The 125,190-nt window shown below is 31.0% G+C and overlaps 3 protein-coding genes across 12 annotated transcripts; 1 reads left to right on the top strand and 2 right to left on the bottom strand.

Moving 5' to 3' along the window:
- Positions 1–18,291: 18,291 nt before the first annotated feature.
- On the bottom strand, positions 18,292–25,204 carry LOC143085675 (uncharacterized). Its single transcript, XM_076262169.1, has 4 exons — positions 25,087–25,204; positions 22,850–22,943; positions 21,690–21,864; positions 18,292–19,130 (listed from the first exon to the last, which is right to left on the bottom strand). Exons 1-4 carry the CDS (start codon positions 25,163–25,165, stop codon positions 18,900–18,902), a joined length of 579 nt encoding a protein of 192 aa, XP_076118284.1. The 5' UTR covers positions 25,166–25,204; the 3' UTR covers positions 18,292–18,899.
- Positions 25,205–34,216: 9,012 nt separating this feature from the next.
- On the bottom strand, positions 34,217–83,889 carry LOC143085673 (uncharacterized). Of its 7 annotated transcripts, XR_012981400.1 has the most exons (8): positions 83,617–83,888; positions 61,708–61,734; positions 50,502–50,799; positions 45,231–46,361; positions 43,709–43,802; positions 42,548–42,722; positions 35,676–40,025; positions 34,217–35,622 (listed from the first exon to the last, which is right to left on the bottom strand). XR_012981400.1 is itself a non-coding variant. In XM_076262165.1 (7 exons), the coding sequence occupies exons 1-7, from the start codon at positions 83,719–83,721 to the stop codon at positions 39,795–39,797; spliced, it is 2,025 nt and encodes a 674-aa protein (XP_076118280.1). In that variant the 5' UTR covers positions 83,722–83,889; the 3' UTR covers positions 34,217–39,794. The 7 variants fall into 7 exon arrangements, 6 of the variants coding, with proteins under 6 accessions (XP_076118280.1, XP_076118278.1, XP_076118279.1 ...); XM_076262165.1 differs by having other exon boundaries at positions 34,217–40,025; positions 42,584–42,722; positions 83,617–83,889; XM_076262163.1 differs by having other exon boundaries at positions 34,217–40,025.
- Positions 83,890–83,990: 101 nt separating this feature from the next.
- On the top strand, positions 83,991–122,297 carry LOC143085672 (calpain-15-like). 4 transcript variants are annotated; one of them, XM_076262158.1, is made up of 13 exons: positions 83,991–84,048; positions 99,752–101,727; positions 105,384–105,589; positions 106,513–106,696; positions 109,101–109,245; positions 109,896–109,965; positions 110,335–110,460; positions 111,528–111,689; positions 112,411–112,572; positions 114,370–114,566; positions 116,960–117,117; positions 117,571–117,749; positions 118,281–122,297. In XM_076262158.1, the coding sequence occupies exons 2-13, from the start codon at positions 99,838–99,840 to the stop codon at positions 118,459–118,461; spliced, it is 3,660 nt and encodes a 1,219-aa protein (XP_076118273.1). In that variant the 5' UTR covers positions 83,991–84,048; positions 99,752–99,837; the 3' UTR covers positions 118,462–122,297. The 4 variants fall into 4 exon arrangements, with proteins under 4 accessions (XP_076118273.1, XP_076118275.1, XP_076118277.1 ...); XM_076262160.1 differs by lacking the exon at positions 83,991–84,048 and adding an exon at positions 96,694–96,847; XM_076262162.1 differs by lacking the exon at positions 83,991–84,048 and adding an exon at positions 97,470–97,521.
- The last annotated feature ends 2,893 nt before the right edge of the window (positions 122,298–125,190 follow it).

The raw sequence follows: 125,190 nt of genomic DNA, 5'->3' as shown, positions 1-125,190 counted from the left end.
AAATCACTTGTACAAGGTCACAAATTTCCTCTTGTGTCAAATAAAATTCAATGAAAACATTTCTACTGTATTTCATGTAAAGGTAATTAAAATTTCAATGAAAACATTTCTACTGTATTTCATGTAAAGGTAATTTAAATTAAGTAAAAACATTTCTGCTGTATTTCATGTAAAGGTAATTTAAATTCAATGAAATCATTTGTATTGTATTTCATGATATGGTGGACATGTTAAAGTTGGGTATTAATTTGGGTGTATTGATATTATTTATGCATTTAATTGTTTATCAGAAAATGTTTGTAAATTTTGTAAAACACTCTCTCAGTGGTAATATCTTTAACCTGCCTTGGTGTATATATATTTTAATTTAACTCTCCTGCAACTCTCTTCACAAAAAATCTTCTGAGTATAAAATAATGTTAGTCTTGAACTTTTCAGTATAACTTTCAATTAATTTTTAATCGAGATTTTTTGTGAAAATAAGTCTGTGAAATATATATTTTTGATTTAGTATTTTTTGTTATATATAAATCTTATACTTTAGTTTTCTATATATTTTGTTTATAATGATGGGTTAGTGCAATGTAATTTAATTTGATCAATTTGTTTATTTAATCTTTTTGGCAAAAAACTCCAGAGTATATTATAGCACAATATCAAAATACGCCTTTAATGAAATAGTTTTGATATGAGAGTTTATCTGATGAAAAATGGATACCATTTCAATGATTAGCCAAGCTGGGGTCATTGTAAAATCAATAAAATAAAAGAATGAAGGTTTTTTTTAGTGTAAAGGCATGGTAATGAAATAAGAGAGCACATACAGATTGTTTGTGTCTTATGCTTTAATCAATGAAATCAAGGAACAGTATAATATGCTTTGCCCCTTTTTGTAAAAAAAGTACTGGTTATTCAACAAGAAAGTGCATAGAATCAAGATTTTTTTCTTCAAAATTGTTTATAGTTGTTGATTGGTGGATTTGCTGTATTGATTTCAGATGAAAAATTATAAATATAAAGAAATGATTACTGGCATATGCAAAAATTCTGCAACATTGTATTTTGATCAAGTATTTGGAATTTAAGATTGATACACAACTTACACAATTTTTTGTTTGTAGTTTCAGTATTTTCAATTAAAAACATTGACAATGAGGTCTTCAAAATCTGATTTTGCATTAATTTATTTGTACATTTTATCATTTAAGGGACATCGGAAAAATACCACATCATTGATATTGTTTGCACCGCATAAACTTTTTCATACACAATTTTAGAGCTTGAATCAAAATGGAAATTTCATTATTTCTATTTGTGTACTTAGCAATAAAAGGATAACACACACATTGTGTAGCATATACATAAAACATTCCACACACATATACATATACATATACATATATATTATTGTATTTGTTAATACGGTTTTATTTGATAAAACAATTTGTTCATTTTTTAATTGAGTTAAATAATAGATAGACCTTTAGATTATTTTGCAACCATGTTTGAAAGATGGGACAGACAGTTGAAGAAATTTGAAATATAAACTTCATGAAAATAAAAACTAGAGATTTAAGTGAAAGTAAACACCGAAAATGTGCATTGCTGTTACTGTTTTTAAATAAATTTATTTGGCAGTACTACTTTTTTGTTAGTGGAATTCATTTAACTAAAGCTTTGCACTGTTGAGAAATAAAGAAACCAACCTGTAACAATTCACTGTTTCAGAATCTAATGCATTCTGGGTAATATTTTCAAAAGCGTGCACCAAAACGCTGTGATGGGTTCAAAACTTTCTAAACAATGAAAATTCAATCAATGACGTGACATTTTTCATTTTGGTGTACAAACAATGAGATAGTCCTCTAGATTCCAAAATGACGAGTTGTCTCGTCATCAGTATTTTATATAAACACTTTTTAATGTATTCCTGTACAGTATGTTTTTTCCTGGTTGATATGTCTACATTACGGGTCAGATGTAGTCAGTTCAATCTTATTATGATTTATGTGATTTTTTGGAATTATTTTGACATAATTGGGTGAAGTTGTCACATTTCCTGTGAAACCAGTTTTCTTTATGCAACATTAGGAAGTTTTGTGAATCGCACATTAAATTAAAGCTCCATCCAAAATGTAATACTAAATAATACAAATATTATGAATTCAATTAATTACTCCTCATCAACAATGTAATGAATATTATTTTAGCTATTTGAAAAAATGAATATTATAAAACCAGGAAAATTTGTTTAGATTCAACCTTTGCTTTTAGAAATTTTGTCCATAAGCAAAACATGTTTTACATTGATCATAAGTCAGTAAAAAAAAAAATGGATCATAGAATTGTATAAGAGATGTTTAAAAAAAAAATGATGAAAGTTTAACAAGTTTCTTCACATGCAGATACAACATTATTGTATTTTGCCACATTTGGTTTTACTACAAGGTAAAACAAAGATTAAAAACTGTTCCATTTTAATAAATTTTGTTTCAAAATGAAAAATTTTATATACTTGCCATCTTATAGTTGACTGATGTAGATTTGACATCTATTTATAGTCCCTAGTTTTATACTAATGTTAAGTAAGGATCATATTTTTGTTCCATTTGGTTAAAGGTGCTTTATACAAAATGTCATTGTAAGTTTGTGTTGCATAGATACTTAGTTTTATATGCAAATTAGTGTATACCAGCTCAAAGCTATCTATAACACAGTAGTTTGCTTTGAATGTTTATAACAAAATGAAACACCAAATAAATTTCCATACATCAGTATCTCTTATTGTTTATTTTTGTAATGGTTTGTATATCACTATATGAATAAAAGATGACGATGGGCATACTTCAATGATTCAGCAAACAAGCTATATTTAAACCTGAACATTTCAAGGTCAACACCTATGAGCCACCTACAAAAGTACTGGAGTATTATGTTTTCCAATCTGTGCGTCTGTTCGTTTATCTGTCCAACTGACCGACTGACTGACCGAGCGACAAATGTCCATCTCTCCTGCTTCAGGTTAAAGTTTTTAGTCAAGGTAGTTTCAACTTGAAACTTAGTGAACATGTTCCCTATGATAAGATATTTTTAATTTTAATGCCAAATTAGACCTTTGACTGCAATTTCATGGTCCACTTAACATACAATAGGATTGTGCAAGTGTGGCATTCGTATACTGTGTACACATTCTTGTTTTGAATGAGGAGAAAGCTTGAGAACTGCATGATACAATCTGAACATACTTGTATAAAAGTACAAATGTAACTGAAACAGCAATCCATAGAAAAAAAACATACAGTGAGCACAAGCCAAACAAAATTGGTAAACTTAAAAGGTTAAAGAAACGGGTTAAACATATATCAAGAATTAATAGACACATGGCTTCTTAGATTGGAAAAATAAAATTCATAAAGAGAAAGTACTGCCTGTCCTACTTCAACAGGTAATATACAAATTTAGAATTTAAGAATCTGATAATGAGAACAATAGTTTACCTGTATACCTAATATGTATGGTTCACCTCTGTCAGGCACACCACTACACGGTGTTTCAGGGATTAGCTATACACGGGAATTGACACTACTAAATTCAATCATTGTCACATGTAGTTAGTTTCTGGTTGTACATAAATTTAGAAAACCAGGACAGGTACAAACAGAAAGAGTTTGATCGCAGAGAAAGGTGCAACTTATAATCAGCATGACTTTATCAGAGGACAACATGCATACTAAATGTAATAAAAAAAAAACTTTATTTCAGTCGCAGACCTGTGATGTCGCGGGTGTGTTCTAGTATCTTTAATTTAAACCACTGATTTGTATTCTGTTAAAAGTCTTAAGTTCAATTCTTAGATACAAAGTGATACATTGTCGTTTTACTTACAAATGAGAGGTTTAGCTAGCTATAACACCAGGTTCAATCCATTATTTTTTGAATAAGAAAATGCTTGTACCAAGTCAGGAATATGACAGTTGTTTCAACAATTTGAAAAATTAAAAAAATGAATTTAAAAAAAAAAAATGGAAAAAAAATCCCCCCTCCAACTCTTTGAATCCCCCTTTGTGCAGTTACCCCCAAACTAAATCCCAGCCATTCCTTTGTAATATGGAACCTTGTAGTACAATTTTTGAGATATCCTTACACTTAAACACATGTTTTTGTCTGGAAACTAGAAACAATGTCTGTGTTTGGCCACTTTTTTGCCCCCAGCTCCTGCATGTTTGGGGCAATTACCCCCAAACTCAATCTCAGCTTTCCCTTTGTGATATGGAATCTTGTGGTACAATGTCAGAGAGATCCATACACTTACACACAAGTTATTGTTTGGAAACTAAAAAAAATATTGCTTTTGGCTCCTTGTTCCATAACTGATGGCTCCATAACCCCTCACATGAATCCCAACTTTCTACTTGTGGTATTAAACATTGTGGTACAATTTCAGAGCAATCGAAACACTTATACACAAGTATTTATCCTGAAACTAGAAAAACGCTTGTTTTAGGCCCAAATTGGGTCCCTTATTTTCTAAATGGTTGGGGTCATCATCCCCAAAATCAATCCAAACCTTCCTTTTGTGGTATTGGACCTTCTTAAAAAATTTCATAGATTCATTTCCTTAAACTCAAGTTCTTGTCCTGAAACCAAATGTGTCTTCGAATGACGACGAAGACATCATAGCATTATACAAACACAAAAAATGTTTTCAGTCGTATAAAAAGAATCAAAATTGCAAATTGGCAGTACAGTATGGTCAACTACACAACGGCAAACAATAGAACTAAGTATGAGAGTTTTATGTAAATTGCTCTCAGATACGTTACTTTCATAAGGTGTTATTGTCATAATACTAAAACAAATGTTCGAAGTCATGTAAAAATGGTGGTAAAACAGCCAAAGGAGTTATGTTCACAAGGTGTCATTTTTATAATGGCACTGGCTACGGTTACATGGAAATGTAACAATAATAAAAATATTATTGTTACATGGGAGACTAAATGCCGGAATGCAAAGTCGGATAATGAACCGATTAATTACGAATGTAACAATAATTACTGAGGCTACGGTTACATTGCGTTATTGTTACATGAAAAACAGCAATATACGATGGGTCTATTAAAATGTACTAGATAATAAAAACTGAAGACATTTATTTTATATTTACAATACATGTATACAATTATTAAATATAAATTCTTTAATTATTTATTTGCAATGACATTTTCTACTGTACATATCCAGTAAGTGGTTTTTGGAGCATTTCTAAGTCCGACACATTTTTGGTGAAACCACTCCAAGCAGCCATAACACACCAGTGATGCCGCACTGTGAACGTCCGTATCACATACTGTACAGAAATTTGTGTCTTGATATTGTTTCAGTTTTGTTTCAAACGAATCCAAAGTTTTAAATTTTTCACCCAAAACAAAATTGGTCACAGGAATCTCTTCATCCATTGTGCAAAGTATAATGACAGTAATACGAGTAGTTGTGCAGTTAAATACTTAAAGTGAACACTTTTCTCAGCCCCAGTTCTCAACAACAAACCATATATTGGACTATATTTTCGCCTTTGGCACTACTTATCTAAAGTAGTATCTTTAAAACACCAAACGTGACCATTTATACGTTAAAAAACCCAATTTAAACACCATTTGTTAATCGATAATATTTATTATTTATCATTATTACAAGTATTATTTCGTACATATGCAAGATTAAGGCAACAAAACTATAGAAGATTTAAGTTTAATAAAGCGAGCGTACATTGCTGTTTTTCATGTAACAATAACGCAATGTAACCGCAGCCTCAATAATTATTGTTACATTCGTAATTAATCGGTTCCTTATCCGACTTTGCATTCCGGCATTTAGTCTCCCATGTAACAATAATATTTTTATTATTGTTACATTTCCATGTAACCGTAGCCAGTGCCTTTTATAATACTGATTTTTTTTATTCAAACCTCCTTTGCTCCCATAAAATTTACAACCCAATGTTAACTATTTAGTTTAGTAGTTTAGTCTATATAGTCTTCAGTTCTATTTGTATGTATCTTTGTATTTACAGTGACTTGGTGGGTTTAGATTAAAGTTGTACGAAGAACACGTCAGTCATTTATAGCCAATTAACAGTAGTAGCAGAGCTCACAACATCCGGCGAGATGGCGAAGGCTCTGAGTTATAAGAACCCTACAAGCTTGACAAATGAGAAGTCATAAAAGCAATGGAAGAATGAAGTGAAGATGTGGCAACTGGTTACAGAATTGGACAAAAAGAAGAGAGGACTAGCACTTGCGTTGTCGTTAAAAGAAAAACCAAGAGAAGTAGCGTTAGAAATAACACCAGAGGATTTGAATGTTGATGAAGGAGTTGACAAATTGATAATAGAATAAGATAATTTATTTGAAAAGGACAAGACAGATCAAGCTTATGCAGCATATACAGCTTTTGATAAATATCACAGGGAGTCATCGATTAAAATGTGTGACTATATAATTTAGTTTGAACAGAAATACAACAAATGCAAGAAATTTGACATGCCGTTTCCTCATGCAATATTAGCATTTAAACTCTTAGATAATGCAGGACTTGGTGAAAGTGATCGACATTTAGCTCTAACTGCATGTTCTGATTTAAAGTTTGAAACCATGAAGGCAGTCCTTAATAGGATATGTGCATCAAAAACAGAGTGATAATGATATAGTTACTGTTAAAGAAGAATCTGCATTTGTAGGAGAACATCTTTTTGATAGAGGGCGTAGTTCAAGGAGATCTGGTGCTCGCAGTCACATGAATAGATCATTTGATCAAAGAAATACTCAATCACGACTTAATCCAACTATAAATGGACGCATATCTCGTTGTAAATGTTGTGATTCAGAATATCACTGGTTCAGGGATTGTCCACATAAAACTTATGATGTTAAACTGACAGAGGAACAAACAGACACATCTGAAACTGTAAACATAACTCTAATTACAGCTTCTCAACAAAACATTACACCTTAAGAAATATTTGTAGCCGAGGCATTTAATGCTGCAGCTGTGGATACAGCATGTATCAAAACAGTTTGCTGGACAAAATGGTTACATCAGTTTTTAGACACTTTCGACTCTGCTAATGAAGAAATAAAATGCAAGGAAAGTAATACACCTTTAAAATTTGGTGATGGTAAAACAGTACATTCTTATCAGTCCATGAAGTTACCTGCCACAATTGGATCTTTAAAATGCTACATAGAAACAGATGTAGTTGACTGTGAAATACCTTTATTATTGAGTAAAGATTCTTTGAAAAGAGCTCGAACAGTTCTTGATCTCCATAATGATAAAGTGACAATGTTCGGAAAACCAGTTGATGTTCATTTCACCTCAAATGGTCATTATTGCATAAACATCAAAGACAGAAGAACTGGGCAGACAGATTCTGCCGTGAATGAAGAGAAAATCCTGAAGGTAGATTCTGGATTCTCTAAGAAAAGAAAGCAGGATATTATATTAAAACTGCATAAACAATTTGGTCATGCCTTATCTGAAAAGTTGTTATCTCTATTGAACAGTGCAGGCTCCGTTGACTCAGATACAAAAGCAATAGTGAATGATGTTTACTCAAAGTGCATTGTCTGTCATAAGTACCAACGTTCGAAGCCAAAGCCAACAGTGGGATTTTCCCATGCAAATGATTTTAACCAAATTGTTGCTATGGATTCACATGAGATTGATCCCAATTTCTACTATTTACACATAATTGACTTGTTTAGCCGTTTGAGTGCAACAGCCATTATGAGGAGAAAAGACTCACAGTTAGTTATTGACAAATTCATGCAGATATGGGTTAGTGTATATGGTGCTCCTGAAGTTGGAAAATACACTGACAATGGTGAGGAATTCAATTTCTCAAATTTTTCATGATATGGCTGAAAATCTTAACATGTCAGTTAAGACGACAGCAGGATACAGTCCCTGTCAAATGGAATTGTAGAATGACATAATGCAACTCTAACTGAAACAGTAAACAAAGTCAGAGAAAGCTCAAATTTATCTTGGGAAACTGCAATTAGCTGGGCTGTGAATGCCAAAAATAGTCTTGTAAATGTGTATGGGTACAGTCCTTATCAAATTGTTTTTGGAAGACATCCTAATCTGCCATCAACACTAGTCAATAAACCTCCAGTTCTTGAAGGAGAAACAATGAGTAAAACAATGGGAAACCACTTAGTTGGTTTTCACGAGGCAAGGAAAGCATTTGTAGCATCGGAATCCTCAGAGAAAAATAGGCGTGCTCTTAGAAAGCAGGTTCGTCCCTCGGTTGAGAAATTCAGAAATAGAGATAAAGTTTACTTTCTTAGCGACAATCAATGGAAAGGATCTGGTACAGTTATTGGACAGGACAATGTTGTTGTGTTTACAAGATATGGAGGAACTTATGTAAGAGTGCATGCATGTAGGATTTTAAGAGATAGTGATGAACAAAAAGATAAGAAAAACAAACAACAGGAAAAGAGGATAAAATTGAAAGAAGGTCTAAAAACTCCAAACTGGAACAAAAATAAGGCTGAGCATGAAATCATTTATTATGATAGTGATGAAGAGGAAGACTCGCATGCCAACAATCAGTCAGACAATGAACAAGGTGAAAGTGACGATGAAGTAGAAGGACATGAAACTGAATTAGAAAGTCAGGTAGGTGACTCTGAACTAGACAGCGATAATCCTGTAAATCAAGGGCATGCATCTTGTGAGGAAAGTCGACCAGGAGGTGACTCTGAGCTTGATAATGATAATCATGAAGATACTCCAGTGAGATAACAGGTCAATGAGCAATCAACTTCTGTAGTACACAGTATAAGTGTTGGTTCTAAATGTAATAAAGCATTACTTTTAAAAAAAGACCAAAAAGTGAACGTTAAAAATCAAGCTGATACTCCACGAGAAGGAGTTGTTTTGAGTAGAGCTGGTAAATAGTTATCAAAGGTACCAGGATTATAATTTTGTACGCCAGACGCGCGTTTCGTCTACATAAGACTCATCAGTGACGCTCATATCAAAATATTTATAAAGCCAAACAAGTACAAAGTTGAAGAGCATTGAGGATCCAAAATTCCAAAAAGTTGTGCCAAATACGGCTAAGGTAATCTATGCCTGGGATAAGAAAATCCTTAGTTTTTTCAAAAATTCAAAGTTTGGGAAACAGGAAATTTATATAAATGACCACATTATTGATATTCATGTCAACACCGAAGTGTTGACTACTGGGCTGGTGATACCCTCGGGGACGAAACGTCCACCAGCAGTGGCATCGACCCAGTCGTGTAAATAGTAAAGCATCATCAAGTAAAAAGAATTGGTACTCCACGAGAAGGAGTTGTTTTGAGTAGAGCTGGTAAAGCATCATCAAGTAAAAATAATTGGTAGAATGTAAAATATAGGAAACCTGAAGACCTGAAAGGTAACAAGTTATCAATAAACTTAAGTACATTTGATGAATAGCAAGTTGTAAAGTCTGACACAGATCAGGATGCAGAGGATGACGAAGAATCAGAGGAGGTATTATTCAATGAGATTGACTTTTGTGATGCTCGTAAAGCTGAACTTGAAAATTGGAAGAAACATCATGTTTATCAAGAAATTGAAGACTATGGCCAGTCATATGTATCCACTAGATGGGTATATACTATAAAAGAAGCTGATAATGAAATACACAGGAAAGCAAGACTCGTTGCAAAAGGTGTTGAAGAAGATTGCTTGGATGAAATACAGAAGAACTCTCCTACATGTGACAAACAATCTCTTAGACTCATTCTTTCAATCATAATGCAAAAGAAATGGTCCATCAATTCTATAGACATTAAAACTGCCTTTCTGCAAGGGGAGAAAATGCAAAGAAAAGTTCATATTCGTCCATCTAAAGAAGCTAGTGCTAATGGAAAACTTTAGCTTTTAGAGAAATGTGTGTATGGTCTTGCAGATGCTTCTTTGAAATGGTATGAAAAGATTAAGAAAACCCTAAATGAATGTGGAGGTATTGAATCTAAAGTTGATCCAGTAGTATTTTACTGGTATATCTCAAATGGTCTGGCTGGTGTTCTTGCAGTTCATGTTGATGATTTTTTGTGGGCAGGAACCAATTTGTTTGAAACTGAGATTATATCGAAAATAAGAGAGAAATTCAGTGTCAGAAAAGATGCTTCAGAATCGTTCAAATATTTAGGACTGGGTCTAAGTCATGCAGATGATAAAATAATATTGAGTCAGACATATTATGTCGAAGTGTTAAAGACAGTCTCAATTGATAGAAAAGGGCCAAATGATTCTCAGCTTTCATCAGTCGAACAAACTGTTGTACGATCAAAAGTTGGACAACTGTTGTGGCTTGCAAAACAAATTCGTCCTGATATTGCTTTTGACATCGCTATGATAGCATCAAAGTTAAAACAAGTATCATTGAAGACTTCAAAAGAGTAAACAAGCTTTGAAGGAAAGTTAGAAATGATCCAGTGTCTTTTCATTTCAAGGAACTTGGGGAACGTGTAGAACTTTTATTATATACTGATGCTTTTTTTGGTAATCTTCCCGATGGGGGAAGTCAAGGTACACTATCTAGCGAAGCTTTAGCTTTAGCCGATGGTATTGATTGTGCTACATCACTAGCTACTTTGTATAATGAACTGATTTTCAATAAATGTACTACAGAAGGAGGTATTACAGTAAAATGTGTGATTGACAATAAGGACCTTTTTGAAGTTGTTCATTCAAAGAAAAGTGTATCTGAAAAGAGACAGCGACTCGAAACAAGTTGCACCAAGGAGATGATCCAAAAAGGAGAGCTAACTGTTCATTGGATTGAAACAAAAGAGCAGATAGCCAATGTGTTGACCAAACATGGTGCCAGCGCACAGAACCTTTTATATTGTTTTGAAACTGGACTTGTTAATACCGTTTTTTTGAAGTAGCTTTAAATTGATCATGTGACACTTACAATAATGATCTACATATATTAACAGTAGTTAAAAAACAGGAAGAGAGAATTAGTCATAATGTGATAAGCAATATCCATAAAACGTTTATTTTCATTTTATAAACTTTACATCTGTTAAAGAAAGAGAAAGGATCAGATTGTTAACTATTTAGTTTAGTAGTTTAGTTATTATAGTTAGTCTATATAGTCTTTAGTTCTATTTGTATGTATCTTTGTATTTACAGTGACTTGGTGTGTTTAGATTAAAGTTGTACAAAGAACACTTCAGTCATGTATAGCCAATTAACAGCCAACAGTCTCATGAGTATTGAACAGTTGTGTATTCAGAAATTTTCATAATTGGGGGCCCACTGACTGCATAAGAGGAGGACCCATACAGACGTGCTTCAGTGATTCCCTATATAATCAACCATTTTTTTCCCAGGAAAGGGGGCGCCCCATGAAAAGCCCTCTAAATCCACCTCTCTTGAACTGTTTTAAACAGATTAATGGAGACCATTGACTAAACCCTTTAAGACACAACAAACAGGAGATAATAACCAAAATATATCTATAACACACCTGTTTTGGTATATTAGTACTGTAAATTCAGAAATTATTGCTTGCACTTATTTGCCATTTTTGTAGAATGAACAAAAAATCAAGATTAATTATTGGCAACAGTTTACCAAACTTTCCATTTTTTAAATATTTAAGCTTTTCTATCTCAGAAATAGATTATTTTAGTTGTTTTTGCCAAAACTATTATGAATTTTTGGTCCTCAATGCTCTTCAACTTCGTAATTTATTTGGCCTTTTTAACATTTTTTTTATTTGAGGGTCACTGATGAGTCTTTTGTAGACGAAAAGCTCATCTGGCACAAATATAAAATTTCTGTTGTGGTATCTATTATGAGTTTATTTGCATACAGATGTATGTTTCTGATATCAAAATGCAATTTTTTATAATTGTTATTCTCACCAAGTTGCATTATTTGCTTTAATAAAAACCTAGCAATAATTTCTGAATTAACAGTAATTTTCACTTGAAAAACAGGTCAAAATACTATTTTCAGGCAAGTCCACTCGAGGATAATCAACTTATCATATACTCAAACTTTCAAAAAGCAACAAACTGTATGTTACAATTCACCGTTTCAGAATCTAATGCATCCTGGGTATTATTTTCAAAAGTGTTCACCAAAACGTTGTGATTGGTTTACAACGTGATATACAATGGAAATTAAACCAATGACGTAACATATTTTCATTTTGGTGTAAGAACAATGAGATCACCCATAGTCCTTTAGATTCTGAAAAAGGCCAATTGGAGCAAAGCATTCTTTCTCTTCCAGGGGAAAACGTTTTTTTTCAAAAATTTGATGATGTCCAAGTTGCTCAATCTTATGTTTTTAGTGAAATACTACACAAAATGTGCACAATATTTCCTCACATTATTCTCTTGCTTTTTTATCGCCCTTTGATGTATGTGCCTGTCCCAAGTCTGGAGCCAGTATTTCAGTGATTATCATTTGTTGATGTGTCACGTATTTGTTAGTTGTTCATATTTTTGTACATTTATTAGGCCGTTATGTTTCTCTTCTGGGTTGATTTACATTTGTCATTTCGGGACCTTTTATAGCTAACTATGATGTATGGGCTTTGCTCATTGTCGGAGGCTGCACTGTGAACTATAGTTGTTACTTTCTGTGTCATTTGGTCTCTTTTGAAGAGTTGTCTCATTGGCAATCATACCACATATACTTTTTTTATATAAATTCAAACAGAAACATACAATTAATATATTTATTTCAACAATAAAACAGTATATTAATGTATAGATAGATTTACAGTGTAAATACTTAATGAGTGATGGAAGAAAGAATAATATAAATGTATTCCATAAATATACATGTAAGTTCTGATTAAATGGTTTTATATTATTCATATGTTTTGAAGCAGGACAAAAAAACACTTAATTTGTCCCTGTCAGAAATTACATAGATGTAAACCCATATAACATGGAGTCATTCAATATATAATTATGTAAGGGTATTTTTTACAAGATTGTGATCTATGATGGGGTATTTCAAGTTATATTTTATTGGCAATGAAAAGTTGTGCTTCAACATACCGGTATTCAAAATACTTTGTATTAACTTGTTAGATATCAGTGTAACAAGAAGACGTATGAATTCCTACTCACTAAATATTCAATGGCCATATAAAATGGAGTCATTTAATATATAATGTAGGGGTGTCTAATACAAGATTGTGATCTATAATGGAGTATATTAAGTTTTAATTTTTTGACAAGTTGAAAGTTGTGCAGCAGCTCACCTGTATTGTGGATTCATTTATTTAAAATCCACATTGGTATACAATGATAAATAATGAATCCACAGTATTCAAAGTACTGATACAATGATAACTCTTTTTGAGTTATCTTGGTAGATATCAGTGTAACAAAAAGATGTATTAACTCATACTTACACAATATAAAATGGTAAATCTGATGATTTTTTTAGGTGAAAAAAGGCATTGTTTATTTATTTATCTATAAATTTACATAAAAAAAGGTGAAAGGTGTTAGTTATTTTAGTTTAAAAAATAAATGGATAACTACTGGAAAAAATAATTATGAAAAAAATAAAACAATATGAAGTATTTTTCTAAAAAAAAAAAATTCAAATGGACTGAATTTGAAGAAATATTTTGCTTTGAAATATTCAGTAATAAATGAAGACTATATCTGTAAACAAAATATGTAAAATGTAAAATAGCAATTTTAATTAATGCATTGCACCGTAAATATACAAAGGGATATGCATTACATCAGATCTTGTACTATTTGCAGTAAAATATATTTCCAGGTTTACTTTCAAATGATTAACAGGACCTTTTTTTTCTCTTTTGCTTTTAATATTTCCATCATGAATTATGAATTAAAAAGATCTGCCAAATATGCAGGACTTATGATAGGGTATAACACATTTTTATAACAAAAATTTACTAATTTAATTTGGTTTATTGAATCAGTTAAATTAATTGAATCAGACCTTAATCTATGGCCTATGTCAATACAGGGTTAAATTTCCAATGTGACTACTGTAAAATCTCAAAGTGGTTTCAACTTTTCAATTTTTACTTGTCTACACTTATCAACATATATAACCTAAATAATTAGATCAGAATCTATAATAGATATAAAGATTGGTTGGTCAAGAGTTCAAGTCATTATCATATACATATATAAATCTTTTTCTAAAACCACAGCAAAGGGTTTCATAATGGTAAGCAAATATCACTAACAATGTATGGTATAAAAATCAACAAATAGCACTGGAAATTAACAAAAATAACTTCATCAATCAGATAAAATTTCAACGATAAATATCTTCAAAATATAATTGCTCATACATATTATCTTAAAATTTTATCACCATGGTTACCGTTGTCAAGAAATTTACACACAAAATATACATATAGACATTCTCAAAATAATCTTGAAGCATTTAAAGCTTTAATCTCATTTTTTAAAATAAAGTTCAAAATTAAGGTTTTTGCTTGTAACATAGACTACAAAGAAAAAAGTTTGACGCAGGTCCAGACTATTTCCAAATAAACTTGTCCTACTTCTTAACCTAGTCAAAATCTTTGATCCCCATAATTGATGGGAGTAAACTTTACAGACTTTTTCTGGCTGTCATGTATGTAATATTGACCTCTTCAAAATGTAAATTTATGTACAGTATCATCCAAATAAAACAGACTATATATATTGTTTGTTTAATATATTACTATTTTCATCATTTTTAAAGAAGAACCCTGTGGGATAATTGTAGTCCAGCAACAATCACTAAACAAGAAATTTAAAACATTTTCATTGGTCTATATACAAATCAATATAAAAATATTTTGGCAATTTTTTCACTAAGCAAGATTTCAACTGCACATGTTTACAACTACAATGTACTAGTATGTTTTTTCCATGTAACTTTATTGAAGTCAGACATGTTTTTTTCTTTGGAAATCATTCTTTAGTTTATTATCATTTACAAAAAAAGCAAAATCACTCATATTTAAAAATCATTAGTAATCTATGTTCTGATTTCACAATTTCTATTTTGTTTTAGTATGCCTTCTAATTCAATGGTCTGTTTTACTTCATTCCATCCATATTGTTCTCATTTCATTCAGAGGTCTGACATTTCAACTTTTCTTTTAAATTAAATTATAGTCCTCCATTTGACATCATGTCTTTCATTACTACAATTTTTGTTTCTAGATCATTTTTTCTTTTTCTTTACGGTATGCACTTCAGGATATAAATCAAAACCACTTGTTACTTACATCCGTCCCTACTCATCATACAAGGGTGCTTTGTGGGTAAAATACAGTTATTTTAATGTTTTGTAATTTTTGCTTATTCCGACTTGTAGGAGCATTAAAAAATAGCTGTTTTATGTGTGTACAATATTGACAGATGGAAAGACCTTTTATTTCTTTGGCAAGTTACATATACATGTCAGTAAATTTGTGACAAACTTTACAAGGGGAAACAAAAAATATTCACATCACTGAATTGATAAAGCACAATAGTAAACGTTTATTTACAAAATTCATTGAATATATTTCATAAAAATAAATAGCTGTTTTAAAATATGTTTCTTAGTAATAACTATCAAGTTTTGTGGATAATACAAAAAATTTGGCAAATGGAAATCTTGGAACATGCATTTAGTAAAACTATCTCATAAAGGTTAGCAAAAACATAATAAAATTAATTCTACAATACAGGGATTAACACGGGAGTGGTTTATCTGGTGTAGTTTATGTACATGTAAAGGTTACTGATAAAACACACAATGTAATTTGTTATACAAAATAAATCTTCAATTCACCATCTCAAAATCTAAGGAATTTTATAAGTGATTTTTGGTTGCTACTATCCAGTAGTTAATATTTAATGCAAAATCAGGACAATGAATCTTTTATTGACAATTAAAAAATGTATACCAAAATCTATATATCACAGAACTTCTATGACTGTTGATTGTTTTGTATAAAAAAAAAAGAGATGTGGAGTATACAGCAATGAGCCAGTAACCCAACAACAAAATATAAGCCAAAACAGACATCTAGAGGTTAACACAGTGTTTACAATGACAGACAATTGTCCTTGAAAACTAAAAAGATTTTTTTAACTCTAAGCTACACAAATATTGAATAAATTTAGAATTGAGTATCAAATGTCTATCATCAACGCCCAATTTCTTTATAGGAAACAAAACACTTTTAAAAGATAGAACTAGAGTAAACCCTAGATGCACGTTTACATATTTTTGTCTATCATTGCACAAAATTACTTATTATTTATAAGGTTTTGAAATGGTGATTATGAAAATTACTGAACTACTGTAGTTTTACCTTTTTGTAGCCTAGCATTACATAAAACATGTACAAGGATAATGAATACTAAAAGCAAATACAAAAATATTGAATTGTGAAAAAAAGACAATGGAAAAAATAAAATAAAATATATATATAATGATACAAAAATAACTGCCATTTCCTAAATATATATTAAAATAATACAGAAATAAAATTTAGAAAAATTAATGACTAGAAAAAAAAGACAGTGTTTCAGTTGTTTTTCTGACCTCTTATGATATATTATTATTGATAATAAATAATTTACATAATTTTTATTGTAATTTTCTTTAACAAATTTGTTTGCTTTGGTTTTATATTCTTTCCAAAAGGATTGTTAAATAAATCTGGAGCATGATTGTGAAGACATACATTGATCCTTGAAGTTTGTAAACAATGAATTTATTCGTCATTTCTTGTTTCAAAAATGTAAATACCCAAAACTTCATGAAACTCAGTGAATCTTTATTTGTGAACATGAATTGTGCATTAAATGCTTAAAATTTCACGGACACCCATTCTTAGCAGATGCATCTATGTAAATGCAAAATATAATGATGTCTGATTGTCCAAAATAATTGTTTAACACAATAAATGATTCAGATCTGGTTTAAAACCAAAAAGTGTGTATGTTTACTATTATTATCAAGTACCATTTCTCAACTTGCTAAAATGAAAATTTTCAAATACAAGATACTAAATAAAAAACCGATCGGATTTACCGAAACAGAAGAACTTTACAACTTCAAATATCTTGAATTTGCTGTTTTCTAATTTATAAAGGGAAGCATAACATAAGTTTTTACAGAGTGTTACTGATGTCGGCAGTGACAGGAGTCACAACACTAGGAATACTATGTACAATAAAATCATTTAATCACAAAGTGGCGTAAAATGGAAAAATAGTGTTAAAGAACAAATTAATGTGTCGCCAATGGAACTTGTTTTATAAAAAATACTGAGACAAAAAAGAAATATTTGTAAATACAATATAAATAACTGTATGTTATTCTATTGTAAAACTAAATTTAATACAATTTGGTTCTACGACCTTGATATCAAGTCATAACCCTTATCAGAAAAGATCTTTTTTTTATGGACTTTTCACTTATGTTGCTGCCAATTTTTTTTATATGATACTACCAACAGTTTTAAAAGGTAATTCAAAATTTCAATTTATGTATTTGGAAATTTGGCAGTAGTGAACAAAAAAATATAACAATCTGAAAGTCAATTTTGTTATGAAATGTTAGTAATTTTTTCATAACTAAATGTGCGACAAAATTTAATTGATGTATGAAAATATATTTCACATTAAACCAGTTTCAATGTCAATTAGAAGTTAATGCAATGGAATGAATACTAAGGATAGTTGATTTACAATACAACATTGAAATAATCAGAAGCTATAAGACAGCTTTATAACAAAACTTAACATTTAAAAATCAGATGTAACAAGATTTTTGATTGGATAACTCAGAACATATTCAAAACATACCATATAGTTATGAAGTACTCTCAGCAATTGCAGTTCCATATAGAAAAGTTTAAAAATAAGTTTTTTTATTTTAATTTTTTGTCCTTCAACTTTTAAATATTGTATAAAATATCCAATTTAGATCAAATTTGGAAGTGGCTATTTATTTTTTTCGTGTGCTAAAGGAGTATGTTCGATAAGGTCCTAAAATGGCCCCCGTTTTTAGCGTAAATTTCAAATTCGGATTTATCGACCAATATCACGATAAATTATAGCTAATACATTGACTAGCTAGGATATAAACCATTTTGTTGAAAATTTTACGTTTCTGCGTTTCATTAGGACGTCACAAGTTGTACTCATATTGATTTTTCACGAAAAAATCAATGAAAATGGGTAAATTTCCATAGATGATTGGACAGGAAACATAGACCGCATACGTCGACAACAAAGATCTTTTAAAATAATGTTTGTGAAGACATTTCACATGTCTTATTTGAATCTTAAGCTTGTCGACGCCTGCGCTCTATGTTTCCTGGTCCTTTATTTGGTTGAAATCTAGCTGATTTTGTCAAATTTCACCAAAATCCCTTATCTTGACCTTTTATGGATGTAAAAATCAACGTGTTAGAATTAAACTTTGACAAAAACAGTTCTGTTCAACATTCTAACATGTCTTTAAGGCAACTTAAAACATTTATTGTCTTGTAACTATGAACTTTATAATTGGGGCCAAATATGGCCCTTACCGAACTTACTCCTTTGATTTTCGTTTTAAGTATTCTGAATTGTTTAGGAAATTTTTTCTATACATTTTGATTTGACATAATCAAAATAATATTACTTTTAAAAAATGTGTTAAAAACTTACATTGAAAGACCAAAATATGATGTTTTTGCTATGCAAAACAATACAATATGTTATGAACTATATGCAGTTCATATTATCCAATCAAAAAAGTCATTACATCTGATCTTATGCAATTTGAATATCACACAAACAATTCGATTGGATAATCTTCAGCAATCATCAATTTTCATCATGTTTTCTTTGTCCCTCCACAGTCTTTTTCACTTCCCTGAGAGCTGTAGTCTTTACAAAGTCTATCTCTCTGTATTCAGTGGGTGTATTATTGCCCGTCTCTGCATGTGTAAGATGTATCGGTTGACTTGTAGGTTGGTCCACCAGGTCCAGTTCTAAATATTTCAGTTCATCTTTATCACTTTTCATAGGAGGGGGCACTTTATTCCAATTTTGACTCTAAAATGTGAAAATGAAACATTCTTTTAGCCTTTCTCAAACATCAATAAAATGAATTTTATTTAAGTGTGTCAAAGTGTTTAGTTCATATGGTGAAACTTGTGTAAATCATACATAATGTATTCTTTTCTGTAACACACACACTTATTAAATTTCGTTGAGGAATTCAAGTATAGATTCATTTCAGATGAAGATTATTCCAGGATCTTGTAATATTCTTAATTCTAATCTCTATTACAATCTAGTATTATATTTGTCAGATTAAGTTAAGGATTTCTATTTCTGCTTTGTTTTTATATATTTTTTTCCACATTTAATAAGAAAAACACTGAATCAAATTGTTTTTACTTTATATGTTCACAAATTTCTGTTACATAAAAGCCATCATAATATTGTAAGATCATAAATACATTGTCTTTGTTTATAGTAAAATGTAAATACATCTTCACATAGTAAAGTGCACCATTTCTCCTAAAAAATAATAAAGATAGTCAAATAAAATGCATAAAATAACTATAAATATAAACTAAAATAAAATGACTACATAAAGACTATATAGCAAAGAAATAAGGTATAAAGCATCATTCTGAACAGGTTATTGGAGATAGGGTGTGTATTCTGACATGCAAGAATTTTATATCTACAACCAGGAATTACATATAATACAAAGTTGTTTATATTTTTTGCCTCCAAGTTTTTGGTTACTGTTAAATCTCCTTAAACAAATAGAGATAAATAAAAAAATTACACAGTAAAAGCATAAAAATATAGTATATAAGCCAATACACGTAATTAACAGTGCCTTGTGATGTTTCATAGCCTGATCGGTCAGGTTATTAAACATCACCAGGCGCTGTTAATTATGTGTATTGGCATACAGTCAGGCTATGAAACATCACAGGCGCTGTTAATTATGTGTATTGACTTATATATTATATTTTTATGCTTTTACATTTTTCTCGGTGATACACATAGTAAATATGGCTTCTACTAAGGAAAGCTCTATTTTGAGTTGAGACCACTTATGTCAGTACACCTATATTGCTTAACAATTACAAAGTAAATCTAACGCCTTAAAGCAAGAATTTAAAGTCACAGCGGCCTATTTTTTATCAGATGTTTATTTCCTCCAACAATGCATCAGTATATGAGTTTTAACGATCCAATCATTGTAAAGTACCAAGATAATACAAGGAATCAGTGCACATTTATCTCATTACTTATAGTAAACTAGATATCAACTTAATGTAAAACTTAATTATAAATTGTAGATCAAAGTGACCTAATTATGCAAAGATTCTGTCTGAAAGGACAAGATGCACTAATGACTGTTTAAACTAGTTTTATGTATACCTGCATATATATAGAGCTCATAAATATCAACTTAATAATTTACTACCATTTTGTCTAAATAATCATCTCCCTGTATGTTTTTAATACTTTTGTTTGATTATGGATATGTATTCTATTTCCAACTCACAGCTTCATATATGTCAAAATATTGTCATTTGGTCCATTGTGAAGAGTTGTCTCATTGGCAATCATACCACATCTTATTTCTTTTTTATATAAAAGGAAAAATCAAATTTCTGCTTTTAAATTTTGCAAAATCTCTTGTGAATTTTCATTTATTTATTTCAAGTTCATCACAAGTTGAAATTTGCACAACAATCAATTATCTTTAGACAAAGGCCATCTCAATTTGTTTAGTTTCAATTTTTCAGTCAAATGGGCCCATTACAACACTTCTTCTTGAATAATTACTAAATAAGCCTTTGCAAATAAACTGGCATAAGAGTTGGATTATCATGTATATTTTCACTGTGCAAGCTAGCTCCAGGAAACAGTCATGCTGACTATGCTGTATGGGCTTTGATCATTGTTGAAGGCGGTACGGTGACATATAGTTGTTAATTTCTGTGTCATTTTGGTCTCTTGTGGACAGTGGTCTCATTGGCAATCATACCACATCTTCTTTTATTTATATACAGTGGCTGGAGAATCACAATCTTTCATTGACAGAGTTCAAATTATTTGTAGATCAATTCCCTAGAGATACATCTATATATCTATGCTAGAACTGTACTAGGTTTAAAGATTTCTAATTGTATATGTAATTATTCTGGTTGTAAATAATATTATCATGCAGACAGATAATGAAGGAAACTTGTTTAGAAAGGTAAATGTGAGGAAAGAATTACAACATCAATATATTGAAGAAAAAGGGGAGGATAACTCATAAAGGGAATTAACTCTGCTGTTATATTTTGCCTATAAGTTAGTGATCTCCTTTTTGACAACAATACAAAACTTTATTCCATGTTCAAATTTTACTATAAGCTAAATATTGAACAAAAATATATGCATTAGTTGAATCTTAGCACATTTTTATATATTTGACTGAATTTTAAAGATTGACACATCTAAAAAGAATGATTTTCAGCTGATATTTTTTACCATTTAGTCTTGAAAAAGGAATAAAAAAGGAATCAACTGTAGAGATTTGGATCTATATCAGAGTTAAGTCCCTTGGATAAAAATGATCAGAATGATGCGTACCTTTTGATGTTCTTCATATGGATATGGCACCATTACCTGGTCAATGTCAGCTATGCGATCATCCTCCTCATCTTCTGAACTTGTAGTTAAATCTGGATGTGGATAATTATTTTTTGGTAAAGGTATGCTATGTTGGAGTGATCGAGATATTTTACCAGCATATGGATCTCGGCCACTGTGAATATAAAAAATTTGCCAAATTCAGGATTAATGAATACATGTTTCTCTAATTCTCATGCTTTTTTCATATTTCTAGATTGTTGTAAGAAAAATATATCTCATCTCTAAGTAAAAACTTTGTTCTTGGCAAATGATTAGTACAATTTCAATTATGACGTCAATTTTCTGGATTTCTTTTGAATTTCCTATTGTGAAGTCGTGAAAAATAGCAACCAAATGCCTAATGAAGTGACATATGAAAACTACAATTTTTAAAAGAAATGATAAATTGGGTTTTGATATTGTCTTAAAATCATTAGAGAGAAACATATTACACTGCTATATCTAAGTATCCTTAATAAATATCCTTTAAACCCCTAATGCTCCCTCCACTATGGTGGGGTATCTAAAAATCTCAAAAGTAGTGATGATGTCTAGAAATGTATACCTCATAAGGGTTTTACTTGCATTAATTCAATCTTTACCTTCATAGCAAAGATAAAGTGTTAATGTTATATGGCAATTTTCTTTGGAAACTTGTTCAGTAGTTTGGAGTAAAAGTGCAAGTTTTAGTAAAACACGAGAGCACTCACTGAAATCTCAAGGTGCCTGCCATCTTCCTTAGCCAAGAAGGCTCTGTGTTGAAGACCATAACTTTACCAAGAATGATTGACTTTTATAAATTGTGACTTAGATGAAGAGTTGTCTCATTGGCATTCATACCACATCTTATATCTATATATTGTTTGGTATTTGCACATTGTCTCATTAGAAATATATATATGACTGTAAGACATGTAAGAAGGTGTAATAGAATCATATTTTATGGTAAATCTGAAATTTCAGGGTAATCCTGAAGTGTAAATAAATGGTTTACAATTAATAAATAAGTTGAAAACTCTGGCGAGCTCATATACATGTAAACATAATAAATACAATTTTGTCAATACAAAATTTTACTTTAAAATAAAGAGCACACAAACCGTGAGTGAAATACAAACCTTGGAAAGTCAAATGGTGGATTATTAATGGTGTTATTTTTTTTAAAGCTTCGTGTTCGCTCATTTTTGTAGATGTTTGTGTAGGCATCACCATCTGAAAAGTAAAATAAATAGAGTTGTCAATTCATCATAAGGAAATCTAAAGCATTGTGGGAAATATTTTCAAAAGAGTGCATGAAGTATTAAAATTGGATAACAGTATGACTATGTCATAAACATACATTCAAGCAAAGATGGTCTACAAACAATCAAATTATAGCCTATTCCGCAAGGTAAACTGTCACTCCTCAATCTCATTCATGTCAGGTGCAAAATAGTTATATGGTGAAGATTCTGAAAAAGTTTCATATAATTCTCAATCCTGTCATTAGGGGTTCAAAATCATTTTGGAGCAGAAGTAAATACAAAATAAGTTGCATTGACACCTTAAAATTATCCCATACACCAAATTTAGAAAGGCCATTTCTTCATTGTCTTTGTAGTATCTCAGAAACTTTTTAAAGAATAATAAACACATATATATATCTTACTTTTGCTGGTAAGTGTGAATAAATACACTCATACAAATAAATTACAGGCTTAAAATTTTGTACACCAAAGGAGTAGGTCCGGTAAGGGCCGATTTTGGCCTCAATTTTCAAGTTCATCTAACGAAAGATTTTAGACACTTTCTAAACACTTAAGTGTCTATTTCAATTGATTCAATTAGTGAATGGGGAAGATTTTAACTTAATAAGTCATTTAAAACGCCCCGATTCAAGCTTAAATATGAAAAATCTATCAAATATGCCAAAAATCGTCACTTTTCAGATATTTTTTGTCAAAAATGAAAGTGGCCGCATCCGTGTTCATCCTAAACCTTTATATATATTATGTATTATCATTAAATACAACTTACATTTCAATATTATGAATGAACACGAATGCGGCCACTTTCATTGCAGACGGAAACCGTCTAAAATTTAGCTAAAATGCTACAATTGTGAAGATTTCAGTAATTTAGCATGACTTAATGATGCTAGTACCCGATATATGTGCATTGTTTTGTCAAAAACAGCCCATATTTATGTAGCAGAAACATTCTACTTTGCAATAAATATCTAAACGATTACATTTTCACAATTTTCTAAAACTGCTATATTTTGAGGCCAAAAAGGGGTCTTACTGAACCTACTCCTTTAAGTTTAGTGGCGGATCCAGAATTTTCCGTAAGGGGGGGCCCGCTGACTGATCTAAGGGGGGCACGCTCCAATCATGCTTCAGTGATTCCCTATATAATCAACTAATTTTTACCACGAAAGGGCTCCCCTCCCCTGGATCCACCTATCTAAATCACTCTTTAGTCCTGTAAGTATCTGTAGAAAATGCAGCAATAAAAATGAATTTTTTTTCTGGTATTACATTATGAACATGGGACTGATCATGTACATAATTCTCGTACCACTTCATAAGTTCATGTCAAGTTTAAGTCAGATTGACCCAAAGAACTGTTTAACAACCAAACATGCCAAATATGAAACTATAAAAAATATTTCACATGTTAATTGTAATAACAAGATAATTATATACCAAATTACAGTGAAACCTGTTTAAATCAACCTCTTCGGGACTTTGGTTTTGGCCGGTTAAGTTTTATCAAATCCACAATGCACATAATTTAATATGACGGTGCTTACGAATATGTTTGGTTTATACAGATTTTCAGTTTATGCAAGATTTGGTTTCACTGTATTAAGTGTCAATCATCATTTTAGCTCTTAATTCCTTCCTTATGTGTCATTCTCTTTTTAATATTACATTTATCATGTGTATATGAAGTATTAAATATTCTGTAGTCCCTATTTTATCATTACATCAATCAAAATGATAATGTAACAGCTTAAGGTATATATTTGAGTGTAAAAAGTGCAGATAAGTTTAGTTTGCCTGTTTTTTTAATGACCTAGAAATCAATACAACCCATATAAAGCGAATTGAGACAACTATCCTCCAATGTAGAAATGATGTGAATTTAAGCAATAATAGTTCAGTGTCTGCATGACTTTCAACAATTTATTTTTTCAATTTTCGTGTCTTCTAGACAAATTCTTATAAGGAAAGATAACAGTTTATCATTTGCCACTATTTATAATTGAGTTATATTCTATATAAGATGTGCAAATAATCGTTTGAGCAAAACAAATATTGTCTACGCCATGTCACCTTTTTTTAAATGTAATAGAATAAATTTGACTTACTGCAAGGTTTAGGGATAACTTTACTAATCCTAGGTGGCCTTTGAGGAGGAGGATGATCGTATACATTCACCTCAGACATTAGAGTGTAACTGTCATGTGACTTCCCACTATCTGATATAGAAGAAGGTCATGGTCTCTACTTAATTTTATATTATACAGGAATTGACACTACTGAATTCAATCATTGTCAAATGTAGTTTCTGGTTGTACATATAGTTAGAAAACCAGGACAGAGACAAACAGAAAGAGTTTGATAGCAGAGAAAGGTGCAACTTATAATCAGCATGACTTTATCAGAGGACAACATGGATACTAAATATAATAAAAAAAAACTTTATTTCAGTCACAGACCTGTGATGCGGGTGTGTTCTAGTTTCTTTAATTTATACCACTGATTTGTATTCTGTTAAAAGTCAAGTTCAATTCTTAGATACAAAGTGATACATTGTCCTTTTACTTACAAGTGAGAGGTTTAGCTAGCTATAACAGCAGGTTCAATCCCAACCATTCCTTTTACAATTTTAAAGAGATCCATACACTTAAACACATGTTATTGTCTGGAAACTAGAAAAATGTCTGTGTTTGGCCACTTTTTTTGCCCCTAACTCCTGCATATTTGGGGCAATTACCCCCAAACTAGATCTCAGTTTTCCCTTTGTGATATGGCACCTTGTAGTACAATGTCAGAGAGATCAATACACTTACACACACGTTATTGTTTGGAAACTACAAAAATGCTTGTTTTTGGCCCCTTGTTCCGTAACTGTTGTCTCCATAACCCCTCAAATGAATCCCAACTTTCCACTTGTGGTATTAAACATTGTGGTACAATTTCAGAGCAATCGAAATACTTATACACAAGTAATTATCCTGAAACTAGAAAAATGCTTGTTTTAGGCCCAATTTGGGCCCCTTATTTCTAAATGGTTGGGACCATCATCCCCATAATCAATCCTTACCTTCCTTTTGTTGTATTGGACCTTCTTAAAAAAATTTCATAGAGATTCATTTCCTTAAACTCAAGTTCTTGTCCGGAAACCAAATGTGTCTTCGAATGACGACGAAGACATCATAGCATTATACAAACACAAAAAATGTTTGCAGTCGTATAAAAATAATCAAAATTGCAAATTGGCAGTACAGTATGGTCAACTACACAATGGCAAACAATAGAACTAAGTATAAGAGTTTTATGTAAAGTGATCTCAGATAAGTTACTTTCATAAGGTGTTATTGTCATAATACTAAAACAAATGTTCGAAGTCCTGTAAAAATGGAAGATTGAAAATGGTGATAAAACAGTCAAAGGAGCTATGTTCACAAGGTGTCATTTTTATAATACTGATTTTTTTTATTCAAACCTCCTTTGTTCTCATAAAATTTAAAAGCCAATGTTAACTATTCAGTTTAGTAGTTTAGTCTATATAGTCTTTAGTTCTATTTGTATATATCTTTGTATTTACAGTGACTTGGTGGGTTGAGATTAAAGTTGTACAAAGAACACTTCAGTCATTTATAGCCAATTAACAGTGGTAGAAGAGCTCACAACATCCGGCGAAGGCTCTGAGTTATAAGAACCCACCAAGCTTGACAAAAGAGAAGTCTGAAGTGGCAACTCATTACAGAATTGGATAAAAAGAAGAGAGGAGAGGCCTAGCACTTGTGTTGTCGTTACAATGAAACACAAGAGAAGTAGCGTTAGAAATAACACCAGAGGATTTGAATGTTGATGAAGGAGTTGACAAATTGATAATAAAATAAGATAATTTATTTGAAAAGGACAAGACAGATCAAGCTTATGCAGCATATACAGCTTTTGATAAGTATCACAGGGAGTCATCGATTAAAATGTGTGACTATATAATTTAGTTTGAACAGAAATACAACAAATGCAAGAAATATGACATGCTGCTTCCTCATGCAATATATTATTTAAACTCTTAGATAATGCAGGACTTGGTGAAAGTGATCGACATTTAGCTTTAACTGCATGTTCTGATTTAAAGTTTGAAACCAGGAAGGCAGTCCTTAATAGGATATGTGTATCAAAAACAGAGTGATAATGATATAGATACTGTTTAAGAAGAATCTGCATTTGTAGGAGAACATCGTTTTGATAGAGGGCGTAGTTCAAGGAGATCTGGTGCTCGCAGTCACATGAATAGATCATTTGATCACAGAAATACTCAATCCCGACTTAATCCAACTATAAATGGACGCATATCTCGTTGTAGATGTTGTGATTCAAAATATCACTGGTTCAGGGATTGTCCACATAAAACTTATGATGTTAAACTGACAGAGGAACAAACAGACACATCTGAAACTGTAAACATAACTCTAATTGCAACTTCTCAACAAAACATTACACCTTAAGAAATATTTGTAGCCAAGGCATTTAATGCTGCAGCTGTGGATACAGCATGTACCAAAATAGTTTGCTGGACAAAATGGTTACATCAGTTTTTAGACACTTTCGACTCGGCTAATGAAGAAATAAAATGCAAGGAAAGTAATACACCTTTAAAATTTGGTGATGGTAAAACAGTACATCCTTATCAGTCCATGAAGTTACCTGCCACAATTGGATCTTTAAAATGATACATAGAAACAGATGTAGTTGACTGTGAAATTCCTTAATTATTGAGTAAAGATTCTTTGGAAAGAGCTCAAACAGTTCTTGATCTCCATAATGATAAAGTGACAATGTTCGGAAAACCAGTTGATGTTCATTTCACCTCAAATGGTCATTATTGCATAAACATCAAAGACAGAAGAACTGGGCAGACAGATTCTGTCGTGAATGAAGAGGAAATCCTGAAGGTAGATTCTGGATTCTCTAAGAAAAGAAAGCAGAATATTATATTAAAACTGCATAAACAATTTGGTCATGCCTCATCTGAAAAGTTGTTATCTCTTTTGAACAGTGCAGGCTTCGTTGACTCAGATACAAAAGCAATAGTGAATGATGTTTGTTCAAAGTGCATTGTCTGTCATAAGAACCAACGTTCGAAGCCAAAGCCAACAGTGGGATTTTCCCATGCAAATGATTTTAACCAAATTGTTGCTATGGATTCACATGAGATTGATCCCAATTTCTACTATTTACACATAATTGACTTGTTTAGCCGTTTGAGTGCAACAGCCATTATGAGGAGAAAAGACTCACAGTTAGTTGTTGACAAATTCATGCAGATATGGGTTAGTGTATATGGTGCTCCTGAAGTTGGAAAATACACTGACAATGGTGAGGAATTCAATTTCTCAAATTTTTCATGATATGGCTGAAAATCTTTACATGTCAGTTAAGACGACAGCAGGATGCAGTCCCTGTCAAATGGAATTGTAGAATGACATAATGCAACTCTAACTGAAACAGTAAACAAAGTCAGAGAAAGCTCAAATTTGTCTTGGGAAACTGCAATTAGCTGGGCTGTGAATGCCAAAAATAGTCTTGTAAATGTGTATGGGTACAGTCCTTATCAAATTGTTTTTGGAAGACATCCTAATCTGCCATCAACACTAGTCAATAAACATCCAGTTCTTGAAGGAGAAACAATGAGTAAAACAATGGGAAAACAATTAGTTGGTTTTCACGAGGCAAGGAAAGCATTTGTAGCATCGGAATCCTCAGAGAAAATTAGGCGTGCTCTTAGAAAGCAGGTTCGTCCCTCAGGTGAGAAATTCAGAAATGGAGATAAAGTTAACTTTCTTAGCGACAATCAATGGAAAGGACCTGGTACAGTTATTGGACAGGACAATGTTGTTGTGTTTATAAGATATGGAGGAACTTATGTAAGAGGGCATGCATGTAGGATTTTAAGAGGTAGTGATGAACAAAAAGATAAGAAAAACAAACAACAGGAAAAGAGGGTAAAATTGAAAGAAGGTCTAAAAACTCCAAACTTGAACAAAAATAAGGCTGAGCATGAAATCATTTATTATGATAGTGATGAAGAGGAAGACTCTCATGCCAACAATCAGTCAGACAATGAACAAGGTGAAAGTGACGATGAAGTAGAAGGACATGAATCTGAATTAGAAAGTCAGGTAGGTGACTCTGAACTTGACAGCGATAATCCTGTGAATCAAGGGCATGCATCTTATGAGGAAAGTCGATCAGGAGGTGACTCTGAGCTTGATAATGGTAATCATGAAGATACTCCAGTGAGAGAACAGAGCAATGAGCAAGCAACTTCTGTAGTACACAGTATAAGTGTTGGTTCTAAATGAAATAAAGCATTACTTTTAAAAAAGGACCAAAAAGTGAACTTTAAAATGCAAGGTGTTGATACTCTACGAGAAGAAGTTGTTCTGAGTAGAGCTGGTAAAGCATCATCAAGTAAAAAGAATTGGTACAATGTAGAATATAGGAAACCTGAAGACCTTAAAGGTAACAAGTTATCAATAAACGTATGTACAGTTAATGAATTGAAAGTTGTAAAGTTTGACACAGATCAGGATACAGAGGATGACGAAGAATCAGAAGAAGCATTATTCAATGAGATTGACTTTTGTGATGCTCATAAAGCTGAACTTGAAAATTGGAAGAAACATCATGTTTATCAAGAAGTTGAAGACTATGGTCAGTCATATGTATCGACTAGATGGGTATATACTATAAAATAAGCTGATAATGAAATACACAGGAAAGCAAGACTCGTTGCAAAAGGTTTTGAAGAAGATTGTTTGGATGAAATACAGAAGAACTCTCCTACATGTGACAAACAATCTCTTAGATTCATTCTTTCAATCATTATTCAAAAGAAATGGTCCATCAATTCCATAGACATTAAAACTGCCTTTCTGCAAGGGGAGAAAATGCAAAGAAAAGTTCATCTTCGTCCATCTAAAGAAGCTAGTGCTAATGGAAAACTTTGGCTTTTAGAGAAATGTGTATGGTCTTGCAGATGCTTCTTTGAAATGGTATGAAAAGATTAAGAAAACCCTAAATGAATGTGGAGGTATTGAATCTAAAGTTGATCCAGCAGTATTTTACTGGTATAATTCAAATGGTCTGGCTGGTGTTCTTGCAGTTCATCTTGATGATTTTTTGTGGGCAGGAACCAATTTGTTTGAAACTGAGATTATATCTAAAATAAGAGAGAAATTCAGTGTCAGAAAAGAAGCTTCAGAATCGTTCAAATATTTAGGACTGGGTCTAAGTCATGCAGATGATAAAATAGTATTGAGTCAGACATATTATGTCGAAGTGTTAAAGACTCTCATTTGATAGAAAAAGGCGAAATGATTCTCAGCTTTCATCAGTCGAACAAACTGTTGTAAGATCAAAAGTTGGACAACTGTTGTGGCTTGCAAAACAAATTCGTCCTGATATTGCTTTTGACATCGCTATGATAGCATCAAAGTTAAAACAAGTATTATTGAAGACTTCAAAATGATAGCATCAAAGTTAAAACAAGTATTATTGAAGACTTCAAAAGAGTAAACAAGCTTTGAAGGAAAGTTAGAAATGATCCAGTGTCTTTTCATTTCAAGGAACTTGGAGAACATGTAGAACTTTTATTATATACTGATGCTTCTTTTGGTAATCTTCCCGATGGGGGAAGTCAAGGACGAAGTCGAAGTACACTATCTAGCGAAGCTTTAGCTTTAGCCGATGGTATTGATTGTGCTACATCACTAGCTACTTTGTATAATGAACTGATTTTCAATAAATGTACTACAGAAGGAGGTATTACAGTAAGATGTGTGATTGACAATAAGGACCTTTTTGAAGTTGTTAATTCAAAGAAAAATGTATCTGAAAAGAGACAGCGACTCGAAATAAGTTGCATCAAGGAGATGATCCAAAAAGGAGAGTTAACTGTTCATTGGATTGAAACAAAAGAGCAGATAGCCAATGTGTTGACCAAGCATGGTGCCAGCGCACAGAACCTTTTATATGTTTTGAAACTGGACTTGTTAATACCGTTTTTATGAAGTAGCTTTAAATTGATCATGTGACACTTACAATAGTAATCTACATATATTAACAGTAGTTAAAAAACAGGAAGAGAGAATTAGTCATAATGTGATAAGCAATATCCATAAAACGTTTATTTTCATTTTATAAACTTCACATCTGCTTAAGAGAGAAAAAGGACCAGAAGATTGTTAGCTATTTAGTTTAGTAGTTTAGTTATTATAGTTAGTCTATATAGTCTTTAGTTCTATTTGTATGTATATTTGTATTTACAGTGACTTGATGTGTTTAGATTAAAGTTGTACAAAGAACACTTCAGTCATGTATAGCCAATTAACAGCCAACACACAGTCTCTTGAGTATTGAACAGTGGTGTATTCAGAATTTTTCATAAGTGGGGGCCCACTGACTACATAAGAGGAGGACCCTACAGACGTGCTTCAGTGATTCCCTATATAATCAACCATTTTTTCCCAGGAAAGGGGGGGGGCCATGAAAAGCCCTCTAAATCCACCTCTCTTGAACTGTTTTAAACAGATTAATGGAGACCATTGACTAAACCCTTTAAGACACAACACACAGGAGATAATAACCAAAATATATCTATAACACACCTGTTTTGGTATATTAGTACTGTAAATTCAGAAATTATTGCTTGCATTTATTTTATTTGCCATTTTTGTAGAATGAACAAAAATTCAAGATTAATAATTGGCAACAGTTTACCAAACTTTCCATTTTTTAAATATTTAAGCTTTTCTTCCTCAGGAATAGATTATTTTAGTTGTATTTGCCAAAACTATTATGAATTTTTGGTCCTCAATGCTCTTCAACTTCATAATTTATTTGGCCTTTTTAAATTCTCCCTCGCCCTGCTCATCCGAATTTAAAGCATTTAATCTCTAAATTCAATAGGCTATAAACGATATAGGATTAGTTGCTCGCAGTAACATATTATTTTCTCTTGCGATACAATATTTTATTTTACTTTATTGTACATATTTCTTCGATTGAAACAATATGTAAACACATGACATATAACATTGTTCCTCTTTCGCATCGTTTCTTTCCCCCCGGCTAATACCTCCAACGCCTGTACGTACAATAAACATAGCAGCAACTGCACATATACCTATGTGACCAACTTCAATTCGACGTAACTGCGAGCACCTTCGATACTAATACATTTAAATCCAAAACTTTATATAGTACCTTTAAACCCCACCCATAAAAACCGCCAAAACTTTCCTCGTGCCTCCTGCACCTAACATCAAACTTGTAAATAGTACATACTGTTACAGAACCAGTATCCGAACTAGTTATACTAGTTCCCATCTATAAATAATACTACAAATAGCAAAAGGGAAAAAACCCTATTTCAAACGAAATAAAATGCATTTAACATTTTTTATAATTTTGACAGGACGTATTATGGTATACAAATGTCCGGTGTCCGTCCGTCTGTCTGTCCGTCTGTCTGTCCGTCTGTCTGTAAACATGTCGCACCGTAACTTGAGAACGACTTATCAAAATTTCATGAAACTTAACATAGTTATGATGGTCAAATGATCTGTATACTTTTTGGTGAAAATAAGATTAAAACTTTTTGAGTTACGGCACTTTGTAACTAAAACAGGGGTGTGTTTTTTTCACATGTCGCACCGTATCTTAAAAACAATTCTTAATTATGGCTTAAAACTTTAAACACTTCTTAGTTATATTAATCTTAATATCTGTATACTTTTTGGTGATGATTCAAAATTTAATTTTTGAGTGATGGAGTATTTTGTAAAAAAGGGGGAGGTTTTTTTTACATGTCGCACCATATCTCAAAAACGATTTAAGATTATTGCTTAAAACTTTACACATGTCTTTGTTATATTAATCTAAAGATCTGTATACTTTTTGGTGATGATTCAAAACTTTATTTTGGAGTTATTGAGTATTTTGTTAAACAGGGTAGGTTTTTTTTTACATGTCGCGTCGTATCTCAAAAATTATTTTTGATTATTGCTTAAAACTTTACACACTTCTTTGTTATATTAATCTAAAGATCTGTATACTTTTTGGTTTTGATTCAAAATTTTATTTTAGTGAAATTTTTTTTTTTTTTTTTCAGGGTTGGGGATTTCACATGTCCCCGCTGTGTCTCAAAAACAATATATGGTTATTGCTTTAAACTTTCTCAGAAACTATTTATGATTATTGCATAAAACTTCCACACAAGACGTCAGGCGTATCATGCGCTCATGGCGCAGCTGTTTATTTTATTTGAGGGTCACTGATGAGTCTTTTGTAGACGAAAAGCTCATCTGGCACAAATATAAAATTTCTGTTGTGGTATCTATTATGTGTTTATTTGCATACAGATGTATGTTTCCGATATCAAAATAATTTTTTTTATAATTGTTATTCTCACCAAGTTGCATTATTTGCTTTAATAAAAACCTAGCAATAATTTCTGAATTAACAGTAATTTTCATCGAAAAACAGGTCAAAATACTATTTTCAGGCAAGTCCACTTGAGGATAATCAACTTATCATATACTCAAACTTTCAAAAAGCAACAAACTGTATGTTACAGTTCACCGTTTCAGAATCTAATGCATCCTGGGTAATATTTTCAAAAGTGTTCACCAAAACGTTGTGATTGGTTTACAACGTGATATATAATGAAAATTCAACCAATGACGTAACATATTTTCTTTTTGGTGTACAAACAGTGAGATCACCCATAGTCCTTTAGATTCTGAAATGGCGAATTGGAGCAAAGCATTCTTTCTCTTTCAGGGTTACACATGTTTTTTTCAGACATTTGATGATGTCCAAGTTGCTCAATCTTATGTTTTTAGTGAAATACTACACAAAATGTGCACAATATTTCCTCACATTATTCTCTTGCTTTTTTATCGCCAAGTCTGGAGCCAGTATTTCAGTGATTATCATTTGTTTATGTGTCACATATTTGTTAGTTGTTCATATTTTTGTACATTTATTAGGCCGTTATGTTTCTCTTTTGGATTGATTTACATTTGTCATTTCGGGGCCTTTTATAGCTAACTATGATGTATGGGCTTTGCTCATTGTCGGAGGCTGCACTGTGAACTATAGTTGTTACTTTCTGTGTCATTTGGTCTCTTTTGAAGAGTTGTCTCATTGGCAATCATACCACATTTATTTTTTATATAAATTCAAACAGAAACATACAATTAATATATTTATTTCAACAATAAAACAGTATATTAATGTATAGATAGATTTACAGTGTAAATACTTAATGAGTGATGGAAGAAAGAATAATATAAATGTATTCCATAAATATACATGTAAGTTCTGATTAAATGGTTTTATATTACTCATATGTTTTGAAGCAGGACAAAAATACACTTAATTTGTCCCTGTCAGAAATTACATAGATGTAAACCATATAACATGGAGTCATTCATAATAAAATGGAGTCATTCAATATATAATTATGTAAGGGTATTTTTTACAAGATTGTGATCTATGATGGGGTATTTCAAGTTATATTTTATTGGCAACTGAAAAGCATACCGGTATTCAAAATACTTTGTATTAACTTGTTAGATATCAGTGTAACAAGAAGACATATGAAATACTCACTGAATATGTAATGGCCATATAAAATGGAGTCATTTAATATTTAATGTAGGGGTGTCTGTTACAAGATTGTGATCTATAATGGAGTATATTAAGTTTTAATTTTTTGACAAGTTGAAAGATGTGCAGCAGCTCACCTGTATTGTGGATTCATTTATTTAAAATCCACATTGGTATGCAACGATTAATAATGAATCCACAGTATTCAAAGTACTGATACAATGATAAATCTGTTTGAGTTATCTTGGTAGATATCAGTGTAACAAAAAAGATGTATTAACTCATACTTACACAATATAAAATGGTGAATCTGATGATTTTTTTTTAGGTGAAAATAGGCATTGTTAATTTATTTATCTATAAATTTACATAAAAAAAGGTGAAAGGTGTTAGTTATTTTAGTTTAAAAAATAAATGGATAACTACTGGAAAAAATAATTATGAAAAAAATAAAACAATATGAAGTATTTTTCTAAAAAAAAAAATCCAAATGGACTGAATTTGAAGAAATATTTTGCTTTGAAAATATTCAGTAATAAATGAAGACTATATCTGTGAACAAAATATGTAAAATGTAAAATAGAAATTTTAATTAATGCACCGTAAATATACAAAGGGATATGCATTACATCAGATCTTGTACTATTTGCAGTAAGATATATTGCCAGGTTTACTTTCAAATGATTAACAGGACTTTTTTTTCTCTTTTGCTTTTAATATTTCCATCATGAATTATGAATTAAAAAGATCTGCCAAATATGCAGCACTTATGATAGGGTATAACACATTTTTATAACAAAAATTTACTAATTTAATTTGGTTTATTGAATCAGTTAAATTAATTGAATCAGACCTTAATCTATGGCTTATGTCAATACAGGGTTAAATTTCCAATGTGACTACTGTAAAATCTCAAAGTGGTTTCAACTTTTCAATTTTTACTTGTCTACACTTATCAACATATATAACCTAAATAATTAGATCAGAATCTATAATAGATATAAAGATTGGTTGGTCAAGAGTTCAGGTCATTATCATATACATATATAAATCATTTTCTAAAACCACAGCAAAGGGTTTCATAATGGTAAGCAAATATCACTAACAATGTATGGTATAAAAATCAACAAATAGCACTGGAAATTAACAAAAATAACTTCATCAATCAGATAAAATTTCAACGATAAATATCTTCAAAATATAATTGCTCATACATATTATCTTAAAATTTTATCACCATGGTTACCGTTGTCAAGAAATTTACACACAAAATATACATATAGACATTCTCAAAATAATCTTGAAGCATTTAAAGCTTTAATCTCATTTTTTAAAATAAAGTTCAAAATTAAGGTTTTTGCTTGTAACATAGACTACAAAGAAAAAAATTTGACGCAGGTCCAGACTATTTCCAAATAAACTTGTCCTACTTCTTATCCTAGTCAAAATCTTTGATCCCCATAATTGATGGGAGTAAACTTTACAGATTTTTTCTTGCTGTCATGTATGTAATATTGACCTCTTCAAAATGTCAATTTATGTCCAGTATCATCCAAATAAAACAGACTATATATATTGTTTGTTTAATATATTACTATTTTCATCATTTTTAAAGAAGAACCCTGTGGGATAATTGTAGTCCAGCAACAATCACTAAACAAGAAATTTAAAACATTTTCATTGGTCTATATACAAATCAATATAAAAATATTTTGGCAATTTTTTCACTAAGCAAGATTTTAACTGCACATGTCTACAACTACAATGTACTAGTATGTTTTTTCCATGTAACTTTATTGAAGTCAGACATGTTTTTTTCTTTGGAAATCATTCTTTAGTTTATTATCATTTACATAAAAAGCAAAATCACTCATATTTAAAAATCATTAGTAATCTATGTTCTGATTTTATGATTTCTATTTTTTTTTAGTATGCCTTCTAATTCAATGGTCTGTTTTACTTCATTCCATCCATATTGCTCTCATTTTATTCAGAGGTCTGACATTTCAACTTCTCTTTTAAATTAAATTATAGTCCTCCATTTGACATCATGTCTTTCGTTACTACAATTTTTGTTTCTAGATCATTTTTTCTTTTTCTTTACGGTATGCACTTCAGGATATAAATCAAAACCACTTGTAACTTACATCCCTCCCTACTCATCATACAAGGGAGCTTTGTGGGTAAAATACAGTTATTTTAATGTTTTGTAATTTTTGCTTATTCCGACTTGTAGGAGCATAAAAAAATAGCTGTTTTATGTGTGTACAATATTGACAGATGGAAAGACCTTTTATTTCTTTGGCAAGTTACATATACATGTCAGTAAATTTGTGACAAACTTAACATGGAGAAACAAAAAATATTCACATCACTGAATTGATAAAGCACAATAGTAAAGGTTTATTTACAAAATTCATTGAATATATTTCATAAAAATAAATAGCTGTTTTAAAATATGTTTCTTAGTAATAACTGTCAAGTTTTGTGGATTATACAAAAATTTTGGCAAATGGAAATCTTGGAACATGCATTTAGTAAAACTATCTCATAAAGGTTAGCAAAAACATAATAAAATTAAGTCTACAATACAGGGATTAACACAGGAGTGGTTTATCTGGTGTAGTTTATGTACATGTAAAGGTTACTGATAAAATACACAGCAAGAGTTGTAATTTGTTATACAAAATAAATCTTAAATTCACCATCTCAAAATCTAAGGAATTGTTTAAGTGATTTTTGGTTGCTACTATCCAGTATTTAATATTTAATGCAAAATCAGGACAATGAATCTTTTATTGACAATTAAAAAATGTATACCAAAATCTATATATCACAGAACTTCTATGACTGTTGATTGTTTTGTATAAAAAAGGAGATGTGGAGTATACAGCAATGAGCCAGTAACCCAACAACAAAATATAAGCCAAAACAGACATCTAGAGGTTAACACAGTGTTTACAATGACAGACAATTGTCCTTGAAAACTAAACAGATTTATTTTACTCTAAGCTACACAAATATTGAATAAATTTAGAATTGAGTATCAAATGTCTATCATCAATGCAGAATTTCTTTATAGGAAACAAAACACTTTTAAAAGATAGAACTAAAGTAAACCCTAGATGCATGTTTACATATTTTGGTCGATCATTGCACAAAATTACTTATTATTCATAAGGTTTTGAAATGGTGATTATGAAAATTACTGAACTACTGTAGTTTTATCTTTTTGTAGCCTAGCATTACATAAAACATGTGCAAGGATATAAATGAATACTAAAAGCAAATACAAAAATATTGAATTGTGAAAAAAGACAATGGAGAAAATAAAATAAAATATATATATAATGATACAAAAATAACTGCCATTTCCTAAATATATATTAAAATAATACAGAAATAAAATTTTGAAAAATTAATGACTAGAAAAAAAGACATTGTTTCAGTTGTTTTTCTGACCTCTTATGATATATTATTATTGATAATAAATAATTTACATAATTTTTATTGTAATTTTCTTTTCCAAATTTGTTTGCTTGGGTTTTATATTCTTTCCAAAAGAATTGTTAAATAAATCTGGAGAATAATTGTGAAGACATATATTGATCCTTGAAGTTTGTAAACAATGAATTTATTCGTCATTTCTTGTTCCAAAAATGTAAATACCCAAAACTTCATGAAACTCAGTGAATCTTTATTTGTGAACATGAATTGTGCATTAAATGCTTAAAATTTCACGGACACCCATTCTTAGCAGATGCATCTATGTAAATGCAAAATATAATGATGTCTGATTGTCCAAAATAATTGTTTAACACAATAAATGATTCAGATCTGGTTTAAAACCAAAAAGTGTGTATGTTTACTATTACTATCAAGTACCATTTTTCAACTTGCTAAAATGAAAATTTTCAAATACAAGATACTAAATAAAAATCCTATCGGACTTACCGAAACAGAAGAACTTTACAACTTCAAAATATCTTGAATTTGTTGTTTTCTAATTTATAAAGGGAACCATTACATAAGTTTTTACAGAGTGTTACTGATGTTGGCAGTGACAGGAGTCACAACACTAGGAATACTATGTAAAATAAAATCATTTAATCACAAAGTGGCGTAAAATGGAAAAATAGTGTTAAAATTAATGTGTCGCCAATGGAACTTGTTTCATAAAAAATACTGAGACAAAAAAAAGAAATATTTGTAAAAACAATATAAATAAGTGTATGTTATTCCATTGTAAAACTAAATTTCATACAATTTGGTTCTACGACTTTGATATCAAGTCATAACCTTTATCAGAAAAGATAGGGTCATTTTTTTTTATGAACTTTTCACTTATGTTGCTGCCAATTTTTTAATATGATACTACCAACAGTTTTAAAAGGTAATTCAAAATTGCAATTTATGTATTTGGAAATTTTGCAGTAGTGAACAAAAAAATATAACAATCTGAAAGTCAATTTTGTTATGAAATGTTAGTAATTTCATAACTAAATGTGCGACAAAATTTAATTGATGCATGAAATTATATTTCATATTAAACAAGTTTCAATGTCAATAAGAAGTTAATGCAATGGAATGAATACTAAGGATAGTTGATTTACAATACAACATTGAAATAATCAGAAGCTAATAGACAGATTTATAACAAAACTTAACATTTAAAAATCAGATGAAACAAGATTTTTGATTGGATAACTCAGAACATATTCAAAAAATACCATATAGTTATGAAGTACTCTCAGCAATTGTAGTTCCATATAGAAAAGTTTAAAAATAAGTTTTTTTATTTTAATTTTTTGTCCTTCAACTTTATAATATTGTATAAAATATCCAATTTAGATCAAATTTGGCAGTGGCTATTTATTTTTTTCGTGTGCTAAATTTGATTTTCCTTTTAAGTATTCTGAATTGTTTAGGAAATTTTTTCGATACATTTTGATTTGACATAATCAAAATAATATTACTTTTAAAAAATGTGTTAAAAACTTACATTGGAAGACCAAAATATGATGTTGATGCTATGCAAAACAATACAATATGTTATGAACTATATGCAGTTCATATTATCCATTCAAAAAAGTCATTACATCTGATCTTATACAATTTGAATATAACACAAACAATTTGATAGGATAATCTTCAGCAATCATCAATTTTCATCATGTTTTCTTTGTCCCTCCACAGTCTTTTTCACTTCCCTGAGAGCTGTAGTCTTTACAAAGTCTATCTCTCTGTATTCAGTGGGTGTATTATTCCCCGTCTCTGCATGTGTAAGATGTATCGGTTGACTTGTAGGTTGGTCCACCAGGTCCAGTTCTAAATATTTCAGTTCATCTTTATCACTTTTCATAGGAGGGGGCACTTTATTCCAATTTTGACTCTAAAATGTGAAAATGAAACATTCTTTTAGCCTTTCTCAAACATCTATAAAATGAATTTTATGTAAGTGTGTCAAAGTGTTTAGTTCATATGATGAAACTTGTGTAAATCATACATAATGTATTCTTTTCTGTAACACACACACTTATTAAATTTCGTTGGGGATTTCAATGCAAGTATAGATTCATTTCAGATGAAGATTATTCCAGGATCTTGTAATATTCTTAATTCTAATCTCTATTATAATCTAGTATTATATTTGTCAGATTAAGTTAAGGATTTCTATTTCTGCTTTGTTTTTATATATTTTTTTTCCACATTTAATAAGAAAAACACTGAATCAAATTGTTTTTACTTTATATGTTCACAAATTTCTGTTACATAAAAGCCATCATAATATTGTAAGATCATAAATACACTGCAATTTATGATGGCATTGTCTTTGTTTATAGTAAAATGTAAATACATCTTCACATAGTAAAGTGCACCATTTCTCCTAAAAAATAATAAAGATAGTCAAATAAAATGCATAAAATAACTATAAATATAAACTAAAATAAAATGACTATATAAAGACTATATAGCAAAGAAATAAGGTATAAAGCATCATTCTGAACAGGTTATTGGAGATAGGGTGTGTATTCTGACATGCAAGAATTTTATATCTACAACCAGGAATAACATATAATACAAAGTTGTTTATATTTTTTGCCTCCAAGTTTTTGGTTACTGTTAAATCTCCTTAAACAAATAGAGATAAATAAAAATTACACAGTAAAAGCATAAAAATATAAGCCAATACACATAATTAACAGTGCCTGGTGATGTTTCATAGCCTGATCGGTCAGGTTATTAAACATCACAGGCGCTGTTAATTATGTGTATTGACTTATATACTATATTTTTATGCTTTTACATTTTTCTCGCTGATACACATAGTAAATATGGCTTCTACTAAGGAAAGCTCCATTTTGAGTTAAGAGACCACTTATGTCAGTACACCTTTCCTATATTGCTTAACAATTACAAAATAAATCTAACACCTTAAAGCATGAATTTAAAGTCACAGCGGCCTATTTTTTATCAGATGTTTATTTCCTCCCACAATGCATCAGTATATGAGTTTTAACGATCCAATCATTGGAAAGTACCAAGATAATACAAGGAATCAATGCACATTTATCTCATAACTTATAGTAAACTAGATATCAACTTAATGTAAAACTTAATTATAAATTGTAGGTCAAAGTGACCTAATTATGCAAAGATTCTGTCTGAAAGGACAAGATGCACTACCGACTGTTTAAACTAGTTTCATGTATACCTGCATATATAGAGCACATGCAAATACCAACTTAATAATTTACTACCATTTTGTCTAAATAATCATCTCCCTATATGTTTTTAATACTTTTGTTTGATTATGGATATGTATTCTATTTCCAACTCACAGCTTCATATATGTCAAAATATTGTCATTTGGTCCCTTGTGAAGAGTTGTCTCATAGGCAATCATACCACATCTTATTTCTTTTTTTTATATAAAAGGAAAAATCAAATTTCTGCTTTTAACTTTCGCAAAATCTCTGTGAATTTTCATTTATTTATTTAAAGTTCATCACAAGTTAAAATTTTCACAACAATCAATTATCTTTAGACAAAGGCCATCTTAATTTGTTTAGTTTCAATTTTTCAGTCAAATGGGCCCATTACAACACTTCCTTCTTGAATTATTACTAAATAAGCCTTTGCAAATAAACTGGCATAAGAGTTGGATTATCATGTATATTTTCACTGTGCAAGCTAGCTCCAGGAAACAGTCATGCTGACTATGCTGTATGGGCTTTGATCATTGTTGAAGGCTGTACGATGACATATAGTTGTTAATTTCTGTGTCATTTTGGTCTCTTGTGGACAGTGGTCTCATTGGCAATCATACCACATCTTCTATTATTTATATACAGTGGCTGGAGAATCACAATCTTTCATTGACAGAGTTCAAATTATTTGTAGATCAATTCCCTAAAGATACATCTATATATCTATGCTAGAACTGTACTAGGTTCAAAGATTTCTAATTGTATATGTAATTATTCTGGTTGTAAATAATATTATCATGCAGAAAGATAATGAAGGAAACTATTTTAGAAAGGTAAATGTGAGGAAAGAATTACAACATCAATATATTGAAGAAAGGGGAGGATAACTCATAAAGGGAATTAACTCTGCTGTTATATTTGCCTATAAGTTAGCGATCTCCTTTTTGACAACAATACAAAACTTTATTCCATGTTCAAATTTTACTAAATATTGAACAAAAATATATGCATTAGTTGAATCTTAGCACATTTTTATATATTTGACTGAATTTTAAAGAATTGACACATCTAAGAAGAATGATTTTCAACTGATATTTTTTACCATTTAGTCTTGAAAAAGGAATCAAAAAGGAATCAACTATAAAGATTTGGTTCTATATCAGAGTTAAGTCCCTTGGATAAAAATGATCAGAATGATGCGTACCTTTTGATGTTCTTCATATGGATATGGCACCATTACCTGGTCAATGTCAGCTATGCGATCATCCTCCTCATCTTCTGAACTTGTAGTTAAATCTGGATGTGGATTATTATTTTTTGGTAAAGGTATGCTATGTTGGAGTGATCGAGACATTTTACCAGCATATGGATCTCGGCCACTGTGAATATAAAAAAATTGCCAAATTCAGGATTAATGAATACATGTTTCTCTAATTCTCATGCTTTTTTCATATATCTAGATCGTTGTGAGAAAAATATATCTCATCTCTAAGTAAAAACTTTGTTCTTGGCAAATGATTAGTACAATTTCAATTATGACGTCAATTTTCTGGATTTCTTTTGAATTTCCTATTGTGAAGTCGTGAAAAATAGCAACGAAATGCCTAATGAAGTGACATATGAAAACTACAATTTTTAAAAGAAATGATAAATTGGGTTTTGATATCGTCTTAAAATCATTAGAGAGAAACATATTACACTGCTATATCAAAGTATCCTTAATAGATATCCTTTTAACCCCTAATGCTCTCTCCACTATGGTGGGGTATCTAAAAATCTCAAAAGTAGTGATGATGTCTAGAAATGTAGACCTCATATGGGTTTTACTTGCATTAATTCAAACTTTTCCTTCATAGCAAAGATAAAGTGTTAATGTTATATGGCAATTTTATTTGGAAACTTGTTCAGTAGTTTGGAGTAAAAGTGCAAGTTTTAGTAAAACACGAGAGCACTCACTGAAATCTCAAGGTGCCTGCCATCTTCCTTAGCCAAGAAGGCTATGTGTTGAAGACCATACCTTGACCAACAATGATTGACTTTGATAAATTGTGACTTGGATGAAGAGTTGTCTCATTGGCACTCATACCACATCTTATATCTATATATTGTTTGGTGTTTTGCACATTCTCTCATTAGAAATATATATATGACTGTAAGACATGTAAGAAGGTGTAATAGAATCATATTTTATGGTAAATCTGAAATTTCAGGGTAATCCTGAAGTGTAAATAAATGGTTTACAATTAATAAATAAGTTGAAAACTCTGGCGAGCTCATATATATGTAAACATAATAAATACAATTTTGTCAATACAAAATTTTACTTTAAAATAAAGAGCACACAAACCGTGAGTGAAATACAAACCTTGGAAAGTCAAATGGTGGATTATTAATGGTGTTATTTTTTTTAAAGCTTCGTGTTCGCTCATTTTTGTAGATGTTTGTGTAGGCATCACCATCTGAAAAGTAAAATAAATAGAGTTGTCAATTCATCATAAGGAAATCTAAAGCATTGTGGAAAATGTTTTCAAAAGAGTGCATGAAGTATTAAAATTGGATAACAGTATGACTATGTCATAAACATACATTCAAGCAAAGATGGTCTACAAACAATCAAATTATAGCCTATTCCGCAAGGTAAACTGTCACTCCTCAATCTCATTCATGTCAGGTGCAAAATAGTTATATGGTGAAGATTCTGAAAAAGTTTCATATAATTCTCAATCCTGTCATTAGGGGTTCAAAATCATTTTGGAGCAGAAGTAAATACAAAATAAGTTGCATTGACACCTTAAAATTATCCCATACACCAAATTTAGAAAGGCCGTTTCTTCATTGTCTTTGTAGTATCTCAGAAACTTTTTAAAGAATAATAAACACATATATATATCTTACTTTTGCTGGTAAGTGTGAATAAATACACTCATACAAATAAATTACAAGCTTAAAATTCACCTATGGAGCTATCTAAATCACTCTTAAGTCATGTAAGTATCTGTAGAAAATGCAGCAATAAAAATGAATTTTTTTTCTGGTATTACATTATGAACATGGGACTGATCATGTACATTATTCTCGTACCACTTCATAAGTTCATGTCAAGTTTAAGTCAGATTGACCCAAAGAACTGTTTAACAACCAAACATGCCAAATATGAAACTATAAAAAATATTTCACATGTTAATTGTAATAACAAGATAATTACATACCAAATTACAGTGAAACCTGTTTAAATCAACCTCTTCAGGACTTTGATTTTGTTTGGTTTTGGCCGGTTAGGTTTTATCAAATCCACAATGCACATAATTTGATATGACGGTGCTTAGGAATATGTTTGGTTTATACAGATTTTCGGTTTATGCAAGATTTGGTTTCACTGTATTAAGTGTCAATCATCATTTTAGCGCTTAATTCCTTCCTTATGTGTCATTCTCTTTTTAATATTACATTTATCATGTGTATATGAAGTATTAAATATTCTGTAGTCCCTATTTTATCATTACATCAATCAGAATGATGATGTAACAGCTTAAGGTATATATTTGAGTGTAAAAAGTGCAGATAATTTTAGTTTGCTTGTTTTTTCAATGACCTAGAAATCAATACAACCCATATAAAGCGAATTGAGACAACTATCCTCCAATGTAGAAATGATGTGAATTTAAGCAATAATAGTTCAGTGTCTGCATGACTTTCAACAATTTATTTTTGCAATTTTCGTGTCTTCTAGATATATTCTTATAAGGAAAGATAACAGTTTAACATTTGCCACTATTTATAATTGTGTTATATTCTACATAAGATGTGCAAATAATCGTTTGTGCAAAACAAATAAAGTCTAAGCCATGTCACCATTTTTTAAAAGTAATAGAATACATTTGACTTACTGCAAGGTTTAGGGATAACTTTACTAATCCTAGGTGGCCTTTGAGGAGGAGGATGATCGTATACATTCAACTCAGACATTAGAGTGTAACTGTCATGTGACTTGCCACTATCTGATATAGAAGATGTCCTATCTGCTACAGCAGGTGGCACAAGACCATCCATTGCTAAATACATATCCTCATGTGCATGTGACACAGGTCGTGTTGCAGCGTTAATGTAACTATGGGAATCAATACCACATCCAGGTGGAGGAATCACTAATAAACTAGAACCACTCTGTCCTGACGTCGGAAAATCATATGCACTTTGTGTAGAAGCATTGTTTGACGGAAAATCGTAAGATAACGGAACATTTGCACTAAGGTTTGTTGACATAGGAACAACTTTATTTATGTCTAAACTATCAATTCCTTCATTCAACATTTTACTATTTGGAGGAATATTTTGGTATGGTTCTTGTTGTTGCAGATACGACTTTGGCGGGGGTGGTCTTACCGGAGGTACATCGTCCATTTTTGGCAAGTTATGAGGATTTGTTGGAGGATAGTCATAAGTTTCATCACTCACAACATTCTTTTCTGAACTTGGAGGATAATCATATGTAAGGACTGACTGTGAAGAATAAGCTGAATCTGCCTTATGACTTTCACTACTTGATGAACGAGGGGTACTTGGACTGTGACGAGGGGGGTGACCTGGGGGTGGGACATCATACACATCTAATGTAGAATCATCTTTGGATGATGACTCTGAAGATGTACATATTTTAGGAGCTGGCATAGTCACATTCATATCATGAGCCTTTGGTGGCATATCATACACTTGTGTGTGAAACACATCGTCCTCAATCACTTGGCCCCTTTTAACAGGTGGTGGTGGGGCTATTTCATCTGGTACACTATCAACACTATCTGGCCTTAATAAAGGTGGTTTTCTTGATACGGTTCCAGTTCTACAATTAGTCAAGGGAACATAATCCCTGTCAGAATTTTTTCGATCTCGACTCTGTGGAACATGTGTGATTCCTTGAGTTGGTTGTGTAATTGGTTGTTTAGTAATAGAAGATGGCACATTTTGAATTGTGGTGAATGTATCATTGTCCTCTTCTCTCTGGGGTGGTAAATCAGAAGCTAAAATAAAATAATTTAAAATTATTACTGGTCTATTAGTATAAGTATCTCGCATATAATATAATATAGGGACATACCTGTCTTCAAGAACACTAAAAGTGATGCTAACTAAATTTGAACTTGGTCTAAGTTTTGTGGTGATTTATATGTATAAGTTTCATTGGTTGAGGCAAACTCAAGTTATCATGTTAGAGAACGGAAACAAAAAATCAGCGATTTTTTTAATCTGTAAAGGGCATAACTCTAAAAAGGTAAAAGTTCCGCCTACCAATTTCCTGCTTTATCTGTGTTTTGTGGTAATAAGCATTGTGGTAAAGTTTTATTACATTTGGATGAGGCAAACTAAAGTAATAGAATGGGAATTTATTGTAGGACTACAGAAGGACAAACAGAGTAACAAGAGTAATATTTAATCCTCCCAATCGGCAACGGTTACAGATTTATACAACCGCAGAGGTCGAACCCTAACAGTTGGGGCAAGTATGGACACAGCATTCATGCCTGATACAGCTCTGAATTTGGATTGTGATCAAATTTTTGAAATAATATATGGGTTTCTGACACAAAACAAATGTCAAGATCTTACAAATCTATTGCGCAATATTGTGCAATTAAAGATTTCTTCTTCAAACTTTAAAAAAATTTAGAATTTGAGAAATTTGAGAAAAAATAATTGAAAACTATACTATCACCTCCCTTTTTTTTGCAATTAGTCCAAAACCTGACATTTCTTTATATTTAATTAACAAGTAGTGTAAGGGAGGTAAATCTGAACATACCCAACATTGTATGTTAAATGGTTTTGAATTACCTCCCTTTCACTGCTTTTAAATTGTCCCTTGACCAGAGAAACCTAGTTTTTCCCCTTTTTTGCCCCTATTTCCAAAACATTTTGAGCCATAACCCCCAAAGTAAATACTAACCATCCCTTCATGGTATGGAAACTTGTGGTATAATTTCAGAGATTCATACACAAGTTATTGTTTGAAAACTACAAAAATGCTTATTTGGGACCCCTTTTTGGCCCCTAATTCCTAAACTATTAGGACCATAATCCCCAAAATCAATCCCATCCTTCATTCCGTGGTATTGAACCTTCTGGTAAAAATTTATAGAAATCCATTCATTAAAACTAAAGTTATTGTCCGGAAACTAAATGCGTCTTGGGACGACGATGCAGACAACATGATAGCATTAAATTTTTGCGGTTGTACAATAACTCCATTTTTTTTTAAAATTGACTATAACAATGACATCATTTATGTTTTTAGAACAAATATTAGATTCCTGCACCTTGCAAAAGTTATGTAATTTACTTGACAAATGTAACATCCTTTTGTGCCTTAAATATCTGAGCATATATTACATCGTTAAATTTCTGGAAATGTTCATGGATAGAATGTTATGATCAATGCACTATATTTTGTGTATTAATAAGTTAGTGATATTAGTCTTGGAAGATTTAGATATCAAGTCAGTCCCATAAGGTTTTGATTGCATTTCATGCAATCTTTACCTAAAAAATTCAAAAATCTCACGATGAGGGTTTCAGGCTGAACTAAAATATTTTTCACTGAAAGTTTTCCTAACATCAATCAATATAAGGGTCAAAATGTATACCACTAAAATATAAACTCTTTCGATCATTTTCATATAAGGATTCAGTTATTGTATCCATGCTGCTTATACTAATTTGACTTCCATTACAATTCATTAGTATCAAACTTAGACAATACCACAAACAATGACAAGTCTATAAACATAAATTTACTATCTTTGCATGTTACAATGATTTACAACAGTGAATAATGTGGTTACTTTAAACTTTATTCAAATTTATTTTTTTAATTGAAACACGCAGAACGTTAAAATGAATATTGTTTTTTTGCACTTAGTTCATGACTTCACATTGGATTATATTAAATACCTTATCAAATTGCCAGACCAACTCAAACAATTTCTATGTATGCTTTATGCAACCCTAACTAAAACTGTATAGAAAACCTATAAATCAACAATTTCTGTTGCAGACAAAACTCTGTAAATCAACACTTTAAGAACCACAGATGTTTCATGTGTTTTTTCTTTTTTTTCATATTTCCTTAAAACTATTTTTTGCAGGATAAATCATCAATAAGCTATCTTAAATGCATTCATAAAATGAGGCAGATTCTCTCCTGAGTCAGTCTATCACATTTCTTAATTTATAATGAATTATATAATTCCTGAAAAGTTTTAACTTTTTAAACCTGTGAAATTATTCTTTCTAATTTTAAAAAGCAGTTAATTTTGAAAAATCAAACTAATATGAAAGTATAGTTATAAAATGTTTTAAGTCTATTTTTAGACTATTTGATTTTAATTGCTTTTAATGTGAGCAATACCAATCTGTTTGCTGATTCTGCTGTCAATCAGAAAATGTGTCTGAATAAAATTACATTCAGATGTACATGTATGTTAGTGAATTAATATTCAAGAAAAAAAGACATTTCTTTTGTATTTCTTTTCTTTACTTTTTTAAAAACTTTACTTCTTGTTTTTAAAATTCAAATAGGGAACATACTTTACATTATTGAAGTAATAAACCACTTTTTAAGATGTTTTGGCCATTGGCCTTCTTCATTCACAGTTCTTTATTTTTCTTCACAACTACATGGCTGACAATTTTTCTTTTTCAAGCATTAACTTGTGTATGGCCGAAACGTCTTTAAAACTGGTTTATTACTACAATAAACCTTTACTTTCAACTGCAGATCCCAGATTAAGAGAAATTGGGACCCCAACTAGAAGTGGGACATGTGAAAAGCCTATGTATTAACCATACAGTATCTATAGTTTTGTAAGAGGAGCAAAGTCCTTTTCAATCTTAATCTGCCTCTCACTTTCTTTCCTGTCATGTAATGATGATAATTCTAATATGACGTGCTTCTTTCGCTTTGTAAACAACACTGTGATAAAATTCTCGATATATCTATACTTAGCGCAGACTCTGAGATGTACATAATAATGGCTGTTACAATATACTTCCCACGTAAATTCACATGTATTGAAACCTATTTGCAAACCCTTTGCCGATTTTATTGTTTTAAAAATTGCAATTAAAAAAGACAAAATCACTTTTATTCTTATTCGGATGCATTATAAAAAGAAGTAATGCAAAACAGCTTGGAGAAACCAACAAAATAAAAATAAAATAAAATTCCGCGAAAGTTTATTCATGTATTTGGCGCTATCAAAGTCATTTCAAAATATGACGTCATACAAATGAAAACGCTAGAGTTGAAAGTTTTCTGTTACGTGAACCATTTAAATTTCGTTTACTATTGTATTAAAATTGATTCTCAAGGTAGGTTTTGTTTGATTTTCTATTCTATTGCATTATTCGCATTTTTACTGATTTCAGCAAGTCATCATGGCGGCTCCTAAGTTATGAAATGTCAACTTTGGATTTTACGGTAGCTTACGAGAAAAACATGTAAATCAAAATGGCAATTGTTGGTTTTGAGAATGAAACAGATTTTTTTTTCGGCGGTTGTTCACAAAATAATCCATGCAAGCTACGGATTTATTAGAATGTTCGAGCTTTATCTTACAGGGAGTAAAAAAGAACAGCCGCACACACAGCATACCCACCCTCGCTTCAGTTTTTTTAATGATCGTATTTGTCCTATTAGAATTGAAATAATTCATGGAAGCCATAGATTATTAGAAATTTACACATGGCCTGGGCCGTGATATTCGTTAATTTTATCCCTCGCTAACGCTCAGGATAAAATTCGAATATCAAGGCCCAGGCCATGTGTAAATTTCCAATAATCTATGGCTTCCATGAATTATTTCTTAATTAACATTACCATTAAAGCGGGAGGTTTGGCATGCCACAAAACCAGGTTCACCCACCATTTTTATCTTAAAATGCCCTGTACCAAGTCAGGGAAATGGCCATTGTTATATTATAGTTTGTTTCTGCGTGTGTTACATTATAACATTGTGTTTCTGTTGTGTTGTAGTTCTCTTATATTTGATGTGTTTCCCTCAGTTTTAGTTTGTAACTCAGATTTGTTTTTTCTCTATCGATTTATGAATTGCAAACAGTAGTAAACCTAAATCTGCCTCTGACTTTCAGTATTCAATACTCACAGTTGTCCTCTGGCTTAAGACCACAAACACTACAGAGGTTTCGTACCCACGATGTCATTTGTTCCTCAGTGTCGGCAGCCAGGAAATATGTCCTTTCACGGTTCTTATGATAAGTTTTAATGGCCAAGAGAAAAGGAAACAAATCCAAATCCAAGGATTCAATAATCTGTTCACAATGTTCAAGATCAATGTAACCTTTCAGCTTTTTTCCTTCTTCATTGTTGTAGTAGTTTAAAACATACTGGTGAGGTAAGCTTCCTTGCGGTTTGAATAAGATAAAAAATCGTCTTTTCCATTTCTGAAAAAATCAAAATCGATAAAAATCAAAAATAGGAATTTTGGGGAAAAAAAGAAAGGAATGTGTAGTCTGCCTCTAGCAATGAAATCAATAAAATTGATATTGCACAATAATGACAAGTGTTATTCTGCTACTGAATTCTAATTATGCAAAACTAAAAACCTAAAGACACATATATTGTATACATGTACATTGCATAGCTGTGCATGTCTTCAATGCTGAAATTAATACTGTAAAAAATTGGATTTAAAGATAAGTTTTTTTATCTTGAAAAACAACCTTTTGCTTAAACTTAAGTCGGTGACAGTCCTCACACATGAAAATGACTTATATCAATTGTGAATTAACTACAATTCATTTTTTCAAATCTACAAATCTAAAAAATTTCTCTAAGTCTTTAAACATATTACACTAGAAGGAAAAAGTCAATCTCGCTGGCTTTCATGCAGGAAAACTTTCAGGAAAAAAGTATTAAATATTTTCTCAGTTTCTTTTAGACATTTCCGTCTAATTCTACAGAAGGAGTTAAAATTCCCTTGACCTCTGTTGATCTGACGTTTTCAGTATCATAAAGGAATAAAGGAATAATTTTTCTTTCATATAAATATGTTTTGAAACTGAAAATTCATATGTACTAAACTGTCCCAGTGACGTGACCTATTAAAATGCATAAAGTTAACTTGTTATCATTACACTTCAAAGACATCTTTGCAGACGGTCACTAACCTACATAATAAATCCATCAAAAACATCATGTATCCAGCAGTATAAGGTGATGTCTCCGATTAATAACTTCATGTCAGAACTTCTAAACTGATTAATTTTTGCATGAATTTTATTTAACATGTTAAATTGTCTCATATATCTGTTACTTTTAAAGTCTTTCAAAATCATTTCCATTTTGAATAATTTATAAAAATTGCAGTTAAAAAATAGAGGACTTCATAAATGGGGAATGTGTTCTTGGCAGGGGTTAAAATTTTTTGTTACAGCTAACTAGCCCATGACTTATTGGCAGCAGGATTTTACTAGCCCTGTTGGAAGAACTACTAGTCCACCAAAACTGACCTGCTAGCCCTTAGTTGTTTCCACATACAAAGCAGAGTTTTTATTGGCTTGCTTGGGGCAACTAACGGCAATATTCACAGAGCATCACCTGTTTTTTTTTTATCAGCAACAGTCAATCTTGCCAAGGAAATCATTGTGTCCCAGTTCTGCCAACTTTTCAGGAAGTAAATTGTCCCGGGCGTCGGGCTAGTGGATTTTTTAACCCCTGTCTTGGGACACATATGGTATGATCTTTCAAGATATTGATTGGTTTGAATATATTGATTGCATTATTTCAACGGGCAAATATTTTGTGCATATTCAAGACAAGAACAAATTAACAATAGAATAAACAGAATATCTGTTTTCAAACTGCATGTTCGATTGATAACTATTATGAATGGGGATTCAAACCTTTTAAAAATCTCATAGCAGATATTTTTAATGTTTTTTGGTCCTCAGTTGTCTTTTGGTCTAGAAATTGTTCCAAGTTTTATTTAGGTCCAGTCTGTGAATGAGTGTTTGAGCAGTCTTTAACATTATGAGTATTGCAAAATTCTCACATCTAAACTGTTATTTAGTCCAAAAATTAATGATTGCATAATTTCAACTGGCAAATATTTTGACTTTTTACAGGACCAAACTAAGTTTAACTGTACATTGGGAACCTTGGAATGACTGTAATAGGGATAACCCAGCAACTCAATTCACAAAAAATCTTACTTAATTTCAGCATAACTTTTTGTCAAGATAAGAGTAATGTATTTTTGCAGACACCTTTCATTTACATTGAAGAAAATCCCTCAAACGATTTACAAAATGATGGATAGAATGATTAAGTATACTATAATACTATAATTTACATAGATGAGTATGCAAATTTCAAATAACAATGTATGCATTCTTTATAGTATCCTGATTCAGACAGACAGTATGTTAATATCCTGCAAAAGCTGCAATTTATCAAAAAACTTACTTTTTCTGGTGTCCAAATCAAAAGTACAGGTAACTCCCAACAACAAATTTTTATTTTTGTAAACTTATTACTACACAAAAATGTCAGGTACTTTTTAAAAATCCAGTCACAGTTTATCACTTGCCAATCTTAACACTTTCTCCTTATTTTTAACAAAAATATTAAATTATATAGGATCAGCTTATGGTGTTATATTGACATCCTCATTGGGAAGAAATATCCTGTATGAAATGATCATTAAATATACGATAAATGACAACCTAGCAGTAATAAAAATCTTGTCCTTTTGTGCATTGTACTGGAGGACGAAATAACAATTAAATGTTTTTGTATATCACGAACTACGGAGAGTGGTCAAGACTAATTTGTCACAATCCTCATTCATAAAAGTTTTTCATCCATTATAAAATAACTATGATTAAAATTATAATTCACAAAGCAAAAAGGGTCCAATTCAACACACTGTGCTGGTCTGGGATAAATCAACAGGTGTTTTGCTGTAGATAAATTTATCCTAAACTATGGGAAAAAAACAACCCCGGACAGTTAGATTTTTTATTAATAAAACCTGTGGTAAATGTTTACTCATACTTGACTGGGGGAGAAATGAGTAACCGTGGATAATTTCACACCCCACAGTCTCCAAAATTACTGTATCTTCATTTCAGTGAGTGGGTCATGATGAAAAACACTTTTTTTCAAATTTTTACGAAATTTGTCAATTCACGTTAAGCATTAAAGAAACATAATAATGGTAGATCATATTTCTATGTGTCCACAGTTATTTTCTTATGGATTAAAAAGGTAATCTTAGGACATAAAAGGGATAGTATTTTATTTTTTACATGGTTTTATTGTTAACAAGGTCAAATACCTTTCATCAAATTTCCGCATACTAAACAAACATGTTTTCTATTGAAAAACATTTAAATATTGTTATGCTTACGTGTTTTTGCCACAATAATGAACAAATAAGCAAATCCTTAAGTAAAACAATGAAATTAACATGTTGTGACGATGAAGACACAAATAAACAAACGTAATAAAGATTAACCAATAATTTGCATACAACGAATCGTGCTTGTAGTGCATCAGTATAGCCAGTGATTTCTAATTTACATGCCTTCATGAATATGAGAAAAAACATGTTGTGCGTAGAAATCATAAAAACTTAATAACCCTTTCTTATAAATCTAAATTAATTTTAACAAATATTTTGATACCTTACTGTAGATACAAAATTACGTTCTGAAATACTAAACAGTTAATTAATTAAACAAGGAATGTGTTGTGAAAAAAAGAATCATGTTTCATAATGCATACCATTCTTGAGTCTTTAGTTATTTTAAGCTTCAAATTACAGATATCATATATAAAACAAGAATGTGTCCATAGTACACCAATGCCCCACTTGCACTATAATTTTTTATGTTCAGTGGACCGTGAAATTGGGGAAAGAAATCTAATTTTGCATTAAATTTAGGAAGGTCATATCAGAAGGAACATGTGTACTAAGTTTCAAGTTGATTGGACTCCAACTTCATCAAAAACTACCTTGACCAAAAACTTTAACTTGAAGCGGGACAGATTGAAGAACGAATGAATGAACAGACAATGGATGCAGACCAAAAAACATAACACCCTTAAATGGGGCATAAAAACGAATACTGCGTAGTATCAAGGATTCACTCACAAGATTAAAATTTATTTTGATTGACTCTTTTAATATATATATATAAAAAATAAAAGACTGAACACTAGTAAAATTGGACAAACCAATAAAATTTCTAAACAAATAAGAAATATGTATATATCTGTATAACCACTTTGTTTTCCTATCATTTTGTCATTTTTTAAACATAACACAAGATGTTTTAAACAAAGAAATTTTTTTGGGGGAAACAGCAGTTCTTATCTCAAGCACTTCATGATAGAGCATACAAATTCAATGTTTTTACTGAAATGGACAAGATTATATAGCATACCAATTGGGTATTCATTTAACATAGAGATATGTGCCAGAGGAGAAAAAAAGCATATTATTCAAAATAAAGAGAATTTTGTGTTAAAGTAATTAGATAGCTACATGTATCATATGAACAAAATATGGTTTAGCTCTTCCGAATAGTGAAAACATTCATTATAAGATATAAAAAAAAAAGAGAAAGAAGAAAAATTGTTTTTTTACATATACATGTACATGTACTATTTTTCAGAACATTTCTGATGCAAGGTTCAAGTGAGGTTAAGAAGAGAGAAGTTCTTAGTATATATACACCCACTGGTAATTAAATTATCCTTTGGGTTTCCAATATTCTATATCTACTTGGGATTCTTATTGATTGATTGATTGTTGCAGTGGCCTTTTTTTTCATTTAAAAAAATCATTTGAAAATAAACCCAAATCTAAATGCATGTTTTTACAAAAAAAGCTTACAAATGACATTTCAATGACTTTGCACTAGCCAGTGATTCAATAATCATGCACTACCAGTATTGTTTTAGTTATGAACTACCATTTTGTCATTTTAATACATAAATAAAATTTACTTAGATTCATTTACACGTAATTGAAAAATTAGGCCCTGATTTGCACCTTGTCTTGTGTTTTTTCAATGAGCGATGGTACAGAAGACATAAAAGTAATTTATATACATTATCTGAGCATAACAATAAGTTAATAAGTTTCTATTAAAAGATGTGAATGAAAACAGTTAAGAGTTTCTTAAATATTCATATTTTATTAAAACATCACAATGCAAAAGATAATATCTTATTACATATTCACTGATCCTTGTAAACCCCAAAAAATAGTCAAAAATATCCAGTAAATATTTCAAGCTTTTAATGTGATTATAAATGATAATATCTATTTTGTATTCATGAATTAATGGATGAATTTCTTTTTCTTTTATGTAATGTATACAAAATTTACATATCTTATATAAGACATTTACTTACTTATAATTCAACAATATACACCAACAGGTATAAATATACATACCAAAATGTGGGAAAATTAACTCCAAAGTGATAATTCTATAGTTTAAAGTTCAAATTCCATCAAGAAAGATAATTGAAAGTACATCAGCATCAGATTACTTAAGGAAGTTACAAAGCACATGTACACCTGGGATTCCCAACCAATTAAAGGTATCAGATTTATATACCAAGATCAAACAAAATACCTGATAATTCAAATAACAGGTATGGGCTATTTATAGAATGTTAGATTCTGCATTGATATATAAATGTCATGTTAATAGATCTTATTGTTTTAAATTCCTGGCATTCTTCTGAATTCAAGTTTGACTGAATTTTCCAAGGCTCAAAGATTCAATAACAAAACAGAATTTTACAAGGCAACATAACACTGGAAGATGCAACAATCTATTTTAAAGAGAATGACCTTTGTACAAAATGTAAAATGTCTGTGAACTTGTGTCAAAAATTTATTATATTATCTATAAGGTCAATATTTTTTTAAGAGATTTAAATTGTTTTGCGTATTATTTAGATTTCACACCATTATTAAATGTATATTATTTGATAAACAAATATTAAAAGTCTATAATGGACTGTTCTGAATATTTCTAATAGTAAAATCTTATCATATTTCTTTTTTTTTTTTTTTTAAATAATTTTATGTTAGATAGTGAAAAAAATAATACAGGTTATTTATTTTGATTGAGAGCATTGAAGAACAGCAAAAAATGACTTCTACTTAACCATAGATTTACAAGTATCTAGGGTATGCTGTCTTGTAACTTCCAACCCATATCCAGTGTTATCTTATCAATGCGTTTATTCATTTTCTTACTTTTAGCCAAAGTTGTATTTACTCCTAAGTGTAAACATTTTCATCAATCACATATCAAATTTTTCTATTTTAGATAAATGAACAATTTTCAGGATTTAATTAAATATATAAGTGGTTAAGTAATCAAATACATTATCATATACTTGTCGTCACTATACAATCAGCAGAATCTGGTATCATTTGACCAAAAAAAGCCTCTCTCTTTAAATTTCATTGATCAATTCAAACATCAACTACCATTTAAGAGTTAAATATACTTACTTTATATATTTTAAATTATCAGACATAAGTATTTCCTTGATCAATTAATTACAAGAAAATGATTGTTTCGTAATAAAAGTTCTTCTAAACAAAGCCTATGGCAATTGTCACAGACAAGATGTGTTGTATATCACTTGTGTAATTTCCTTAAATCAAACGAAACATTATTTCAGAATCAGTGTTATTCTGTACAGAAATGACACAAGCTCAAATATCATATATATGCTCCAGTGATTTTTCGTAAAAGTACACTCACCGAAATCAAAAGTCACTGTTTTCGATTATCAAGATCCTTAAAGTTTAAAGACTACATGTTTTTAAATTTCATAATCAATACTAAAATGATGTCATATGAATAAAGATCTTTTTAAACATGCAATTTGTCAAAACATTTTAATTAGTTAGTTAAGAAGTTTACCATGCGGTCTGTATACATGTAACAATAGACTTTTGTATTAGACTATTTTATAATCCATTCATAAGACAGGTAATTCAGATGTTTTGATCATCTCATTCTTTAAATTATCTATTTTCAAAAATATACTGTAATAATGTAAACAATCAATATATATATATTCAGTGTTCTATCTACGATCTTGTACAATGAAATAAAGTGTCCATTTAAGACGAGGTGCTCAAAAAAATACTTTGCCTCATCACCATCTCTTGTTTGATTTCAAACTGATTCTGAGGCAAACATTATGCGCACCATTACAAGGCATGATAATTAGAATTTCTTCACTGTTGCATGTACTTTCTAATTTGAAGCCTTATGTTAAGAACTATTATGTTTTAACAAAATATGTTCTACTATCTATGTTCTTTTTGAATTGGCCCAATTGGTTGTGTTACATCTTACATTTTTAAGGCTATTTGATTTCCCCCAAGAAAATATCTGGTCAAGCCTGTGCTAGGGCCATCACTTGCAGTGAGGTGAAAGTTCTTGCTAAGGCTCCACACTGAAGGTCTATCTGTGACTTTAAGGTGAAGAACAGCAATAAAAGCTATTTTTCCTTTGCTTTGTGTATGTTTTTTTATATTTTGCTGTGAATGTACCACTTCTGTTTCATGGATGGTTACCTCATATCCTAAATTTTCTATCATGGAGATATATCCTCATGACCAGAAGATTAAATGGACAAACAAAGTTTAGCCAAGACCGCCAGCACCGAAGCCTGACATGCCAAAAGAAGACCACAGCGGTGGTTGTGAATTGATGAAATGATGGACAGACAGAAATGAACAATCCACTCCCAACATTAAAGAATCCAGGGTTTTATACAGATTTATAAGTTCTTTATATATATATATTCTCATTGGTACTTCATAAAAATGCAAACAAATTCATAACTTCAATAATAAGCCAGCTCTGCCAAATATTATATACTGAGGGAACCAAGCTGGGATGTAACCAATTCAACATTCTTAAAGCCAGTCAAAGCTAAAGCAATTTCCCAAACATAGAAAAAAACAGCTTCTGAAAAGGAACCAAAATTATTTTCAGTATGAACATTTTAAAATGAAATTAAAATATAACTCTTAAAATAACTTTGCAATTGTGTTAGCTATAGTCACATTTCACATTACATAATATGCAAGTGAAACTGAGAATAAAAGCTTCCCAAAAATGTTCTTCCCTTCTACTTGATGACATATTTTTCTTTGAAAATTAATTTAAGTAACAACATGGTGTGATTTACTTGATTCTTAGCAAAAATAGCAAAATTTCAGGAAATGTTTTCCTATTAGTTAACAATAAAACTCATCTCTAAAACTGATCTTTTTCCAGTCACAATAGACAGATGATAGATGCACTTCAATCTAATTGGGTTCTGATAATCACTATCTGAATTTGAAATTGCACCTTTTTACTGAATATTCAAATTCATGGCTGCACAACTACGAAAGGACTTATTATAGATAAAAATTGCATGATTTTCATGAAAATAAATTCAACATTTACGTCAAAATATTGAAGACATTTTTATTTTGTACATTTTTAAGAAGGGCACACTTATCCCCATTCAAATATTATCCTTTCATCAAACAAGAGTGCACACGCTGAAATGTCTCGCCTTCTATACTAATCATTGATATTATGTTGATAGTCCTAAGTATAAAGCTAAGCTTTATTACAACTGTCACATAAACTTAACATTAACCAAGATAACTAAACAAAGACCAATGAACCTTGAAAATGAGGTCACGGTCACATGAACCATGCCAGGCAGACATGTACAGCTAACAATGCTTCTATACAACATATATAGTTAACCAATTACTGATAGTTTAAGAAAAATAGACCAAAACACAAAAACTTAACACTGAGGAACTGTGAAAATGAGGTCACGGTCAAATAAAACCTGCGCGACTGACATAAAGATCATAAAATATTTCCATACACCAAATATAGTTGACCTATGGCATATAGTATTAGATAAAAAGACCAAAACTCAAAAACTTAACTTTGACCATTGAACCAAGAAAATGAGGTCAAGGTCACATGACATCTGCTCGCTAGACATGTTCACCTTACAATCATTCCATACAACAAATATAGTAGACCTATTGCATATAGTATGAGAAAAACAGACCAAAACACAAAAATTTAACTATAACCACTGAACCATGAAAATGAGGTCAAGGTAAGATGACACCTACCAGTTGGACATGTACACTTTACAGTCCTTCCATACACTGAATATACTAGCCCTATTGCTTATAGTATCTGAGATATGGACTTGACCACCAAAACTTAACTTTGTTCACTGATCCATGAAATGAGGTCGAGGTCAAGTGAAAACTGTCTGACAGACATGAGGACCTTGCAAGGTACGCACATATTAAATATAGTTATCCTATTACTAATAATAAGAGAGAATTCAACATTACAAAAAATTTGAACTTTTTTTTCAAGTAGTCACTGAACCATGAAAATGAGGTCAAGGTTATTGGACATGTGACTGACGGAAACTTCGTAACATGAAGCATCTATATACAAAGTATGAAGCATCCAGGTCTTTCACCTTCTAAAATATAAAGCTTTTAAGGAGTGAGCTGCCGCCGCCGCCGTAGCCGTTGCCGCCGCCGGATCACTATCCCTATGTCGAGCTTTCTGCAACAAAAGTTGCAGGCTCGACAATATATGCTATCCATTGATCTTTGATCTCTGACCTTGAAATGCAGAGACTCAAATTTTTAAATATTTGATGAAACCTGGAGCAAAATTAAGAATTCTTGCACACAAGGTTAAATCCTTAGCAATATTAAGGTTAACATTTGACATTCAACCTTGACACCACGAAGAGTTCAAGCTCTTTCTGTAGACAAAAAATGTTAAGGTAAACATTTGACTTTTGACCTTGACACTACACACAATACAAGCTCTCTCAATTAGGCAAGCGATTGACAATTCTATATGAAAATTAAACACAAGACAGAAATTGTATAGCTGCATGTACAAACTAAAATCTTTCCATAGAGTAGGATTTTGACCAATGTCAATGACCTTGACTTTCAAGAGTTAAAGCTGTGCCTTTGGCCTATCATTGGACATTATGCTTTGATACATATTGGATACATGTATTGTTAACAAAAGAAAATTAAAACATAATGCTGTAATTCTAAAAATTGTGACTACGGTAAAATGTTGCTCTAAAGCTAACACCGCATATATTTCATAACAAGTGTCAAAGTAATAATATCAAGTAGGATGTTTTATCCATCAAATGTTTCAACATTCATGCTTGTAACAACCACCAAAAAATAAAAATAATCACATAAACTAGAAAGTAAAATAACAATGTGTTGCAAATTTATTAATATAAGAAATTAAAATATAAAAAAAATGTTTAACACTTAAACATATCTCTCTAGTTTTGCAGTAACTGATTTTTTTTAAATGATTAAAGTCATCCTTGTAAATTGTGCAATAAAGAAAAAAAAAAGTTTGAAATTTTATACATGTAGACACATCTTCCTATATCTATTGTAAGATACTTCAATTTCCTAAGACAACAAATTTTTAATTTTGATTCAAATATGATGGAAACCAAATATCATTACTATTTGAAATGCAAAGTCTATTTATCCAAAGTAGACCTTGGTGCTCATGTGCACTTGACCTGATGGGAGAAAATGTAAATTGACTAGCATACAAATATATCCCTAAGGCCAAATAAAATATATGTGTGGTTCCAGTTACCCTACCTACCCTACTTTTTAGTTGTAAAAATGGCCTACCCTAAAGATTAATTTGTCATTTTCCATGAAGCACTGTTAAAGTCAGAATACTGCTCCCATAGACTCAATGTAAAAAAATAAAGTATAAAAAAAATCCCTACTTACCTACCTACCCTAATTTTTTTTAGATGTAACTGGAACCACACATACTATTTTATTTGGCCTAATTAAAAATATACACAAAAATTAAGATGTTAAAAATTGGATATTCTAAATCTGAAAGTTCTAGTTTCTATTAATTCCACATCCAATTACAGATGAATGCAATGTCCCGAAACTCTTTTTTTAGTCAGAATACAAACTTAATCTATATATCTCAATGTTATTGTTGCTGTTTTTAAAAGAAGGCAGATGGGAAAATTAATTTGTTAGTTAACAGAAACTGCAAGAATAGATAGATATTCTGAGTGCCACAATGAAAAAAAAAAGAAAATGCCATTTCATGCATGAGTTAGTACATGTGGTCATTCCACACGACTGATCACGCATGCTAAAACAGTCATGCACACGTGACTAATTTGGAAAAAACAAAACAGAAACAACCAGAAATTGAACGACTTACACTTGTGTCCATAGCATCCTGAGAGAACTGTAAAATAAGATAAAATTAGAAAAATATCATAATGTTTGACCAATCTGACAGAAATTGAGATTTTGTCTCAATAATTTGCTCACAAGCATCTGACAACAATGCATTCTGCTTTCTATTACAGGTTTAATTTATATATCCCACAATGAAATTTCAGCCTTTAGATTTATATAGCTGTACGTGTATGAATTATCATTAGGGAAAAACGAAAGAATCCTGAATCTCTTAAACAGAAAGAAGCTTGTACAATATGGGCTCTGCTTATAAGTACTAAGTGTTGTCAGTTCTTTGTAAAACATGATATGTTTTTTCATCAGATTGATCTTTGCCTTAAACCATGTAGACCATGTTGCTAGTAAATTCAACTGTAGCAAAAGTATGAAAAATATAAATAAAAAATCAAATTATACAGCAGTCAAAGACGAGTAGTGTCAATGGTATACACACAAATAAACAAGTATATTGAATATTTATAGTAAAAAAAAATACAAAATGGGCATACAGTGATGCCAAAGCTGATTGATGGTAATTAGTTATCTCCTTGAGTAATATAGTGACTAGTCTTACTCATATTTTGCCACAAATATAGTTTAAAATATATCAGGAATAACAAGGATAACTGTTACCTGAATATGTCATAAATGACTATAATTAATTGTGTAATTCTTATAGAGAACTTTGCTGATACTTTCTACAACTTTCTGTTCATTAATCCCTGCTAAATATTCCCTGGTATAACATCGGTATTACAATAAAACAAATATTACATATTTAACTTTAATATCCTATGATACATTTGTATGGTAAACCTTACTACTTTTTTTTAGATGATAAATTTCTTTGCAATTTAAATTGTCAGAGTTACTTCCCTTCTAACAATTATTAGAATTCTCTCATGTATTTTTTAGGACTTTGGAACAGTACTAAATTTTTTAACATACACACAATGTTCAAGTACACACGTTTTATGTTGAATTTCACTCTTGCAAGTTAAGAGAAAAATACTCATAAGGTATAAACAACTAATGATTATTAATTTATAACTGTAAGTTTTTTGTCAAAAGAGCTGAATTTAAGCTACTTGTCTTTGGTAATTCAAAGACATACAAAACTCTCAATCACCTGCTTTTACAAATCACCATCAAAAGCTATATTTGATTTGATCACCCTGTATGTATTGCAGCTAGAGCTTACATTTTGGACTATTAATAAACTTAAATAGCCATGCTTTCTTCAAACATGTGAGTGTGTGATTTTGCTTCATTTACTTTTTGGAGCTCTGCTCTCCTTAAAAAATCATTCTACCAATGGATTCATCAACTTTTTGAGCTGTCCTTAAAAAGTCATTATACCAGCTTAAAATACAAACATGTACAAGCTTGCCATGTAGTATGAGTTTTGCTCATTGTTGATAACTGTATGTTAACTTGTAGTTGCTACGTAATATCGACATTATTTAGTCTCGTGGAGAATTGTATATTCGGCACCTGTGACATCCCCTTCTTTTTTTTTTTACATAAAACAAACCAATTTGAGTATTGATATATAATTGCAGGATAGCAAAGAGAGAGAGAGCAGACACGTCTTTTATATAATCAAGAAATTGTACCAACATTTGGAAGATTATATATAAAACTAACTCGTCGACCTTCAAAAGGTTTAAATGTTTTATGTTTTAGGCTATAAATACAGATCATTAGAGAGAAGTGGGTGGACATCAAACCAATCCTTAACGCATCTCTTTGTACATAGCAGGTTGATTTAAAATATACACACATAACTTGCATCATATCCTTTAGAACTTAATATTCTTATTCAGCATAATTCAAATTCAAACCCACAATTACATAATTATCTCTGAAAACTGTTTCTCTTTCAAATTTTTCTTAGAATTTTCTATTCAAGATTCGTTACAAACAGTTTTCCACAGTAACTAAATTTAACCTTGAATACTCAGAAATAAAAATCAATCTATCATAATATGTTTCATGGTAAAATACTTCAAACCAAATCCTCTACCTTCTGGTAATTTAAACATAAACTTAAACTTATAATGAAAACATTGGGGGTTTCAACTGCATGTCCCCATTCAAATGCATTGTCCAAAAAAAAGGGGGGTTCCAACCCCGGAACCACCACCCCAGGTTCCGACACTTCACTATATTGTACATTCATGTTGAGCATGTTGGGCCATACATACAACTTGTCCTTTAATTGGTTACAGATGGATAATAAGCAATCATACAAACATATATCTCCTTATATCTTTTATGAATACAAAGAAGTTTCAAGTTGATGTGACCAATTAAATCACTACCTTATTTAAATTTGCGCAACTGGTCTAAAAATGCCAAAGAGTTGCGGAAACATAGATTCTGCATCCAGTGAGATATTATAACTCTGCAATTGAAGACTTCAAATCTTTAAATTTGAAATTGGTAGGTTTACATATTTCAATTGGACATTGACTGAGCAGAGAAGTGTTGTATCACATGATGACAAACAATTATACAGCACTACATGGAATGATAGTTATTCTAGAGTATGCATTAAATAGATAATTAAAGTTATGGTGAATGTAAGTAAAAACATAAACATACCTTTACTTTTAAACATCTTCATGTAATTTAAAATAACTGATTGAAAGTTTTGTGTTTTTATAAAATTTGACAGGTGATCAGACAGGTGAGGGAAGTTACAGGTAAAATACACCTGGTAACATGTGGCAAGCGATACATTATTGAAATTATCATCTTTTAACACAAAAAATTCTGTTTTTGGTAATCATTCATTTTCTTTTATGTAAATTATAAAAATCTGAATTTAATTCATTGACATTCAAACACCTTGTTAGTATCTATGGTAATAATACTCATTGATATTAATACCCAAGGACAAATATCATATTATATCATAAGTTTTCTATTTTTTTCAGATCTTTGTCAACATCTAACAAGAATAAAATTGCGTTAAATAAGGGCCCTTAAAAAGAAATGTTTGTGCTTGCATAAAAATAATGTCCTGAAAAATTCTTTCCAATTCGAAGTATTAAACAGCATTCAATAAAACAATTATTATATAAACTTGTGTCAGGAGCTTTATCATTCAGTAGTGTAGTTAGTTACAATCTTTCATATTCTCTTTTGTCATAAATCAGGCCAGGCCATTGGTATTTTCATTTGACTCAGTGGATAGCTGTTTGTTGGCAATCATATAACATATCTCCTAATTCTATACAGCAGTATGTTATAGATTTCAAATAAATAATGATCAAGTTTTTTGTTCTATTATCAGCTTCTTTTACTCCAAAAAACTAGAGGCTCTAAAGAGCCTGTGTCGCTCACCTTGGTCTATGTGAATACTAAACAAAGGACACAGATGGATTCAAGACAAAATTGTGGTTTGGTGATGGTGATGTGTTTGTAGATATTACTTTACTGAACATTCTTGCTGCTTACAATTATCTCTATCTATAATGAACTTGACCCAGTAGTTACAGTGGAAAATGTTAGTAAAATTTTACAAATTTTGTGAAAATTGTTAAAAAAAAATGACTATATAAAGGGCAATAACTCCTTAGGGGTCAATTGACCATTTTGGTCATGTTGACTTCTTTTTAGGTCTTACTTTGCTGTACATTATTGCTGTTTACAGTTTATCTCTATCTATAATAATATTCAAGATAATAACCAAAAACAGCAAAATTTCCTTAAAATTACCATTTCAGGGGCAGCAACCCAACAACGAAATGTCCGATTCATCTGAAAATTTCAGGGCAGATAGATCTTGACGTGATGAACAATATTACCCCTGTTAGATTTGCTCTAAATGCTTTGGTTTTTGAGTTATAAGCCAAAAACTGCATTTTACCCCTATGTTCTAATTTTAGGCGTGGCGGCCATCTTGGTTAGTTGGCCGGGTCACCGGACACATTTTTTAAACTAGAAACCCCAATGATGATTGTGGCCAAGTCTGGATTAATTTGGCCCAGTAGTTTCAGAGGAGAAGATTTTTGTAAAAGATTACTAAGATTTACGAAAAATGGTTAAAAATTGACTATAAAGAGCAATAACTCCTAAATTGGTCAACTGACCATTTTGGTCATGTTGACTTTTTTGTAAATCTTACTTTGCTGAACATTATTGCTGTTTACAGTTTATCTCTGTCTATAATAATATTCAAGATAATAACCAAAAACAGTAAAATTTCCTTAAAATTACCAATTCAGGGGCAGCAACCCAACAACAGGTTGTCCGATTCATCTGAAAATTTCAGGGCAGATAGATTTTGACCGGATGAACAATTTTATTCCATGTCAGATTTGCTCTAAATGCTTTGGTTTTTGAGTTATAAGCGAAAAACTGCATTTTACCCCCATGTTCTATTTTTAGCCATGGCGGCCATTTTGGTTGGTTGACCGGGTCACCAGACACATTTTTAAAACTAGATACCCCAATGATGATTGTGGCCATGTTTGGTTTAATTTGGCCCAGTAGTTTCAGAGGAGAAGATTTTTCTAAAAGATGACTAAGATTTACGAAAAATGGTTAAAAATTGACTATAAAGGGCAATAACTCCTAAAGTGGTCAACTGACCATTTTGATCATGTTGACTTATTTGTAGATCTTACTTTGCTGAACATTATTGCTGTAAACAGTTTATCTCTATCTATAATAATATTCAAGATAATAACCAAAAACAGCAAAATTTCCTTAAAATTACCATTTCAGGGGCAGCAACCCAACAACGAAATGTCCGATTCAACTGAAAATTTCAGGGCAGATAGATCTTGACCTGTTGAACAATATTACCCCATGTCAGATTTGCTCTAAATGCTTTGGTTTTTGAGTTATAAGCCAAAAACTGCATTTTACCCCTATGTTCTATTTTTAGCCATGGCGGCCATCTTGGTTGGTTGGCCGGGTCACCGGACACATTTTTTAAACTAGATACCCCAATGATGATTGTGGCCAAGTTTGGTTAAATTTGGCCCAGTAGTTTCAGAGGAGAAGATTTTTGTAAAAGTTAACGCAGGACGACGACGCCGGACGCCGGACGCCAAGTGATGAGAAAAGCTCACTTGGCCCTTTGGTCCAGGTGAGCTAAAAAAGCAATAACAAGAATGTGTCCCAAGTACTAGTACATGGATGCCCCATCCACACTTATTTTCTATGTTCAGTGGACAATGAAAACAGGATTAAATCTCTAATTTGGTATTAAAATTAGAAAGATCATATCATAGGGAGCATGTTTACTAAGTTTCAAGTTGATTGGACTTCAACTTCATCAAAAACTATCTCGACCAAAAACTTTAACCTGAAGCGGAACAGACAGACGAAAAGACAGATGGACAAATGACGAACATACGGACAGACACACAGACCAGAAAACATAATGCCCATAAATGGGGCATAAACAAAATAAAAAGAATATTTGATCAGTTCATCAACAGTCCTTGCTGCACAATTTTAGTGTCATAGTTAATATTACTCTCTTGGTAAGTTTTTTTTAAATCCTGCATTATAAAAAGGCCTGTTCTAATTGTCTAGATTAGTTTTTTATTTTTTTATCTAGCTCTGGATAGACCTATAGAAATTGTTCTTATGATCTTTATATTTTTACATGGAAAAGAACTTCTATATTTTTTTCTTTTAGTATATATACACTAATTTATTCTTTGTCAGACCATCTTAAAGAATTAATAATACGTTTTCCAATAATTTCTTAGCAATTTCCAAAATATCTTATCTTATCCGGTGGTGGACCCAGAAGGGGTGTCTATCTGACAAGTAATTGCGTCTTTTCTTTCCCATTTTAAAAGTTATATGAAAATAGAAAAGCTATAAAAACAAAAGAAATGACACACCAACAGATGTTGCCACTATTAACATTAACATTTAGAGTTATCTCTCTTTGTATGACTGGGTATACATGCAATGCTTACATGAGAATAAGCTTGTTTCTCATGACATATTGTGACAGTTTGTTTTTATATTAATCTGTAATTCCTATCAACAATCAACAATATGGAATTGTTTGAAAATGAGTCATGTAAGAAGATAAAAATCTAAGTGTCTAGGTATAAAAATACAGAAAATTTATGAAATCACTTTTATTTCCTTATTTGTACCAAAAAAAGAACAATAAAATATATCACTCCTATTACAAAACTTTTTTAAGCACAAATGTGTAGACTAATTCAAACATTGATAAAGAACAAGTTTGTGATCAAAGCATGGTTTCTTTGTTGCCAAAGAGCACAAACAAGAATACCTAATAATTGGTATGGAGCTAATGGTTCTTAACCCTAGTTTGTACTGGTTTGACTAGAATACACATTTTATTATGCTACTAAGGTAAAACTAGAGTGCCAATTTAAAAACACATAAAATTCTCTCTTACCCGTAAGTCTTTTGGCTTAGATGAAAACTCTTCTATTGCCATTAAAGCAGACTGCTCTATACAAATCAGTGTCTACAGGTTAAGTAGTTCTGTAGATTTAAGGTTTCTATTGACACAATTTGAGCATGAGTTACTTCCCTTTATCATCATGATGGAGGTTTATGTGTATAAATGGGTTCATTAATAAGCTGTCAACCATTATAGAAGGGGGGAGTACCTCTTTATTTTAACCTGTTTTGTCCTTTTTCAAGGTGTTGTTAACTGTTATCTGAGATAAATTTAAACTGTTGACTGTTATCAACCCACTGTGTTAATGGTTATCAGCATTTTTTGCATTTGTTGTTAACTGTTTTTGCAAAAGTTGAGGTGTTGTTAACATGTTAACCCCCTGATTTATCACTACAATCAATTGACACTCTAGAAAGGAACTCTTGTCAACCTGTTTTTTCTGCATGTTTTAATTTAGTAAGTGAAAGAAAGTTAACCATTCACCCTGTTGAAATTGTGGTCAAGGGAGATAACTCCCACTAAAAATACTATCAATCTGGTCAACTTTGTATAAATTAAATGTTCCTAGAACAGAACTGCAGTAGACCTTGTATTATCGTATTGGCTCAACAACAAAACCTGCACTGGTTAGTACTTTTATTAGCCCTTCAACATAATCATTTTGAAATTTGCATATTTTTTTGATTTTTTATATGGTTATGTATATAATTTTACTTGACAACAACCATTAATAAATAAATGTGTGCCTAATATATTCTATGCTTTTTGTTCCGTAAGTAGAAAATCCTTCCTCTCAGGGTACACTAAATTAATAAAATGGTCATAAATTTTTACAATATTTGATCTTATTTAACCTTGTAACCAAAATATTGTTACTCTCATTTTAAAGGTTACTAAGAAAATACTCATCCTTTACTTAATCAACAAGTTTCTATTTATCGATAATTTTTTTAGACATGTAAAATTCCTGTGAGGCTATTCTCTACTTAAACATCATTACACAGGACCCACGGAAGTGGGAGAAAAACAACTATAGATGATCATTAAACAGTAATTATTCACAACATTAAAATGTCATATATTCTATCAGGAATTACAGCTTTCATAAAGATTTGTATTGAATCATAAATAATCTATCGGCATCTGCAACACTGTGACAGATGGCAAAGTCTGACTATTTACATAACAATAAGACTAAATCTACAAAGAATTACATTCTTGTATTTTTTATCATAAAAAATGATGAGTGTCAAAGTGACTTTTTTATGTTTTAATCAATTATGTCTTCCACAATTGGATACAAAAGAACACAAAATATCGAACAATAAATGTCAAATTTGGAAATTGCAGATTTTTTAAAGAGAATATATATATTTAAATCTACTTAAAAAAGTGTGGACACATATCAATGTCTCTTTAGCTATTTAATGTAGAATCCTGTCTGATATTTTTAAAATCTTAAAAAACTTTATTCTACTCATTCAGACTTAGGTCCCTCGCTCAATCAAGCTTTGCAATTGAAAAAAAGTTTAAAAGGGGAATAACTCTAAGAACAGTAAATGACTCACTGCCTTAAATTGAACTCTGTCTGCTTAGTTTTAGTTCTAGGCATTATGTAGGAGTTTCATAAAATGTGCATAAAGCAAACTTAAGTTAGATAAAGGGAAATATATGGGACATATGGATAGGAAGACAGATGAAAAGACAGTCAAGGATAAAACTGAATACCCCAATTGCCTACTGCAGAGGCTTGAAAAGTGTTTTTTTTCTTTGTGACTTGAGAAAAAACATGTTAAAATAATAACAATGCAGTAAAAAATAATTCTATGAAGCATTGGAAACCTACCACAACTGATTCAAAAGCAACTCAGACCAAAGCAATGTATAAAAGAAAGTTGTATACTTGTACTTTTAGTGGATTTTCAGTATATTCATACTAAATGCACTAAATCTATAATTGACATATATCATTGAACAATGAAAAGACAAATAGGTTCTACCAAGGATTTGTATAGTAACATTAACCATACAAATCCTTGGTTCTACCAGAAAATAGAAGTTATATTATTTAAAATAACATAAATTTTGCAAATGTGTGAATGCAATGTTTACTAATCCAAATTTAAAGAATTGTTAAGTTGAACAGGTTTGAATTCTCACCTATAATTAAAGGTAGACAGGTAGCTTAATAAGTTATAAATATGAGAGTAATTAACTGTTGCTGAAGCTGGAGAGTTGTCAAATATTTCAAATACCAGACATAATTACATTAAACAAATATCTCAATTATTCTAAATATCATTCATGATTAGGGATGAATAGATCCAGAGTTACAAACCAGCACAAATTTAGCACAATATAAACTGTAAATTATTGCGAGGTTTTTATTATTGCGAAAAAATATGACCGAGTTGAAAAATGCAATAATTTAAGCTCGCATTTTGAAATATTTTATATGAATTTAACAGAATTTTTCTCAAAATCGTAAAAATATAAATCGCATTTATGTCATGATAAAATCGGAATAATAAATGCACACAATAATTTCAGAATTTACAGTACCTAGAATATGTTATCAGGGTTAACGACATAATCTTTTTCTGCTTCATTAAAACATGGCACTCAAGAACAAAGGCAAATACTTATTATGTGGTTTTAAATTGATGTGATATAAAATATGAAAATCCAACTTAGACTGTCATTGTGATGTTGTTGTTATTCGTTTATCATGTTTATCAATATACTTTTATCTTTAACTATATTTTTTTTTCATACCTCTTGTATCAAACAAAGTCCCAAGTGATTTAAAGTTGTTTTATTTTCTGATACAAGATAACAAGTTTTCTGATCAACAACACTAAACAACCACCCATAGATCATGTAGATTAAGTAATTTATTTGAGAGTACTAATGATACCTGCTTTTATATTTTAACAACAAGAGTGCACACGCTGAAATGTCTCGCCTTCTATACTAATCATTGATATTATGTTGATAGTCCTAAGTATAAAGCTAAGCTTTATAACAACTGTACCATAAACTTAACATTAACCAAGATAACTAAACAAAGACCAATGAACCTTGAAAATGAGGTCAAGGTCAGATGAACCATGCCAGGCAGACATGTACAGCTAACAATGCTTCTATACAACATATATAGTTGACCTATTACTTATAGTTTCAAGAAAAATAGACCAAAACGCAAAAACTTAACACTGTGCAATGAACTGTGAAAATGAGGTCACGGTCAAATAAACCTGGGCGACTGACATAAAGACCATAAAATATTTCCATACACCAAATATGGTTGACCTATGGCATATAGTATTAGATAAAAAGACCAAAACTCAAAAACTTAACTTTGACCACTGAACCATGAAAATGAGGTCAAGGTCACATGACATCTGCCCGCTAGACATGTACACCTTACAATCATTCCATACAACAAATATAGTAAACCTATTGCATATAGTATGAGAACAACAGACCAAAACACAAAAATTTAACTATAACCACTGAACCATGAAAATGAGGTCAAGGTCAGATGACACCTGCCAGTTGGACATGTACACCTTACAGTCCTTCCATACACCGAATATACTAGCCCTATTGCTTATAGTATCTGAGATATGGACTTGACCACCAAAACTTAACCTTGTTCACTGATCCATGAAATGAGGTCGAGGTCAAGTGAAAACTGTCTGACAGACATAAGGACCTTGCAAGGTACGCACATATCAAATATAGTTATCCTATTACTTATAATAAGAGAGAATTCAACATTACAAAAAATTTGAACTTTTTTTTCAAGTGGTCACTGAACCATGAAAATGAGGTCAAGGACATTGGACATGTGACTGACGGAAACTTCGTAACATGAGGCATCTATATACAAAGTATGAAGCATCCAGGTCTTCCACCTTCTAAAATATATAGCTTTTAAGAAGTAAGCTAACGCCGCCGCCGTAGCCGCCGCCGCCACCGCCGCCGGATCACTATCCCTATGTCGAGCTTTCTGCAACAAAAGTTGCAGGCTCGACAAAAAAATTGATAAGTGGTCAATAGACCATTTTTCAGATAACACTTCCTTAAAATAAATGAATTATTTGACCACTTAAAATTCTCATCCATTTTAGTAATATTTATGTGTTTTATGTGTCATTCAAACAAATCTATTTCAAGCAGATATAAAACAATGAAGAAACCTTTCATGAGAAAGCTCAAATACCTCACTAGTCTATCACAATTAATAGTAGATATCTAAGCAAGTACTCCTACTAAATTAATGTCTTGACCTCTCACCCCCCCCCCCCCCCCCCCACCCTCCAATAAAAGTTTTCCACATGTGTAAGCATCTACCATAACATTCCAAATATAATTTTCTAAATAAAAAATATCTTGCATGATAGCATTTAGCAAAGAGTTCCGCTCAAAATTGAAGGTACCATCATGAATGTGCAGTTGTGGTCCATGTTAAAGGTGGCTCTCTGTGTCTTATTGAGATGAAGAATAGCAATAATAGCACTGTTCTAATTGCATACGGTTTTGTCAATTGCATGTTCAGATTTTATGTTATAATGAATATCCTTTCTAAGTTTCTTTTCCATTAATTTAATGACCCATTTTCCATGACCTACAAATGGGTGCACTTCTTGACCTTTATGTTTATGAGTAAAAGACATGTCTCCATCAAACTACAAAGGATTCAATTACTCCCATTTAGAGTGGCTTAAACTTAATAGCTTCTAAATCTGTATTATCATCAAACAGAAGGAAAGTCTATCACTGTTAGTTAATAATAGATCAATAACACCAATTTATAATGAAGTTCAATTTCAAGTGCAGTACAGTGTACCTATGGACAGATGCACATTTTATGTTTCTATTAAAAGTGACTGAGGACAAAGTGTTGTAATTGATACGGTAGAAAAATAATAACATATAAGTTGGAAAAAAGACGATTTTGAAATGTATGAAGTAAAAGTCTAACTGTTAAACTCATAGCCCTTATACATTAATATACTTGTCATTGGAAACTCAGAATTATGCTGTAGAAAATGCTTGTTCAATGTCCAGTGACAAATATTTCATGCAAATTTAGGACAAGTGCAAATTGACAATAGGTTCCACAAGGTTGGTCTACCAGGTTGAAGGATGTAAATTTTGGAATGCCACTAGAAATTGAAGTAAATGAAAGGCAATGAATGTGAAAACCAATCAGACTAAGCATGCTCACAGGAAAAATGATAATTTCGCTAACAGAAATTTCATGACATGGCCATTATGTACAAGAATTCATATTTTATACATGTAGTAGTCTTTTTGTGAACAGGAAGTTGATGAGTAGCTCCCACTCAAAGGAACCTTAGTGAGCTTAAAGGGATAATACTCCCACCAAAAAGAATTTCAACGGAACCTAGGGATAATATTCCCACCAAAACTTATCTAAAGGAACTAGAGATAATACTCCCACCAAAAAGAATTTCAACGGAACCTAGGGATAATATTCCCACCAATATTTATCTAAAGGAAACTAGAGATAATACTCCCACCAAAATTTATTTAACAGAACCTTGGAGTAATACTCCCACCAAAATTTGGAGGAAAACAAAACTCCATTTCTTAATTCTTAGAATAATTTATATATCAATGCACCAGCTGACAAAACTCCAAGCAGTGTAAACAACCCTTTGAACAACTTAAATAATACATTGACATACACTCAGACACATAACAAAAGACTAAATGAAGGCTGTACGGTAGACTATAATTGTTTACAATACATCCACTTCATTTGAACTTTGGTGGATAGTTGTCTCATTGGCAATCATATACACATCTCCCTATTTTTATAAACATGCTGAAAACCGTTTGAATGGTTTTACATGACTAATTTTTGGGACCCTTTATTATTAGCTTGCTGTTCGGTGTGAGCCAAGGCTCCGTGTTGAAGGCTGTACCTTGACCTATAATGGTTTACTTTTATAAATTGTTATTTGGATGGAGAGTTGTCTCATTGGCACTCATACCTCATCTCCCTATATCTATCAAGACCTTCAATCTTGTTTCAGTTATCACTCTATAACCTTTATCATATAATCTCATCCACTTAACCATTATCATATAATCTCATCAACAAAGTCCAATTAGTTCAACAAAAGACCTCACACCAAAAGAGAATGGTGTGGATTGGTAGATGTTCAATTACATGTGTACCTTTTAACAAGTTTAAGCCTATCCAAATATTCAAATCATGTCTATATGAATGGCATGATTAGATACAAAAAGAGTTAAAGATAAACCTGTTATTTCCTTATTCAATATTTAAAATACATGTACTTTATATTTATGAAATTTACCTACATATTGTACATTAAGTAAACACTTACTGATAAGAGTTGTTATTAAGGAACATAATACAATTATCTAGACATATATATATATATATATATATATATATATATATATATATATATATATATATATATATATATATATATATATATATATATATATATATATATATATATTGTATACCAAAAACTTTTACAGAACTGAAATGTCAGCCCTTTTAAATATCATAATCATGATAATAGGTGGTATAAATAATTCGGGTAAATGGTTCAAATTGCTTACACAGCAATTTGTTAATGATATAAATTTTAACACACAGTGAGAAGAATATTTTTTATACTTGACTATTAAATATGTTAAATATACATGTATAAACATAAACAAGGAACTGACAGCTAGGTCAAGGAAACAGGAGACACCATGGCCATCACTCAAAATTAGGAAATACTTTTCATATTACAAGGTATTGTATATAACTGAAACTTTTTTCACATAATTATATCAATCTCTTTCAGATTGGTGACAAAATTGCTGACCTGATAGTGCCATGGCACCAACTCATTGCAGTGGCGGATCTAGGGGGAAGGTTCCGAGGGTTTGAACCCCCCTTTTTTTGGATGATCATTGCCTCTCATTGGACAGCTGGAAGTCATTTTCCATGATGTTATTTTGGGGGATGCTGTCTCACCAACACTAACATCATGATCTACATGTTTTCATAGTACCATGTACCTGAATACACTTTGTATACATCAAGACAAATAAAACTATGAAAATGTCATATCAACAGCATGTACAATGATGTACTAGGATCCCTATGTTTCGTTGCTAAAAATTATAATTTTAATATTATTGGTCAATTATAATACTTATAAATCTGATAATGAGACTCTGTATTTGCAATCATTACAAAAAATTCATACGAGTGACTGGTGAATAGTACAGATTTAGAATCAAAGTTCACCAAGAGGAGTTGAAGGACACAAGCAAATTAGCATAAATAAATAAAAAATTGAAACAATGTTAGAGTGAAGAAAAAATGTTGCCCTAATTACAACTTATAAAATCCTATTTTGATTTCTGTGAAATGATATTAACTTCCTGTCAAAACAGAAATCAGGAAATACAATGATCTACAATGACACTAGACAATCACTTATGCTTTAATAGTAAACAATAGTTTGTAAACAATAGTATATAAATACTGAAAACTAGACTTCTACTGAAAATGTGTCAAACTTCTATACAAATTCAAAACAGAACACCATTGTAATAAATCTAGAGGGCTTCTTCATATTTCACTGATTATAGCTAGGTAGTAGTTCCAAATATTAGATTCGGAGAATACAACTTAATTCAATGCTTACACCCTAATACAGAAACATTTACATGGGGGTGCTCAATCGCAAAAACAGGGGGGGGGGAATAAAATTTAGGTGATTTTTACATGATTTTATATAACAACTTCCAAAGAAAGGGGGTCACTGACTCATTCCAATGATAAATTTATCTTTAAATATTGTGTACATGCAAGTATTGTCAGCTCACTGTAAAAGATTGATTGATTTATGGTGTTTCTTGTTTCTTACAGTACCATGTAATGGGAGAGAACCACTGTAGACCTTTTGAAGGATCATCCAAAAAAGGGGGTTACAACCCCTGGAACCCTCCCCCTGGATCCACCACTGAACAAGGACATCATACATGAAAGTTTGATGTGTCAAACCTGGCTGTATTGTTACAGATCTGATTTAAAAGGCTTTTAAACTGTTTCAAAGTTAGTTTATATTGAATAATTTGTGAACTTCATTTTTGCCATTAACTGAGTTATTTGACTTCATATTACATGTTTAACAAGTCATGTATATTACACATTTTTTCTTAATGATATTGTCATGATAACTCAAGGGTTAAATTTGCATATACACTGTATATAGTATTTTTAGGTCCATATGGTGGAGCTATATACATGTATTTATAAGATTCACATGAACTGATTTCATGCAAGTTTCACATATATATATATATGAGATGTGAATTTCACAAATGAGATTTACATTAACTGAAATCCACAAATATTTCATGCGTGTTGTGAGTGAAATTTCCCTGTGTTATTCACATCATAACTTTTCATTTACAAACCAAACACTTGTTTTAAAGTTTCATACCGGTATATAAATATTGGTCAAACTGAAAGGAATATCCAGCTACCAGTAGATTGTGCTAAACAAAATGCTTATTAAAATAAATCCCTTGACCATATAATACAGTGGTCTATTTCATAAGTCCATATAGCACTCAATTAGAATAGCAGACTTTTATGATAAAGTGATGCCAACGCAATGGAAACGCTATGCACTTCTTATGCAAGTATATAGATATATTTATATACTCCAAAAATGACAAGTTCAACTATCTTGTGGACAGTTGTCTCATTGGCAATCATACCACATCTTCTTTTTTATATCTCCTAAAAGAGCAAATATTATTTTAATCCCAAAATCTGTGCAAATGTAATGTGCCCTTGTAAGGAATGTGTGGACACAGGATACATATTTTAACCTGATTGAAATAACTACTACACGGGCTGATTCAGCCATTTTTTAAAAGGAGGGTTCCAAACCATGGATAAAGGGGAGTTCCAACTATATGTCCTAATTCAAATGCATTGATCGGTCCAAAAAAATAGGGGGGGGGGGTCCAACCCCTGGAACCTCCCCCTTCCCCTGGATCAACCACTGTACTACTATTATATATATCCAAATCTATTCTTTAATATCTATCATGTCTATGGAGCATGGGTGATCTAGGTATCTCCTTCTGCTAAGACAAAGCAGTTATGCTCAATACAGGTCTAACCTTTTGAATTATATTCTAAAGAGCAAACAAAAATATCTATTGAACACTGTGCCAATATTGCTCTTGTTTAGTTAGCAGAATACTATAAATCATCAACTTGTTAATGCAACAAAGATAAACTATGCACATTTTGTTGCACCAGAAGTTCTATCTCAAAAGATAAAACAATGATTGCCTAAGCAATTATATAACTTATTTTATCAACTTCCTGAATCCACAATGATTTTATATAACTCCCATGTCTTATTATAATCTAACACTTCAGTGAAACAAGAGTAAAATAGCAATAATTATATACTTATCTAGGTTAACTCAATTAGGGAGGAAATATTTAATCAGTTTACTATTTGAGATGTTATTATTAAATTGGCATTATGATCATATTCAAGTGTACGCATACAATACAGTGGATGTGCCTCTCTAAATGTGTTAGTAGCATCCTAGCAGGTGGTCATTCTGTCAGTTTCAATATAAACCAGATGTTGTATTATTGTCAATGAAACAACTATTCACAAGAGACTAAATGACACAGAAATTAACAACTATAGATCACTGTATGGCCTTCAACAATAAGCAAAGCCCATACCACATAGTCCACTTTAAAATGCCCTGAAATTACAAATGTAAAACAATTTTAACGCGAAAACTAACGACCTAATTTATGTAAAAACAAGGAAGTGTACATAGTACATGAATGCCCCACTCACACAATCATTTTCTCTTTTCAATGGACCGTGAAATTGGCCTCAAATTTGACATTTTAATTAGAAAGATCATATCATAGGGAAAATGTGTACTAATTTTTAAGTTGATTGGACTTCAACTTCATCAAAAATTACCTTGACTAAAAACTTTAACAAAAAACTTAAACCTGAAACTTGCACTACCATTTTCTATATTCAGTGAACTGTGAAATTGGGGTCAAAGATCTAATTTGGCATTGAAATTAGAAAGATCATATCATAGGGTACAGGTGTACTAAGTTTCAAGTTGATTGGACTTCAACTTCATCAAAAACTTTAACCTGAAGCAGGAGAGACGGACGAAAACAAACGGACGCACAGACCGGAAAACATAAGGCCGCTCTACTATCGTAGGTGGGGCATAAAAAACCAAATGCCCCTCTACTATTGTATATATGTAGGTGGGGAATAAAAATCAATGAAAACAAGACTTATCAACTTGGGTGACTGACATTAAAAAAAAAAACTTATCGAAGAAAATGATTCAAACATTGTGTAAATATATGTCAATAATGTGGAGATCTGCAGAATTTATATCCTGTCTACTGTCTAGAACTGGTTTGTTGCTTTTTTTTTTAAAAAGGCGTTATATTTGCATCAAAATTTATCTTTGTTTCTTTGAAAGTCAAAAATAGATCATGAATAGAAAAGATTGGAAATTACTAATTTTTTTCACTAAATAAATGTATCCTTGATTTCAGTTTCAATTTATTTCAACAATTTACATTCTTTTGTCATGTTCTTCCACAATCTAACAAACATTTACTGATGTCAATTACAAAATACCTTCGATAAATAAAAGAATTTTCACTACTTGATTGTTGACAGTCATCAATGACATCTTAAAGGTCTATTATATGAAAAAAAATACATGTTTACTTCCTTGTTCTATTTACTATTTAAAAAAACATACTACAAACCTAAAAACAGAAGTTTAAACCACTGAGCGATAATGATTTACAGGAGATGTAGGGGGATGGGGGCACCTGTTAGCGTCCAGTCAACAACACAATAAAACCTGATAATACATCTAGACCGTACAGGATTTACACTCAGAATGATAGACTGTACAGACTGACATCCACATCATTTAAATTTAGATGGACATTTGTCTCATACATGTAGGCAATCAATTATTATACCATATCTCCTTATTGGTTTTTTACATGTTTGAATGTTCTAAAAATAATAGAAATGTGCTCAAACATTTGTACCATATCATATGTCAACCTCTTATTCATCCTGGATTGTGAATAAATTTAATTGCATGTGCCCTACTTACACATTGCATAGGTTAAATCATATTTTTCACTTTGGTCAAAGAGCTTTACCAATTATAATTCTATCCTGATATGAAGTTCATGAAATATGATCCAAATATAGCTGTAGTTTTACTATCATAACATACTATGGGGGTGGATGTAAATGTGACGCAATGTTATCCTCTATCTTGTATATATATCTACAAAGTGTGCCTACAAGTTTCTGGTATGCCTTTTTAGGGTATCTCATTTATTGAACAGTTCAACTTAATGTATGGTGACACATTTCCAATTAACAGAGGGCACTTTATGAAGCACTGAAGTAGCATGTAGACATTTTAAAGACATTTATAAATACTTCATGCAGGGATGAAGTCATAATTCAATAATTCAATTTTGACTTCATCCCTGCATGAAGTATTTATATACATTCACATTGATTCATGTACCAAGAAAACATTTCAAAAGGGACATCATTCATGTTATATACACCATGTACACTTTATGATTATATCTCCACTGATGAAAATATATATAAATTTTATACCATCTTATTCTTACTTTACATTTTATCTTAATGCTTCATTCTAAAATACATTCTAAATTTCATGATTGTTTATACATGTATGTCATGTACATGTATGTATAAGGTTGTGATCATGATACATTTTTTTGGACATATTCAATTAACACCATAATGGAAACAGACATAGATGGAAAAGACGGGTCATGTTGCATTACTTAATGACATATTCCATCCATACACTTGATACAACACATAGCAAAGAAGCATTGCTAATATTGCTGTGTTTTATCTTAAACAGTCAGATTTTGAATCATGCCTCTGCTAGTGTAATAAGGATACATGTAGGTCCTGTTGACGCAAAGCTGGGTTTCAAAATGGTGAGTCCAGACAAAATTAATCATGGGTTGAGGACATGTGTAGGTGCCTTAACGCATACACTGCCAATTCATGTGATCATGCAAGTTTTTTCTTTATTTTTTTTTAGATTGGTAGCACATAAAGATATGAAAGAGATATTCACATAAAATTTAGATAATAAGCAACATTGAATGTATATATTTTTTTACTATTTGTGGACCATAATTCAAAAAATAATAACATAAGGAGCCCCTAAGAGCTACGGTTCCACAGCTAGGTGATATACATGTAGTTAAATCCCACATGATTGTTGATTATCCTATATACATTCTAAATAATTAGCATGATCATGATTATTAGTAATTGTATATACATGATATTTGAATTGATGGGTCATTGTATATTCTAATTGACTGGTGATTGTATAATGTATATATTTTAATGATTATTGTGTTTTTAAACTGATTGTGAGTTGTTTATTCTAATTGATTGTACATAATTATTCCAAATATCATGATTATGGATTGTATATTCTAATTACTGATTGTTGATTGTATATATTCTAATAATATTTGGGTAGGGTATCATATAAACAATCTAAATTCAATAATATAAAAACAATTGTTTCTGGTAGAATTGATTGAGAAATATATGAAGAGACAAAATTATTACATTTTCATAAACAACATATATGGGTCATTCTCAGTTATTCAGCATTTTTTTATATACCTTGGTGAAAAATATAAATGTTGGCTTTTGGTCCATTTTTTGGTCTCAAATTGAGACTAAAACATTGATCTTTATGGTTCTAATAATAAAAAGATAGTTCAGTATGTGGAAATATATTTTAATTGAATTTTTTTAACAGTACCCTCTGTGTTTTGGATGTTATATATTTTTCATTGACAGTATCATATATGCATTAAATGTACAATTTCAATAGAATAATTCATATATTTTAGATAAAGAAGTTAATATCTTTAAAATTAAAATCATTTATCAACTGATATTACAATAGAAAGGGAGTAATTATGTATAATTTGTTGTTGTGGATGTGACTCAAAATTAATACATTAAAAGTTTAGTTCAACAGTTTGTGTGTCAATTATTTTTAAAGGAGAATTCATAAGATTTTGTTGTGGTTATTCATTAAACAGATACATTGGACTTTTCAAATAAATACTCATTATTGCATATATTTTTTTACGGAATTATTATGGATGTTACATTTTGACAATTGACAAAATGGAATTTGTATAACATCCAAAACATAAAAAATATCCTGAGTTTGTGCATCAAACAGTAATGTCCAAAACATGTCACAGAATTATAAGTATATTCCAGAGCAACGGTTAAACCATACACATGTTAAACTAATTTTAGTTTATATAATATAATAGTACCATGTTTATATTCCCTCAATTAAAATTTAATGGGGTTAGTTTGTACTCCCTGTTTTGGATGTTACTTGTTCGAGTAAAATTTAGGTCACAATAACATCCAAAACAAGTGTTTGTGCATCAAACAGTAATGTCCAAAACATGTCACAGAATTAGAAGTATATTCCAGAGCAATGGTTAAACCATACACATGTTAAACTAATTTTAGTTTATTGTAAAATAATAGTACCTTGTTTATATTCCCTCAATTATAATTTAATGGGGTTAGTTTGTACTCCCTGTTTTGGATGTTACTTGTTCGAGTAAAACAGTAATGTCCAAAACATTGATCATTGATTTGAACATTGTATAATAAAACAGATAATAACTTTGGATATTGTTTTATTTTTCATCATCCAGTGCTACGATATTTAAATAGTGCAGATACACAATTTTAATATATAACTTATTTTTAACTAAAATCGTACGGACATTACGCAACCACGTGCTTATCACGTCAAAATATAACATCCACAAAAAGGTTGACAGGTCAAAATGTCACCTTCCATATGCATCTGTGTTGTTTATCGTCAAATTGGCAATTTCCGTCATATTATATTTACCTATATATTGAACCACGTAAATAACTGATCACGCAATGAAAACTTACCATTTAGTTGCGTATTTATTACAATATCAATGAATTTAAATTAAGTTTTGGATGTTACAACTTGCTTTCGCCTGACCGATGACACTTAACTCCATTTTCGAAAGTCCCACGGCTGGTTTGTGTACACAAAGATCGATGACGTCTTTTTGGACGAATCCAAACTTTCATTTAGGGGGGTTGGATATCGGACGATTGTAATATTGGAAGTAAACGAGGATTCGTTTTGGATGTTAATTATTGACCGATATTACCACGTCTGTAAAAGATTGACGATTTCTTTTTATTATGAAGCCCTGCATGTCATATCATTTTACAAAATACACCTAAAGAACAACAAAACCCCTGTTTACTTTGCGAATAGTGTTGTCCACATTCTGTTCTGTGTAAATATTTATCGCAAAATTAGGTAAGGTTTGACCGATGCAGTAACATCCATACACTAATTTTTATTACTAAAATATATATATTAATAATGCCCTGTTTATTATATTTTATACATGAACAAGTAAATCTGAGTATATAGTTTTTATTATTCCTTAACTTGCCCTGGTTGTGCATACAAAAATGACATAAAAATATGATTAAATATGACCATGGAAAAATGTCCCAAAATGGACGCCATCAAAACACCCTTTTTTTATTTTAAAACTCTTGTAAATTTCTTTCTTCTCCACTTATCATCCTTAAATTATCTTTACTATCTATTCAACATTAGTAGAAAAGAATAACACATCAGATTTGCCAATATCTCCTTTATTTTCTTCACAAATTATCATCAAAGTCCAATGGTACTGAATTGCTGATTAACTGAGAATGACCCATATATATACCATGTAATGGCAATGAATGGTACACATGAATCATAAAATTAAATGTATATTATGTGCAAACAATTCCATGAATAGGTTTTGTAAGACTGAACTATAAGTGTTAATTTATTTTCAAAATATATGTACACACAATAACAAATTATGATTTAAACTTGAAAACTAAAGTTTGGGTTATTGTACATTTTATAATAAAAAGTAAATACCATTTGTACATATTATACAAAATTGACAATTGCTTGAGCAAATTGGCTATTTCAACCTGACTAATGCAACACAATTGTCAAAATTTAATGGATATCTGCAAAGGATCAACAGAGCTGAAATATTTCTAGTTTTATACCTATTTTGCTAAATATCTGAGGATCAAATGGGTTATGACACCACAAATTGGCACAATCCTGCCTCCAATTTACCTGTAAACTGTCTAATTTTAAGTATATAACTATATATACATCAAAACTTAACACATATTGTATCCCTTCTTCACTTACCGATCTAAATATTTTCCACGGACCACTCAATCGAAATTTATTCTCAGGAGGGGACTTTACCAACCAACCCGAATACACAACGTTCCCATTTGCTATTTTGCTCATGTTTATGTCTGTCACAGTTTTCTTTCGAACATATTGCAATTAAAAATCAGAAAGGTTGTCTGTCTTTTAGTAATCCACTACATGTTAGTTACAAATAAATCATTAAATGGTGAAAGAGAAAACAAACTTGACACAGTTGAATTGATACAGGAAGCACTCTTCTCGCTTCGTGATCATTTCCGGAAATCTTACAATTTGTCTTCCTCAGTCTGATTGGACCGATTTCGACAACTCGACCAATCAAATATTTTATTTCATTCTCTTTATGATCTGAATACACAGATGAAAGAAGAAGCAAAGAAGTTTTGTTGTTTTTGTAAATTTTAGGTATGAGAGTTTTCAGTAATCAATTATTTAAATATTTCAGCTGACGACTATCAATGCAATAATTAACGATATAGAAAGCTGAAATAGGTCTCATTGGTTTGTGTTTTTTCCTATAGTATATGATTTATTTCACACTCAACACAAAACTCACACACGATCTTCTTTGTAATGCCTTGTTGATTAAGACATTTCACCCTGTTGTATTAAAGCCAGAATTGGTAGCTACGACGTAAACCATACAGATACAGATACAGATACATAGTTATAGAATAATATAAGATCCAGGGATCTCCATGGCCTGTTAAACGATTGCGCCCCGCCATCGTTCAAATGTCTTGCGCCATTGCAAATAACTTGCACCATCGTTCAAATGTCTTGCGCCATCGTCAAATGACTTGCGCCATTGTTCAAAACTGTGATCGTTTTAATAGCCTGACACCATTTTTTTAGCAATTATAATCAAATGCATGTAATTGCATAACCTTCAGGCTTTCTTTATAGTATAATCTAGTTCTAACGCCTGAGGGATATCCAGATTAAGATCGCTAATCACTTGTACCTGAGCTTGTACAGGTAGATCAACAAAGCAGACCGGAGAATATTATCTGAAGATAGACGATTCATTTGTCAAATTATTTAATTAAGTTTCCGCAAATGCTTATGATAATTCAGATTAAATAAATAAATTAATAGTCCAGTTACAAAGTTTATCAAGTAGAACACATGCTTTTATTTTGACTTATGCAATCAGCATCCCCCTTTTTAAGAAGTACAAAATAAGACGTAAAACAGTACTTATTATTTCATCGCAAATAACGCGAGTACTGCTATATTGTAACGATAATATAGAATTACTTTAAAAGTTAAAAAGTAAAAACTTTTAATATTTCCTGTAAATAAATATCGTATCGTAATTCCGAATTCATTTCGTAGTTTACAATCAAATTGATACATCCGCGTTTCCAGTTTCTATTCAGACTCGAAAGATGCATGTTGCATATAGCATCGATTTGCTAGATAAAGTCATTAAAAAACCTTTTCATTTGACAATGTTTGCTTTACAAATCTTTTTAACCTTTTACATAACCCGTACGACTCGTTTTGTCGTTGCTGCAAACCAGCCATACCAGTCATGAATTCTGAATTTGACAATTTGACAATGTCCGTGAAAAATAAGCTCCACATGAATTTTAACCCCCATTACAATTACCAATTATAGCAAGAAAACTACATTGGGACCTTCGTGATAGCTATTGGTCATTTCGATTAAGGGAAAGGGAGGGGGCATGAGGGCTTGGTCTTTGAAGGGTCACAAACGGCAATTATTGAAAATAAATATACTTTTATATAGTATTTATAATGAAAATTCAAATAAATATAATTTAAATAAGCAATGAATTAGCATGTTCACCTATCCTTATGTGGAGGGATGAAATACTTTCGATCGCGCTACACTGTACGGCGTAGATACAGTTTATGATGGTAAAAGTTCCTCCATTGTTCAATTTTCATCCATGGAGATCCCTGAGATCTACATTGAATGTTAGATTGAATCAAGTCTGCATTAGTGGCGGCTTTAATCTATAATCTAATGATAAAAACAAACTGATCGCCAGTTGTTTATTATGAATGATTAAGTTCCACCAATACACCTTATCGCTATTCCAGGCTGATCCAAGAATCTGTCCCAAGAATCTGTCCCGCTTGAACTATTGATGTCTTACAACAATCACTTTTCTATTGTGGCATCAGATATTTTGCATTATGATGTCCAAATTTAACGAGAACCTGTGTGATATCCAGTAATGGCGAGCAAATAGTGATAAGGTGTATTAGTGGCAGCTATAATCTATAGTTAAATGATCAAAAGACTGATCGCCAGTTGTTTATTATGAATGATGAAGTTACACCTATACACCTTATCGCTATTCCCGGCTGACCCAAGAATTTATCCCGCTTGAACTATTGATGTCTTACATTAATCACTGTTCTATTGTGGCATCTAATAATTTGTATTATGACGAACAAATTTAACGGGAACCTGTGTGATGTCCAGTAATGGCGGACAAATAGCATTAAGGTGTTTTTTAAGATGTCATTGAATAATACACCTAATGGCTTTCTGGAAATCTTTGCTTCTTGAAATATTGACATTATACAACAAGTCAGATATTTTCTATTATGACGCATACCTGCCAACCTCTGAAAACTTCAAAGAGGGAGCTCTCCCCCTCAGTCGTAACAGCTGAGTGGGAGATTTTGCATGAACAAAATTTTCAAGTGAAATATATGACCTGTATATTTATTCATCTACAGAACACATATATATATATAAGAGTTGATAGATATACTTTATTTCTTTTAATATGAAGGTGTGTTGGTTGTTTGTTTTATTGTTACATCTTTCACATTTGCATCCTATCAGGAAGATCCGTCCGTCTCACATGAAGCATTAGGTGCATGCATATTCACATTTCCATGAAGTTCTAGTTTGTTCAATACATAATTTCTTATAAATTTCAATTCAAACATTGAATAGAAGTAAAGATATTTTAAGAGTTTTTCAAAGATTTTTTTTTTCCTATGGCATACAAAATCATTTAATTGCCATCCATTTATGATTATTTTTATTCAATTTATATTGTTTTATCAATTAACATTGTTTTGAGAAGAGATACTTAAACAGGGGAAATAACTGTTACTGTTACTGGCAACCCGAAATTTCTTTGCAGTGTTTTCAATATATGATAATAATAATGATTTATTTTATTATAGTGTCACATATTTGATCTGATCAGACATATATATAATATGTACACAATTACATAAACAACACAAAATAAAAAGACCAAATATCCACACAAAGCTTGAAGCAAAAGTCGTTCATGATCGTTAATTAGTACTATGTATGACACCCAAGCTGTCAAGTGAAGCCATTTTAATTTCACATGGTCTGTGATTAACAGGTAACAACAACCCTCATCAGTGACACAAAAACTTAATTAATGTTGACTTGTTATTCAGGGTTAAAATATCCAAAAGCGGAAGATTTCCTGAATTTCGGAATTTTATCGGGAGGGTTGGTAGGTATGATGACGTCAGAATTTTACAGGAAGCTTTGTTTAATATATTCAGTAATGGTGACCAAATATTGATAAGGTGTATTTTAAGATGTCATTGAACAATACACTTAATCGCTTTCTGGAAATCTGTGCTGCTTGAACTATTGACAACATACAACAAGTCAGGTATTTTCTATTATGACGTCACAATTTTACTGGAAGCTTTGTTATATATATCCAGAAATGGCAGCCAAAAAGTGATAAGGTGTATTAGTTATTGATGTGCTGTAGCAACATTACCATGTGTCATAGGAAATGTATAAGAAAGTACACAAATTTGAAAGTCAAGTTTTATTAACCAGATTTTTGTGACAAAAATGTCGGTTATTGATTTGGGGATGTACGGCGGGCGGCAATCAAATGTTGTCCGTGCATTAACTCATGAACCGTTCAACCAAAGCTTTTAAAATTTTAATATGTTGTTACTGACAACTAAATGAAGGTCAAGTTCAATAATGACGATTTTGACTTTTACCGTTCAGGAGTTATGGTTCTTGAAAGATTGAAAAATGGTGTTTCCAGTCGTGTCCGTGCATTTACGCATGAACTGTTTTACCAAACCTTCCCAAATTTTAATATGTTGTTACTGATGACAAAATAGAGGTCAAATTCAATAATGATGATTTTGACTTTTACTGTTCAGGAGTTATATATATGGTTCTTGAAAGATTGAAAAATGGTGTTTCCAGTCGTGTCCTTGCATTTTCTCATGAACCATTCAACCAAAGCTTTTGAAATTTTTATATGTTGTTACTGATGGCAAATTAGAGGTCAAGTTCAATAATGACAATTTTGACTTTTACTGTTCAGGAGTTATGGTTCTTGAAAGATTGAAAAATGGTGTTTCCAGTAGTCTCCATGCATTTTCTCATGAACCATTCAACCAAAGCTGTTGAAATTTTAATATGTTGTTACTGATGGCAAATTCATCAGTAATGGTTCTTGTGATATTGCCAGGACACAAATAAATATAAGTAAATCTGGTTTGCTGTCGTTGTGACAGCCTCTTGTTAACCGGATTTTTGTGACAAAAATGTCGGTTATTGATTTGGGGATGTACGGCGGGCGGGCGGGCGGCAATCAAATGTTGTCTGTGCATTAACTCATGAACCGTTCAACCAAAGCTTTTGAAATTTTAATATGTTGTTACTGACAACTAAATGAAGGTCAAGTTCAATAATAGCGATTTTGACTTTTACCGTTCAGGAGTTATGGTTCTTGAAAGATTGAAAAATGGAGTTTCCAGTCGTGTCCGTGCATTTACGCATGAACTGTTCTACCTAAGCTTCCCAAATTTTAATATGTTGTTACTAATGACAAAATGGAGGTTAAGTTCAATAATGACGATTTTGACTTTTACCGTTCAGGAGTTATAGTTCTTGAAAGATTGAAAAATGGTGTTTCCAGTCGTGTCCGTGCATTTACGCATGAACTGTTTTACCAAAGCTTCCCAAACTTTAATATGTTGTTACTGATGGCAAATTAGAGGTCAAGTTCAATAATGACGATTTTGACTTTTACCGTTCAGGAGTTATGGTTCTTGAAAGATTGAAAAATGGTGTTTCCAGTAGTCTCCATGCATTTTCTCATGAACCATTCAACCAAAGCTGTTGAAATTTTAATATGTTGTTACTGATGGCAAATTCATCAGTAATGGTTCTTGTGATATTGCCAGGACACAAATAAATATAAATAAATCTGGTTTGCTGTCGTTGTGACAGCCTCTTGTTAACCGGATTTTTGTGACAAAAATGTCGGTTATTGATTTGGGGATGTACGGCGGGCGGGCGGGCGGCAATCAAATGTTGTCTGTGCATTAACTCATGAACCGTTCAACCAAAGCTTTTGAAATTTTAATATGTTGTTACTGACAACTAAATGAAGGTCAAGTTCAATAATAGCGATTTTGACTTTTACCGTTCAGGAGTTATGGTTCTTGAAAGATTGAAAAATGGAGTTTCCAGTCGTGTCCGTGCATTTACGCATGAACTGTTTTACCAAAGCTTCCCAAACTTTAATATGTTGTTACTGATGGCAAATTAGAGGTCAAGTTCAATAATGACGATTTTGACTTTTACCGTTCAGGAGTTATGGTTCTTGAAAGATTGTGAAAAGGCGTTTCCATTCACGTTGTTGCATTTACTCATGAACCATTCAATCTAAGCTTTCCAAATTTTAAGATGTTGATACTGATGACAAAATGGAGGTCAAATTTGATATCGACGATTTTCACTTTCACCATTCATGATGATTCATCAGTAATGGTTCTTGTGATATTGCCAGGACTCAAATAAATATTAATAAATCCGGTTTGCTGTCGTTGTGACAGCCTCTTGTTTTTAGGAATGATGTCAATCATCATTATCATGTTTTATACATTTTACAATATGGTCAGATCATATGTTTTTGTGTCACATGAATTTGTACTATGCATGCTTTTTCAATGGAAATTGGGACCTCACAATGAATTATTTAGCAGGAAAATCCGTGAGACTAGGTAACTTAAACAGAATGATATAGTCAGTGTGTTAAATAAATTATCAACCTATTATCTATTAGTTTACTATCAGTTGAAAGCAACCAACAGACTATGGCAGTCGGTGCTTAACATCTTATGTCAGACTGTACCGACCTATTGAAAAGAGGCAGGTTTGCCAAATCATATGTCAATTCCAGTTCTTATGTCTGATCACTATGATCACCATCACCAAATCACAATTCTGTCATGAATTCATGTGTGCCCTTTGTTTAATATGCACATAGACCAAGGTGAGCAAAACAGGCTCTTTAGAGCCTCTAGCTGTAAATCAAAATATTGTCCTATGAAATAATGTCCACCAGGACAAACCTACATTAATATTGGTCATAATACTTTGTCCCTGCCTAAGAAATAATGCAAGAACCATTTTCCATATGAAATTTGACATGACTTAGTGCAGGTTTTCTCGACTCATATTTTTTAAAAGGACATCATGAGATGTAAATTAAATGCTGTACTATTAATATTATTTTGATTCATTTTGTCCTTTGAATTAACCTAAAACATGTAAAATGCAAAAAAGTAAATAATGGTATATTTTTTGACAAGTTACAATTCCTTCAGGCAAGTAAATTTTATTATGGTATTTAAAAGTTATTGTGTATAAATAAGATTTACTTTTTATATAAAAGGAAATTTAAGATTTTTTTTGTAAATGTTATTGAATAATGGTCCATAGATTTCTTACTCAACAAGGACAAGTACAATATTTAATTTCAAAACTTATAAAATTTACCATTGGTAAAGAGAGATAACTCCTGTAAATTTGACTATTATCAAACAATAATGTTTGTGATTTGCAGCAGTGAAACCCCTGTCAGTAAATGATACAAGAATTGATCAAATCAAAACCCAGAAAACATTTATGTTTTATTATTCATGCATAAACATGGCAAATATCAATTTGGTGTATCAATGGTAACTTAGTTCTTGTTTATCATGTCCCACAGTGAATGACACATATATAAATAGTCACCTTCTGTCAATGGATGACTGGTCTGCAACACCTTTCTTCCCTCAGAATATCTGCCTGAAACTTTTATTTTGTGTCTGTCCAGCAAAATATTTGAGACAAAGGGATATTAATCTTGTCAAAAATTGAAAACTATTTCAATATAGATGTGTTTCTGTATACAGATTCTTAGCATTTGAAGTTTCTGTCTGGTATATGTCACTTATAGTTGACCTCATTTCTGTCTATTTGTTTTCATGATATTTAAGGTTCTTGTCTTGTCTCAGATTGACAAATTAAATTAATTTACGGTATCACTTGCAGTTGCAGAGCTCATCTGACTTTTAACTCATCTCCATAGACCATTGCATTTGAACTATTGACTTCATTTTTGACATCATTATACGACCGCAAATTTTGAAAAAATTTTCGTCGTATATTGCTATCACGTTGGCGTCGGCGTCGTCGTCGTCGTCGTCCGGCGTCCGAATACTTTTAGTTTTCGCACTCTAACTTTAGTAAAAGTGAATGGAAATCTATGAAATTTTAACACAAGGTTTATGACCACAAAAGGAAGGTTGGTATTGATTTTGGGAGTTTTGGTCCCAACATTTTAGGAATTAGGGGCCAAAAAGGGCCCAAATAAGCATTTTCTTGGTTTTCGCACTATCACTTTAGTTTAAGTTAATAGAAATCTATGAAATTTTGACACAAGGTTTATGACCACAAAAGAACGGTTGGGATTGATTTTGGGAGTTTTGGTCTCAACAGTTTAGGAATTAGGGGCCAAAAAAGGGCCCAAATAAGCATTATTCTTGGTTTTCGCACAATAACATTAGTTAAAGAAAATAGAAATCAATGAAATTTAAACACAATGTTAATGACTACAAAAGGAAGGTTGGTATTGATTTTGGGAGTTTAGGTCCCAACAGTTTAGGAATTAGGGGCCAAAAAGGGACCCAAATAAGCATTTTTCTTGGTTTTCGCACCATAACGTTAGTATAAGTAAATAGAAATCTATGAAATTTAAACACAAGGTTTATGACCATAAAAGAAAGGTTGGGTTTGATTTTGGGAGTTTTGGTCCCAACATAATAAGGGGCCCAAAGGGTCCAAAATTAAACTTTTGTTTGATTTCATCAAAATTGAATAATTGGGGTTCTTTGATATGCTGAATCTAACTGTCATGACTGTGTATGTAGATTCTTAACTTTTGGTCCCGTTTTCAAATTGGTCTACATTAAGGTCCAAAGGGCCCAAAATTAAACTTAGTTTGATTTTGACAAAAAATGAATCAGTTAGGTTCTTTGATATGCTGAATCTAAAAATGTACTTAGATTCTTGATTATTGGCCCAGTTTTCAAGTTGGTCCAAATCGGGGTCCAAAATTAAACTTTGTTTGATTTCATCAAAAATTGAATAAATGGGGTTCTTTGATATACCAAATCTAACTGTGTATGTAGATTCTTCATTTTTGGTCCTGTTTTCAAATTGGTCTACACTAAAGTCCAAAGGGTCCAAAATTAAACTTAGTCTGATTTTAACAAAAATTGAAATTTTGAAGTTCTTTGATATGCTGAATCCAAAAATGTACTTAGATTTTTTATTATGGGTCCAGTTTTCAAGTTGGTCCAAATCAGGATCTAAAATTATTATATTAAGTATTGTGCAATAGCAAGTCTTTTCAATTGCACAGTATTGCGCAATGGCAAGAAATATCTAATTGCACAATATTGTGAAATATCAAATTTTTTTTTAATTAGAGTTATCTTTCTTTGTCCAGAATAGTAAGCAAGAAATATCTAGTTGCAAAATATTGTGCAATAGCAAGATTTTTTTTAATTGGAGTTATCTTTCTTTGTCCAGAATCAGCTTAAATCTTTGTTATATACAATATACAATGTATATTCACTTTTTACTACCAACTGATAAATTAAAATAATCTTTACCATTCAGTGATAACAAGCAGTTTTTTTACATCTTAATATTTTATGATGTATTTAAATGAGTAGTTATTGTTGCAAACTCCATTAGAAATTTTAATTGAGATTAGTTTTGGAATAAGGGAAAGGGGGATGTGATTAAAAAAATTGGGTTCAATTTTTCTCATTTGAAATTTCATAAATAAAAAAGAAAATTTCTTCAAACATTTTTTTGAGAGGATTAATATTCATCAGCATAGTGAATTGCTCTAAGAGAAACAAAAATTTTAAGTTCATTAGAACACATTCATTCTGTGTCAGAAACCTTTGCTGTGTCAACTATTTAATCACAATCCAAATTTAGAGCTGAATCCAGCTTGAATGTTGTGTCCATACTTGCCCTAACCGTTCAGGGTTCAACCTCTGCGGTCGTATAAAGCTACGCCCTGCGGAGCATCTGGTTCTGTTTTGTTTTGTAATGTCAGATATTTTAATGCCCCAGCTACTGTCTTAGGGGCATAATTACGTTTTTCGACCTGTCTGTCCCGCTTTAGGTTAAAGTTTTTGGTCAGGGTAGTTTTTGATGAAGTTGAAGTCTGAATCAACTGAAACCAAGTACACATGTTTCTGATATGATCTTTCTGATTATAATGCTGAATCAGAGTTTTGACCCCAATTTCACAGTTAACTGAACTTGGAAAATAATAGTGGAGTAGGGCATCCATGTACTATGGACACATTCTTGTTTTTTATGACATGATCAAAATATTACAGAAACGTCTGTGAAAAACAAATAGCAATAAAATATATATATATTATTACGATTTGATTTATATTAAGTTGTTATTGACAGATAGGTATTAGCATATCTTTCAGGAAGGACTTACAATAAATAATACCCTTAAATGACTAGATTTGATTGGACCTTTGATGCTGAGTGTCACTTAATTACATCTTCATCTTTTTCTTCCTCTTTCTACTTTCCTTTTGCAGGATTGTCATCCAATGTAACCTTGTCATGGTAATTATTCATAATATTCTTTATAAAAATAAGTTCTAGTAAATTCAGAAATTATTGGATGTATTTATTATAAATACAATTTTGTCATTTTAGACCAATTTTTGGAAATTGAGAAAAATCCTGTTTAATTCAAAAACAATAAAAATTTCAAAATGTGAGTTTTAATTATTTCGATTATACCCCTGTTGCATTTTTCACCGTATTTAATAAAAACATCTCAATAATTTCTGAAATCACAGTATTCTTCATTGTTCTTGTGGCATCAAATTCAAAATTATGTTCAGATGATTTACACAGACTATAAGAAGGGGATGCTGCTTTAAAAGATTTAAAAAAACAATAAGATGGAACACTTTAACATGTGTAGTCATAATGGTTTAGGCAAATAACAATTTTATTTTGAAATTTCCACGTTGATTTGTTTTTAAATCATTTCTAAACCTTATTTGTTATCGTGGACAATTATCACAGCTGTAGGCAGTAAATAATGAATTAGAATTCCATGTAGATTTCATATGATGGTAGGTTTGATTTTAATCTTATCTGACTTTTTAGATGAATTTAACTGTTATCTATGATTATGCCTTTGGTCAATCCTACATAAGTTCTATTTCAATGATTCATGTATGCTTCATTGACTTCAGTTAAAAAAATACAAATATCTTGATACTGTTTAGTAATGGAAGTTCATTTACCTGTAGTTTATATAACTGCTCATGGATTTGTCATTTATCACCATGATCACTGTATTTTATGGGTATTTCTTATTATAGACTGTTTTAGAAAATAAGACACTGTTTATATCTGTGATCATATATCCTAGAACCCAAGAGAGAAAAAAATGCAATCATATATATTCAGTTAGGGGTGACACATACTTCTGATCATATTGTTTAAGTATAGTTGCAATCCCATGTAGAATTGGAGTCAATGTCATTAAACACAGTTGACTGACAGATGGACTTATGAAAATGGTGATTCGACAAAAACTTGATATAGTCCCCTGCTAGGCTGCTTCTATATTGTGTGGGGTATAATAAAGTTATGTATCTCTCATTCATAGAGCTCTCTGAATCCATTTTACGTTTTTTTTTTTCTTTTTCTGTTTTATATGCCTTTGTACATGTTGTAAGCATTGTCAAAGTTTATATTAGGTTTTGGGTTACAAATAAATTGCCCCATTATATATTATTGTTATTAATGAGACATTATTTTTGAAAAGGTGTAGTTATGGTGGTACATGTATCCTTTAATGTTATTAGGAGGCCAATTATCATTAATGAAATGTCATTAAGAACATTTTCCAAGTTTCTTGGACATGATGAAATTACCCAACTTCATGAATTCTGTTATTTAAAAGTAGCTAAAGAACCAATATAAGGTCATCTCTGTATAAAACAATGAAAGATTACTGTTCTGGGAGAAAACCCAACAATCAGAAAATTTAAAGCAATTTATGCTTGTTTTACCAATGAATTCGTTTGGTTACACTGGCTAGCAAACCAACAGTGACTTTAAGTGTAACCTTTGGTTGACAGTGTTCAGATTAAATTAAAACGACTTTAATCAACCCTTCTAATCATTTTTGGTTCTACATTACTGATTAGAAAAATATTTTAATCCACCGGAGACAGTTGTAAAATAAGATTTAGACAAATGGAGGACTGTACTATTAAAAGATTAGCTTCAGGGTCTTACTTGATCAGATAATACTAATTGACATTGTCACTTCTAACACAAAATACTATGTAGCTATTTGTCCCTATCAGAAACTTTGTAATATTGTTTTGACGAATCAGAAATCCTTATCCTGAGGTAAGGTGTTGTTCTTCAAATAATGTGTTTATTATATATATTATGTTTATTTATTCTACTGATTTTTTGGATTTTTAAAATAATATAAGGTAGCCCTCTTCAAACCTATAGATGCTAGAACATACTACCTTTTTTGTGCTGGCATTGTAAACAGCTACTACTGGTATTATGCTATGTGTATACACTAATAGAGTACACTGAGAGAAAACATTTGAACAAAGTTTCTGAATTTCTAATTACACAGCCAGTCATCATGCATGTGCAAACTGTTTTTAAGGCCATGGCACATTTTTGGGGAAAATTTCCATGCAACTCTTTAAGCATAATGTACATTTTTATGCCCCACCTACGATAGTAGAGGGGCATTATGTTTTCTGGTCTGTGCGTCTGTCCGTCCGTCTGTTCGTTCGTTCGTCCGTCCGTCTGTCCCGCTTCAGGTTAAAGTTTTTGGTCGAGGTAGTTTTTGATGAAGTTGAAGTCCAATCGACTTCAAACTTGGTACACATGTTCCCTATGATATGATCTTTCTAATTTTAATGCCAAATTAGAGATTTTACCCCAATTTCACGGTCCACTGAACATAGAAAATGATAGTGCGAGTGGGGCATTCGTGTACTGAGGACACATTCTTGTTTGGGTCAGATTTCAAAAATAAATAAACATGATAAAGGTCCCAGTCTTTAATATGCCTAAAAAATAAAATATAAAAAGGTTTTGTTGACTCCTAATTTATTTAAATTTACTACAATATTTTGAGGCCTAATAACATTTATATCTATTTTTAAAAGTACTTTTAAGTGTTTATATGCATCAATATTTGACTGCAATTTACTTGTTAATGTACTCTAAAACACCTTAACAAGAAGTTACATAATAGTAGACAAAAAATTGAAAATTTTAGTATGTCACAAACAAGATTAAAGCAACAAAAACAAGGACGTACATATAGTGCTTGGGGGCAGTTAATATATATTTTTCTAATTAAATAAATTCCATTGTGAATTAATTAAAATAGTTTGTAAGATCTATTAGAATGTGGAATACGCTTTAATCTACTGCCATGAAGTTATTCGAATGATACATAATCCCTCTTAATCCTTTGATAAGCTAATACTTATGTCGATCAGCTCGACAAAATCACAACAATCAACGGTGTGATAAACTGTACAATACAAAAGCCAGAGATTACATCTGGGCCAGTTTTACTCTCGGTGTAAATCCTTTTTTATTGGAATCCTGTGAAGACTTTTAATACACACGTATATTTACAAACGATCGGCAAATAACGAAAGATATGCCGATCATTGTCAAAGTTATTTACCTAATTGTTATAAAATTTTACAAGTACCGTGAGTCACCTCACCAGGTAAATTGACACACTATGAAGAGACTACCTTTCTTTGTTGACATCGTTAGGATAAAGTACAGGTATATTTTTGATTAATTTCATTCTTTTGTACTTATTGTTTATTTTTACAATTGAACTGTTGATCTATCATTTTTACTATTTGTATATTATGTAATCAGACAGAAAGGGAACAGCTTTCTCTTGTTAATATTTCCTCTTAAGTAGACAAAATCGATTGCATTATAAATAATGTATATATACATTGTATATGGTTGAAACCCTGTATTTATTTTAATTTTTTCGTCTATTAAACTTTTGGGTCAAATTAACTTGGTCCATTATGAGATAATCAACTAAGTGTAAAAGTGTTTAAAGATGTAAGCTAAAAGAAACAATATCCCCCGACACCACAAATAAGATTGTAAGCTAGATGACGATATCCCCCAAAACCACAAATGAGATTAGTATATATAATTTGTTTTGCAAATGCTTTTATAAAAGACTTTAAAAATATAGCTTTAAGAAATATTTTTTAAATGTTTTTGAAGATTATGGCATTTTATTTGTATTTAAATGTAATTATGGGTAACATTAATTTTAACCCATTCTAGCCGACCTCCTGTACATTGCAATTTCTTTTACTGTTTGGGACTAATTGATGTAAAGTAGTTCATTTTTTCACCTGGAAATTTTCGTACTCATTCTAAATTTAGTATTTATATCTACCAAACATAAAGAACATGGCAGGTTGCAGGTAGTGTATTATTTTAATCTTTGATCTTAAGTCTGTTGATGGGTAGATAAAAATCAACTAAACAACTTATGTTATGTAATTAAAAGAATTTGTTTTGTTAAATCAGTAGAATCTTTAAACAAAGTGATGTGTGTTTGTAGTAAGAAATGTTGACAATGTTTATGTGACAGACAGAAAATGGAATGCTTTTGTAAGTTGAAATTGAATAATTAGAAAAATTTTAATTACAAGAAATGTTATAACTCTTTCTACTAGAAATAGGATATTTTTCTCAATATTTAGATTATTTCAAGTATGTGAAAAATAAAATGATTGCCATTTTTAAATATGACTATACACTGATATAGAAATAATAAATTTTTTGTCAACTTTATTTTACTGCAGAGTACACAACGGTGCAGTTGTACATAATTACATGATCAATATTAAATATGACAAATTAACCAAATATTTGGAAGTGATTGTGTATCTTTTAATGGCATTTTGGGTTTGATTAAAAAAATCAATTGAAATACTTGCTTGTAACAACTGACATTTTACAAATACTATACTTCAATAGTTATTTAATAGTTGTAAATTAACATGATAATAGTTCGATAAATGTCATATATGTAATTTGTTATGATAACCATCATGAAGCTATGCACATTGGTGCAGGAAAAGGAATTAAAATGGATTAAAAATTGAATTACATAACTTCTTGTCATTTGATATTGGTTATAAGTAAATTATAAGTATATGAGTACTTTGACTTTTCCGAAAGTCAAAATTAAATGAGACATTTTGTCCAATTGAGTTGATTTGTCAGACAAGGAACAGGTTTGTAAACATGGGTGGTAACTTGTAGTGTGTCTTGTTGACATTAATGCAATATTTTGTCAAGTTACACTATTTTGTCCAGATTAGGTTTGACCATACTGACCATGACAAATTATTTATACAGTTGTCAGATAAAAAAGTCAATCTCATTTCTCACAAGACTGATCTTATTAATTGATTAAAAAAAATCTTTGGAGGTACTTTTAGAAATCTCATTAAAATGACAATGTCACATAGACATAGGTGACAAGACTTAGGTGCGAAATCCTGTGTATTTATGTGTTGGATTAAATATTAAAAAGCCTGTGGACGTTTCATGTAGGAGTGGGAATAAATATAACAGCTATTTAAGGTTATGGTTGGGTCATTCTAGGAGATGTCGCAACCAAGTATTAAGTGCAGTACCTTTAAATATTTGAATTGATTTAGATTAGGAGATGAAAGTGAAGTGTTGAACATTTGTCAGGTTGGTTTATTATAGATATTTAAGTCTTTGTTAACATACAAACTTAACTTCAATACAAGTAGCTTGTTAAAGAGATTTAAATAGATTTAATATTATATATTTTATTTCTGTATATGCCATTTGGTTGTTTTGTCATCATTTTGAGAGCCATAGTTCATACACTGTGTTTCTCTAGCTCTTTCTTCGGACAATGGATTGTATGATCTAAATGGGACAATGGTACTTGGCCGTTTAATTTGGTTTAATATGCTGTATTTCATTTTTAAGGTGAAATAAATCATGAACTAAATAAAGTCTGGTCAAAAGAACCATTATAATACTTTTAAAAGAAGTGACACTTAAAAAGATAAAGAAAAAATTCTCAAAGTGCACGAAGATATTGAACACTTTCATGTTTTCATGCCCTAAATTTGGAAAACATTTATACTGTTATATGGTATTGATATCTATGATGACATATAAGGAAGGCAGAAAACATTATAAATAACACAACCACTAAATGCCTGATAATCATATTGGACATGTTTATAGTATAAAGGTGTTTGCATGGACATTAAAGAGGATCATAACTGGTAGTTGTTTTATTAGGTAATGGATCACAACCCTAGTCTGGTAATAACAGTTATATAAAAAAAAATATAGAGTTCAAAATGAACCTGTGATTTTGAGAAAGCAATAGCTCTTCTAGGAGTATTTGAACACTTTTGTTACTAAGATTATTTTGGTGTGATTTGACTATGAAGATATATATATGTCATGTATGTAAGTTTTGTTACTGTAGTTTAAGCCAGAAACATAAATAGTAGAAAAGAAATATCTTACAGGGTATGAATAATAAGAATTGGTATGTTTTAGTTTAACATGTTTTATAACAATGTACATATGTATAATGTAGTAACCCCAGTCACAAGTATGAATAATTTTATTTCTCTCTTTTTTTTTCAGAATTATAAAGTCAAAGAATAACAGAAATGATGTGAGAGTGACTGAAAAATTGTGTTTGGCGAAGATGGGTTAGTGATAGATTTACAATGGAATGCTCTGAAATACAAAATAGTTGGATTTGTCGATCTTGCACAGCCAAGAATTCACCAGATATTGTATCTTGCTTAGCATGTAAACAAAAGAGATTATTAGGACCCTTTAGTGCTAGTTCTGTATCGTTAAAGGATGTAGAATATGTAGACTGTTATTGTGATGATAGCAAAGGAGCTAAGCCAAAACAGAAAAAGTCTGATAGTAATTCAGTAAATCAGAAACTATTAAAATCAAGAGTACCACTTTCTAACGTTACTGGTAAAACTATTGAAACAGTTATTGATGTTGAAAGTTATAGTCGTTGGCAATGTGAAAAGTGCCCAAATTTAAACGTTCAGAGTGTTCAATTTTGTACTTCTTGCGGAGTAGGAAAAGAGAAAGAAGTGATTTTGATAAACGATGATGATGACTATACAGTTACTTATAATCATATCAATACTGAACAAACAACTGTGTTAAAAACACTTAAAATGGCAGATCAAACAGTTGCCATGGATATAGATTTAACTGTAGATTGGGAATGTAGACGTTGTACATTGAAAAATTCAGGGAATAAAACTCGTTGTGACATGTGTGAGTCTCCTAGGGAAATTCGCTTGCCAACTGTCGATGATGTGAATGAAATTTCCACAGTTGATTCTGGGTACATGACCTCTAATAGGCGTGGTGAACCAGACGGCATGGAAAATGAAATATATCCACAGAAAAACGAACAAAATTCTATTAATACAAAAGAAGAGCATCCTCCGGCTCGTAGAAGTATATCAAATCCAGTTACTGGAAAGGAATGGACATGTATTGTATGTAGTTTCAGTCAAAACCCAGACTTAAATGATCAGTGTCAAGTTTGCCGTGATGGTAGAAAACCAACAAGCAAATCTAAACAATTTCACGGTAGAGTTAGTACTGAATCACCTAGCCCTGCACAAAAGTTACCATCTATAGCACCTAGTAAATCATCTCCAAGGAATTCTGCCCAGTCTAGTCAGAGTAGCAGTGACCTAGTTTTGGAGGATTGGACATGTGCGAGGTGTACAATGAAAAACAAAGCTATTGCCAAATCATGTGCTATGTGTTTTGCCAAGAAATCAAAAGCAGCATTAGTTGGTGATAATGACTGGGTTTGTGATAAGTGTACGTTGAAAAATTCTATTGGACAATTAGTTTGTGAAGCTTGCGGAGAGAAGAATGAAAATGCACCTCCCTCTACATCCTCTGGGAATAAAAAAGGCGGAGTAACTCCTTCAAATGGGAAATCTGTGATAAATAAGACTGAGCAAGCTAAAAAGAACTTGCAGAAAACTGGATCAAGTAAAAGTTTGGATCTAGACATGAACAAGACTGAAAATGTTAAAGAGAGGAATAAAGGATCAAACAAAAGTGATGCATTTGATCTTTTTAGCTTAGAAAAATATAAAATAAAGAATGGCGTTCAAAGTAATGATAAGAATATAGATAAAAAAACAATAGCTAGAACGTTCACACCTGAACAAGAACCAAGTCAAAAGATAGAAGAGAAAAAGAACACTAGTTTAGATAAGTTAAGAAAAGACAAAAGTTTGGAAAAGGACAAAAAAGAGAAAAGTTTAGAGAAAAAGAACAAAAACTCATTAGAAAAAGATAAGAAGAACAAAACCCCAGATAAAGGAAAGTTCAGTCTGGAAAAAGAACAAAAGTGGAAGTGCTCTGCTTGCACATTTCAAAACCATGCCAACTTGGTGCAGTGTATGATGTGTGGGTCAATGAAAGGTTTGGAAGGGTCAGGGCTTCCTTCTGTTGGATCTTTACAGAAACAACAATGTACTCTGATGGATGATATCAGAAAGACAGAGGAGAATGATGCATTAGAACTGTGGCAGCACATAACATTATTCTGTAAACAGGTAATTTCAAACACTGTATACATAGAGAAGGGTGTCGTAGGGGTCCTGATACTGAAATCCCAGGCTTAAAAACATGAAATCTCAAGGTCCTGAATTAAAAAAAAAATTAAATCCTGACATCCCGAAATTTAAAAAAGAAATCCCAGATCCCAAAGGGATCAATCCCGAAATCTTGAGCCTAAAAACACCTAATCCTGATGTCCGAAAAGGTTCTGCCCCCCCCCCCTTCCCTACATAAAAATCAGGTGTTTTATAACTTGAATAATCCAAGGTGTTTCTGTCTGTGATTATCTCTAGCTTTAATGTAGTTACCGTTTGTGATCGGTATATCATGTAAATATAACAACTGAATTATTCCAGTTAGGTGTTTTAGATGGAAGGGTATGCATGAGATTGGTATTCCTTAGACTTAAAATCTTATAAAGTAAATGTCTTTTGCATATGATCCAGAATATTAGCTTGATGGTTGCTAGCTATAAACATGATAGACATGATAGAAGATATTCTGGAATATGCTACAAAGCCCAGATTTTTAGGAGGAACAAACCTCCCATACAACATTCACCACAATACATGTATCAACTTTATCAGTTCATCAGTTGTTACAACTAACATATTTACTACCATACATGTATAACAGTACAAAATAAAGCAGGTCATCTGTACATGTATGTAATTGAAGATTTGAAAAAGGAAATAGATAATCTGCCAAAAATGCCTACAGTCAAGACTGTTAACTGAAGGTGAAGTAGATTGTACCTTATAGTCTATACATATATATAATATATGCATATACTACTGCAGTTAACACTTTAAAAAATTGGCCTAATGAAACTGATGTGACATGTCCAAAACAGACCATAAACATGATAAATTATCATACATTATAAATGTACATGTATTTTGCACAAAAAAAAACTATAAGTCTTAATTTTCATTAAACTTGGCTTAAGGGCAGTGTATTGTAGGGTAAGCATCACAAGTAACCAAGGTAACAAACTGTAATTGAAAAAGCATGAAAAAAAGAACAGATATATATATCATGTATATATATTATATGAATTTGAGCAAGTCATTTATTAATCAAGTTTTACATGTAACATGATAAATAAAATGATTAATGATTAATGACTTATGCTGACCAGCGTCTACATTTTATTTTGTAATATTAACGTTCAGTAGGTTTTTGAGATATATGCAGCACTTGGCAAATATAAAATGTACTTCATGTACTTCATTCTTACTTGATCATATGGATGCATTGTACTGGATATCAAGTTTTCCTGAACAAAAAAATACAAATTATCAGCATTTTATTGACAAATATTCAACTATCAAGCATGGAAACTTGGAATGGTGTATTGATATACATGTTTCCTTTAGGGGGAGTGTTGATATCTCAAAAAACATGTTTAACCACGCCCCAATTTAATTTAATTTTAGTTTCTTGTGTATAATTCAGAGTTTAGTAGGACATCGATTATCACTGAACTAGTACATGTAGTACACATATTTGTTTAGGGGCCAGCTGAAGGAAACCTCCTGGTGCGGGAGTTTCTTGCTACATTGAAGACCCATTGGTGGCCTTCAGCTGTTGTCTGCTCTATGGTCGGGTTGTTGTCTCTTTGATACATTTCCCATTTCCATTCTCAATGTTGCTTATCATGCTTATCAGTATCCCAGTTAGTAAAGGATCTAGATGACTATATATTAAATACATTAAAACATACTGAGATCAGCCAATCCTTTTAAAAACTATAAAAAAACAAATATTTTATATTAAACTTGAATTGATCATATATTTATAGGATTTCCTCACTGAAACACATTTTACTACATATTTATAGTATGGTTTGTAAATGAAAAGTTAGTGCAATTTCAAGGTTGGCAGGCTTTGAGAAAATTCACATATAATATATAAACACTGATAAAGGTAGGCAAATGTTATTGAAATCAAAACCTATGATCTCCTTTAAAAAAAACCACAACTATTTAAGCCTAAGGAAATAAAGAATTTATTTGATGTGAATGGTTAAGAAAACCTGATACACTGGTGACATTTGTCAAATCAAAGTAGGGTGAAGTGTTGATTACATTTGGTAACACATTTGTACATTCTTTAACCTTGATGGATGACATAATAGGTGGAAACACTTTAAAGTGTCGGCTTGTCAATTGCTAAGTTATTGTTTTAGGTTAAAATACTTACATTTGACTTACTAGGAGAAATTCTCTTTTTTTCAAATTTATATTAAACATGTTGTGATGATGTTAAAAAAAATTCTAAACATAAGCCACGTTAGCTATCATGGCTATCATTAGTCATAACTACCACTTTTCAGGTTTTACAATTCTAGAGAAATAACCAAAACCATCAACAATAGTATAAACTTATTCATCATTATATGGATAAAAATTGTTGTCATTGATATAGTAATAAGAAGAAAAAGTGAGTCTTGAATTTATGACAAATAGATGACATTCCCTCAGGTCACCCCCTCCCATTTGATATTAAAAATGTTATGTCAATGGAAACAAACTTCCCAAAAAAATTAGAAATAAGCATTTTCTTTTGGATATAAAACTCATTATTTTAATAAAACATTTTATATAATTAACCCTACAGTGTACTATAGCTAATACCTGGAAAAAAAAACCCACAAAGAGTGTTGTTACAATTGTACATGTGTATGCACAAACATAACAAAGTCGTGACAAAATATTGTCATTGTTACACTTTAAAGCATGTATTATTTTTGCAGTAAGACTTGTGAATTGCTCACATACAAAACACCATGTCTGTGTTATATAGAATGAATAGACATAAATTCGATGAATGATCATTATTAGTACACAAAGCATTTAATTACACAAATGATCTTTTTTTAAACTCAAAAGAACTAATAGTTTCTCATAAAGAAGTTATTTAAAAACCCTATAGAACTTAACATACAGACAGTTTAACCGATTAAATATATCACTTCCTTAAATATGCAAATTTTGACGCAATAAAAGAACCAAATACTTTTTATATACAGTGCCTTAGGTTTTCTGGTTTTGAATTACACATACATACATGTAAACATGTTATTGTAAATATTTCGGTAAAAGTTCAAGCAATTCTTCAATAGAATTAATCAGAATTAATAAAATATGAAAATTGATAATAAGAATACTATATAAATACATAAAGATATCTAATACCCAATGACAGCCCGGTCACAGCCGGACCAGAGATATAGGCCGCTTTTACCAAGAAAGAACAAAAACTTAAACCTATGGACAGTCATTCTTCCCTAAGACTATCAGGGGTTGGAATCAACTTCTAGCGAAAACAACATCAGATGACTCGATAGAGGGTTTCAGAGCTGCTCTGAAAACAAACTCCTGAAAACAAACTCTGGAAGGAAGTGAACAGCATAGAGTGTATATAATTTTAATTGTAAATTAGCGAATGTTTTAAATGTATATAACTTTGAAAGGACTTGCTGCCTTGCCCAGCAATGTGCTAAGACGTTTTCGCTTGACAATTCACATTCAGTATGAATTCAGTTCCTTACTTGGAAGAAACAGAAGATAAAATATTTCTTGATTTAGTGATTCCTTGAACATATTTGGACACATTGTACATGTACATGTAATATATTTATTTTCAGAATGATGAACAGTTTGTTGATGACTCATTCCCTCCTGAATCTAAATCTTTATTTTGTGATGAGACCCAGCCTTTTACTAACACACCTATAGCATGGTGTCGCCCTAAAGAAGTTGCTGGTGCCCCTGGGGAGGGCAAGATAGGATGGAAGATTTACAGAACACCTATGCCAGAGGATATATCTCAGGGAGTCTTAGGAAACTGTTGGTAAGTCACATGTTTTATGTGTTTAAGAGTTTTTTCTCTATCCTTTAGATACTTTAGATACTTTATTTTCTAAACAACTAAATACAAGTTTACAGAGAAACATACAAAAAAATACATATACAATAGTTAAGGTAAACAAATACAGTAACTTTTTTAAAAGTACAAAATTAAGATTTACATACATGTAGTCTATACACCATGGTTCATGTTGATGAAAGTTAAACTGGGGAAAAAAGAAAATTAATATTCTGTTCTTCATCTCAAAGCCATAGTGTGATTTTAACATGGTGAAGACACTAACACCTTTCTGATTTAAACAGGTTTTTTTCACCAGAAAAAATGACAAAAAAAGCTGAAAAGGACCTAACAGGCAAATGACGATACACAAAATACAACATAGAAAAGTAAAAACTGAGCAACAGGAACGTTACCAAGAACTGGGGGGGGACCTATAATTGTCTTCTATCTCATTTGGTCTCTGGTGAAGAGTTGTCTCATTGGCAATCATACCATGCACTTCCTCTTATTTTTATAATGTTTTATTTCATTGACTTTAGTGTATATAACTTAGGGAACTAGTTATTTATTTCACATTTCGTTTTATATTTCTTATATTACTTATGATTTTGTATACACAGGTCATTGCACACTGTTACAGCAGTTGAAATTAATAGCCTCAAGTTTATTGTCTGGGCTACTGAATGTTTTCCTGTCATTTAGTTGAACATTTAGACATTTTAATAATAAAAAAAAACTTGTCATGGCTACCAGCCCCTGTGCTACTAATTATTTACTCTTTTAACCTTTAATCAATACTGTATGTTTAAGAAGAAAGAAAAAAATCTTGTTTTAATGACAACAGTTTCCATGGCCTTTAATATGTATGACAATTTCACACAAATAATTGCAGAGCTCTTTTTCAGGTTTTTGAGTGCCTTAGCAGTATTAGCAGAAAGACCCAACTTGGTAGAAAACATTATATTAACAAAGGAATATTGTCCTCAAGGAGCGTATCAAGTTCGGTTATGTAAAGACGGCAAGTGGCAGATAGTTCTGATTGACGATCTCCTACCATGTGGAATGCATAATAACTTGGTTTTCTCACAGGTAATTTACATATCTGAGCAGGTAATACATATTATTATACATGTACCTTACATATATTTCAAACAATTCTATTGGGTAAAATGTTATCACGTGACATGGAATAATTCAGTTAATATTCATTCAATTGCAAGGAAGAACAAATAATCCTAAAAAATTACACCAGCGTTGAATAACCCTATTATTCACCGGCAAATAACCTTTTTAGCTTGTTTATTTGTACCCATGAAAATAACGTCACAGACGTAAATAAACAAAATGGCAACGTTCAAGTTACAGGAAGCCCATTGATCGAGAGAAGAGGAAATAAGGTTTTTGACGTGCATCTTGTGCCGATGATATCTCTCATAACGGACCTTTTCAGGGCCATCAATATTTTACAACAAGAATCTACCTTTGTTGTACATTCAAGAATTCTAAGACACAAATTACATGTATTTTTGAACGTCAACTTTTGTTTGTTACCGACTTAAGTAAGGGTAAGTGCTTTTACAATGATTCAAAATGCCCTTACACTGTTAGTTCGATATAATAAAACAATTGTGGACCCTTAGAAGCGATGAATATCCAAAATTATCAACCCTTAAAAGTTATTTCACTTCGGGCTGTGCCCTCAGTGAAATGACCTTCTCGTAGTGACAATTTTGGATATTCACCTTTTCAACGGGCCATAATTGTATATTGTTTCACAGGTAATTAACATATCAGAGCAGGTAATACATGTATTAAGCAAAGCAAGTGGAACATGATATCTTTACCATGTGGAATGCATAATATCTCGGGTTTCTCACAGGTAATATGCATATTAGGCAAAACAGGCATTACTGATATATTGTTGATACATTTATTTTTGTGCATACTGACTTTCATGGATAGAGGGAAGTTGTATCCTCCAGGGATACTTTATTTTGCGGCAGTAACAAATTCTGCACATAAGCCTTTAGGACATTTGTACACTTTAATTCATGGTTTACCCTTACTCTCCAAATTACCAAAAGTTATTACTCTTTGCCTGTATTTTCTCTAGTAGTTTGTGTATAACATGCATAAGTTGTATAGCTTTGAAACCTGACAGATAGTGTTGGTAAAATTGTTTTGCAGCTGCTTTCATTTTAAAATATCAACAGTTTGAATGAATGGTATCAAAAATGTAGAAAATTTATGCATGAACAGAAATTCAATTGTTGAATCATCAAAAACACATAAAAATTAACATAAGCAAATGAATTCACAGGTTATTGATTTCAAAATTGGTCTCAGTTTCAATCGTTTGTTTTTCTCAAGGTAAACACGACAAGTTCAATGCAATAATAAAATACACAGGTCACAGGTGCAGACATTCCATGTTAATGATGTCAAGCATTTTAGTCTGATTATAATCATAATTTATTTGACAATAAACTTTGGTATTTTGTCCATTTTGATTTGCTTAAGGCTAGGTGGCTTGTGTGGTTTATGGCTATAAGTAATAAAAAGTAGAAAATGATCATATTTGATAACCCCTTAAATGTATAAATATTATTGTCAGATAACTTCAGCTGGAATTTATCATCTGTTTATAAGTTGTTCAATGATTTAGCATAAATGGTTGACTTCTGTCGGAGAAGGTTTTTGGGGTAATAAAGGATGAATACAAATAGAAATTAGTTTGAAAATGAAAGATTAATCAAAAGTTGTAGCAAACTTAGAAAGAAAGTCTAGAGAAAACAAAGACTTTGATTTGAAAAATAAAAATCAATTAGTGCACTTTCCATCTGGTGAATTTTATTTCCATTGTTTTCTATGCATGAACTCTTTAAAAACTAAAAAAAGACATTTAGACAATGAACAAGATCAGACATTGAAATCTGACTTAACTGATCCAGGAACAGATATACAATAATTTTACTTGTTAATTCACAAAGAACCTTTAAGGTGATATTTTTGTTTGAGAAATTAGCAATCTTTTTCTGAAATGAATTGGCATACCATACCTTCAGGATGATAAAAAGGGTCAATATTCTTGCATTCAGATTATCTGTATAAACATGATAAACATGTCTGTTTAAGAGGGTAAAAGGGTAAAGGTGATGATTACTACATCAACTGTATAAAAAGGATAAATGCCGTTAAAGGACCCCAATTTCATTTATAGTAAATAAATAGTTCCTGTGATGAAATACTTCAATAATTTTGAAAATATAAGCTTGAATGAATAATAAAAAATAAATTTATTTTCGGTCACAGCAGAATGTAGCATTTAAACAAAAGAACCTCTCTGAACCAAAATGTTGTACTAAGGCATAAGATGAATATCCATCAATTGTTAAGCTGTAATATGGACAAAGTTTTCACTGCTGAAGGGTTCAGTCTAGGCATTTTTTTTTTCATCTAAATTTTGCTAATTCTTCTATTTGATATTTAATAGGCCAAGAGAAAACAATTATGGGTTGCCTTGATAGAGAAGGCAATGGCAAAACTTCATGGTTGTTACGAATCATTGGTGGCAGGCAAATGTATAGAAGGGTTGTCTACCCTGACAGGTGCTCCTTGTGAAAGTATTGAACTTCAGCGTAAGTATAAATAGCACTTCTTCGAGACCTTTATTTTGAAATTCTGTCAGTTTTTCTTTTAGATTATATTGATTATTGAATCTAACAGTAATTTTAAAACAACCATTCCAATTTGATTTTAATGAATCTATCTTTGACTCAAAGAAATCCCAAAATTATTTCATTTTCAACTGAATGTAAGATAATGGTGTGCTGTTAGCATTGCATGTTCTTTATTAATGAAACCATTTGAAGTGAGGTTTAAGGTGGTACCCAACACCTTGACTAAAATTAATTTTGCTCGTTTAATTTTCATAAAAATTTTTACAAAATATTTACTTTGACCCTTTGACAAAATATAAAAATTTCAAAAACTTGAACTAACCACTTTCTCGGAAACAATTGGTTGGATATGTAGCAGTTTGAAAAACGCTAATTTTGATCAATGGAAAGCTTTATATTTCTTTAACAACATAATATGATTAAAACATTTAGCTGATTTTTCAGAGTTATCTCCCTGTAGTGTTGGGTTCCACCGTAAACATTTTCAGAGAAGACAATCCATATTTGTTCCCTTTTCTGGTTTTACTGGCGATGAATACAGTCTTGAGTGTGCTGTTTGTCATTGAAAGTTGAGCACTATTTAATGTAGAATACTTTGGCTTTTGAAGGTAAAGATAGAGAAGAAGATATTGACCCAGATATTATATGGGCTAGATTATTGAGTTCTAGGGAGTCTGGGTAAGATTTACTCAACTGAGTTAGGCATAGATTCAGATAAGCTGATGAAATCATACAAGTCTTTCCAAAACTCTTTATATATATATGATAGATTTGTGTGAAATTAAAAAAATACACATCAGCAAAATTTACTTTTGACACTATTTCACTTGAAAGAAGATGGTCAGAAAAAAAATTGATATAAGAAAATAAAGGTGTAGGTATTTTGTTTCGAATTACACTGTATTTGTTTTTATTTGGAAAATTTCAGCTCATGACATTAATTTCTTTACATTCAAATCATCATTTAGCCACTATGAAAGACATTAGAAAACCATTTCAAATAATTTTCAGAGCAATCACATAAAGCAGAAACTTTTTTTTATTTAGGTTTTTGATGGGAGCATCTTGTGGTGGAGGGACAATGAAGACAGATGAAGAAGTGTATGAGAACCTGGGACTAAGACCAAGACATGCTTACTCCATCTTAGATGTACAAAATATAGAAACAAATAGGTAAATATATATCTAATATGTAGAACTTAGGACTAAGACCAAGACATGCTTACTCCATCTTAGATGTACAAAATATAGAAACAAATAGGTAAATATATATCTAATATGTAGAACTTATGACTACGACAGAGACATGCTTACTCCATCTTAGATGTACAAAATATAGAAACAAATAGGTAAATATATATCTAATATGTAGAACTTAGGACTACGACCAAGACATGCTTACTCCATCTTAGATGTACAAAATATAGAAACAAATAGGTAAATATATATCTAATATGTAGAACTTAGGACTACGACCAAGACATGCTTACTCCATCTTAGATGTACAAAATATAGAAACAAATAGGTAAATATATATCTAATATGTAGAACTTATGACTACGACAGAGACATGCTTACTCCATCTTAGATGTACATAATATGGAAACTAATAGGTAAAGATATATCCAATATGTAGAATTAAGGACTACGAAATTTGTGTAATCTCATTCTGCATGAATCCAGAAATTTTAAAAAGATATCAAACATGGAAACTTCCTGAAAACATACATCTGAGTTTTTTCTCACTCTATTACAACATGCACAATGAAATTAATTTACCATTGATCAGATGAATAGAATAGTAAGCTAACTTTGAGTAAAAGAGGCAATGGGGTTATCAAATAAAAAAAAACAATAACCCAACACTGACAGCCATAGGTCATCAAAACCCTAAACTCCTAACAATATGACAGGGTCTTTTTAAAAGTACATACAATACCAAAATTAAGACAAGTTATACATCAATCCAATGGAGATAAGAAATCTACACAAATTCCATAAATGCAGAAAACAGGGTCACTGCCAAGTTTTGGTGTGATAGGCACATAAAAGTTGTTGGGCAGAATGTTAATGATAGTCAAAAGTCCTGTCTGAATGTCACACATACAACCCTACGGATGATAATGTAGATATCAGAATTTATAATCTATTAATTTACGTGCATATAGTCAACTTTAAAAGGATCAGCCAGAACTAAAAGCTATGTTTTTGTCTTACCAAGAATAAATTTTCGTCCACAGGTTGATAAGACTTAGAAATCCATGGGGCCGATTTTCCTGGATGGGAGACTGGTCAGATAAATCTCCATTGTGGAATAAGATAAGTTCAGCAGCTAGAGAGGAGATAATGTTACATGGTGGTACTGAGGGCGTATTCTGGATCTCATTAGAAGATCTACTCAAGTAAGTTTGTAATTTATTTATTACAGCTGATTTCAATGAGTATGTAAATTAAAGGTGATATCTTTGGTTAGCCTGCTTGCTAGCTGAACCATGTAGTCATTGTTATGTTAGGTAAACTACCTTTCTTTAAAAGTAAACTAGTCCTACAGATAACCAATCTATCTGTCTCTAGGACTAGGCTAATTCGTAAGTAGGGTAGTATACCTTATCTAACAATGACTTCACAGTTCAGCTAGCAAGCAAGCTAGCCAAAGATATTACCTCTAGCTACATACTAACTGAAATCAGCTGTTATACTGTAAATTCAGATATTATTGAGTTCATTGAATATTGCAGTTTTTTTAAGAATGGTCAAAAATGTAAAAGTAATTATTGGGATTTCAGAAAAATCTGCATACAGAAATAAATGTATCTGATATCTAAATGCAGGTTCTTATTATTTTGATACATGTCCACAGTTTCGTTATTTGCAAAAATAAAAACCTCAACATAATTTCTAAATTTACAGTAATTGAAACTAAATTCAATTACACTTGCATTGTTTTATAGATATTTAATTACCTTGGCATCTGATGTAGTCATATACACTTCCATTATCATCCTATATTTTTTGCAAAGGAAAGCTTGGCTTTACTGTTTTAGAAGTAAACAAAATTATTTAAATAAGAAGCTTAATTTATGGTTTCTTCATGACAATAAAAAATTTGAATTTTGTTTTCAGATATTTCGACAGTGTAGATATCTGTAAGGTGAGACCTGATTGGAGAGAGACCAGGGTTGATGGGACATTTCCTGTAAATGCTAGAGAGGACTTTAAGATGGTTAGATTAACTGTATTTTATACATCAGAAGTAGAAGTTGGGGTCTTCCAGGAAGGTGTAAGGTAGGTTATTATACTCTTGATTGATGATTAAGTCATTACTATTGGTTTATTTATTTTGGTTGGTACCAATTTTTCATGGATTAAGGAAAAAGGGTATTATGGTGGATATTTGATTTCGTCGTTTTACAAAAGTCTGTATGCAAGCCTATAGAAAATATGTACTTCTTTGAACATCAAATTCCTGGATTATCTATGCTCAAGAAATCCATGAAAATTAGTATTCCACAATTACTATTGAATCCACAGTCATAGAATGTTTCTTTAATATCTCTACAGTGTTCTCCCCAGAAATTTTGTATAGCATCACATTTTGCGTAAAAAAAAATAACTGTATTTTTTTTTAATGTCGTTTGTCGCGTCGCGTTGATGCTGTATTTCCTTTGTATGTTTTAAGTTATATTGTTCAATTCATAACTGAGAATACAATTAAACTTTAACCACAAAAACAGTTGTTTCAGTTTATGTTTTCTTTATTCATTTATAGTTACAGAATTATTTTTTTCCTCTTGTGCCAAATAAAAATTAAATATGTGGTTTCAGTTACCCAACAATAAGTCAAATGAATGAATGGTTCATTATAGATCAACCTGTATATATACAAAACTAAATATATAGTACACAAAATTAACTATTTTTTATATTATATCAAGTAAAAAAAAAGTAGCAAAAAAAAATCAATTTAAAAACTTTTTTTTATCATGTTTATGAAATTCATTGTTTCATGGCACTCAATGAATTAGTCCCAGTTGTTTCTTATCTTTACATCAAAATAATATGTATTTTTAACAAAGTTATCTAACAAATAGTCTGTTAATGCGTAGTTTTCTCTATTGGTATATTTTTTCTGTCTACTGTCCATCTGTTGGCATTATCGTGAAAATGCGGATTTTTGTCATATCTGTTCCGGTTCCGATCCGTAGTTTACACAAAAATGTGCAATGGCGGCCGTAGAAAAATTTACGAAAATGAGTCCGAGAATAAACATTGTTTGACAAGAGATTGTCAATGAATAAGACGCTTTTAATGCATTAAATGGATCAAACATAAACTTAAGCCAATTATGATAACTTTTTAAGGAAGTATTAAACTTATTTTAGCTCTAAACCAAAATTCTCGCTCTCGTATTAACGGAAGAGAAAGAAAGTAATTTTTGGAGAGTTGCACAAATAAACGACCTTTTTAAAAAAAAAAAAAAAATTGTTTCAATCTTTGAAATTTCGTAATACAAAACGTAGATTTCGAATTGTTTTGTGATTGCATTTTTCCATGTCGAAATTGGCGATTGCAGACACGTGTATTAGTCATGTCACAAGTGTCAGCTTGGGATATTCGCATCCAAACAGTTATCACCCTGAGGGCAATTAACACCTAGCTATTTAATCTCTTAATTGCCTTTAGTGTCGACTTGAAGGGATTACAATTAAAGGTGATATAATTTTTATGATCATAATCGATAATGGTTGAAAGTTCAAAATTGAGGACAAGTAAAATAGCATCTCCAAAATAATTATAGCGTTGCGGGAATAATTATAGCGTCGCGGGAATTATTATAGCATCACGGTGAAAAAATATAGCGTCGCGGTAGCTAAAACGGCCTGGGGAGAACACTGTCTCTATAAGATTAAGATAAATGATTAAACAATTGCATTTCCAAGAAAAAAGAATATGTCTTAGTACAAATTTTCATATTGTTTGCATGTTTGAATCTTATAAAACATGAAAGAATTCCGAGATAGCAGCCCCATATGTACTCAAATAGTTACTCAGTTTCACAATGTATCTTAATTATATTAACAGAGGAAATGATAATGGTAAACAATCAACGGCTGACCTCAGTGTACTGATACTCAGGGACTCCTCTAGCCCAACTCAAGCCTTTGGACCTTTGGTAACCAGTAGTAAGCGGCAACTTAAGAGTTTTGTTGGATGCAGAGCTATGTTAGAACCAGGGGAATATGTTGTGGTTACTATTGCCTTCAATATATGGACATTAAGTAAGTATAAACTATTGGGTTTGAAGAAACTGATTCCTTAAGAATGATTCTTGTTATTTTCTTAGCCTAGTTCAATTTATTTGAGGTAAAAACATATTTGTAACACGTTTCAATTGGAAAAATGATTAAAATATTTGAAATCAGCATTATTGCAAACACCATTTAAATAAACAAATACACAGTAAATAATTTATCTTGGTAAAGGAGTACTCAAATGTTTGTATGTACACTTTTACAGTGAGTTGCTTATAGGTGTTACTGTAAAACTTTACCTATAGCTCAACCTGTTTTTAAAATTGACAACACAATAGGGACATTTAAATTGACCAGTTGGTATTGTTAGATTTAAATCTACCTTGATGCTACCTGTAAAGATTTTTATTCACCTAACCCAAAGTTTCAGCATGCTTTTTTCCTGAACTTTTTCTTACCTAGGATTATTCTATTAAAAAATTGATAGGGAAGAAAATAGTTTTGGTTTTCATTATTTTAAATCCCTGATATATATAATTTATCTATTTTTTACCTAAAATTCTAAATCAGTAAAAGATTAAATTAAATATGTATTACTATGTTTGAAAATTAAACTGTTTTTACACACTAAATGCTTCTTTAAAATTCTAACCCTTATATATAGTATTGTCCAGCTGCCAGTGAAACAAGAAATAGCTGTTCAGGTGTTTACAGTTTAAATTTTCAGATGGATATGTTGTTCATTTCTTCACATGTCCCTTCAAGATTCTCATTTTGGATTATTATTTGCAATGTTTGAAATCTTTTGGTGTCATTGTGCATACAAAATTGGATTTATTTTATTTGAATTCACTTCTTAGATTTTTTATAGCAATTTTGCTTCTTAAAATGTGATGTGTTTTTTTCAAGATTTTATTGTCATGAAGGACATCAAGGAGGAAATAATTCATTCAAACTGTTTTGTGGGGCTTACATATGATGTTGTACATGTAAAATTCGAAAATAAGTTTGGAGTATACCTTGCTGTGTTTTTTCTTTGAAATCTATTATAATATTAGTGGGACTTTTGTGCATAAAATACTGTGTTTGCTCAAGGAAATTCAAATTTTCATATGATGGGATTTAGTTATGTTAAAGATTAAAAAATTTCAAAACTGGAATTCAAGTAGGAGATATAGTGTGAGTTCATCTAACATGTTTCTGTGGCTTTAAATGTGATTTTAAAAACATTCATTATTAATTTGGGATCTATTACAAACTTAAGATGATTTACCATTTAAATGGGATCTTGGAAATGAAATAAAATGTTGAATTAATGCAGTGGATATAGTCTAATCTAGTGATAAAGTGAAAAATGAAAGTAAAATATTCTTAAATATTCCTAACGTGGGGAAATGTTTTAAGTGAATGTGAAATTGGAAATAGTCATTATAAAATTCTGGATCAAATATTGTTTGATTTGGAAATTTATAATAGGAAATGAAATAAAATGTTTACTGTGGATATAGAAAAATCAAGTGATATATAGTAAAAATATAAATAAAATATTACAAAATATTTGTAAAGTGAGGATAACTATTTGGAATATAGTAATGGAAATGATAAAAAAAATTTACAAGATTCTGAATTATGTATAGATTCTGCACCTGTTAAATTAGGATGTATATCATGGGAAGTTAATCAGAATTTATACTATGGATTTAGAAAAAAATCTAGTGAAGTAGTGAAAAATGAATAAAATTGGGAATTATTTAAAAACTTTGGAATTCTGGATGAGATGTCAAATATCAGTGTAAAAAAAAAAATAAAATTGTTTATTCAAATATGATTTTGATGTTTCATAAAGTGAGTGAAATATTACGACTGGATTATTTAGGGTATTAAACACTGCTAGTAGTGGCTATGCAAACATTAAGATGAAATGTAGTGCATTTTAGGCCATGCAATTTTAAATAAACTGCAAGAAAATAACATATATGATATAGTCATTCTTGTTTGGCTTGATAACTCCTAATATTTTGAATGACAGTAAAATAAAAATCTCTCAATAGAATAATCCTAGGTAAGAAAAAGTTCAGGAAAAAAGCATGCTGAAACTTTGGGTTAGGTGAATAAAATTTTTTACAGGTAGCATCAAGGTAGATTTAAATCTAACAATACCAACTGGTCAATTTAAATGTCCCTATTGTATTGTCAATTTTAAAAACAGGTTGAGCTATAGGTAAAGTTTTACAGTAACACCTATAAGCAACTCACTGTAACAGAAGACAATGTTTCTTTGGCGAAAAGCACACATTCGTACTTCAATGTAAATGTAACATTTAAATTTTTCCTGAAAAGAAATATGCAAAAAAGTGTATTTCCAAAAATAATTTGAAATACAGCTGATTAAAAAGGGTGTTTATTATTTGTTTGTGTAGGTACCAAACCTCCAGCACAGAGATGTAATTATGTGATGTCAATACACAGTTCTAAAGCATTGATGGTAGAGGAAGTTATGACAAAGACGAGGAAATATGAATATGCATTAGCTGATGCCATATATCAACTGGCTATTTGTAAAGGAATGAGAGAAGGGGTCAGTAGTAATGACATCTGAAAATATGAAAATGAAAATAATTGTTTTTTTTTTTTTTTTTTTTTAAAGAAAAGTTAGTTCAGGACAAAGAAATATTTTGAAAGAAAAATAATTGTGGTATAAACATTTTGAAAAAAATGTATTGTTCATCTGCTTGAAACTTCCAAACAATTGTAAGATTGAATGTGCAAATGTACAGACCTAGTATTGCTATAATGGACTAAAATGTGCAACAATAAATCATACTATCTGAAATTACAATAAATGTTAAAATAAGAAGATGTGGTATGGTTGTCAATAACAAAAATAGGCCACAGTATAACTACAATATGGCAAAACCTATTACTGGTAAAGACATTAGTTGTCTGCAATATAAATTTAATTGTTTTCCATTTTTAGAAAATCGCTATACTGACCCATTTACAGTAAGTGAGACATACTTTTACATTTTAGATTCGAGAAACAGTGACAGTGTACTCCCTGATGCAGGGCTGGTCAGGAGGTCTATATGTAGTAGAGAATAGATCCCCAGACAGATCTATGCATGTGCAATGTGACTGTAAAGAGAGCACTAATGTTGTATCAACCAGAGGAAATCTGACGTCTGTAGATTCTATACCTCCTCTTCATAGGTAGGTTATAAAGGACTGAAGAAATAGTGGGGTTCTGTTGTTTTATACATTTTTCATATTTGTGGCTTGTGCTGGATATGCATGAAAAAATATACAATATCAAAGATACCAGTCTTATAAATAGGTATGTCAGACATACATTTCTTCTATATAAGACTCATCAGTGGCACTCTATTGAAAACAGTTGGAAGGCCAAATGAAATTGGAACTTGAATAGCATTAAAAACCAATAATTCTGAAAACTATGGCTATGGAAATCTGTTCCTATATTATTTTCTTCTTCATTTTCCACACACATCAATGAACTCAGCTATAGAAAGTATTGCATAGGAATGAAAAATAAAAACAAACAGTAAAATCAAAAAAAGCTGCTATCAACATCTTATTCTTTAAATTACAAAAGACTGAGCAAATAAAATTGGTATCCAACAAATAATAATGAATTCACAGTTCCTAATCTGATTATTTACTGTTCATTTACACAGTCCTCACAAACTTATCATGTATTGATTTATAAATTTATTTTTACAGACAAGTAATAATGATTTTAACACAACTCGAAAGAACAGCACCCTTTCATGTTTCAAGACGACTTCTCCATCGAATGAACATGACACCGACAGGACTTGGAAACTGGGCGCCAGCCGGAGTTAATCATGAACCATACTTAACATTGAATGTGGAAAGTCTACATGCACCAAGACCTTTGTAGTGAAAACCTTTAATATGCAATTACAATATAAAAAAATTCATCAAAAGTGATGTACAGTATATGACGTTGTCTGGTTGTAAAATAAATCAGTAAAACATGTGAAAAGATAAACCTTGTTTAGTCACAGTACCATGCTAAAATCTGAAACAAGTTCCTGTAGCACATCCCTAGGAAGATTCAGTTAAGAAGGGGTTTATTTTGTATGATTTTCTGTATTTACACCATTTAAATGTGGAATTAAAGTAATGTTTTTACATGAGTAGAGTTATTATATGACAATGATATGCAAAATTAAGGAGGCACAATATCAGCAGTAAAATCTGCCTAAACTTGAAAGAAATATTGGGAACAATATAAAAAATACCTCAGAAAATGCAACTGTGCAATTAATTCTAAAATTAGAACAACCAAAACCATAATCATTTAACATTATACCAATCAGATATGCAAATTTCAAATCAGTAGTATTGCAATAAGCCATTAATTGAAATTCATAATTTTCAAGGAGAACAGTAAGATCATGGATACAATCCGATCACTAGTTTAGATCTCAATTTTATTTTAATCATATCAAGATATATCATATGATGTGTAAATAAATTACTATGAATTGCGATGCATAGCACAGGTGTTTAGAAATTATCTCCCTTATTTGTCATCATGAGTTGTTTCCCTTTTTATGGTTGTTTCTTTAGTTGATAACTGTTTTAATGTTCACTGCTGCCTTATTAAGTATAAATTGTGATTATAGAGTGTCATATAACCTAATATTTTTTCAGTATTTAAAAGATGTTATAATCTCAGGTTTTGAAGATGTTTATAAATTGATGTGTCACAAGTGAAAAACCACCTGACATTCTATCAAAATATTTGATTTCTAATCACAATTTTTTTCAAATAATTTTGAAGTGATTTCTTTTCTAAATTTAAGAAAGCATACAGTATAAAACAAATGGTAAAATATAATTTCAACATCTTAATTTTTCCTTCACCAATAAAAACTGGCTGCCAGGAAATAGCCTAAAAAGGGAGCTTAAAAGTGGCATACTAAAACAAAAATCTAAATCAAATTACTACAAATTCATATTTGATAATGAGAAAAAAATTCTCAAATTATGAAAATTGGGAAAGAATCCTTCACAGTAAGTTTTAGTTTTTTTCTTGTGATTTTAAATGAAGTATTTTAAAGACAGCTTCTCATATATGACAATATGCTAAAGAATCTGATTAATATTTGAGGACATGTTAAACATCATTCTATATAAATTTTTTCTTCACTTAGTTGGGAAAATACTCTGTTGATGTTATGTCTATAGTTTCATTTAGATTTGTAACAAATTACACAGTACTTGTAATATCAATTATTTAATGTCATAAAATAGGGCATTTTTGTGATAGAATTCTCATAGTAAGAACAATTTTAAAAACTACTATATATTAAAAGTAGGAGTTTCTTAATCAAACTATTGTTTTAGAGTATTTGTTTTCGAAATAATTTAATATAGATTATGTCAATGAGAAATAGGTAAATGTAGATAAAAGTTTTTCTGAACTTAGAAATTTCGCTTATTCGATCTATATTTTTTGCCTTTCTTATTTAAATGGATGCATCCTGTCTCTGTCAGAAGAAATCTCATTGTCTGTTATTTATGTTTGAATAACTCAATAATAATTCAACATTGCTTTAATGTTTACAATTTTACAATGTTTTTCACGATTGATCTGTGAAAAACAGTTGTATTCCCATCTTTTCCATGGAATGTTTTTTGGTTTTCATATGTTATTTTTTATACTATATGGAGACTGTACAATTCATGAGCTATATATGTTTAAAAGATCTATATGCCGTGGAATGTTTTACTATGTGTTAGGAAGTTTGAGAGACTATTTACTGTAGTTCAGAAAATACTGTGTGCATTTAATAATGTGATTGATTGCTTGTCAACAGACAAAAATGCCAGAATAGATTTCAGGAAAAAGCTGCATTGAAATAAAGCCAACAAACAAATATGAATAAAAACCATCACAAACATTCAGAATTTATTGTATTTGTAAAAAGTAGGGAGGATTTTTTGGATGGAGTTTGTATCCATTTATCTTTAATGTTATTTGATGTATCATGAATTATAATGTTTATAGATCAAAGAAAACTTTGTTATTTCTTTTAATTGTAAATCTATATTTAGCATTAAAACTTACATTTGTGTGATAATCTGTGATATATGTTTTATTTCCATGACAACTTTGTCAATGCCATTCTTAGGTTAAATATACAAGTTAGATCATGTGAATGAAAAACAAATTATATTAAAAGAAAATATAAACCAGATTTTGAAATATAATTTAATGTGTTTGATGACAAAGGCTGGTCGGTTCATGTGCCATGTAGCTTTGGTTTTGATATTACTAAAATATTTAATAGGGTAACATTTTAAGATGAAAATTACATGTATTTAAGAAATCTTTTTTAAAGAATTAAAAATATAAATTTTCATTTGCATTTGAGGATGTACATAGAATTTGCCTTAAATGATGTTTAGTAATCGTAATTACTAAAGTGTGCAATACGAATTTTTAAGGCTATCCCATTTAAATGATAGGATAAGTAGAAAGGCATTTCCAAAATCCCTCTTGCCATCCCCATAGACAACATGGTTGCTGTGAGTAATTTTACATGTACTAAATTGAGTAATAATCATAAATGTCTCACAAATTATGACAAAAAATAAAGTATACTCATTTGAATGGAATAGCTACTAGGTTTTCTTGAGTTATTATTTCGATATATTTTTTATTTTATGGCTGCAATTTGAAGTTGATTTTGGTCATTTTCTTCTCATGGCATCATGCAATTGTCAATTACCATGAATTGAGGTAGAATGTCTCCATATTCATATATTTTAACTACTGTGAAAGAACTTTCATTCGTGGGTATCAACTTTTGTGGTTTGAGCAATTGAGGGTTCTGAATTTCGTGGATTTTATTTTTTTAGAAAGAAATAAAATTTGGTGAAGAAATTGATGTCATCTAAAACAAAAACTAGTGAAAAATAATCAATTATAAATAAGATAATTGTTTTCTGAAATAAGTAAATTCATCTATTCTTTCAAATGATCTAAATTGATGAAAATTGCAAAGAAAATATTTGAATTGTTGCACATTTGTAATATTTTGCTACCAAGAGGTAAGATTAAAAGAGGATTTTATGATGATTTTCAATTTTCTCTGCGTGTTGCTTTCATGTAAATATAAACAAGTTGTTGATACTAAGAAAATGTGATTCAGTGTCACATGAACTGTCAATTCACTTTCTTGAATAAGTATTTTTTTCAGGTATTTTGATATCTTTTATCGTGAAAAATTATGCAAACTAAATTATATCAATTATGTATTTTTCTCAGAGGTGATAGGAACCTAATAAAATACAATATTTCATTGCCACCAAATAGTTCATAGTGCTGTTAGAGGATAATTTATTGCAAAAAATATGGCTTAATGGTGAATGAATGCAAAACTAGATTTCAAGGTTACAAAAAATGAATCTTAAGTTATATTGCTTGAGTTTTAGAACACATATTGTATTTTGAACAGATTTATTTTGTGCAACTGTTTTTAAAGGGAGATAATACCAGAAGTTAATCTTTCTTTATTTTTTTTAATGAAGGGCTGCTAAAATAATGATCATATTCACTATGATATGCACACAAATCTTTGTTAAAAGTATGAAGGATAGTCATATAAATTTCTTATTATCTTAATCATGATATTCATTTTTGTTTATTCATATGCATGTTAGAAGATTTATAAATAGTTAAGAATAAATGTATGAATGATACTTGTTTGTTTTCTTTTTAAGGTGATGTTTTTATCAAAAGTAAATACGATATACAGTATTAGTATATGTATTCTTTGGCTTTGTCTTAATCTTTGTTTCTACAATCTGTTATGAAATCATTAAAGATTAAATTTCTGGTCCAAAAATGACGAATCAAACCAGTGTTTCAATAGGTGTAGGACATCAAAAACAAAATGTTACTTCTGGTCTTATTCACAAACAATGCTTAAATCCCTAAAATGTATTTTCTTAGTGATGTGTTAAAGGTGACATTTATGGAAAACAGACAAACAAACAAAATATTTGCGGTCGTATATTGGTATCACGTTGTCTTTGTCGGAAGACAGTTGGTTTCCAAACAATAACGTTAGTATCAATGAATTGAAATCTTTGAAATTTAAACACAAAAGGAAGGTCGGGGTTGATTTTGGCTGTTGTGGTCCTAACAGTATAGGAATTAGGGGCCAAAATGGGGCCAAAATAAGCATTTTCCTAGTTTCCAGACAATAACTTGTGAAACGGTGTATGGATCTCTCTAAAATTACACCACAAGGTTTCATACCAGAAAGGGATTGTTAGAATTGGCTTAATGGGGGGTTATGGCTCAAATTGTTTAGGAATGAGGGACAAAAAAGTGGGAAAAATAAGGATGTCATGGTTAATGGACAATTACTTTTAAGTAAAATGTTAAGTTTGAATAACCTCCTTAACACTGCTTTTAAATTATTAAATGGTTAATTATGGTTGTTAACTCCATTTGAAACTTGAATTGGATTATGACTAAATCTTGTGGGAAAGATTTTTTTTGGGGGGAAAAAAGTGGGGGAGTGAACGAAAATTATTGGGGGGGGGGACAATTATGTCTTCAGATTTCAAAAATTAAAAAGAAAGTTTCTACTTGTATTGGGGTTTTTTTTTGGCCCCATAAAATGATGTATTTTAATGGGGGGGGGGGGGTCAATTTGCAAAAAAGAAATTTCATAAAATTCCACATATGTTTGACAAAATTATTGATGATTTCTTTAAAAAAAATATCCAGAGACTAAATCTAAAAGTAACATGTAGGATTGCTATGTCTAGCTTCATAAACATATATCTTGCAGAATCAACAAGGTAAAAGGTGAGAATTTGTATCGTGAAAATCTGAGTTTCATTATGCTATATCTCATATGAAGAAGGCCTCTCTTTTTCTGCTTGTTTATATGTACACCTAAGTGTTAAGTTCATCTATTTGTAAAATCCAGACAGGGGGTGATTCATGTTTGTCTCAGAACTACTTTTATATAATATACAGCTAGGATAGAAATAAAGGTTGCAAGCTATACAAATAGAAGATGGGTATTATAGCAATGAGACAACTTTTCACAAGAGACTAAAATGCCACAGAAATAAACAGCTATAGCTCACCGTACAGTGTTCAACAATGAGCTATGCCCATACTGCATAGTCTGCTATAAAAGGCACTGAACTCACAATTGTAAAAGAATTCACACTAAATATTAAAGCAAATATTATATCACTTAGAATAATCATTTTGAAGATGACACTTTAGACAAGAGTAAGGCAGGTTGAGAAATAACAACTGAACCTCTTGCTAAAAACGAAAAGTTAGCTGATGAGTTAAGTTACCTGGGTAAACAAATCAAGACAGCAACACTACACATCTATCAATTGTTAGCCAATAATCATAACTTGTTTCTGAATGGTATTTGACATGGAAAGTTCTGTATCGTTTTACTTTCGATATCAAAAATGGCATTATTACAACAGAGCAGGAAACAAAAGCTCTCAGCAATTCATGTTTGACCAAGAGTTTTTTTTATGTGATCCTTGTATATTTCCGATACTATTGATGTGTCCTGTTTGTGAGAATGTCAAAACACATTGGGTTATTTTGCACTTATTTGTCTTATGTGTTCGTTTCTAGCAATACCTTCACTTAAAAGTTTCCCTTTGATTCTTCTGTTTTGGCCATAATGGTCATTGACATGTTAAAAAACTGTTTACAAAACTTTGAACTTTCAGAAATACTAGTGATTTTCTACCTCAGGAATACATTACCCTTGCTTCCTTTCAGAATTTTAAATCATCCTTACTTTATGTTGTTTTAAACTATTTTTATTCGAGCATCAATGATGAGTACTTTATAGCAAAAACGCATGTCTGGTGAACACAATTTTAATCTAGGTATATATGATAACTTTATTTATTGTTAGATAAGCAAAGGGAATCTACAATCTATTACCAAAACTCATTTTTTTGTGTATAAGATATATCTGATGTGTTTAAATCTTCTAGAACACTTTCACCTCTTTAATACTTCACTTAAACATTATATATGTTGGTTGGGAACCAATACAAGGGCACCTAGATCACAGACAATTTGATAAAATGTGGGAAAACATAAAAAGATGAGTTTATTCTATAAAATGATGTTGATAAATCTTTATCAAGGTAAGGTTTGTAATATGTTATCTTTTATTTAATATCGTTTGGGAATGAATTTAGTAATAACAACTACGAAAATCTGCAAAAACATTAAAATATGAAAATCATAAAGGCTCCCTCCAATTACAAATCACAAAGAACTAATACGCAAAATCCCTGTATACGATATATATTCTATTGTGGTACGACTTTTCTACTTTTTATGAGCACTCGTTCTTTTTATTTGCGTTAGATTAATAATTTTGGAAATGAACTTTCTTTTAATTGATTGTAATGTAACCAACATGCATCATTTTGTTATTCTGTATTATTTCCTGTAAATCATGTTGTAATCAAGTATTTGTTAAATTTAGACAGTGGGATTTATTCGACAATCGATTTCCACCAAGTTAGATTATTGGTATTATAATTAAAGAGATTAAAAAAACAAATGAAAGAAACAATG

Source organism: Mytilus galloprovincialis, chromosome 8 (genome assembly GCF_965363235.1).
Source record: "Mytilus galloprovincialis chromosome 8, xbMytGall1.hap1.1, whole genome shotgun sequence".
Lineage (NCBI taxonomy): Eukaryota > Metazoa > Mollusca > Bivalvia > Mytilida > Mytilidae > Mytilus > Mytilus galloprovincialis.
This window is presented reverse-complemented; position numbering and strand designations above follow the sequence as displayed.

What these genes read in the sequence shown, in the direction of transcription:
- LOC143085675 (XM_076262169.1), bottom strand. Translation starts at nt 25,165, where the DNA reads ATGTCTGAGGTGAATGTATACGATCATCCTCCTCCTCAAAGGCCACCT. An exon ending in AGTTATCCCTAAACCTTGCA is followed by an intron (nt 22,944 to 25,086) that starts GTAAGTCAAATT and finishes TTTACTTTTCAG; the next exon opens with ATGGTGATGCCTACACAAAC. An exon ending in CCACCATTTGACTTTCCAAG is followed by an intron (nt 21,865 to 22,849) that starts GTTTGTATTTCA and finishes TTATATTCACAG; the next exon opens with TGGCCGAGATCCATATGCTG.
- LOC143085673 (XM_076262163.1), bottom strand. Translation starts at nt 83,721, where the DNA reads ATGAGCAAAATAGCAAATGGGAACGTTGTGTATTCGGGTTGGTTGGTA. An exon ending in AGGATGCTATGGACACAAGT is followed by an intron (nt 50,800 to 61,707) that starts GTAAGTCGTTCA and finishes TGATTTTTTCAG; the next exon opens with AAATGGAAAAGACGATTTTT. An exon ending in AGTTATCCCTAAACCTTGCA is followed by an intron (nt 43,803 to 45,230) that starts GTAAGTCAAATG and finishes TTTACTTTTCAG; the next exon opens with ATGGTGATGCCTACACAAAC.
- LOC143085672 (XM_076262158.1), top strand. Translation starts at nt 99,838, where the DNA reads ATGGAATGCTCTGAAATACAAAATAGTTGGATTTGTCGATCTTGCACA. An exon ending in TTGAGTTCTAGGGAGTCTGG is followed by an intron (nt 109,966 to 110,334) that starts GTAAGATTTACT and finishes TTTTTTATTTAG; the next exon opens with GTTTTTGATGGGAGCATCTT. An exon ending in TCTATACCTCCTCTTCATAG is followed by an intron (nt 117,750 to 118,280) that starts GTAGGTTATAAA and finishes TTATTTTTACAG; the next exon opens with ACAAGTAATAATGATTTTAA.